This window comes from Osmerus eperlanus, chromosome 10, assembly GCF_963692335.1.
Source record: "Osmerus eperlanus chromosome 10, fOsmEpe2.1, whole genome shotgun sequence".
NCBI classification, from domain to species: domain Eukaryota; kingdom Metazoa; phylum Chordata; class Actinopteri; order Osmeriformes; family Osmeridae; genus Osmerus; species Osmerus eperlanus.
This window is the reverse complement of record NC_085027.1, coordinates 4,675,139-4,816,873: the sequence shown is the minus strand read 5'-3', so window position 1 is coordinate 4,816,873 and position 141,735 is coordinate 4,675,139. Positions and strand designations below refer to the sequence as shown.

Genomic DNA, 141,735 nt, shown 5'->3' with positions numbered 1-141,735 from the left:
GTCAGATCCAATTATTGCCCCTTTGTGTCTGTTCCACAGGCTAATCAGAAGGCTAACGCAAAGGCTAATGGCCAGAAATGACAGCGGTCCTCCGGGCGGAGCAGGGCCGGTGGGTGGGGCAGACGAGTCTTTGTACTTCCCCTGCTTCCCTCCCCTTTGCTCAGCCCTGAACTCTAATTAGCCAACAGGCTGGTCCAGGAGGGAGGGGGAGCAGAGGTGGAGGGGGGAGGGAGGAGTGGTGAAAGGAGGGGCAGAGGAGGAGTCCCCAAGCCCTAAGACCTCAGGCAACAGATGGGGAACAACTGGCTGGGAGTTCATTAGAGGGACTGGGAGTGGTGCAGGGTGGCCCAGCGAACACTGTGCCTTAGGCCTGACAGCCTGCTACTGTTTCAACTAACGTACAGAAGCACACTCTCCTGCACACACACACACACACGCACAAACACACACATGGAAAAATGCAGGGAGACACACAAGCAAACATCCAAATATGCACCCAAGTGCAAAAACGAAATGCAAACGACGACACACACTGCACAGACTCCCACACACAAACTCCAACTACAAAATGTGCTCCTAAAACATATTTGGCAAGGTTAATTGGCAACTATAAATAGGAGTCACACTGCTCGTTGTTCTTAGGTAGTCTATACTAGCTCAATTTATTGTAGTGTTATGGAAAATGACATGTTATGGCATGCACTTGAGGAGACCTAAACAAATGCTTATCCAAGCCATGGTAAAAGCCCTGAGGTGTTCAATAAAACAACACCAGCACAAACCATCTGTTGAATTCACAGTGTTAAATTATAAATACCCCTGCCAATTAGCCAATGTGACTGTACACAAACATAACCTGGTAATAAAAATATGATGATTTACAATAAGGAGCTGTGTGTGTGCGTGCGTACGTGCGTGAGTGAGTGAGTGTGTGAGATTGTCAAAATGTAAACAGCCAACAATAAATATTGTATACATTTTTCCTTAACAAATTTACAACACCCTCAGTGCATGAATCCACAATTCCATAAATCTAATTTCAATATGTGTTTGGCCTGCTGCTAGTCTTGTTTCTTCCCCTCCTTTGTCCGATTCCCCTTTCTACTCCAACCATGACTGAGAGAATTCAGGTTTACAAGGGCACCCCACACAGAGGGTCATCTGTCTATACACCACTACAATAGATCCCTCTCTGACAGCTCCTTCACACAAACAGTTGGTAACAAGGGCCCTAGTTCCAAAACAGGGGGGGGGGAGGGGGGGGGGGGGGGGACTAAAAAAGCCTTCTCACTGTGGCGGCAGGGAATGACTAAACTCACAGCGCACGGCAAGGGAATGCCTAAACATTGTCCATCTTTGCCCTTTTTTCTCCCTCCACCTCTAGTCTCAACATCGGAGAGTGTCACGGGACCACAGTGAGCTGTTGCAGAGGGGGTCAGAATTCAGCAAGGGGGGGGGAGCGTGTTTGTGACGAAGCGTGTGGCTCATCTTCACAGAGCCATCTAGTGGAGATCTGGAGAGAGATGTGGGCTTGGGATCCAAATCTGAGCTTTTCTCTCCTCCAGCATGCAGCGCGGAGTGCTTCCTGTTTATGGTCGAGATGTAGTGGGTTTCTTCTTAGTACTACGTTGATAACATCAATCTATTGAGAGGTTGATGTGGTAGCACTGTGAACAGTCCCTGAGTCAGGATTGTACAGGAGTCTGTCGTATAGAAAACTATCTATCAGGAGTGTGTGGCCATCAGGAGTCTGTTTCTAATTGGAGTCTATGTTTAGCAGGAGTCTGTATCTATAAGGAGTCTGCCTCCTGCTCTACTTGGACCCAGCCAGGCTCCAGTAAGCCACACCAGGGAGCCCGGGACCATGACAACTGTCAAATGAGAGAGCAAACACCAACCTCAGAGGACTGATCTACCACCCGCGGGTTTCTGACAGTCCCCGCCGTGTGGTAAACACTGTCCATCTCGGCTACCTTTTATTTGAAAGGTGTGACAAACACACAGGGCCCAAATGTAAACAAATGAGCTCATGACTGGTGAAGGTCCGGCAACAGAGAAATTTGTCCTGAATTTTTGAAGTGGGGGGGGCAAAATGTGGTCTGACACGAAATAAACCATTAGCGGTCACCTAGGGAGCAACGCAGAGGGGTCACAGACACAGGCAGGGTCAGGGGAGTGGGGGAGTGGGGGGTAGGAGGTTGGCAGTTACTGATGGGGGCGGGGAGTTGCTCAGTTTTCGTCCTATGCCTTTGAGGACAGAAAGTAGATACTGAATCAGATAGGGAAGAGAAAACAAACTTCAGGTAGGGTGGCTCCATGACATGAGAGATGGTGGTTAGGTCAAACTAGGAGCGATTGGTCCTGACCCCTGAACAGACAGACAGCCAGGCAGCCAGGCAAGGGGTTGGTTGGTTGTCCAGCTCTGGGAAAGGAAACTGTGTTTGTTTACATCTGGGTGGGGATTAGAACAGGAAGTGCTGCCTTGTCTGGTTCACAGAACTGCTCCACTCCCCAAAGACCCAGGCATGAAGATGGAAGATGAACGACACTCAACTACACAGTAAAGATGACAAAAGGCTTAAGGAGAAACATTGTGTCTGACTCAGAGTAATGACAAGGAGGGATCATAGGTCACCATCTATTTGTCATGTTGGGTGAGTCCAACAGTCGAAGAACTGTTCTCAGAATGTTCCACCATTGCACAATTGAATATAACAAAAAGTTGAGTTTTTCTTTACTTCTTGCATTCTCTGTGTCTCCTCTAGACAGGAGTTGTGGCTATTGTGAAAGCTCAGCGGTGTAAAGCCGATAGCAGTCTATTGACTCCAGAGGATATGTGATCTGGGCGACCCTACAGAGGGATGCCTAGCCCTTTGACCCCCGACCCCCCCCAGGCTTGGCCCCCCGTGCCCGCCGGCAGATGCAGCTCACTGGAGCAGACTCTCCTCCACCCTGACAGCTTGCACACTTACTGCTTCCTCCTGGACTCTCGTTACGGCCCCTCCCCCCCTCTACTGGCCCGCCCTCCCCATCTCCTGTCCCTCTCTCTCGGGAAATCCATTAACAGCCCCGGTGCTCCTCCCCCTTGTCAATGATTGGCACCATCAACTCTCTATCCATCCGCCCCACAACATGGGCAATGTGTCTTGTGATTCCTTGAACAGCAAGTTAGAGGGAGAATTACAGCTGGTAAAGGGGATGGGGGAAAGGACGTTATATTTCTCTCTTTATAAACACACCAGCAGCTGCTGTAATCCATCTCAGCTGACCTTATTGATTCAAGGGAGACAAGGGCAATGATTCGTCACAGGTGACAAGGCTACATGCCCCTTGCTCACCGTCATAGGGCTACTGTCCTGTCCCCTGGACAGATTTGTGCTGGAATCGAGCATGAATCTGTCTGCAGCCTCTTTCCCACTGTTGTCTCCATGTCTACAACCATGATGAGCTACTGTGTTGAGTAGTCATCATCATAGTATTTACACAGTGCCCCCCCCCCACACACACACACACACAACTTTGAGAATATGTTTTTACATAGTCCCGTTTCTGAGGTAAAAATTATGAGAAAAGTTGCCATTGGTGATTAAATGATGCTAATATCTGAAAAAAAAAACTACTGTTGCTTTACATTGTCATATCACCAGGATATCTTCTTCACCCTGGGTAAGTGGAAGGAAAACAGTGAGTGTCAGAGAGAGGTGTCACTTGTTCTCAGTATTAGCCCTTGAGTAGATAAGAAAACAGATGGGACAGGAGAGGTCAGAGGGCCTTGCTATGGCTGACACGTTTGTTTATTTGCCCCGTTTCTGGTTTCCTGGTTTCTCCCTCTGCCCTTGCGTCGTCTCTGGCTGGGCCTGACCTGGAAATGTCCATGCAGTAATGGATCAAGGTTGTTTCTCACCAGTAAGTCAATACTGCTCTACACACAACTCCACTTAGGACAACTCAAAACACATGGAGTACGTGTGGCTATTACACTTCCCCGGTCAAGAATAACATTTAGTAAATTTGTTCTAGAAGGCCATTCTGCGACTGCTTATTAGTGATTGAGACAGGGTTAAACTAAGTCGAGGGGCATTGTTCAACAACAACAAATATGTCAGGCATTCAGGAAACTTGTTCAAATTTCAGATAGACGCATATTATCTTTTAAATCTGACTTAATCCCACTTGGCTCCCCAGTGTGGAATATCTTGTGTCTGAGGGCTGAGGTAGGCCAGAGCTGATAGCTGTCAGTATGCTGACCTGACACTGCAGATAAGACTGTCCAATCACTGCCACTCCAGCTCTGAGATCTGCTATCAGCTGGTGGGAGGTCAACCGGACCAGCCAATCGTCATAGAACATCTCTACAAAGTTTTCTTAAGTCGAATGAATTGTTGCTCTCAAGATACAGATAAACATTTTATCTGCCAAAGACTGATTTCTTGAATTTGATGGATAGGCCAATGGATGTCATGCTTGAGACAATTCTCCTAAAATCGTGGAAAACTTTGGGTCAGGATGTCCTAGAACATAAACGGAGACCCACTTGTAGATGAAACATGATTGGTTAATTGTCTGATTCGACCAGCGGTTTGTTGTTGGCCATGTTGGCTAAGGTTGCAACGGGTATGAAGCTCTTAACATGGACTGTCGAACAGCCAAAAGTCTTGAAATGGATTTCGCAACAAAGAGCGGGCGTGGTTTAGTATGAGCTCACAGGCACTATCGCACACACTAATAAAAGACAAACAATCTGGAGATGCATGATGCTTTACGGCATATCGATTCCTAGTTCCAACGCTCACAGCAGATAAGGGGTGGGGGGGGGACACACTCTCCTTCATCTGACAAGGTATCGTGAATACATCCGAACGGCATGCCATCAGCAGCATGTAAATGTGTGGGCGCAAAACAGCTTTACAGGGGTGCCTGTGTCTCTGCCGATCTAACGGTTCTTCAAATGTCCCACGGTGAACCACCCGGTAATCCCACAACTCTAAACAGTGGGAGTGGAAACCAAAAACAAAGCGGTGCTAAAAACAACCAAAACATCTGCGCAACCGGCGTGCTGGCCAGAACGGAGGGGATATCCAGCACACTGTGAACCAGACAAACAGATGGTCCACCTCCTGCAACACTCACCCACCCACACACACACACACACACACACACACACACACACACACACACACACACACACACACACACACACACAAACTGTTCTCACTGTGATACACAGACAAGGGACCTGATAGCCCCTGACTCATTGTGACCCGGTAGTGTGTGTGTGTGTGTGTGTGTGTGCGTGTGTGTGTGTGTGTGGCAGGGTGAGTGATGGATGGCTGATTTCTCTTTGTGCTGGGCTGCGCTGGGACGTGCTGAGCATGGAGCAGACCTGTTCAGACACCGAGGGGAGAGTCCTGTTTAGACTGGACCGGCGCCAGCCAGTCCACTACGCCCTGCCAGTGACAGGTGAGGGCCTTCACCTGTCAATCACAATCCCCATGGTGATGACACCACGGCCTGGCGGGTAGACCTCGACACAGCTGGACACTGGGAAAGGGCAAGCAGGGCAAGGTCATCTGGGTATGCAGTCAGTGTAGCTGGTCTGGGTTAAAGCAATAGGCATAGTCCCACAAGAGCACCATTAGACAAGACCAGTCTCAGTGGAGAAAGGCATTAGAGGCCAGTGGGTGTGCTGTAGTCTGCAGATGAGCTGTAATCTAATAAACAGGCCCGAGGCTCTCTCCCTTGGTCTGATTATGGCAGCATTTGTGTATGATCCCTGTCACACACCAAGAGAATTACAGTAATGGAGAATTATGCGCGTTTCACAAAGCAAGAAAACAACATTAGACCAAGACAAAGTCAAGAATTCTAATGTATTTGTCCATGGTAAGTGGATATGGACCTGTTTTTGGACTCAGAAAGACAAAAATGGAGGACAGAGAGACGGAATGATTACTTCATTATTTCAGACAGAGGGAGAATGAAAACACACAGTGTGTGAGTGTGAATGTGTGTGTGTGTGTGAGTGAGTGAGTGACTGACTGAGTGAGTGAGAGACAGAGAGAGAGAGAGAGAGAGAGAGAGAGAGAGAGAGAGAGAGAGAGAGAGAGAGAGAGAGAGAGAGAGAGAGAGAGAGAGAGAGAGAGAGGGAGGGAGGGAGGAAGACTGCTCATAGACGCCCTCCGCACTTTCAAATCATCCAGTGCAAAAAGAATGGATTCTCATAACAGTAAATCGTGCATTACCCTGACAACAAGAATGACACATATTCACAGGAAGTCACAGTAACCTAGAGAAAGGCTCTCTCTTTCATCCAGGGCTCTCAAAAGTACCAAATGAGAGACAAATCAGGCACTCAGAATTCTCCGAGGGAGTTCAGGCCCAGTCAGCCACACACGGACAAGACCAGCCCATCTCCTGAGCTTCCTCTCTAATCTCCCTCAGACACAAAAAAACGCCAAAGTTTCCAGCTTTCAGGCCAGTGAGAACCATATTTGGCCCCTTCATCAAGGTGAATATTACACTATTCCCCCCTGACAGCTTTACAATCCCCAAGGTTAAATGAGGACCAATTGCTAAGCAATATATTACAGTTACAGCAGGCCCAGTAAAATAGGCTGGGGTTATAAATATTAGTAATCAGTCGGGGCAAACGAAAAAAAAAACAAGGCTTCAAAGCTCGAGTAATAATCAATTCATCAAGAGCTGTCCCTCCATTCACCTCTATTGGAGATGTATGCAGACAGTGTGTGTCATAAAAAGAGCTCTGTGAGGAATTCTGTATTTAATGCTGCTTACAAGAAAGTGACAGATCTCATATATCTACTTTAAAGGCCCTGTGAGCACATGCATTCACCACGGCAAATTTGGGAGAATGTTGTGGGACCACGCTGTCATATCATATGGGGTGATTAGGTGCAGAGATAGCAAATGCCTCATTATAAACAATGTAAAATACAGTATTCTGTGTGGACATACATTTCAAGCATTTTTTCAAGATTCGATCATTATTTGAATTATTATTAGCACACAATGCTAGAGCAAGGAACACAGCAGATTCTGCACTGAAGCACATGGGACACGGCAACATTTCCATGCCACTGTAACAGTAATCTCTGCAGACAATAGGTCTGTGTAAGCAGTAAGAAATGTTTCACAACTTATTTGTTACGGACCATTAAAAAGGCTAATCATGCCTTCACAGTGTTCCTGTACTCACCTAGGCAGCTGCCACACACAGACACACACACAAACACACAAACATGCTTGTCCCAGCACACATACATACTTACACACACACACACACACACACAAATGCTTGCCCTAAAACACACACACACACACAGTCTCACCCCCTTCACCCCCCATTCCCATTTACAACCTCTAAAAGCCTTTTCCTTTTAACAGCAGGCTTGGGGTTGCAAGTGACAGGGAACAGAATCCCCCTTATGTTGTCACCTTCTCACCGGTGGGCCTGGCACAGCAGGCTGGCCGACCAGGGTGGGTGTGTGAGGGGGGGGGGGGTGTCCCTTCACTAGAGCAGTCAACCTGACGGCCATTTTCTGATAAACACCAGAGTCTACCCCGGGGGTCAAAGGCACAGGTAGGAGGGACGTAGGAGTCACAGGACGTATGGGTGGTGAAGCTGTCTTTAGGACCACTCTCACAGCTGGACACGCTCTGACCGCTCCTTAATTGGGTGGACGGGGAATTGGTCCATTTGGAGCATGGTATTGTGGCACTGTCACCGAATGGTTTCAAGGAGAATGGTTCATGACGTTGCCTGAAGCACAGCACATCCCCTAAATGATTTAGTAATTCTTCCATTTCTTCAAGGAGAGCGGTGTTGCTACATTATGAGCTTCTCGTTGACACATTTGTGACATGACAAGTGACATGTTAATCCATGTACTTTGAAAAGCAAAAAAGCTTTTACCACAACTAAAGATAGCACGTGTTGTGTGAGCTTATGCATTCACTTATCTCAAGAAAAAAGTAACCAGCCTATAGAAAAGGGGAATGGCAAAGTGCCAGGAAATCAACCTCGCTGACCGATGACCTACACCTCATCCTCTGCATGAGTACTTTCTTCCAAACATGCTCGTTCTGCTATCGCTTTTTGAATATGTTTCTGGGTTGACGTGCCAACAATATTTTGTCAACGTTCAGGTATGCAGTGTGTAACAAGACCTCTGACAGTGACAGATGGCGAGGTGTTGACAGGTGGTGGCAGATAAGACTACCTGTTTCACAGTTCACTTGTAGATTCATTAAGCATCCTGGACAGGATCCTTTGGTGCGGCTTGACTGTGGGGGTAACATGATCTGAGGCCCGAGGACACTGTAATGTTTCTACACCACAGGACCCAAATCAGGTGGAGACACTTTTGTCACAGGCCAACGGAACAAGACTGGTGGTGGGGGTGGTGGTGGTGGGGGGTGATGTAGAGCGATGCGCTTCAGACAAACTTGCCATCCTTCCTTCCGCCCACCTCCCTCCCCTCCCCCAATGACAGATAGCTCGTCCCGCTTACTTTCCATTCAGTTCAAGTCCCCAACTTAACCCCCCCCCCCCAGCCCCTCCCCCCTCCATGTTGTGACAGGCAGCAACATTGATTAAGCTGAGCCCTTGGATGTGACACTACAGCACGTTGCCTTCTATTTGTTGATTACTATTGATTTTCTTTGATACTTCATTTAAAAATCAATAGCCTGAAGGGAAGAAAAATAGGCCTGGTTTACACATACTTTAACATACAATTGTGGGACGGGGAAGGACGCTGGTTTGGCAGAGAAGCGGCAGCCAATTATGAGGAAAGCTCTTAACAGGTGAAAGAGAGGGGCCCCGGATCGATCCCCAGCTTTCTTCTCCAATCACAGAAAGTGGCCATAAATTAAGCGCATCTGTGTTGTTCTGAAGACAGCCATGAGGCATGCAACTTTTATTCCCTACACCCCACTGTACCTCCACCCACTTCCCCCACCTACGGGCTCGTCAGAAAGTCCCCACTTTTTTAGCAGCCCCCGCCCACCACCCAACACATCTCTCTTGGACATACACGCTCACACAAGGTAAATTCACCATCAAACTTTTCTTCTCCCAAATATAAACTCAAATGTGTACCTAGATCACCAACCAACCAGTACACCAACCAACTACACCGTTAGCGTGAAGAACTTCATGTAGCAGTGACATATGCCTGCACTGGAAACAACGACACAATGAGGTCTTTGTCTTGGACAGTGAATCCTTTTCACAAATGTAAACATTTTACCAGCACTATCCCACGATACCTGTAAATAGTCACGTGCCCTGGAGGCTGAGATCAATCTCAGCATGCAGAGTGGGTGGCGCTTTTGAGAGGTGGAGATGTTTACAGGTGGACATGTCTCAATCGCAGGGCTCATCTCCTCTCCGGCCCCTCCCCGAGGCTCCAGTGACACGACAGAAGCTGTCTTTGAAACAGATACTGGCAGAGCGCTGAAGACAGACCGTCCGTGCAGCCACACAGCTGCCCAAGGTGAGGGGCACCGCTGACCTCGTCTCCGTGTCTCCTCCTTCTGGCTTCCATTTTCTCCCTCTTCTCCCTTCCGTGTCCAACCTTCTAGATAAACACCCAAACGGAACCTTGTTGTTCTGTATGTCCTTCTTCCTTCTCAGTCCCCCCCCCCCCTCCCTGTTCCCCTTTTCTGTCCCCCTCAGAATCCCCCTGGTACCGTTCAACCGTGCAGAACAAGCAGGTCTCTCCGGCAGACCAGAACGTTTTCTCAGAGTTCTCACCTTTCACCCAAGGCAAACGTGAGGCGACATTACACACACACACCCAGCTCCACAGAGAGCAGCGCACAACACAACACCGGGGCTAAAGGCTATAGGAAGCTGCTGTCGGAGAAAGACGACAGGTACAAAACGGTGACTGACACTATAGAGCATCGAGGGGACATGGAGATGACAAGGAGAATAAAAGGTGGCTGCCTCTGTAAAGTGTAGGGTTAGGGCTTATACAAATAGCAGGTGTCACGACTCTTTGTGTGATGTGGATCTCTTTCGGCTGAGGTGTGGGGAACAGGACGTCAAAGGGCCACAGTCTCTAATTAGGATGTGTATGTGTGTGTTCGGGTGTGTGTGTTGCTCTGGCCAGCAGTCGGGGACCTTGCCCCTGGCCTGCCAGAGTGGCAGATGTTCGGTAATCTGTGTGAAAGGCGATCCACCTCTTAATGGGATTGTTTCTGTTACACCTTTAAGACGAGCACTGAGAGGCCGTACAGGCCCCCCGCACCCCTCCTGCCCTACGACTGCCTTCAGACCCCGAGTCGACAAGTGGGGCGCTGGAGTGAGTTCACACTTCCGAGGGCTCAACAGCTGAGGGATCAGGGAGGGGTCAGAGGTAAAGCGTCCCTCACAGCAGAATGCTCATATTGATAAGGGTTGTGAGGGTTGGTAGAATAGAATTGTTTCTGAGACATTACATCCATCTACACCAGGAGAGGGTGGCTCATGCACGACATTGACAGAGTGTTCCGTTTGGGTTGGGAGTGTGTGATCGACAGCTGTTCCGTTTAAAAAAAAAAATACAAAGGCCAAGAAAGCCCTGAGGCAGAGAACAACAGAATGAGAGAGTGACATGGAGACAGAAAGAGAGGGAGACAGAGAGAGACAGAGAGCAACAGAGAGAGAGACACAGAGAACGACAGAGAGAGAGAGAGAGAGAGAGAGAGAGAGAGAGAGACAGAAAGAGACAGAAAGAGACTGAAAGAGACTGAAAGAGAGGGAGACAGAGAGAGAGAGAGACAAAGAGCAACAGAAAGAGAGACACAGAGAACGACACAGAGAGAGAGAGAGAGAGAGAGAGAGAGAGAGAGAGAGAGAGAGAGAGAGAGAGAGAGAGAGAGAGAGAGAGAGAGAGAGAGAGAGAGAGATAGAGACAGAAAGAGAGACAGAAGGAGAAAGAGAAAGAGAGAAACATGAGCTCTTCCAACAACCTCCCAGCTATGGCAGCAGTAAAACGGTCCCCGTCACAAGCTCAACGTGTCAAAATGATATGTAGAACCATCTTCCAGCCATTGTTCCATACAATGGCCGCCTTGGATAGGTTTCCTTCTGGTGTGAAATGACAGATTTGAGTCCTTTCTTGTCGAGTGGCCACTCGGTTCGGTGTCACCCTTCAAAAGGCTGCGATGTGTCACATGCTCACAATGTGAGGACCAGCCGGTTTGAAGTTACACAGCTTTACATTACATTTAGTCATTTAGCAGACGCTCTTATCCAGAGCGACTTACAGTAAGTACAGGGACATTCTCCCCGAGGCAAGTAGGGTGAAGTGCCTTGCCCAAGGACACAACGTCATTTGGTTGGCATAGCCGAGAATCGAATTAGCAACCTTCTGATTACTAGCCTGATTCCCTCACCACTCAGCCACCTGACTCCCGTAGACGCATAAGCAGCTTTGGCTGCTTATACGTCTGATTTCTTTGTCGTCTGAAAAATGTCAAAGTCCAATGCTGGGACCAGTCCTACAAGTTTGGAAAAAGGTATGGAAAAAAAATATAACTTTCCCACTTGAATATAGGGGTGATACAGACAAAACACAGGCCCAACCCCACAGATCTCACTGCTATGACTGAATAGCCAGGGACCAGCGAGGGAGGGGCTTGGGGCAACAGTTCAAGGGGTCAAGCTCCGATTCCAGCCTTTTCAATTAGGCCCAGGCCCACTAGTTCAAATTTATGAACATGACCTTCCAACTTCAACCTCTCCTCTACACCCAGAATTGCAACCTTTCCCACCCCCAGCTTCATCAACCCCCCCACCACCAACCCCCCCACCACCAACCCCCCCACCACCAACCCCCCCACCACCAACCCCCCCACCACCAACCCGCACTGCGCAACCAACGTGGTTTCTTGTACAACGTGGGACCTACTGTCACTCACTAACACACACACACACACACACACACACACACACACACACACACATGCACACATGCACACAGATGGACACACATGCAGGGTTCACATGGAGAGACCAGTGTTAATTTTTTCGAACAGGATCAAAGGTGAGCAATAAAGAAATCCAATATGGCAAATGCTTGGGGTCATAGACATATCACTATATAACCCAGAAAACTGGACAGATGACAAGCCAGAAGCGAGCTGGAAGCCATTGAAAACCATACTTTCCCCCCACATCCAGCCCTATATGAATGTATCAATCTGTAGGTGTTGATAATTAAATTAAGAAGGAGATGTGATTAACAAGTTCTTAAGGAAGCGGGAATTGCTTGCAACCTGAGATTCCAAGGCCTTGATGGGCTTCGTTAGCTAGGAATACTATTTGAGACATCCATTCGGTTCAGCCGGCTGTCTCCATTTTAATTAAAAATCTTTCACTTCGGCAAGAGTTATGGAACACGGGAGTCCGCTGGCAGCCCCGTGAAGGAAAAAAAACACATAACAAATTGTGTGTGAGAATCAAGTAAGCAACAGACACATCAATCCTACTGTGTGGCTGGAATATATAAACTAACTGTGGACAGTACCTTCCTTTCCTCTGCTATCAAATACAAATATTTTCCAGAGATTAAATGAGCTAAATAAAAAGGTATGCTCGATAGACTATGCTCGAAGACTACGTAGACCACATGCTTCTCAATTAAATCACGTATCTCTCATAATTATTGCACTGATGTAAACCTGCACATTCCACATGCCACCAGTCGATGTGGAGTCAAGTAACTCAATATAAAATGCCATACGATGTTCCCCGATGTCTGTGTTAAGTAGATATCAATGTGTGAGTAATTATATTTGCAAATCACATTTGTAATGCCGTAAATGGGACCTAATGAATGACCTAGGCTGGTAACATCACTGACATCAGATGCAGATTTATCTAGTTTTACTCTTGTTCAGAAATATGCCTCAAAAGCATACACCATATTAGAGGGGTGGGAAAAAAAACAAAAGAAATGGTTGGTTTTATATCATGCTGGTCACTTTTTACTATTTCCATTACTGAGCCTTACATTATGCAACACAAATATCTCCAGCAAACTGCTGCACTCTGTCATATTTATTCAAGTTCATTCTCCAAAGACCTCCATCATACAACCCTGCTGGAGCTTAATAGACTGGAGTTCTCTCAATGTCGCTATAACTCAACCAGCTAGGCCTCTCCTTTCCCTTGAAATCCTTGTTTCTCTGCCTCAGTTAATGCTCAGAACAACAAAGCATTTGTTTCTACATCAGTACGACTTCATAGCGGCAGTCTCCAAGACATTGGAGAAACCGACAAACAACCAGCATCTCCCTATGGAAAGACGGGTTTGTGTGTTGAAGATCAAATTCAGGCCACGGCTTGGTAAGGGCCACTGGTGGGTCAGGGGGGAGCATCTTGTTTATGTGGGCCCGGCTGGAGAGGGAAGTAATGAATTAGAGTGGAACCACTGAGGCATTAGAGATTAGCCTGCAGTGAGGCTCCGTTGAGGAGAGGGCCAGGGTTCAGAGGTGAGGCATATACCACCAACAGTTGTCACGCGTGGAAACAGCACGCTTATCCCCGGGCAATCTCTTATAGCACTGCCAGAGAGTCACATCTCTGAGTGAAAGCAGCAGTCACTGTCACATGACACTGGGCAGGACACAAAAAGTGATCATTTCAAAATTGATGATTCCAATGACAGTTCCCTGCTGTTTGAAGTTTACAATCACAAATGGGTCTCCACAGCGAGGCGTTCATTTATGAGTCTATGAACAGGGACTGGTGTACAGGGACATGGCCCGAGAGACCAGTGACAGACAACAGCCGGATAAAAGGTCAAATGGAAATGAAGCAGAGGTTTAGAAGTCCTCGTCAGATCTTATCTTCAATGAAAACGTTGTGGACATGCAATATATCCAAAGCATCACAACTGCCCCTCTGACGGTCGCACGGACACATAAAGTCAGCATTCTCTGTAAAAAAAAACTCTCGGCAGGTATAAATCGTGTGACAGAGGAGGATTCCGTGCTGGGCTGTGGTTAGCGAGCGCCACGGGCCCCTGTGAGTAAAACAACTCCATAAATCTGCAGTCATCAAAGAAGTTCTTCCCAGGCGCCATGGTTACAGAGTCTGATCCCCAGCGTTGGCGGGGAGAGAGAGAGGTCAAACACAGAGAGTCCTGAGTCACAGCACTGGCACTCCATAACGCCGTCTGAACCTCCTCCCTGTGTTTGGCTGTGTGTGTGTGTGGTGTGTGTGTGTGGTGTGTGTGTGTGTGACAGAGAGCTTGTTATTCTAACGGTGAAACATTACGGCGAGGAAGACCTTTGACGACGTCATAAAAGCCAATGAGGCTTCTCCACGCTATCTGACTAATATCCGGGGTCAGCCACTGGAGAGGATAGTTGCGGTGTGTTGTGATGTCATTTCCTCATGCCGTGATGGTAATTGAAGACGCATCTACGTGTGTCTTTTTTTTATCATGATAAGTCATTGGAGATCTTGTTTAAGTGGTCAGACGCTATACAGCGTAGGTTTAAGGTACTTGACCTATGTAAACACAAATATCACAACACCAGTGGCTTTTTCCCAGGTGAGCCATATCCTGCCCGTCACTTCTCAAAACAAAAGGTTACAAACGGTAATAAATTGGGGGGGGGGGGGGGGGGGGTGAATGGTTGACCATATAAAATGAGATGTCAGCGGACTGGACATTGAAGAAGTGCATTGTGTCCCCTCTCACACCCGGGAACAAAGCAGTCATTCTACGGTCACGGCTAATGTCATTAAACAGAGTGCCTGTCTCTGACCTAAAGATTATGACTGGTGTCATCCACTGGCCAAGGGCACCTGACATTTTAACAAGATTTGAACCTCTTTCACTCTGTCTTCTCTCTCTGTTTCTCTCCCAGTATCTTTTTTTTCTTTTGTGTTTTTACATCGCATTGTGGTCTTCATCTCTCTCTTTTCTTTCTTTCTCTCTCCCCCTCTTCTTTCTCTCCACCCACCCCCCCTCTCTCTCTTAAACTCTTTCTTTCAACCCCTCCTTTCTTTTTCTTTTCCACTCTACCCCTCTGTCTCTCTGTTGTCTCTGCTGTACTCCCTCTCAATCTGCGGGAAGACTGGTGACGTTCGTGCTCTCAGAGTCCCGTGGCCGGTCACAGATAGATGTTGATGCTCGTGTTGATTTGTGGCCTGGCTGTCTCCTCCCAGTGCATAAACACAAATGATCATAAATCATCCTGCCCACGGTTCAGGTTTAATCAATGTAGTTAAATACTCATTTGCATGTTTTGTCTACCGCAATGAACCTTATGGGACACACCTCCACACGGCTTCTCTGCATACTGCTTATTAATCTAAATAGAGATATTCAGATGAATTGACAAGGCATTGAAACAGAGGCAAGGGACTATACTGTATATTAGCGCAGTTGGCAAAGCACTAATTAACATTATTGGTCCCAATCATTTACATAATAATCATGCATTGTATTGTTCTGAGCTTATAGTGCTCAGCAGAAACTGTGGAACAGTAATCTCACTTTATAGCACTATTGACTGCATGGGTACTGTACGTGCTTCAGTGAGCTCTGCAGACCGTCTAGTGTCTGTCATCATGATAGTCATTGATTTGATTGTATTGCTGTATAAAGAGCTATCCTCTGTGAGAGACGACTTAGATGTTCTCTCCAACTCATAAAACACGATTACTCATTGAATCACTCTCATTGAATTGAACAATTTTTATAGAACATATGATTAAAACCAATATCCAGTATGGATGCGCCAACAGAAGACAAACACACAAGTACAAAAACACACAGACACACACACACATCCACAGAGAGGAGTGCCACATCGACAACACCAGGGGGAGAGATGAGCCTGGTCTCACAGAGACTGAAGATTACCTGCTTCACTGGATGACGGGAACACATTAGCAGCCTGAATGTTTCTGCCTGGCAGCCCCCAGTCCATGTGGGGACATGAGAGGCCTTACAGGAGCTGTGTGTGTGTCTGTTGGAGGGGGGGGGGGGGGGGTTGTATGTGCGCCTGTATGTGTTTGTGTCTATGTGTGCATTGGAGGGGCTGACTATGTGTGTGTGTGTGTGTGTGTGTGTGTATGTGGCCCTGTGTGTAAATGTTTGTGTGTGTGTGTGTGTGTGTGTGTATGTGGCCCTGTGTGTAAATGTTTGTGTGTGTGTGTGTGTGTATGTGGCCCTGTGTGTAAATGTGTGTGTGTGTGTGTGTAGCCCCCTGACAGAGAGAGTAGCTCGGCTCATATCCTCTCACACTCGACGGAGCAGCGAAAGGGAGATCAGTCAGAACTAATGGAGTCAGACCTTGAGGAGGGCCAGACCCGGGAGAGAGTCCTGAGACAGGGGGCTCAGAGGAGGTGTACAGACAGCCTTTTACACACCTGCCTGCGTCTCAGGACGCCTGAAAGTGTGAAGATCTTCATTGCAGCTAATTAAATATGAATGTCCATCTGAAAATGTGATGAGGTCCAAATCTATAAGCAACTGTTAAAAATAGCTGTCAAAGGAGAGAGAGAGAAAGAAAGAAAGAAAGAAAGAAAGAAGAAAAAAAGGTCTGCGCGGTGAGAGGAAAGGGAATTCTAATAGAAGAATTTCAAAGACTTGAGTCAGCACTGGACCTTCACTGACTAGTAAATGTATCTCTTCTCCAATATTGCCTTTCGCGCCCACTTTCCGCTCTGCCACCCTGGCATGCGTGGAAGACCAGCTGTTGATGTTCTCCTTACAGTGTATTTATTGAAACAGCTAATACAGCAGCTTATCACAGACCTCTCTCTTCTTTTCAGCTCCTGAGGCAAACACACACAGTGGTTGGAGAGAGAGAGAGAGAGAGAGAGAGAGAGAGAGAGAGAGAGAGATAGAGAGAGAGAGAGAGAGAGAGAGAGATAGAGAGAGAGAGAGAGAGAGAGAGAGAGAGAGAGAGAGAGAGAGAGAGAGAGAGAGAGACGGCTGCAACCCCTGTTTCTTAGCTGGGGTCTTCTCCAACCAACCTGTCGTGAATAAGCGCTGTGTTCCCCAATCCAGCCAATTACACGCCAGTCAGCAGCTTCAGACCAGGCCTTTTCCGCGCCTGTTAATGAAGGCGCTGCTCGCATGCTGCTTACTCTAACATAAAGCAGGGCCCCTCCCACCCACACAGTCTAGCCTATGGCCTTAACTCTACATCTTTAGTTGTCATTCCTCCAAGCCCGGGTCTGCCACGGTTCTGTCAACAGATGGAGGAGAAACCATCGGTACTGTGGGTGAAGGAAAAAAAGCCTACCCACAAGCCCCTCACACAGCACCTCGGCTGTGGTAAATTGCCTCCGGCTCTGGGATACAACTTTACCGCATGTAAGAGGACTGGTTATACACCACACAATATAACTCTCTATTTCTCCCCCCTCGTATCCCCCTCTTGGAGATGAAACCACCTGATACGCTCTTGGACACAGGAAATGTTTGACAGGAGATGATATGAATTATTTGCCAGAGTCAGCCAGCCCCCTGACAGCTTGGTTTGGGAGAGGTGAAATATTTATGCGACTGGTGCCAACACAGAAGGGTGCCTGGGCTGCCCCGTGGTCTTCGTGGGAGACATGCCGACCACAAATACAGGAGATCGTTACCCAGACAGCCTTGCTCTCATGTGCGATCCGCTCCAGTGTGTCCGCTACGGTTATGTCACATGTCAGAGAGACTTAGATCAAGGCAGGACATGAGACCGTGAGCACAAATAGAAAGAGATAGGCTGTCTCGTTCTGAACCGTCTTGTGGTGGCTCTGAGATGTAATGAATTCGTCAGACTACTGCACCAGCTGTTGATGATATTTTGTACGTGTTCAGAGAGGGGCAAAGCCCAAACTTCTCCAAGGTGTTAAAGCAACCTCACCAAAGTGTTTGTTTTTGCCTTTACTTGAGTAAGGAAATAAATGTGAACTACGAGACAAAAAAGTCAATGGCTAATTCAAACTTTGAATGTGTCAACTTTCTTAAACAAACTTCCATTATGTTGTGTTTCAAAATGTTCTCAAACTTTTCTCCCAAACAGTTCTCCCTCTCAGCTTTGTTTACTGTTCACAAGGCTACGGCCATTTCTCAGTCTCCACACACCCCTTCAGGAACATTACATTCGGGCTGCATGTCCATCAGACAGACAAACAACCCAAGGCCCCTCACAACCGTAACCCACACACCAAACCAAAATAAACCAGAGGAGGAAACACCTCCAAACACGACATAACTTTATCGAGCAATTTAGAACATTACAGATGTGGCCATTATTCTACACCTTTGGAAGTCTGTTTAGCTTGTCCAGTGGGTGTGTGTGTGTTTGTGTTTGCATGTGAAAGGTAGGAGCTTTGGCCAAGACACCAAGTCACCGACATCTTAATCACCAACTGCATCACTGGCACTGTGCGCTAGTTTAAGCTAATGAGGAAAACGAAAGAGAGAGAGAGAGAGAGAGTGTGCTCCTTCAACACAGAGGCTGTTCATCTTTAACAAGTGCTGCTGTGGAGTCTAAACAGGGAAGGGGGTGCACGGATGTGTGTGTGCGGGGGCGGGGAGGGGGGGTTATCTAAGCCACCCAGTGAGTGCGTCTGGGCCACTCCAAGACAAGACCACCCCCCACAGCCCCTTTTGATCTGGCCTTAGATAGCAGAGCTCCCCAAAGGCCATTAAAAAGCCATTCATCTCAATACTTAAGGCAGCCCTTCATACGCAGCCCAAGTGTTGCTGATCTTTATTTAACCCTGTGGAATCTCGTTAGGGCCACAATGCTTCTAATATTACAACGTTTCATGGAGGTATGTCCAAGGAAGTCGCAGTACGGAGGATATAATGATACTGATCTTGATGGCACAGGACATGAGACTGCCTCAATCCTTACACAGTACACTGTCCCATCGTTCAATGAATACAACCCAGAAGCATCCATTTGCCATTGTGCCACTATTCTTTGAGTGTATGTGTGAACTTGTGTGAAGAATGGAACACTCCATCAGGTAAAATGAAGAGAAAAATAAAGATGTTTGATTAGCATGTTAATACTACGATGCAATATGATGGATTCGCATCAAGTAAAAAAAAAATATATATATGTATTAGCCAGGAGGTGGGACTGCTCACATGACTAAGTGAGAGCAGGTGGCCAGAGAGGTTAGAGAAAGAGAGAGAGAGGCTGCAGAGAGAGAGAGGCTGCAGAGAAAGAGAGAGAGAGAGAGAGAGAGAGAGAGAGAGAGAGGGAGAGAGGGAGAGAGAGAGAGAGAGAGAGAGAGGTTTGGAAGTGAGATGAGTGCGAGAAACAGTGAGAAAGAGCAATAGAGAAAGAGAGCGAGAGAAACAGAAAGTACGTGAGAGAGATAGAGAGATGGAGAGAGAGATAGAGAGATGTGCAGGGAGAGATAAAGAGAGCAGGCGGAGAGGAGGGGGAGAGTGTGCTGGGCCAGGGCCCAATGGGGCCATCGATCCAGGCAAGCCTTACATCAGAGACAGGAAACCTGAGAGTCGTGCTTCATCATCATCCCCACGGAATCCTCCTCTCCTCTCCCCTCTCACCCTAGCAGACCACATCCAGAGTAACATTTCGTCCCTCCTGGCAGGCAGCTACTGGGGGGACTGGGCCCGTCAACCCAGCAGAGCTGCTGTCAATTCATCATCCCCAGCAGGCTCGCTGCGCCTGTCGCTAAGTGCACACAGTCATCCATTCACAACCCCTCATTCATTATACTGTAGTGTAGTGCTCTCCTGCCTGCATGCCTGCCTGTTCAGGCTATTGTTTTGAAGGGGTCCGTTTAGCAAGGTCAGTGCAGCACTCCTGGGGGGTAAGGGGGGCTAGATTGGATTTGTTTAGGCCTTGCAAGTCCCAGCGGGGCCAAGCACGACCCCCACCACCAGCCTCCCTCGTCTTTACTCTGTTACACCCCCCGCCCCCCCCATCTCCTCCCTCCTCGTCCATCTCTCAACGTCCTCAGTGCTAAGGGGGTTTTGTGGGGGTCTAGGCCACTCCAGTTTCACCTCTGGGGTGTGAGTCTGGTCTGGTGTGCATGTTGCTGGGTTAGGCTGTGGTGGCTATGGAGTTGTCCTACAGTCGTATTCATTCATCTCGATCTCACAAACAGGCCGGCCAAATTTTACACACTCAGTCATGTTTATAATACACTATGAAAATTCTGGGCATTCTCTAAATAAATTGAAAGCAGAAATTCTTCATCATATGTACATTCTTGTTGTAGACTGTAGGTCTGGTGAGCGGTTACACACCATCTAATCCTCAACTATCTATCAGGCCATCAATCAAGACTAAATACACCAGTATCAGTTCGGTCAAATCTTCTTGGATTCCCCGTCTTCCCTGCATCCTGTACTGTACATCCTCTTAGTCTGATTTGCAAATCAATGCTGATGGAACTCCCCGGATGAGACTGATAAAAACTATACATTTTCCCCCATGAATAATACATTACATCGGCTGTTTGACTGCTGGGTGACATCATCAGTGAGGAGGACTGAGGGCTGAGAACCAGCATGCCTTGAAACCCTTTGTGGGTCTGTTCTTCTACAGGGGTATGGCTCATTAAAGAGTCAGTGGGGAAAGGAATGTTTATCGTGTCATTTGTGGGAATTCTAGAAAGTTAAAAAGAAACCAAAAGTAAACACTGGTGTTTCTAAAAGTAAAATAATTGTCACAGCACCCTTAAACATTGCATCTATATTCCTTTGTGAGTTTTCCCCTCGCGGTTGCATATATTCTCACCACAGAAATCAGAGTTACACTGGGCTGGTGGCAGAAGCAGGGAGCAGGCATGTGTTGAGATTTACGGAGGCAGGAGGATGATGTCAGCCAGAAGGAGAGCCCACGAGCTGCACCAGCCAAGTGGCTGTTTTAGAGGCTTTTCACATGCATGACTAGTTGATGCATTTGCCCCTGGATTAATTTTTCAACATAGCGGGTACAGCGGCCTGATAAAAATGCAGACGTTAATGCAAGACGAGAGCCACGGTCAAAGAGGGGTTTTTTCTATGCCTTGAATAATGCAAAAATCCAGAGAATATGGATACATAAATAACTCTTTGCAGGAGCAAAGGACTGTACCCCAACCAGCTATCTGAATCCCATTTTGGCCGACAGTCGGTTGTAGGTGAGGTAATAGTGAACTCTTGTATGTACAAAGAGGCCTGGTCTCATGCAATGGCAAAGTTTCATGAGCCAACCACCCCACTTGCACACAAAGTGAGTAAATGGTCATCACGATCAATATCTATTTCCTGTGGTGTCAGGTTCCAGAATAATGTACATATTGAACCAATGTTTCAGCAGACTCCAACCACACTTTTTCCCTCTCCCAGCCCTCCACTGTTCCCTTGCTTAAGGAGAGCAAATCTCTACAAATCAAATTAAACAAATTATTTTCGGGCAGCGATTGATCCCTCTTTTTGCTCCAATGGGTTGCCTAGAATCCTAGAAGTGTAGACTGGGGCATTTGAGACGGGAATGCTCTGTTAATCCAGTTTGCAATTCAGTTTATCCTGCATAGATCAGCAGTGTTAATGTAATGGGTGAAAACTCCAAGCCACACTGTGTGATTGCTGATCCCAGTTACGAGAAAGCTAGCATAAACGCTGAAAAGTATTGGCGTACAGAACTGATTAAGACGATGACCATGATTGGAGATCACCATCACTACCTCCCCTATGTTATGCTCCAAACTAGCTCATGTAAAATACATTGCTACAACCAGTAAACTGAGTTATTGCCCATATGGGAAACAAACCCATGCGCTTATGCAAAACACTGGTAAACCAATCAATGTGCAGTCTGTTCTAAAAGCACAAATTGGGGTGTCTGCTTAAAAGCCTTCACTTTTATGCTTTAATCAATTTATGGGTGTACTGGTCATTCTGTTAAAACCAATAAACTGGTGGATTACCATGAATTACAGTTTACTCCATTGACCGAGTATGTTTATGATGCAAGTTTGAGGTGGGGGTGAGGGGGGTGGAGGGTTGCAGTTATTTATTTTATTCATGGAGATTGTTACCCAGTCATAATAGGCCAGTTCCCTCGTCTGGGCATCTGGGTTTCAACTTTTGTTGGAATTTGTCCAAACTAGATCCCGATCCCTATTCAAAATGTAGACTAAATGTGCTATTGGGTTTAAAGGAATTCAGCCATACTACAGGGATATGCTGAACTGTAGCAGGGCACAGCAAAAGTCAACTTTTACCAAACCATTAACCAAAGGATAGTCAATGGTCAGATGAAGGAATCATCTGCATTGGAAGTGAGTAAAGTTGTCGCTCATCTGACACTAACGGCTGTTTCGTGTTTTTCGGTCAGCTAGAGGTGGAGCTGTCAGGGAGACCAGACTCCCTCTCTCTGCTCTCAGTGCCATGCTCTCACGCACCCGCACGCATACACACGCACGTGCAAACAAGAGTGCACACATAGAAGCAGGCGCACACACACACACACACACACACACTTACAAAAACACACTCACAGAGACACACACATTGCCTGGCCTCTCCAGTTCCAAAGCTGACAGGCTGAGGGTTCTAACCCCCCCCCCCACCCATACTTCTCCCTCTGCCTCGTTTTCTCTCTTTACCCCTCTTTTATTCTCTCTCTCTCTTTCTCACTGTCTATGTTTATCTGTCTCCTCTATTTTCCTCTACCTCTCCCACTCTCTCTCCCACTCTCTCTCCCACTCTCTCTTCCACTCTCTCTCCCACTCTCTCTCTCCCCCTCTTCCTCTCTCTCTCTCTCCCACTCTCTCTCTCTCTCTCTCTCTCTCTCTCTCTCTCTCTCTCTCTCTCTCTCTCTCTCTCTCTCTCTCTCTGTCCCACTCTCTCCCTCTCTCCCTCTCTCTCACCCTTTTCTCTCCTTCTCTTATACCCAGGCAGGAAGAGCCAGGACTGGCCAGGTTATTTCAGGCCTAATTGGGAGATTGATGCTTCTCAGAAACCTGGCACCTTCACATGCCTTTCATCTCCTTCTCATCCACTTCCTCCCAAAGACGCACTGTGAGACACGTTGACAGCTGATGGAAACACAGCAATGCCCTTTAGTAAGTTTATCAGAGTTTGCAAATCACACAAGGACATGATAGCAATAAATAGTGTTATGGTTTACAGCAGTTTAGTCGTGTGTGTGGGGGGGGGGTCACAACTTTATATCAGGAGTTGCTATAGTGTTATCCAGTTTCCACCAATTTACCCCCCCCCCCCCCCCCCCCATTCCTCCAAAACCCCTCTGGCTTTAGTAACCATTACCACTGCTAAACAAAAACTGAAAGACAGTGAACAACCCTGAAAGGGGCTGGAAGAATAGGGCTTCGCTCCCAGGTAATGGGCCTTATTTAAGGGGAATGTCTGGTGGGCCATGGTGGCTGTGGCCGTATCGCGTCCCCATCGCAAGCCACTCCAGAGTGGCTGTAACATGAACCTCAGGTCCACCGCCTAGAAAACACCAACAGGAAGACGGGCAGTTGCAGCAGACAGGCCGGGCAGGTCCCTGCGACCGAAGCAGGGCCCCTCCGACCGGCGGCTAGAAGGGCTATTCTGTTCAGGCACGACCGTGGAGAACAAAAGTCCCTCTGAAAGGACCCGTCCAGGACCCCGCCAATCACCACAGTAAGATGTCCAGCTGAAATTACCAATTAGTTTACCAATTGGCTGCAACGGATTCGATTGGTTTGTAATTAATTCTAGTTACTGGCGCGTAGAGCAGGACGGATGGCGCCATGTCTTTGTCCTACTGACACACTATCCCACAGAGCTCGGCCCGGGGGGGGGCAGCGGACATCAATACATAGCCCTGCAGCTCCAGAGCCCCCCACCTCCTCCCCTCCCTCACACACATACAATACTCCACACACACACGCATACACACACAGAAGCGCACGCATACACACACACAGACACGCAGACACACAGCAGCCCCTCGCAGCGCTCGAGTGAGCATGGAGAGGGCGAAACCTCAACCGCCTGAGAAGGTGCTGACGACAAACAAAGACAACAGGAACCTTGTGTTTCTCAAGTCTCCCTCCCCACCTTGCCTCACCCTCACTTCTTTTTTCTTCCCATGGAAGAGGGGGTGTGATTGTGTAGATGCTAGTGTGTGTGTGTGTGTGGATGTGTGTGTGTGTCTGGGTGTGTGTGTGCGCTCACGAGGGGAGCACGGCAATGGCCCAGCGCGGAGGTCACATGGCTCAGTTATACCTCCCACACTGAAGGTCAAGGCGTCCACTCGGAGAGGAGAGGGGCAGGGGGGGAACCAGATCGATGTGCCAGATAAAAATACACAGGGACTCCTTCCTCTAGAAAAACACCAGCAACAAATGACTTAAACGCTATTACAAATGATCCCAGTCTCTTCTCATTGAAAGCGATATCACATCGCCTGTGGCGATGACTGGGTTAGAGACACAGTAATACAAGACATTAAAAGATCATAACAGTTTAAATGATGAGGTTTCCATTTTTGCTCTGGCCCAAGCCCTTTACCATCAAACGACTGGTTAGCCTGAATATAAAAGGGAACAGGTTGGGAAGGGAGCGTTACTGTCCCCATCATGCATAATACCCTGAGCGAAGTGCGAGCCCCTGAGCAGGTCCCATGAGGAGAGCGGTGTGAGGGAGGAGAGCTCGTGAAAGACGACAAACATGATTTATGCAAGCGGGTAGGGGAGTGGTAATTGAGAGTAAAGCTCCATGGTGCTTTTAGTTAATGACAAGTCAACTGGTGAAAGATGTGTTGGCCACCACAGCAGCTGATTAGGCCTGGTTAACAGCGGAGGACCCCAGCCGGCCAACAGTCATCAGGTAATGAATGCGTGCCACGCCACGCTTGAGAAGGAATGGCCTGCCAAGAGGCTCTGACAGTGGAGCGAACGGTTGAAACGCTCTGCCTGGCGCGGGACTGAGAAATGACCACTTTCTCTGACAAATCGAATCGGCCCACACTTCTGATCTCTGCAGCACTTCTCGTCAACAGAGACGGATGGATGGTACCTTGCTCAAAGACAATGGATGAAATCGATATCATGACTGTGTCGTACGCTGAGAAAACTGATGTCATAGGTGTTCCTGTAACACAACATCAACTAAACAAACTGACGCAATCTGTTATGATCTCACAGACACCTGCACGGCAAACACACTACAAAAGGTCTTAGAAATGAACTCATGTGAATTGATGCATTTCTTTCCATTGAGGCTAAGACACAAATTATGCTAATATGACTCAAGACAGCAGACCAAGCCTACTCCTCTGTAAAGCATGAGGTGGCATAAATCATGGATGGAAAATGGAACAAACACTTGATAAGAACTAATTGGGCCTTTCAATTCTGGGTTAAAGAGGTTTCAGTGTTATTCAAATAAACTCATAAATCCCCTGACCCATTCTGCATGCCAGACAGCATACATTAGTCAGTGTCTGTACATCCCATCATACAAAGCGTGTTTAGTTTTGTGTTTTGTGCTACAGCAACAAAGACTGCAAGCCTACAGTACACCAACCAGTGCACCGGCAACTGCTGTGGTTTACTACAAGAAATCGAACACAGCCACTATAAAACATCATATCAAACTAAAGATCTGATGTAGTACGAAGTCATCCCTCCTTTCGGATTGTGTTAAAACGACTGAACCTTGAACAACACAGAGAGAGCAGACAAAGGCAGGGATGGGGGGGGGGGCACAGATGGAGCTCTGGGTATGCTTGCGGCAAACCTTAGTCAGATATTGTTTGCGTTCAGCGTTGAGTCCCATGCAGAATTGATGAAACCTCACCGGTATCGCCGGCACAGTGCTGAATCACAACGCTGTGATGCTTCTCAGTTTTCCCTCAGGCTAATTCCACCATTTATCAGACCGCTCCAATAGCTTCAGGGCACAGGCTGGGATGTATTTGTGGTTGGGTGTGTATGTGTCTGTCTGTGTGTGTAAGTTGTGTGTGTTTGTGTTTTGGAGAGAAGGCTTTCACGCAGCAGGGGCCATTAGGAAGGGTGGTTGAGGTGAAGCCTGGGGCACTGCCCAAGAGCTGGAGGCATGGAGTAGGGGGGGTACAGGTACAAGGAGTGGGGGTTTGGATGGAAAGAGAGAAACAGGAGAGAAAGAGAGACGGTGGGAGAGGAAAAGAGGGAGAGAGAGAGAAAGAGGGAGACATTTGGGTAGGAGAGAGATACAGAGGAGGAAAAGAACGAGAGAGTGAGAGAGAGAGGGGGGATTGGGTGGGGGCGTGTAAGCACGCACACACACACACACAGTAGCTGATCTCCTTACACAGCCCTGGCTGTCTGCAGCCTAACCGCAGGCCTGTGCCCTGCAGAGCTGACCGCAAAGCAGTCAACTGAGGCACGCCGGGCCTTATCCTGCATGACACGCCGGTCGATAATCATGCACACCGCCGCATAGCACAACACACAAGTGTAACAGGAATACCTGGTCCCACAGTAAACAAACACACATGGATGGAGCCACGCTGCCAAAGACAGGACACGCATCCACCTGGCTAACTTCCTCATCAGGGTCATCAGGTGAGGCCCAATACTTCAGGACAGTATACTGACTACATTGACTAACAATTTAGTATAGTCTAATAGGTCAATAAACCGCTTGTTCATATACACTGCTGTTGTTATAAGAGGCAGAGGAAAGAGACTCGGAGTAACCGCCGATGGGGAATGAAAAGCGGTAACAGAGAAGTGGAAATATTGAGTCAGGGACAGCCCCACTGTGCACCTCGGAGAGGTTGCGCGTTGGAGAGATGGGAGGTAAGCTAAACACTTAGGCTGCCTCTGGCCCGTGTTAATTACATGTGCGCCTCAAGTCAAACACAGATGACCCATTGCACAGATATGAATCGCTGTGTTCAGTTTTACCACAGCAATAAAAGTTGTGATCTAGTGCTCTCCATCCCTGTCTGGAGCCCTGCATAGCTCAGAGGCCTGGACCATCAAAGACAGACTGTCACATCAAATAAACCTTCCAGGATTGTCTGACTCAGACACACATACTGGGGAAGGTAGATAGCCTTTGTCCCTTGGGACACAAATATACATACTGTACACAAATATATATACCTGTACACACACACTAAAAACACTCTTAGAAGCAAACAAATACCCCACCCGCAACCTCCACACACACACACAAACACACACCGTTTACAGCCTCCTGGTAGTACAGGTGGTTCTGATTGTGGTCACTAAAATAATCTAGTAATTTACTATTTTTGCTAATCTTCTTTCTCTCCCTACTTCCTCAAATGCATATGCATACACACACGCACACACGTGCACACTAACCCACACACACAGTGGGTTGTTTACCCTCTGTCATCAATCTTCCCCTGCACAGGATGACCAGGGGAGTGGCCAGTGATAGTCCTCTCACCAAGAGCCTTCAGAGCATTCTGTGATACTAACCAGAAAACAAAAGGAATGTCTGAGGAAAACATGGAAAAGGTCTTGTGAAACATAGAAACATCTCAACAGCCCCACCTGCTGTTGGATTCTATTAGAGCTCTTTACATGATCACAAGTGCGAGCTGGAGAAAGCCAATTGAAATACAACATAATGCCAGATGTAGACTACAATTTGTTTGGCAACTAGCATTTTTACTTGATTATTCAAGAAAAGCAACTTGAATATATACAAAGTAAACTGTACAGTTGGGAATCCAATCACAGACCAAAAATCACAGACAGAAACAAGTATGATTCTATAGCATAGTGCATAGCATAGATCAAGCAGAATCTCTGTCCACTGTCAAAGTGATGAATTCACCAAGCAAATTAGCAGCATTGCTCCTCTCCCTCTCAACCAGCACACACACACTCACACAAAGACACACACACACACACACACAAACACTCTCACACACACACCAGGCTGGTAAGAGGCCAGGCCAGAAGAGTCTGGCAAGGTGGGGCTGGAAACATGCGATGGGACGGTAGAGGACAGAGGGAGAGGGGGAGGGGGAAGAGGGGAAGGGCAGGGCAGGGCAGTATGGAGAGCCGGAGGGAGAGAAGAGGCCAGGGGTCCCTCAGGAGGGAATGGCTGCAGGACAAATTAGTCCAACACCAGCATCCAGTCTGTCAGGAGCACCAGGCAGGGGGGAGAGAGGGAGGATACTGCTTGTGGCATGCACCTCCTGGGGTTAACTGGCACAATCAGCCCTATTTGTTGTCTCCACTCCACAAAACCCAGATCTCCATTCTTGGGACCACAGGACAGAACACAACGCAATAAAAGTATCAGTCATATTCTGTGGCCGTGTGTGCATCCTGTGACATCAGTGCTGATCAAATATTTATACAACAGAAAATCCATATGAACAAACATACACGTTGGGTATGTGTGTCTGCATGCTTGTGTGTGTGTTTGGAGAGCATTGCACAGATCCCGGTGGCTACATTCATAACAGGGAGTAGCAGACACAGAGGATCAAATTGATTAAGCCTGGCGCTTTTAGGAATGACATAGTTGAATTAGCCAAGCTAATAAATGTTTAATTCCGAGCCAGACTTAGATCAAATGTGAGAAAAGCCCCTCGTTGCTTTGTGGAGGTTTTCGGGGCTTGCCCCCCTCTACCCCCTGCCCCAGCTGTCGGTCTTCAACTGTATTATGACAGCCACTGTGGATCATCTCACTAACAACTACAGGCCCCGCACTGCGGCCTACACATCATTAGCTATCCATCTGTCAGGATCCTAACAGGTTTGCGCTAATGTGGCTAACGCTCATTTCACTGCATTCCTCCTCAGCGGGGCTGTGGCCAGCCAGGGGGGCTACTCTGCCCACAGATGACTGGCTCCTAAGGTACAGCACAGGACAGAGGACCGGTGCCAACGCTCAACCGGGGATTATCTGGGATGAAGGGGGAAGAAAGTGTGAAACCAGAAATGTCACACATTGCTCGCACATGTATACGCACTCAGGCAACCACAGTCCTTCAAAATCCAAAATATAGTACACTTTGGCTTGAAAGTTTTCATACAACCCTTCATATACATCACCAAGTACTGTACAGTATTTCCTGGAGGGTAGACATTTGAACCCAAAAGAGACAGAAATAAAAAAAATACAAAAAAGAGGTTGAAGTCACAATGGGCCATGCAAATAGGCCGTGAGTGTAACTCTATACACCAGGGGTTTAGCAATGGAAAGGTCATTTAGGGAATCCCTCAGGTAGCAGGGGGAGGAGGGTCTGACACAGCCCGTTTGTCACAGTTCAATAACTGCCACTCTGAAAGTAGGCTGTGCCTGCATGTGGGCCGGTCACCAACAGCACAGCTGATTCCCAGCGATTATCCCACTCCATTAGAGAGCTCCGCACTGGGGTCTGATCCCCCACCCCCACCGCCCTGTCTGCATCTCAGTTTGCTCTTAGACATGGTGGGGGGACGGAGCTGGTAGGCACAACTAGAGCACTGTATAAAATACAATATCCCTAATAATGTGGTAGGGACAGTTGGCAAATATAAACGGTTCAAAGTTATCTGAGGTTGTTTTGCTTAATGCTGATTTAATCCTTGACCCAACCAATCTAAAATTGTTACTCTCAAACCTGGTATCTACTGTCGTGCTCAACAGAGCCCCGTAAATCGAGCTCCAGACTGTCTCTATTGATCGTAAATGACCCCTTTAACCTGTCTGTAGGTGTGTTATCGTGACAAGTGATTTCCTAGCCAAGAGAGAGAAAGCCTTCAGATTTTCACACATCCTATTGACCGATCAGTGAGAGACACCCATAGTCCTTCCTTCTCACTTGGAAAATCAATAGGCTTTTATGTGCTCATCCATGTGTTTTCATGTCCGCTGAGAGTGATGCCTGGGGCACAATTTAGAGAAGTCACTGTGATTGGGAGATCTTGGGTAATGGGACTGTTTGGGAATCTGTACTTGAGGACTTGGGACATTGTACCCTAGGGGCAGGTCTGTGTCTCCCTCTTGTGGTATATTCTAATCAGTCCACACAAAGTGTATTTCTCTAATACGATAAGTTGGAAAAAATGTGACTAGGATACTTGTTGTCTATGGCTGCCTATTTCATTTAGGATCATTTAGATTTAAATTGAGATTATCTGTCTTGGTATTACTTGCAACCACCAGATGGCATGGTAGATTTCTTGATAAAACAGATGCTTTTATTTTGAACTACTGCAAAGACATTAAATGGATGTTGTTGAAAGAAAATATTCAAAGATAATATTTATCTAAATTGTTTCTATTTTTGGTAACTTTCAGGTTAACTTAAACTATTTTCATTATTAGACATGACATTATCTTCCCCAACATAATGTGTAATTCACATAATCATTTTGTGTCTGAAATGGATATGGATATGTATGGATTATTTAACTCACACTCAATTCAGCTTCCCAGTTGTCTAAGCAAGAGGCTGTCTGTGGTCTGTGACATCATACTGTGCTTCTTCCTCATTCACACTCAAAGTTACAGAACTTTGAGTGTTCAAAGTTCTTCACCAGTCTGCTCACAGGCCCAGGCTCCTTTTCTTTTGTGTTTTGTGTATAGTTCATACTTTATCGCTAAATCCAGTTTTAATAAAAAGTATATTACTTAGAATTTGAGGAACTTCAACAGAATGAAACCCTTACTGTTTAAAGACGCTTTTTGGGTAAGTTTGGTTCATTCAGTTACTTATCTTTCAAGCTTTTTTTGTTTGTTTTTCTTGTCATACAGATGCATTGTCATGTATTATTCTTCCAGTCTATAAGGGATATTTCAGGAACAAGCTGTACTGCAATTATTTACAGCCTTAAACCAATATGTTAATCCATGTAACAACTTCCTATTTGAAAGACTAACCAAGAGATTCAAACAGTACTTTTTTCACTCTGGATAAGAGCGTCTGCCAAATGATTAAATGTAAATGTACTTTTGATTCTGAATTTTCTCAATTGTGCTATGTACTGAGAAAGGCCTCATCTTCCTAACAATGGTTTGGTCAACTTACCGCCTGACTCGCCTATTTGCATCTCAGGCACTTCTGCAATCAGCCTGCCTTCTTTTATCATGAAAGAGAAAGCTTTAAAACAAGATTCATTATTCATATTAATTTCCTTGTTTTTTCCAAAAAGTTTAAGTTGAGCTTTGCATGTTGACATATAAGGGCATCATAATCAATCTATGTATGTCATTTTGGATATAGCTAAGTGTTTCTTTTAGTCACCCAAGTTTCATGGCTTCTCAAAGCAAGTTCCAAATTTGTCTTTAGTCATGCTGGATAATATGTGTCATGCTCAGACCAAATATATCACTGGACACTTGTGTGTTGTAACATGTACGGTTTTCTAACTGTAAAAAGTCCTTATATGGCCATGTCATTGCAGGGAACGGATTTCACCAACCATTCTGGCTATGAGATTTTGATTCAAAAGCTTTGTGATGGCAGACGTATGTGCAAAGATGTTGAAGAGCTTCTAAAAATGAGGTAAGAGTTCTTACATCATGAACAGTACTGCCTTAATGGGCAGTGCACAGGATGCCCAAAAAGGACTCCCTCATCTTAGCCTTGTCTAGCCCTCCTATTGTGTTCGGTCAAATTTGACAAATTTAGAGGTTTAGATGAATGAAAAACACCTTACATTTTTTCTGATCAAAACAAGGCTTCATTAATACCTCCACGGTGGTCTACTGAATACAATCAAACACAATTTGATCAGTTTTTTTTTTCAATACCTATTTTTAAAAAAGTGACATCTGTGGTGTTGTGGGTCAAATTTGACCCGGTAGTAATCCTGGTTGGTTTAAGCAGGGAAATAAACAGTAAATGTTGCCAAATCATCATAAATAACTAAAAGGTCAACAACAAATAAATACTATGAATAAGAACCTACAATAATAGTATATTAATATTGTGTAAAAGTATTAAAATCATGTTTCATTCCACTGAATCTTATTGACTTGAATTCAATTGTAGCATGCAGCAAATACTATGATCCCCACACACACACCCATACCACTCTCTCTTTCACTCACAGTCTCTATTTGCTCCATGCCTCATAGTCTATGTATGTTGTGCTTACCCTAGATACATCCACTCTGCCAGTAAAACCTATTTTCATGTCTATGGTTATCAATTAATGCTGAAATCTAATACATGTCTTGACTGAACTGCAGTTGTCAACATGAGCAAAGGATATCTATAGAAAGATCCTTATTGACATGGAGGGAAGACTAGTGTTTGTGAATAGTCGGAGGGAGATTTCCACATTGCCATTGCCACATGCCATTTCAATGCTTACCTGGTGTACCTTCCTGGGGCATACAAATCAAACAATGAGGCCACTGTTTTTGGAATGACATTGGCCGGGTTTCCCAGATTCGTTAAGAAGCTCTTAACGCTATGAGCTTCTTAGGAGCGTTCTAAGAGCGTTCTAGAGCGTTCTTAGAACGTTCCTAAGAAGCTCTTAGCGTTAAGAGCTTCTTAACGAATCTGGGAAACCCTGCCATTATCATTACCCTCCTCTCATGGTCTTATAAATCATTTCCCTATTCTGTACATCATAGCCAAATAAAATAGATAAATGGTGCCTTTTTTTGTACATAAAACGTGCACATTGTAAGTTCAATATAGTCTGAGGTACTTAAAAAATAATTTAAAAAAAATTAATAGATATTTAACTATGGATATGGATGGCTAATATGTTACTTGGCAGATAAAACATTTCATTGGATGATATTTTTTGCTTTAATTCAGTGCTTCAGTCAATTTTACCCAAGAACACCAAAGGTGTAAAAACTTTTTGAACACAATAGGAGGGCTAGACTGACACAAGAATAACTGAAACTACAACTTATAAAGCAAGCCTGTATGCACAGGGCAATGGCTGAAGAGAGGTACGGAAAGGACCTGGTGATGATAGCGCGTAAAGCTGGGTTACAGACGGAGATCAGGTAAAGAAGTGTGTCTGCCCCTCCATTCATCACCCATCACCATTAAAAGGTCTCTCAATACAGCATGTATCAATACAGTACTCTTTGCAGTGAAAAAGCAGCAGCATTTGTTTAAAAAAAACTGTTGATCTTCACAACTTTCATTTTATCAGCAACTTAAGGACATCTTTCAATCAGCTAAAAACCCGTAAGTGAGACTTAACAACACATTTCATGATGATGTCACAAAATCAAACCATCATTTGGCTGTAGTTTTTCCTTGTTTCTTTTTTAAGAAATTGAGAACATCGGAAATCTGCATATTCACCTATCTGGAATACTGAAAGATGAGATCAAGAAGATAGAGATATTCAGAGAACGACAGAAGGAACATAGAAAAAAGGTTTTGTATACATAAGACATACATACTGTATGCCCATGGGGTATTCCAGAAAGCAGGTTATGTGACATACCTGGGTAAGTTAACTCCCTAGCTGAAGTCCAGCATTGTAGCAAAATTGCCTGTAGGTTGCTGCAACATTGTGAATCAGCTGGTGGGTTAACTTACCCGGTTATGTTGCATAACCTGCTTTCTGGAATACCCCCCTGGTCCTTTTTCCTTTGTGTATACAGTACCAGTCAAATGTTTTGACACATTTTCCCTTGAAGATGTGTCCAAACTTTTGACTCGCACCAAAAGTTTGGAAAAATGTGTCCAAACTTTAGACTAGTACTGTATAAAAACTGGGACTACTGAAATTATTTTTGGTTTCTGCTCATAGTTCGAAGAGATCATGGAGAAGGTTCAGAAGATGAAGGTGTCCTTCTACAGGAAGACCATGGAGGTACATCCACTACATCCACACAAATTACACAGCAACTGAGAAGCTGCGCCAAAAAACACTGTCAGTGTCATTTCACTCAACAGAGACAAATGGGTGGCAAATACAATTGGCTACAGCATCCATTCCAGAGATGGAAACTAAAACCCACACATATACAAACATACACGTATACACACAAATACAGATCACAGAAAGTATTTACTATAAATAAGATTAATGATACAAAGGGTTGAGTCAAAGTCAGTACACTGGTTATAAATACCAGATGTCAGCAGCGTACTGAAGAATGCAACGGTTTGTCAGACTGCCCATGACTCAAATCGAGCCACGATGAGGATAGACTCATGAAGCCTCTTTCCTTCCCAGTCAAAGAAGACCTATGAGCATAAATGCAAAGAGGCAGATGAAGCAGAACAAGTGTTGGCGAGGACCCCCTGCACAGCCACAACACAGAAGCAGTCAGAGAAGGTACTGGTGAACTCAGCCCTACAGTCCCCTGCATCATGACCCAGCACAGTTGAATACCTGTTGAACTGGTCCTTTTATGATTTGGTGAGATGAAGTGAAGCATTGAGTAGATTGAAAAAATACTGTTGAAAGTTGCTATCGAGTAAAACGATTTTTAATTTAAAGTTTTGTCAAATGATTCCATGGCCTACAACACGTTGTATTTTTGCTGTGTGCACATTTCAATGTAACTTAAGTACAGGAACAGAGAGTTTACTGACAGGAATGATGATGTGTTTCTATTAAAGGAGAACTGAGACAGCCTTGTTCCTTGTAGGGATGCCCATTTTTGGCACGTTTGAACAAAAACTATTATCTTAACTTCTCTTACTCTCATGCTTAAGGTGCAGCACAAGGCCAAGCAGTGCCGACTAGCAGCCAGTGAAGCAGGTCTGAGACATTTTACATATACAGATGTTTGTTGACATTCATAGCATCAGATCAGAAATTGACAAGTTATTTATAAAATGCCTTGTCATCCACAGAGGAAATATATGTTTCTAATGTTGAGCATCTAGAGGAAGTCCGGCAGGACTGGGAGGGCACTCACAAGAGCACATGTGAGGTAGTTATCTGTACATAGCTTGTCACAACTTTACTGTGCATGGCATAAATACTGCCTGGAAACACAGGATGACCTCACCATATCCCCTTTGTGTGAACTATTCAACAAAACGCAGGGCAAAGATATTTTGTGTATGTGTGTTTAAACAACCATATAAGACAATTTTATTATTCATGATCAAAATAAAGCTCTTTGTCACCCATGCATTTTGCCAGATCAAGGTTGTGTGTGTTACAGGTGTTTCAACAGCAGGAAGTAGATCGCATCAGTGTGCTAAGGGGTGCTTTGTGGGATCACTGCAATCAATTCTCCCAACTGTGTGTCCAAGATGATGAGGTTAGTTAGATGAGCATAAAATATTAGAAAACAATATTTATATGAATCACGATCAGTTAATTCAGTACAAGGATACCGCTTATGCACAAGTGTTGTAAGTGTTGTAATATTCTCTTGTAGGTCTATGAGGAGGTGAGGAAGACACTGGAGAGCTGTGACATCACAACTGACAACAACAGTTTTATAGAGATGAAGTCAACATGTACAAGTCCACCAGGTGAACAATACGTCAAATTTTTAAAAATGTTCACACACACAACATGACACACATAAAAAAGAGATAGACAACAGAGTACAGTAGCGTCCTCATCAATGATGGTGAAAACCAACTTTTTTGGTGAAAACTTTTTTCGAAATTATTTTTTCAATCTTCCAAAACTTTTCCTTGCGAAAATTTTTTGGTCCTGTTTCTGTAAAATTGCTATAGGCCTACTACTGAACTGACTTCCGTAAACTGAAATAGCTTCCAGATAAAGTGAGACTTTTCTCACACTCTTACATTCTCAAAGCTTATTACTCTACTTAAAAGACTTGTATTATAAGCGTTTCATATATGAGTGTGTGAATGTGTTTCACACGTCTGTGCAAGCATTTCATAGCCCATGTGTATGTAAGTTTTCAGTAATATGAATGCGTCTGTGAACATTTCACAGATTTCATGTGTCATTGCGAGCATTTCACATAGTGAGTTTTCAGTAGTATGAATGTGTGAACGTGTTATATGCCTATATATAGGCATATAACACGTTCACACATTGTTTCACAATGTGTGAACGTGTTTCACAATGTGTTTGTGTAAGGACAGTCTCAATTATTTCCCAAACGGCCCCTAATATGCAAGCGCGGGATGTTGCAACACATTTCGCCATAATACATTTAGACCAAAATAAAACAAAACATGTATTTGACACCCTAAAAGATTTCCCTTAACTTGTAGGTCCCATAGTCTTTGAGGACTACTATCAAAGTATGCAACCGAGGGAAAGCGAGGGCAGCGCTTGCCCTGAACACGGAGAGATGTCAAAGAGGTAATCAAGATTCATGAACCTGTAACTTTAGACATCACAAATGATAATACATATATCTACACGGCTCAAAACACAACTTGTGTTTAAGATTGTTGGGCAAATTGCACTTTCAGTTTCTCCAGTGTACTGCAAGGGAGTAATAATGATTTGAAGTTAAACATCAACGGCACTTTACAGTCAACAACTCTCTCTACTGGTCAGTATTAGCACTTGCCCTTGTGTACCATTTAGGCTCATGTCAATATCTGTATAATACCACCTACACAAGCTTTAGCTTCTTCTTCCATTAGCCTACTGTCTAACAAATGGCATTGTTAATGTCAACACAAAATAGGCTATTCTAGAATAGATGTATTTCCTAATCCAATGTAGTGAGTTGGTAATCGCCTTTGAAGGCCTATAATGTATTTTTTAAGAGGCTTTACAGTACCTGTATTCTCTGGCTGTTTTAGCTTATCCAGATGAAGTAGTCACACCAGTACCAGACTTTCAGCACATAGCAGGATCTTTGAGCAGGACCGCTAACGAAGACAGCTATGTGGCGCAGTATGACTATTCTGCACAGGTGACTATACATTGATGTCCTAACCAACATCATCATGATTACCATTCAGTTGTTTTACACAACTGACTTTCTCTTCCGTGTTTTTGTTCACCCCCAGGACTCAGAAGAGCTATCTGTGACCAGGGGGGACGTGTTGGTGGTGCTACTGCAAGGGGATGATGGCTGGTGGACAGCAGAGAGGAATGGTCAGACTGGTCTTGTCCCTGGGTGTTATCTGGCCAAAATCTAGTCATAGTCTCATACACACAGAGGGGAAGTACGTACACTCTCACATACTCTCTTACACAGACTCTTACACAGATACACACTCCCAAGTGTGTAAAAGAACAACACATGCAGCACTGGAACTACAGTCACACAATAAGCTTCCCTGTAGAAAGAAAGTCTGATAGATGCTTCATTCAGGGGCTCCCAGTGATAGATGACAGCAGTGAAGATGACTCACCGAACGGACATGAAAAATGAGTCATCTATGGACGTCATGAATAACTTTGCTGTTACATTGCCTCCGTGTGTTTGTGTCCGGGAGTCAGGTGGCTGAGCGGTTAGGGAATCGGGGTAGTAATCAGAAGGTTGCTGGGTCGATTCCCGGCCGTGCAAAATGACGTTGTGTCTTTGGGAAAGGCACTTCACCCTACTTGCCTCTGGGGAATGTCCCTGTACTTACTGTAATTCGCTCTGGATAAGAGTGTCTGTAAATGTATGTCACCATGATTTATCCAATACAAGCTAAATCTGACATCAAGCTAACATGAAAATAATTTGCTGCAACTAACAAACCTAATGGCAACTGTAAACTAAATAGTATTTAAACAACCATATTAAAGATGTTAATATTAACCCATGTTTTGGATGTGAACACATAATACAATATTACCATGTTGGGAAAATTATAAGATCAACTCCACTGAACCACACTGTAGAATGAGTATTTAAAAGATATATCTTGTTTAAATGTATACGTTTATTTCAGTCTTACTTGTGTCTCCCAAATCTATTTACATGGTTACATTTTTCACATTTGTTCTATTGCACTATAATCCTAAATAACAACTGAACATCAAAAATCTACTGAATATTCTAGGGTATGTTTCAACAATACAGTACACAATGCCACGTCATAGGAATGTTTTTAGTTTGTTTTTTATCATCAAAGTGGTTGAACCACTTTCCAACTGGAACTTGTGTGACTAAAACATAGCTACATGAAACAATACCTACAGTACATGGATTTTCTTAGGTAACACTGATAGTACTTCTACAGGATTCGAGCTGGTGATGGGATTGACTTAAACTTCAGTAGTATTTGGGTTGGCTTCCATATAAAGGTTTAGACAAGTCATTAACACCTCCAACAGCTCCAAAGCTCTCTATAGTGCAAACTGACACAAGAGGATAGGGTACATTCGTTACACTGTGCTAAACTGTAGTTTCTTCATTGACAGATCCCTTATGTACCCCACATGGGAACAGAAAAAAACACAGACTTGGCTGGATGAAATCAAGAGGCAAATGAGACAACTCATGAATATCAACTTGCCATGTAGGCCTACAACTTCAGCCTTACAGTATGTCATAGTAATCACATTTAAAATAGAAAAATAAGAAGTCTTAATAAGAAGCCGAGCGGTGAGGGAATCGGGCTAGTAATCCGAAGGTTGCCAGTTCGATTCCCAGTCATGCCAACTGACGTTGTGTCCTTGGGCAAGGCACTTCACCCTACTTGCCTCGGGGGAATGTCCCTGTACTTACTGTAAGTCGCTCTGGATAAGAGCGTCTGCTAAATGACTAAATGTAAATGTAAGAACAGTAATAATATGCTCATCAATAAATAAATAGATAGCTTAGTGACCTTTGCCCTTTCCCCATCACCAGTGTACTCTATGATCATGAATTGTGCAAGGTGTTCTTGAGCTGACAACAGTTGAAACTAATATGAATGTGTCCGGTGGGGCTTTCTTATTATTATGGATAAATTGCAGAATAAGGGTCCTCTTCAAGCATAGGTGTTAGTTGTGACGAGCAGCTCATAAGCTGGGTCATGACTCCTCCTGCACAGTACCACGCAGGCACACAGCATCCCCATCATCTAGAAGAGGACAGGAATATAGGACAGAGGGCATGTTTGTATAACTGTTGAAGAAACAGGCACATTGGGCGCTAGGCATTCCCATGTCTCCAAACAGTGGTATTAACACAAAAGACATGAGTTTTGATTTTGAAAATCATGCCACTGTGGCCTGCAGAGTAATTTTTTGCTGCAGGGAATTACTGCAGCTCAGGTCCCCATGCTCTCAAGTCTGCATGGTTTTGACACTACAAAACAAATCTAATAATTAAGTAGACTTTTACACTTTACCTGTATTGCTGCAAAAGTCAGGGCAGCCCAAATGACATACATCATTATTTCCTTCAATTTCTTCACAACAAGAGCCTCACAACCCTAGATAAAAAAGAAAAATGTACAGTAAAATGGTCTTTCTCGCTCTCTCGCTGTCTCAGTCTCTCTCTCTCTCTCTGAGTGTGTGTTTCTCCTCCTTACCTCTTGGTAGAGGTCTCCTGGATGTGTCAGAGTCCCAGTACAGTTACTGATGTTGGGTTTACAGCAGCTGACGGGAACACTGTTGTTTTTGGACTCCTTGAACCAGGTGGTGTTCCTCCAATCAGCATAGTTATGAATTCCACAGCAGTGAAGCTAAAGTTAAAGTGATAAGAGTGTAAGGACACTGCTACTGAAACCTGAATATGGTGCAATTATTTAGTGATCAGGACATAAGTGTATTCTCACCTGTCTCTGAACATAGTCAATGGCACGACTAGGAGCATCAGTGTTAGTGCCATTGTACTCATCATACACCTTCTTAATGGAATGATTGACTTCATCCTCCACCTAAAATAACATGTGTCAATAAGTGGAAAATGTGCTTAAAACAATAATGTAATTAATCTCATGATTAACAAAGTAGTACAGCTGACACACCACAAATTTCAGACGACCTGACAATGTAAAATACAACATGTAACTTACCTTTGCCCTGTATATGTACCCAAGTACCACCACAACGACCTCTGTGACAAACACCAGCAGGAGTATAGCAGCAAACTGTAGCGGATACAAATGACACTATGATGCTGATGTAAAGAAATATTGAGTTATGTAACGTTAGATCCTCAATATTGAGGTCAACCATCTGTTTTTCAAAGCTACTTACAGTTGCTAGTCCACAGGAACTTTCTCGTATTGTGGCACAGCAACCAATAAAGCCAATTATGAACAGTAAAGTCCCCACTGCTATTATTGTTACAGCTGGGATTAATGTGTATACATCTTGAAAGAAGTGATCGTAGTCATCATAGGTGATGAACACATATGCGCCTATGTAACACAGAATTCCGGCTGCAGCCTAGACAGTGAGAGAAAAACATAATTAGAAGGGGGGAACTTTTAATCTGGAGTCGTTGCAGTAGGCCTGTGTCGTTTTCTTACATCGGCTGGGGAACTGCACCCAAACAAATCTGCGTGCAGACAGACACATGCAGAAGAGCACTTTTACTGGAGATGAGATGAGTAAATCACTACCCAGCATTCTAATTATATCTGATACTATCATAGATCACACAATAAAACGTTACAACTTAACCAGTAGCAGGGAAATCCTGCAGTCTGCAGTCTGGCCATCGCATAAATGCACAAATGAACAAATAATATTATTTAGCCTTCTATATAATACAATATACAGATATTAGAATAATTCCTTTCAATACTGTAAGCAATATGTTTGCAGCTTTGTTAGTTCTTGACTAGATTAGCAAACTCGTCGGTATGGCTGGTGCTATGATTTCTAATGCGAAGATCAACAACCTCGCCGCATCACATCGCTTTTAGCTGGTGTGTTCGCTTGCTTACCCAGAATATGAGGTTCAGAAAAACCAAGACGGTTTTAGAAGAAGTAATCCCACACTGCCCCATGGTTACGTTACAATTAAAATTAGTTTTACTGCATAAAATCGGTTGTATGATAATAAAATGGCTGTCACATTCCTGCCCACTGGCTCAATTCATCCCATTTCAACCAATCATATTGGCAAATACAGGGGCATAGTCACATGCCCCTGTGAGATCATCAAAACAATAACAGTGACAAATTCTGATAATTGAGAAAAATCTCTCAACTTTAACTGTAATGTAAATAATAGCTGCTCATACCATTTAACACACAACATCCCAATACACTTCAAACAGACTACTGGGCAAACAATACAAGGAAGTAGTCTCCTGAAAGAACCGAAACTACTCTTGCATGTGCATTGCATTGTGAACTCTCCGAGTTGCAGTGGCAACTGTTATTCCAGTCGGAGGAGATTCGCAATCGCAAGGCATGCTAAGACGTTGGTACACAACTGGAAATAAATTTAATTCCAGATCAGTCGTTGTAGGCCTACCGTGGGACTAAAACCTAATCTTGTTAGAACGTGTTCAGCCTACATCTTCTAGACTCAACAATCAAAACTACATAACTCATCACTTTAAAAACTAATTAAAAAAATCCCCACAGGGTGGCAGTATAACCTTTCAAGTGTTGACATGCTGAGTGAGAGTGATCATCCTTTTTTGTAGGAAGTTGTAAGCTTCAGAAATATTGAGGAGATTTGTATGTTACATTACAATAACAATTTGTTACACACCATATACGTTCTAGATGCAGCTTAATCGTTAGGATAAGAACTTACAGCTAACGATAAATAAAAAATGAAGATAAATCACACAGGAAATGCAACTAAATTGGCACCACCTTAGGTATCAAGGTATTGGACTATAACTTTCGTGGATCTTTATTGAGCTAAAGCTTTGGCTAACTTAATCTTTGTCAGCCACGGGTATTAAAACCTGAGAGCGTGATGCAGTGAAAGGAAGCTCTTAGAGAATGTTAATGACTGAGTTAGATAAGGTGATTTGGCAAGACAAGGCAAATAAAATAATATACAAATACAAATAATTGGTATGTCAGTCATGCAAAAATCATAAACTTTTTATCTGTGAAGCAAGCATTTATAGGAAGCAAAGGTACTCTTTGAAATTGAATCCACTTCCTACTCTTTACTTTTTATGTAATTTTAGCCAGGCTTGGCATTTTGTTTAATATATTTTGAATAGTTTGACATTCTCATTTATGCTTGGACAATCATAATACTGTAAATATTAAAGTGCAAAGTTGTGTGTGATATACATATAGGAAATGTATCAAATAAAGTCTCTATTTGCATTAACCATCAAATCAGTGTATTCCTGAGATGCCAAATAGCTGTTTCTTCTACCATAAGATTGTTAGTTTACTATCATTAACCTGGTTAATATCTGCCCTGCCTGCAGCAGAAAGTGTCACAGCTGTGCATGCAAATGTTGGAGGAAACAGAGATTACTGCATGTGCTTTACCATGCAAGAGAAGGATATCTGGGATTTGTATAATGAGTGAGTAGGAAGCAACGAGAGGCTACTGAGATGATAAATTCAATCTTTCTCACCCAAGGAGAGAGAGAGCATATGTCATTAGAGATCTATGTTGTCGCCAGACTAACACGCAATACTCCTAACTGGGAACACCGCCTACCCAACAAGTCTAGCACTAATGACATTCAGTCATACACTTTTAAATCATGAAAACAGTAAACTAGTGGTGCTAAAATACCACTGTTCTACATACAATACTTTTAATTATGTTGTCCCACACATAAAATATAGGACTCAGAGGCACACAGATGATAAGTCTGTGTTAGTTTTGTTGTGTAAATTGTTTACATTTTGATAAATACATTCCCTCCACAGCCACCATCACTAGGTTACTATTAAAGAAAAAAAATGGACAGAGTAATTAGTATCGGAAAAATATTAACTTTGTAAATGATTGAACTTGTGGTTTTGAGATAATGAACGGAAGGGATTAACAGTGAGATTACATTTGGCCCTTTTTGTTCATAGCATTGTACACTACCCAGTTGGCAGCAGTATAAGATATAAGACAGGGCAAAGAGGCCTTCTGCATAGAAGTCTGCACAGTAATCAAGATAGAATACATATCCAACAGGCATCACTGACTTGCTGAGAATGTTAACGACCCTGGGTGTCCTTTATCAGATATTATTGTGCCACACAATGACCACAGCTATGGCCAAAAAAGCGAGTAATTCAAATTATTTTTGCCAACAAATCTTTATGGGGGGTACAGAGCAATACAGCATTGTGACAGAATGGCATCTTTGACTTAGGGGTTTTGCTTGGTTGAAGCCTACTTTGAGTCAGTATTTGTATACAAAGCCACAAAAGACTTATGAATGAGTCATATAGTGTGTTGCTGGGTGATGTCAAGGGAACTCAGTGACCACACTGTTGCATGGCTGTCACTCAAGATCAAATGATGTAGCACACACACGTATAACACACAATAATATATTATCAATGACGTTTATACTGGGAATTACAGCAGCAATATAACAGGAATATATTACATTTGCATTATTGATCCAGAGAACTAGAGATCATTCTTCCAGGCAAAAACCAAAGGAATATGGGTTGGATACAGACAGGGAAATGTGATATTGATTTATTTTTCACTTCGAGAAAATATCTAAGACAAACCCATGAATACATTTATATAACCTGCCCACATTTGGTATTTATGTAAGCAGTACTTAACTTATTTACTGTTATTTTCCCATAGTATGCAAGTTATTTCTCGCTCATGCTGTGTGTTGAAGTGAATGCTGTGTGAAGCCAATACCACCTAAGGTGGTTCAAGGCTTATGAAATGAGTCATGTCTTTGTGATTTAGATATCTTTAATGTTGGAATTATCTCAAACTTGTGGTTGAGCTATCACGGACAACCAAATCAATTGACTTAACCCCAGAACCAAAACACCAGAGATGGTATTACAGAGAAATAAATTGACTTAACCCCAGAACCAAAACACCAGAGATGGTATTACAGAGTAATAATTTGTCATTAGGAACATTCATGACCATGTTAGTCACAGACTGCAAATAATTAGTTTTATTGAGTATAAATATTTTCTTTAAACAACAGTACAATGCAGCACAGCAAAATAAATATACATATATATCTCCTTTTGTGACCATTTATATTGCAGATGGCATGTTCATGAACTGTAAACTTATTAGAACTTACATTAGAACTATACAATCATGATTTAAGCATTTGATATCGATGAACGTCTTTGTATATTGGCCAACCCATAAGTGAGAGTCTGACCGGATGACTTCAGCCAGGTCCATGCATGCAGGTAGGCTACACGAGAAGCTCCTGTGTCACTTTCTGCTGTTTTAAATGTAGCTCTCTAAAATCTTCATCAACAATCCGGTCTCCTAGAATAGAAAGTGTGCCATCATGTCAGTAACAAACGTAGCCCCACATTTCATTTTCTTCCTGAGCAATGGGTCCGATACTTTTTGGTACGTTTACCAAGCTCACCTGATTTTTCGAGCGACTTTCTTCTGTGTCTACCTGGGCTTGCAACGCCACTCTAAGAACCTCCTGAAAAAGGTCCCCAAGCCCGTTCCGCTCGGGACTCATGGACACCTCCAGTGCATCAACGCCTTGTCCGTTAGGTGACGGCAGCATTGGGTTATCCATCACACTCTTCTTGCCCATAAAATGACCTTGCAGTTGACAGAAAACACTTTGTTAAAATATTTGCTTGCAATCTATTTTAGCAGTTAGATACTTGAGAATTATGTTGTTAAGTGAAAGGCCTTATAGTGACCCACTTGAACAATATATTTTTCAAGTGCGTTTTGGAGTGTATAGAATGTGTATAGCAAAAAGGACAACCTTGGATGCTACAACATTTCTTACCTGTTGCCCATAGATTCCCTCTCGGATTGACTTTAATTTTCGCAACTTTATTTCTTAGCTCAGTTAAATCAAAACTTACCGAAGATGTTACAGAAATGTAAGAGAATATTAAAAGATAGGTAAAGAAACCAAATTGGCAAAAACTGTTCAAATTTATCCCTGGCATGTCGACAGTAAAAATGTTGAACTTTCCCTCAAGACGCAGATTTCCAAATGAGGATGGCGCGGTTGTTTGTGACGGACTGAAGTTGGTCCTGCTTTTATATCATTCTGGTCTGGGTGGGATTTCGCTTTGGCGTGTCATGTTTTATGCAGAGCAATTCTCAATTTTAAGTGGTGACCACTGACCAAACAGGCTGTCATTTATTTTCAATGTTTAATTTACTGGATCACATTCGTGCGCGCGAAGACCTTTACGCAAGAGTGGAGTTTTCAGGCATGTATTGCTATTTGCTTCCACATTTCCTCTTTGCGTTAGAAGATGTATAAACTAGCCTACATGGGAAACGTGTATGTCTACTTTGTATAGTGACAACCGTTTTTAAAGGCAACGTCACTAAAGATTGTGTGATCATCTGCAGCATGTTATAACCTATTCCAAAATTGAAACATTTCATAAATCAGACAAAATACTGTATTTTTGACCAACCTGGCAGACAGCATTTATATTGTAGTTTACAATTGTAATACTTAAAGCCCACAACATCACAATCCTTCCTTTTCTGTTGCTATTCAGATGAAAAGTTATTACCCATGGCATTTTATCTCTGGGGTAAAGGTGCCTGAAGGTGTAAACATCCTTCATTATCGGTTTAGCTTTCCCTTTGGTACAAACTGAATTTCCTGCCAAGATACACTGCAGGGTTTCTCTGATGATCGTGACATTTGACCAGTTGTGGCACGCTCATGTGGCCAGCCTCTGCATCAGAGGACAGGAGGACCTGCTGATTATCACCACAAAATTAGAACCGTTTAGACAGACCGTCCTTTTTGTCACTTCAGGGTGCTAAGTTGGAAGTCCAAAGGGGAGAAGCTGCTTGAAATTGTCCCTTTCTCAACCTTTGCCATTCAGAATCTCTCCATACATTCATTGTTAACACTGCTGTTGTCATTTGTGTCACACAAAGTCAGAACACTACTGCATGACTATCACGAAAACAGAATTTCAGTATAGAATTTTAAGCTTAAATCCATTTTCAAGACGGTTACTTTTCAGCATTGCAACATTGCAATTTCTGAGTATACTACTAGTATACTCAGAATTTGCATAGTATACAAAGAATAGTATACAGCCTTGACATATAGTCAGGCATTTTTTTAAGATTAAAAGATCACAAGCATGAACCTTTTCACATAATCAAAGTAGTATTGAAAGGTTGTTCCTTAGATCTTGTATAATTAAGCAGAGTGACATAGCTGGAGTCTGAAGTACAGATCAATTTCAAAGTCATAGTAAAACAGGTACTTCACCTACCACTATACGTTGATTGGAATAGACTACATATAAAGAGATTAAGGTTATATTTGGTTGACCTTTAGAGACACCATGTCTCCCTTCAGTGTCTCTAAGTTTTACAATTTGTCTTTCCATTCATATTTATAAACCCACTCCCACCACCTAGGAAGTTATTATGCAGTGAATATTGATGGTCCAAAATCAAAGCCTAACTATAGAAGGTAACAGATCCTTTTATTGTCACACACATACTCATTTATCATACAAAGTTCATTTTTACGCAATGCTTTCCTTAGTAAAACGGGATTCAATTAACCATTTAATTTCACATTTTGAGACAAAAGAAAATTGGCTTTTCATTCTACAACTTAAATCTCAACAACATACTTTTACACCTGTGACTTTGAAATATAAACACACAATCCATATTTCTACAAAAAAAGCCAAATAGATGGTAAAGAAAGCAAGGTCTTCTTTGTAATAAACATAATTCTGTCTTGAAAGGCATGGTGAAGCTTTCCTTCATGGGATCGATCAGTACTGGTCTGGTAATCCCCTCACTCTCGATGGACCAACACAAACAGGCCGAGCATGAAAAGGACAGCATACTGGGGATAAAAGTGACACTGAAGTTGAGTTGATGGTTCCTCACAGATGTTTTTATTGTAGACAGCAATTGCATATCAGTCACCTTACCTTGAATTTGGGGTAATCGTTCATCAGAATGGTCACAATTCCAATGTATGGCACAAACCTAAAGATAAAATGGACGTTAACCAGAACAGAACATTACCCCAATTTAGTATTTCAACCTAGTGATCTTTCTGCTTGATTAAAAGAAGTACCAACTAACAAGTACAGATATTCTGATTTCCCCCCTGGAGTCCGTTCAATATGATCATTATGCAAACAGCCTGATGATTTCATTTGTACAAGACACAAATGTTGTTAAGCCAGCAAATGTTGTTTGTAATATTGTGTATTCACTTAGCAGACACGTTTATCCATAGCAATGTATCTGCAGGGATTTGAACCAGCTCTACCACTGAGATATCTCCTTGTATTTGAATGAGGCTTACCCTCTGGCCCTCCCCACCACATCTTTCTTCTCCAGCCAGTGCTGCCCTTGCTTGTACAGCCCTCTGTCATCAACTGCATTGTTGTCACCTTTGGTCAGGAACTTTATGTCTCCGTTGTCCCTAAAAACAAAAATGTGTTCATTGGTTGTTTTGTTAAGTGTCAATGCTATCAATGCTGTGAAACAGCATCATTATGTTCTGCAAATCTGCATCTGATAATGCAGTCAAATTATGCATGAGACAAATTGTGAATGTTAACACAACCTACTTTTCATGAATCTTCAGCACCCTGTGTACTATTGGGATCTCTCTGCCCTCTATCCTGAAGACCACAATCTCTCCAACCCTGATGGGGTCCTCCACTCGGTTTGTCAGAAAAAGGAGATCTCCTCTGTGAAAAGCTGGCTCCATACTCCCACTGCAAACAATACATGACTGTTAGTGGAAAGAATATAGGATTTCATTTTAAGGTTCTAGACTACATACATGGACTTTACCTGAGAACAACAACAATGGGACTTTCACTGCCCGTCACAACCATCAATCCTTTCCATATCATGAGCGCAGAGGACACAATCATACCAAAGTTCAGCACCTGGTAATAGAGCTGGAGAACACAAAGAGAGAAATATCGTGTATTAGTCGTGTCTACTATGTGTGATGTTGAGACACATGGAATTATTTTGCTAACCAGCATGATAAAATTTACGTTATTCTTCTAGATTGTGGGGCTCCATAATAATGCAGGCTTTTAAGACTAGACTTACATAGCAAGTTATGTAAGAGTTTCCAAGTTACAATTATTTTTTCTGATATTACCTTAGATGAGTCTGCACTGTAAAACCGACACTTAAAGAGAAACTCTTCATCTTAAGAGGCAGCTAGTTATGAATGCAACTGCTAGCTAGCCTAACGAACAAGATACAGTACTATTTGGTAGATAAAAATAGCAGCAAGCCCTGTTCATTCATCACCATGCTGTATTCACACAAATATAGCAAAATCAACAAACTTGAAATTAGCTAACGAACTGGATAACGATGCTTGAATAACGTGTACTTGTTAGTCATACAGTAGGATACTACTATTTTGTCTTATTAGTAGCTGGTTAGCTGGTTAGCTAGGTAGCTTCTAATACTAGCTAGCTTCCCTGTTTGCCAGCCCGAGCCGTTAGCTGCTTTCATTTGTGCACTACTACTATATGAACGATATTTAGGTAGCCACATACCTGCCGCTTATTCATGCGACGCACATCATCTAGGAAATCTAAAGACAACATTGTTTCGGATATAAATCTCTGAAATCACCTATATTACATTTAATTTATAATAAAATAGGTCGACATATGGATGCACGTTACAGAAAAACTTGCATCCAAATCTTCCGGGTACACTCAGTCGGAAGTCCCGCCCACATGAAATGTCTTTTGTTGAGGTGTCGCTTCTCTATTTGGGCTCGAGCAAACCTGCGAACCAACGCTAATTCAGTAACAAGTGAGTAAGTTTTTTGGGCACTTAGAAGATAATTACTGGAATTAAATTATCTTATGTTGTACAGTTGTATCTTATTGATAACTGTTATAACCATCGTTAGTAGAAAAGAAAATCACACTTTAAGTTCAAAAAGACATAACTTGCTTGAGTCCATCACCTAAAAAATAAAACTGCATCTGCGTTTCTATTACGTTGAGAATAATAATAATCAAAGCTCTTCTTGGCTTGATTTTTTAGCAGAATGTATTCTCAATGTGTGGAAATGTCCATGATATGATATATTTGCAATCACAAGACAATGTAAACAGTATGATTAATAATTAATATCAAGTAAATATTCTTTGTCACATATGTGCGCGATCCAATTTCCTGGAGGAGTTCATTTAGAATACGCATATGTAATCATTGACCTTCTTCAATTGTTAACCAGTCTGTCGTATTTTGATGTTCACTTAATTATTGTGACTCATAACTTTCAAAGCATCTGTCAGTGTTTGAGTAACGTGATGATGTCATTCATTTAGGTTTACCTTAAGCCTCTGACTTGGGCATAGGAATAGTGTTTTTGTTTACGAATGCATTTCTAAGAGAGAGAGAGAGGGAGAGTGCTCCTGGCACTGCCCATACAGAAAGGCAGAAGGCAGTGTTAGGAGTTGGCATGAAACAGTGCAGTATCTCCTCTGAGCTAGATTAACACCTTTTACAATACAAAAAGTCTGAACATGGCATAGTTCTCTGAGAGAGAATATCCCAAGTATATTGGATATGCATAGAAACTTGTGGCTTAAAAGCATAATTAAAATGACTGTTTTAGATATTTTCTTGCGTAAACAATTATTCTAATCCTGACATAGAAAACTGCTTATACTAAAGACACGGTTTTGTTTTGGTGATGTTCTCACATGCCTGTTATATATGCAGAAGAAAAGGTTCTTCTGATGAACCTTTCTTGCTTAGTTCATGCACAAAATGCTGTAGATGATCCAGTAGAGCATTTTTAGTTTTTAGGGAATTATGTCCGAGTTGAAGATTAAATTGAAGAAGAAACTGAAGTTGGATTAGATCTTGTGATAGCTCAGAACAGATGACCCCCGAAGATTACCCAACATTTCCGTAATGCATAATTAGTCAATATTTAGTTTTCCCTGCAACATTTAGCCTTTTCCCTCATGAGAGGGACCAGTGCATGGGCTAAGAGATCTTTATCAGAATGTCATTATTTCCTAGTCAGCAAAAGCAGGCTGCGCTGAGGTAGATTACCCTGGCATTGACAGTCAGCCCAGTGACAGTGGGGAGACAATGGCAGCCTGTAACGTTTTGTGGATTAGAGATAAAAGTTTTTCAAATGCCATCTGTTCTGTGACATTTAGGAGCGTGTGATGCTTTCCATGCAATCTGCTTAAATGGTCAGAATCACATCCTCTATCCAATTATAATTAAGGACAAGCACTGCAATGTGAGTTCAACGTCCAACCGGTTGCAGCTGACCCTTGTCCTGACCCATGTCCTTATGAATCACATAAAAGTCTTCCTTTTTCCAATCTGTGAAAATACAATGCAATGATAATACACTCTGTCACACTGTTTGATTGATGTTGCTCTGAATTAGATGTGTGACCTGATGCAAACTACTGCTTATAACTACTGCTATTATAATTAAAATGATACATCTAGAAATTAAAACTGTATAGTTCTGCTAAAGTCTAATGCGATTGTCTATAGTGATGTCAGTATTTATTGTTTGTATGATATACATCTTTACTGTACACAACACATAAAGAATACTTTCATAATTTTCAATGTCACCAATAATCACAAAGATGATCATAATCATGTTCATCGCATTCCTCCTTCTGTGAGATGGAATCATATGTAAATTCAACATTTCCCTATTAGTCAAGATTGCCTTGGGACACTCGGCTATTTGAGGCCTACTGAGGTGACAATTATTTAAATTAAGTACGTGTGGTATTTCTATCAGTAGAGATGTTAAATATTCACTTTAAGCAGTGTCTTGCCGTGAATCTCTATTCCCAAATTACTATAATTGACTTGAGTCAATGCTCTTTACCTCTCCCTATCAGTCTCACTAAGTTCAGTGTGAATAGTTATGTTAATACATGTTTCACTCCATAATTTCCTACAGAAATCTGCCTGGATTAAGGAATGTCTGATTTTCAGATGTTTGAGTGGGCTTAAAATAAGATTTTTCTGTTCTCCGCTGAACAAAGTGGGTAGATGGGAGGACAGTAATTTTTGGCATCAACATAATGTTCTTTTTTGGGGGAGGGCTCCATTGAGAAAAACCCCCAAACCAAAGCTCAGTGTAAATAATATATTTAAAATTCAAGGCAACAGTACAGTAAATGCAAATGTTTCATTTGTTGAGTTAACAACTGAGTGGCTTGATGTGGACATGGCCTGAAAGTTGTGGGTTCACCAAGACAATCTAAGTCTAAGTATATACAAACATTTGTTTCTGTAGGTAACACAATTGTGGTTTTGGCCACCAGGCAGTTAGATGAGTATTTATGTGGTACAATTCCTTTATATATACTTTAGTATTCATTCCAGCTTGAATGGTTTTCAAACGCTTTTACCATCACATTAGTTTGATTTGCAGAGACAGTTTGGTCTGGAAGTGAAGAAGGAAAGTTTACTGAAAACTAACTGAATGTTTTTATTCTGTTTGGACCCGAAGGACAGTTAGCAAAGCAAGTCTACAATCAATAAAGTGGCTATACATGCCTTTAATTTACATTTCTTATATAATGACACAGTGAGTGCACTAACAGTAGATGGCAGACGTGTCATGTTCCACAGTGGCTGGAATCTCCCCAAGCTGTCAACACCTCCAGTCCAACTTTTAATCTCTAAAAGGCTCTCTAGTCCCTAAACTCTGTGCTCCAGAACTGAGTCATCAGCTCCGACACCTCTTATCCTGCCTGTGGGAAAAACACACATTGCTAATGAGTCGCGAGAAAGATTCTGGCTGCAAACAATATAGACCTGTATTAATGAGAACTGTATTTTAGTGATACAGCTTTGAAAAATGTGGACATTACACAGCATAATTGTAAATGTTTTTATATACACTTTAGGCCGACATAAACATTTGTTGTTGTAGCAGACACTTTTATTATCCAAAGCAGTGGTAATACAGTACATAGTGGATGCCCCCCCCCCCCCCCCCACAATATATTATAATCATTACGGCCTTGTATCAGTGTGCAACATAAAGATAATGGTGTGGAAAGTACAGTATGAGGCAATGACATCAAATACATCTGTCTTGGACTGCTCAGCCTGTGATTTTCATCAGTTCGAACCCTCTTTTGCTGCTAGCAGTGCTATCAGACCAAACATCCAATAACACCACAGCTCTATTATTTACGACTTGCTGTCAAGGAGATCCCCTTCAGATGTTTCACAAATCTATTCAAACCTGAAGTGAGTAATGCCTTCTGTCTAATGGAATCCGCCAGCATCAAGGAGATATGTCAGTCAATCATGTTTTCCTGCTGACAGTCCCTGACCCCTTCTAACAGAACGATTATCACATGTGACACAGCGTTCTGACGAGGACCAGGAGGGGAACACCATGTGGTGGACACATGCAAGCGCAGCCACTGCTTACGTGATCAATGACTCAATTAAAAGTTACAAATGATGATCGTGACGAAGTTAGTAATTTGGTATGACACAAGAAAAAAACGAAAACAGTCATACAAGCAAGGAGGTTAAAAGGATCATTTAAATTGCAATTGAAAAACATAGCAAACGGACCTGAATTGACTTTGAGTGAGTCTGACATCTAGTGTGCAGAATGTAATTCAGATTGGAGATATGGTATACATGCCCTTGGGCATAATGTGTAGCCAACCTCAGCAATTTAGATGTTAACATTTGAGTGAGTGGATACATTCATAAAATATGTATTACAGTAGAAATACATTCTATCAGTTTCTCACGATACATTGCATCGAGTTGGGAGGGGCTTGTATCTCCTACCACCCATTAATTAATTCTCTTGCGCAAATTGAATTTGTGTTAAATTAGAAATAGCCTATAGTATGTGGTAGACTTTATAGTAGGTTATGACCCCAACATACATGGAATTCATGTATCCTAGTGAAAATCCCATTCCAAGTCACTTTGTATTTCACCAACCTGGTCCTGCCTGAACACCTTAATTTTCTATATTATCATGCATTTCTGACTCGTACTCTAGGCCAAAACACATCATAAACTCTTGTTGAGAATGAACACCAAATATGAAAATGTCCTTATCTTCTTAATGTCCCTAGAAAACGTCGTAATTGTATTACTTTTGAGTATTTGTCTCTCACAGATGTTGCTCATGCTTGTAATGCTTTAAATAGTTTTGATAATAAACGATTGGGTTATTATCAGTCGCATGCTTCAGTATAGCAATCCTATTCATAGACACTGTGGTGCAGTATATCAAGGCTATGTGATGACAGAACTGAATGTGACTTTGCCCTTTCAGATAACAGAGGTCAGTGAGATACTGAGAACCTCACCTACTGAGACAATACATTTTGAAGGCAACCTATGTCAGATAGGCAAGGCAGGATGCTTTTGATTACATTGGCATTGCCTGCTACATATTTCCCATGAATGAGGCATGTTAAATGTTTTTTCAGGTCGCTCAAATTCTTTGAAACAAACTCATAGACAAACGAGTTGCATCGAAACACGAAAAAGTTAATTTGAAATGTGATGTATTTTATTTTGACAGCGTATTATTCAACGAGACACACTCTAAAAATGGAAAACACTGTAACAAGACCAGTTAGAATAGTTACAGTATAAAAAGCACAGTCATTTTCCACTGTATAACAGTGTCATGGAATAGGTCTACATGAAATATGACTCTCAGATGAGCTATAGCTTACATACTATTGTTACTTTTGCAGAATCCAGAGTCCAAGCTACTTTTTCTTTTAAAGATTGTTCGCTCTGATCCCAATGCTATCCCTTTGAATAAAAAAGAGCTTCTCATAAATCTATATAAATCAGACCACTAGATCAATTCAAAACAGTACAAATAACACCAACCTGATGTACCTTTGGAGACCTGAGGCAAAGCTGGGATGCACACTTTGTGATATACAATGATAATTGATATACAGTACAATATAAACCTTTTTTAGAGTACAGACAATTTGTTTGGGAATATATGCAATGAAATGAGTGCATCAACAGGTTACATTTGGATGGTGATGAAGATCATTATCATCATCATCATCATCATCATCATTCTTTAAACCCATTGTCTTTGAAATGTAATATTGTTCTAAAACTTCCATCTTCCGATATCTCTGAGGATCCAGAACTCTGCATATTTCAGTCACAGCTTGGGGGCAGGGTCACCAGCCTTTGGTCTCAGGCTAGCTCCTAGATCCGCACAAGCTTACGCATGAAGATATAACCATCATCAATTTAATTTAATTAAGCCTGTGACAATAAAGTAACTCTACCCGACAACTTTGGGAGTCTCTTCAGCCTTGAATTTGGTGTTGGCCTTGGTGTCTTCAGATTCAGACTTTCTTGACACTCTGGGACTGGCTGTGGCTTTTCTGGGTGTCAGGGGGCTGGAGGAGCCAGGTGTCATTTTGCGGTGGAGCATGGGGCTCCTGGAGCCTTTTGGTTTGATGGGTGTCTGCAGCGATTCCACAGCCTTTAGGGCTCTCAGGCTAAGAAGGCCGCAGTAGTAGTTACACTGATGCTGAGAAACAAACTGTTCAAAAACCTTGGGATTCCCCATAGCAGTGAGACCTTGATACCTGTGTCGGACAATAGTGAGAAATGTTTTAGTTTAGTAATGTTTGGTTTAGTCACAAGAAGATGCAACTTGTTATAAATATGCAAAAACGTTTGAGAGTTGAAATGATGTCAAATGCTCTTTTTCCTATGAAAGCAACACACCAGGAAATCGAGATACCAACCCTTTTGTTTGGATGGAAATTCCAATGTTGCTGATCTTGGTGTCAACACCTGCAATGTAATTACACAAAACAAAATGAAATCACAGCCTTCATCATTCATACCTAAAATGAGAAGTTATGTCAATCAGCTCAGCTGGACCCCACTTTGTACCTTCCAGATGAGTGAGCAGTAGGTTGCCATTGGTCCATTGGTGGACCCAGTGTTGGAGAGCACAGCACTTCTGTTCTACCTCTGAGCCTACCCTCATGATGAGCCTGCCTGTAGCATCTTGAAAGCAGTACTTCAGATAAACCCCCGTCAAATCTGCCTCCACTGTGGCATGAGGGATGGTGTTTGCAGGCCGGTACATCATGTAGAGTGGAATCACTCTTCAAAACATAATAGTGGGTATGAATGAGTACTGATGTAAAGTGAATGAGTAATGTATATACTTTGGCCAGTGTTGAAATTATGTCATACTCACTCCAGTGCCAGCCCAAAGTTTTCTATTACTCTGGTTTCTGCAGCAAAGATTTTGCAGTATTCCCGAGCAATGTTGTGAATCTTACATTCCTGTTGAGGAACACAATATTTGCACTGCAAAACAATTCTGTTGAGAGGTTCACAGCATTGACAACTTGTGTCATGTCTTATTATATCTATGTCTGTAATGTACAAAATGCACAACGCATTGGAAAGGAAAATAATAATAAATGGGCCTTACCAGCTGGGTGATCGCCAAGTTCCTTTCTATCAGGTTGCCCTCCTCCTTGGCTCCATAGGCAATCGGGTTGCGCACCTTGATAATACAGGTGGTCCCTGACTCAAACACAGGCTCTAGGCCATAGATGACCTTTGCCCTACAGGTCTTGCGGGAGCAACCCTCACCAATATGATTTTCTGTCATCATGATACGCCCAAAGAACTTGCTACCCCAGAGCCCGGAGTCAACCAGTCCCTTGTTGAACAGCAGAGGTGTCATCTCAATCTCCTCTCCCACTACACAGGGGAAAAAACAAGGACATAGTATCTAAGAAGTAATAATGAAAAAGAAATGAGCACACAATCGGTCAAATTCACAAAAAATGCTTTCTTACCCTCTAGATCCTCACGCAAAAACATGCCGGCAAGAACTGGAGAAAGAATGAATAAAACATTAGTGGAATTTCCAACGTAATGATATATATTTGGAATTTATAGAGATATAAATCAGATAACATACTATCATTACTAAGAAGGAAGTCTGTTGAGTCTGTTCCGTATTCATTGTTGATTGTGCATCCATAAACGCCACAGTCTCTGCTCGAAGTCTGGACAATGGCTAATGCTACTTGAGTCTCATCTCCTGCACTGGGAAAGAAATGGGAGATATATATTCCAAAACGGCAAAGGGTGTACAGTACAACATTTTTGGAAAAATTATTTTTAAAGGCCGACTTGAGGCTTACAGTACCTTCTTTTAACCTCAGCAATCTGCACATCATCTCTGTACCACTTGATACTAGAGTCGCTGAGCACGTTGAAGAACTGGCACCACAGTTTCAGATGTCCTGAGGCATCTGAGAAAGGTTCCCCCCTAATCTTACGGATAACCTGAGGAGCTGCAATGAGACAGGGACCCCCAGCAGGAACAACTAGGTAAACATATACACATCCTCATGTTGCACCTTCTTAAAATATGGATCCCATATCAATGAAGCGTATCTCGTTAATCTCTGACGAGTAGCTGACCCCCTTTGCATTACAGTGTCAAAGCAAACAAGCAGAGGGATAAACAGAGGCTCTCCATAACACTTCCTACTGCAGCTGAGCCAAAGAAAAGAATGCCGCAGTGGCTGCCTTCATTTGAGGAAACCACTTCCGGAACACAGAACAACACAATCCATCATTTTGACACTGCATTAACATGACAGAAGTCTCACCTTTAAATGGGTTGTGCTTGTCTTTATCTGCTGGTTTCTCCTCAGGTTTGGCAGTGTCGGTCTGAGCAGGCTCCTGCATCTGTTTGGGGGCGTCAGAAATGACTTTTCTCCTGCTGGGCAGAGGGGAGCGTCTCTCTGTAGGGAAGGGGGTGGCCTGACCGCTCGGAGGCTGGAGCAGGGGTGACCTGCGGGATAAACTAGGGGACAAGGGGGGGGTGTCAGGGGACAGCCTGCTGGTCCTCTTAGGGACCTCTTCTCTTGGACTTTGGATGTCAGGTGGTGGTGCAGTGTCTGCATCGTCCCCTTTAGATTTGGGGATGAAAATTTTGCGGCGAGCCCCAGAGGCCAGTTCCTGTGGCGTAGCTGAGGGAAGGGGAGAGGCACTATCTCCTTTTCGTAACAAAGAGTTTTCTTCAATATTTGAAACAGAAACCAAATAGTCCATCTTGGTATCCTCCAACTTGATATCTTTGGTTTTGGAGCAAGGCAGACTAATAGTGGGAATCTTTGGCTCCTGTGTCTCAGGACCTAAAGCAGGCACATGAGAGTCCAGTCTTTGCATTGTCTGTGAACTGAGTTGTGGCATATCATGTTGATGTCCCTCTAGTTGGTCTACAAACATTGCTGTATCTGGTTGAGTGTTTTTTAAGCAGTTATCACTGACAGGTGGCACTGTTGGGGTCGTATTTATCAGACATTCTGGCCTCTTTGTATATGAAAGTTTTTCAGTGTCACAAGGAAGTGAACTGAGAACTGAAGGACAAGAAACCTGATTGTGTTGACTGCTGACCTTTGGCAGTACAGACTGTAAAGAATCAATTTCCTCTGTGGTATTTTCTTGGACTTGCTTATGCTCTTGGAAAATCTTGAGCGGCGGAACTGATATTGGGGTAACGCCACTGGCCAACTTATGATTTTGAGTAAGTAAAGCAGAGTCTATTTGTATACTTTCAGGCCCAATTAGACACATATTAGGTTTATGCTCCAAAGGTGCATCCTGTCCTGTATCCATAACACAATAATTTTCCTTTGCCATATTGGGATTTCTGTTTTCAAAAGTGTTGCGTTTGTCTCTAATAGAAATAGAAGGAATATCAAACTCAGTGGTTAAGGTCTCAATTATGGGACTGACAATGCTGGTGGACTGCACTAGCTTAATTCCAGTATCACGTCTATGTTCCTCATGGCCTGACGGGACATCAGAACCAGCAGAAAGAGAACAATTGTTGGTCTCCTTCCCAATCTTAGGTTTTCCCAAATTCTTAATTAATTCTGTGTCATCCATTATTATCATTGGGTTTGGTTTAATATCTTGAACTGCTGCTGATTGGGGGAGTGTTGGTTGAAGATCTGCATTAAAACAGTGAACAGGGTTTTGTATGGGTGTCGCTGAGCTAATCAGTGTAGAGGTAAATGCCTTCAATTGTGCCCTTAAAATGTCAGCAACCGACATGACACTGGCTATAGGTTTTGGAAGGTCTTTAGAGTCATTTGGTTTTTGTGCTGAAGGGTTTGAATGTGTTTCTGTTATCTGTGTGCTGTCGGGGATGGTCTCAAGACTTAGATGTGGAGAATAAATTTTTTGTATAACCGAACACTTCTTAGTCTTCAATACTGCTACATTCTTTTCCATCTCTACACCTGTTACATCCATCACAATATTGTTACCATTTTGCTTTTCTATTTGATTTACAGTTCTTTCCATTTCAATGTTAGTTTCGTTTTCAGCCTTTTCCCCCGAAGAGGCAAAATTGTCTTTCTGCACTCGTAGTCCACCAGTGCCCTCTACGATCTTTTCATCTTGAATCTTTGTCCCACCAACAGTTTTTATAGCTTTCTCAACTTGGCCTGGCAGGAGTGTGGGTGAAATGTTACACCCTAAGGAGTTCTCACTTTCCCCCAGGCTTTCGAGGGGTGACTTTAGTGCTTCTTTAAAAGGTACTGTATGACTTTCTCTTGATCCTCCGGAATGATCCCATGTGCTCTGCGTCATTTTGTCACTGGCAGTTCGGCTAGCATTGTGCAAAGTGGGAGTTTGGTCGGCATCTGTCGTGACCTCTCTCTCCGATGGAGGCTGTGGCAGGGATTGTACATCCAGCTCACTGCGGGTGGTTAACGGTTCTGGGTCGACAGGTGCTTCATTCCTCTTCGTCTGTGTGTGGGCCTGTGTAACCTTGAGGCACAAACAAGCAGAGGTTTCCATGCTGTAAATACTTATTCCTTTATCCATAACTATGCTGGACATGCATAAACACATATAACTATAAAGGCGGTAACAACATAGCCAAAGCGACAGATATCAAAAGTAATGGAAAAAACAGTTGACACTGATCATAGTCAGTATGAAATAAAAAAATATATAACAGAAACTGTAAGAAATTAGAAATGTTATCATTCTAGAATGTTAAAATATACAAGCAATTTATACACATTAATTGTTTGTTGCTTAGTCTGTCTTTATGATGTGTATATTCAGTAGAAAGGGATATCAAGCGTTTTTGGCTGACGCTATGGCTTCAGTAAATCAGAGATTAAAGCAGAGAGGAGAAAGATGATCCATCTACATATATTAAAATACGCAATTCATCTTGTTATTTATTTCACGTGTTGAGCACTACGCCGTCTGAAAAACACACTAACTGGCACCTACTCAACAACATGATGTAACACTTTTTTCCAAAGTTGTAAATCAGTCTGTTCTTGAATTAACCTCAATGTCCAAACACAGATTTTATACTTCACTGTGGATAGAAAGCACAAGGCCAGAGTTCAAACTAGAATAATCCATAATAATATGAAAATATTAGTGTTATCAGGACTGTCATGTTTTATGTTGTTGTCACACTTGGGACAACCATGAAAAGCTGATACCAGTTGTTTTAAGATTGACTCCAATCCACACTCAACACAGCAGCAAGGGAGCTGAAATTAAGATGAGCACAATAGGTTTTAATTGGATGCCTCTGTCATGTGTCAGTCCATCTGTGAATGGGACAACCCCTGAATCCTGCACGCAACTGACACGCTGCTATGTTATGTTACCTGAGCCATAATAAAAAATAAACAAACAAATAAGGCTGAAGACAGGAAGGTGGGGGGGCAATACATCAAGTTTTGAATCAAACTCGGTTAGGAATACATGATATCAAAATATTACATTTGGAATACATAGAGATACAGAGGGATTCATATACATTTAAACATTAAGGAGTGGACAGCAGTTTCTCTCCACCTCAGGGTTCACTGATGCATATTTAGCCCAGTGAAGGGTATACTGGACAAGCCATGCCTTGACTCAGTTGGGGGAGGGGGTATTTCAAGACTTAGCATAAGGAGAATGGAATGTAGATAATGCGCTTTGGAGCTCCTCAATAAGATCCATCTGAATCACAGCAGTGTAACAAAGGAGGGGGTTTGATGCCAGTTACTAAAAATGTAGTTACTGGCTACAGTGCAACAATATTCATCCCTCAAGAGTAGAAAATGTCTTGGTCATAAGTGGTCCCTCTCATAGCAAATCTGAGACCTTTTAAAGCGTCATCACAACACCATCTGTTCCATTGTGATTCAATAGTTCTTCACCAAGACTACCAACAGTTGCTATGCTGTCAGACAAGGATTATGAATAGCTAAATCTAGATTACACAAAGCACATATTGTAAACAAATACCTCCTGTGGCCTTTCCGCTCACTGATATCTGTGCTCATGCTCTTCAACCATGTGATATGTGTAGCGGGAATATACCTATTACATTTGTTAACGCATGTGTCACAACTCATACGTCTTGTCAATTCGAGGCATACTTGTAAAGCCTATAAATAGACATGGGGTGCTTGTGTTACTGATCTGGCTTGTGTTGGAAACGCAAAGCACTCATGAGCTCATAGGGAACAGGGCCACTCACCTCAGCCCGCAGCGGAGGCAGAGACACAGATGCATTCTTTAGACTGCTGCTTGTTTCCTTCCCAGACAGCTGATCTCTTGACTGTTCACACGGATGCTGAGGAAATCCATTCTCTCTGTCACATGGGGTCGCTACAGAGTCTGGGCCCATGATAGCTGCAGCTCCATTAATGGAAGTATCAGAACTCAAACCCCCAACACCAACTGTTGCTGGGTCTTCCACAGTAACTTTAGATTTATTTACAAGAGTGCTGTGTATAGACTCTAATTCAGAAAGTTCCAATGCTGAGGGCATGTGTGTGGGTTCCAATGCTCTGAGCTTGTGTGTGGGTTCCAATGCTAAGGGCTTGTGTGTGGGTTTTAGTGATGAGGGCTTGTGTGTGGGTTCCACTGATGAGAGCTTGTGTGTGGGTTCCAAAGCTGAGGGCTTCTGTGTGGGTTTTAGTGATGAGGGCTTTTGTGTGGGTTCCACTGATAAGGGCTTGTTTATGGGTTTTAGTGGTGAGGGCTTGTGTGTGGGTTCCAATGCTGAGTGCTTGTGTGTGGGTTTTAGTAGTGAGGGCTCGTGTGTGGGTTCCAATGCTAAGGGCTTGTGTGTGGGTTTTAGTGATGAGGGCTTGTGTGTGGGTTCCACTGATGAGGGCTTGTGTGTGGGTTTTAGTGATGACGGCTTGCGTGTGGGTTCCACTGATGAGGGCTTGTTAATGGGTTTTAGTGATGACGGCTTGTGTGTGGGTTCCAATGATGAGGACTTGTGTGTGGGTTCTAATGATGAGGGCTTGTTTATGGGGTTTAGTTGTGAGGGCTTGTGTAATGGCTTCACATCTACCTCCATGATTGAACCATCCTCTGGACATGTCTTAACCTCCACCACTGACGTACTCAAAACCTGTAGGGGTGTGACTGAAGTTTTAGGTTTTGGTTCTGACGAGATGGGTGAATTTGCACCCACATTCTTTAAAATGTCCTTAGACTCTACCTCACGTTTCACCTTAGGTTCCTTAGATTCTATATTCCGAGTCTTCTCCTTCTCCACATCATTTCCACTCTTTTTTCCTTGGATTTCCTTCACTGATGGAGACACAGCAGAAAAAGGGTCAAGACAGGGATCCTTGTTTAAGGGGGCTGGCAACGTCCCTTCAACTTGAACCTTTTCCTGCAACACAGACACACTGATGTTGTTCTCTTGTATGTTATCTGGAGCAGAACTCTCTACTTCCATCGCCTCATCATCTGTTCTCTGTGAGTATGAAGAATCGATTTGGCACGTTAACACACTGGCCTCTTCAATTGTGCCTCTGTCCTCAGACACTATCTCTACCTGGCTATCAGAATTCACATGCCCCTCTCCGTTAGAGATCTTTATCTTCTTCTTGGCAAACGGTGCCTTGGGTGGTTGTGCAGAGAAGGTCTTTTGCACTGAATCATATATGTATGTGATGCCATTGCTGCCATTTTCTTTTGCAGGCTGACCATCAGAGATGGAGGATGCGGTCCCATTAGTCACTGGTATGGAATTCTCGATTCCCTCTGTACACGTCTCCTGTAGCCTGACCTCTGACTCTCTGTCTGGGACAGAGATGTTCTCCTCAGCCCCCTCTTCTTCGATGGAACTAGGGGTGCTGAGGCTGGCCTCCATGGGGGACCGCCGTTTCCGTTGGGAGCGGTCAGGACTGATGGTCCGTAGCTGCTCTTGACGTCCAGGCTCATGGTCCTCCTTCTCCCACAGCTTGGGGTCCTCCAGGTCCCTGCGCTTGTTTTCAGCCTTCTGCTTTAGCTTGGCAAAGTACTGTTGGTGGATCTTGTATTCGCTCATTGTTCCCACCTCCAGAACCCCAGAGCAAGACACAATACCTTTGCTGTTCCGCGCTGATGCTTGGTAAATGGCTGCATCCTCCAAAGTGCAACTACAGGGAATATCGTTTTATGTTTTAGCAAATGCAAACAATGTCTCAGTCAACAAGGTTAAACAACATTTTAACTGTGAAATCACATACTTGTAAATGTGCAAGGAATGATTCTGTCCATTGCGGGAGACTTCATATTTAGGAAGTCCACAGTATCTGTCCAGTTGTATGTCATCTTTATACCATGTGACTTCGGGAGCAGGATTACCTGGAAAGAAATTAAAAGTCAGTACATTGTTACAATAAACAGACACAGAAAAAATCTGAAGAAGGACATTTGACATTACAAATACAAAAACAACTTTACAGATACAGTGTTGCACCGTTGAGAGTTTACCTGTCACCACACAGATGAATTTCACATTACTGGCCTCAGACACTGCTCTAGATTTTAAGGTTGACTCAAAGGATGGCTGGGTCTCCTCCGTTAAATGTGCCATAACACTACAGAAGGTACTCCTGAAAAACACAGTCAGCTGGTTAGCTGAACTGTAAACACAGTCTCTCAATCTCATTCTCAGGCAATTTTGCAACCATTGAGATGGTTAGTCTGATACATAACTTCAGCTTTTTGTTTTTGGTTTATACTGCAGCACCACATACACTATATATGTCAAGTGTCAGTACAACGTGAAAGGGTTAGGTCAAATTGATTTTTGAGCGATTGCTTTAGTTACAATACCTTGATTGCCTGTATTGAGAAAACCTGTGACGTGATTGGCTATGCAGAGGGGAGGCAAATAAAAGCAGCTTATCAGGCATTATGCATGTATGTTTAGACATGTTAAGATATACATATGGACAAAGTTATATTTGAATTACATCAACGTATCTATAACAACGTCAGTCATTAACAAATTGTACACTTTTGTCCAATTGTAAGTATGTTTGTAATGTACATGTGAGGGGTTTTAGGTGTAGATCTTTCAATCGCTTACACTGTGCCAAATCTTTGTCCATATGAAATCATTTTACAGTGATGAGACATACATGCTCATCTGTTTGATGAATTCAATACAGAATGTATTGAAGCATGCTTATATGCGGCAAATAACATCCCATGGGTGACAGAACATTGATGAATTTCCAGCCTATAATGAGGACTGCATCATTAATTCGGTGCTTATGTATGGTCACTTGATCTCTGTCTGGTGTTGTCATCTATTTCAGTCACAGGGGCAGTTAACTCTGATATGGTGCTGTTTAAGGACAGTGTGCTAATGTTGCATGACTTCACATTGCCAATTTCCTGTATGGAAACCAAACAAAACAACAACTCTAAAAATGAAAAAATAAAACTTATTAATGCTGTCAGGAGTTACATAACTGCCTCTTGTTTTTCAATACAGATTTATTTTCAGTTAAATTACAATGAATGTGTTTTATTTATTCCTACTTAAATCTGGTCATGCAACCAGGCCCCAGTAGAAAAGTAGGCTGCAAAAGGTTTTTGTCCTGTTTTTGAATATACTGTACTGAAGACATTTTGATGAATGTTAAGCATTATTTTAAGGCAATGCAATGAAGTTTATAAATAGCTGACCCTCACAGTCACTTTTTTTTTACAAGCAAGTGCAGAGTGTTAGAGAGTTTCTTATCAACTATGCATTCAAACAGTTCAAACACCATGGAAACTAACAAAGAACAAAACACATCAATACAGCCGAAGTATGCAAACATAGTTTCACAGTAACCATTCAGTTGATTTAAAGAGAATATGTGATACAGATGTTTTTCGTGTCCCAATAATTTATCCAAATGGAGAGTTTTACCTGTTTTCTGGTCTGACACCAGAGAGGTAACTGAGACCACTGGCTCTGCTACTTCCAGTGACATCATCCCCATTGTTAAAACCAGATCTTCCATCTCCTGAGTAAGAGCGTGTTACTACCCTCCTGGAACCCATATCCACCCAGGGAAATGTTCAGACCACCACCGATATTGTTTTCAGGAGAAATTCCTCAGATGTCCTGTTAAAAAGTGTTTTGTCTTCTTTCCCTGTCTGATGTAAACCAGGGAGCAACTGAAAGAAAAGAGAAAGTCACATTAAGAACTTGGATAATTGATTCGACTGACTTAAAAAAAAAAAAAAAGGTTTATAATTTGGGATTGATAGGAGGAGCAGGAACTCAGAAACTCAAGTCTAACACAATCCCTCACAACACTGAATCATACATCCAAATGGGAGATGCTTTCCAGAAATAAGTTGCTAGAATGAGTCCTCCACTTGTTGACACATCCAGGACATTGCCAAATGTAATCAAGCTAGTTTCCATACGATCTCTGTAACTAGTCAACTCACCAACTCAAAAGTTGCTTTTTGTCCTTCAGAAGAGACCCCCCCCTTTGCTTCAGCTCAAGCCACTGCAATTTACAATCAAACATGAGCATGCGTAGCCCCTTCACCCTATTTATAGCAGGCCTGCAAATAGGCACAAGAGCACATCACATTTTCCAAAACTGGTCTTCCAAACGTTTTGATAACTACAATATCCTGGGACTGAAAAGAAAACGCTGTTTATAACCAGCCTGTCGGAGAGTATAATGATATTTCTTTCCAGCATTTTGGAGGTTTTGATTCCACGGTAAGATCCTGTAATTCAAGGTAGTTTCAGATGGAATGGAATCATTAGCCAGTCAGCAAATGTTGTTCCTCGTTCGTCCTTTCATTCTAAAACCAGGATGTGTTTTTTTCCTCAAAGGGCATGCTGCGGACTGGATGAGGTCTGTCCTGAAGTATCATATGATCCTGTCAATCAGAAGGATGACACCCTCCTTAAAAGCCCATTAAAATGAGCTGTAAATTTAAGCATCCCGTCACATTGCTTTACTTTCCAAAATAAAAGTGCTTGGTTACACTGACCTTCCTAAGTAAAAAGGAGAGCTTGTTGATTTTGAAACAGCTCTTGGAAAATTGTGACATATGACAGCACTAGGATAGACTAAAGTAGAAGTACTACCACTTTGTAAAAAATGCAATCAAATTGTTGCCCGTTTCTGTCATCCAATTGCCCAGTTAGTTAGTAGTCATTACATGGTGTGGGACATCCCATTGGCTGGCCTGCAGTCTAATTGTCTTGCAATGGACACAGACCCCCAGAGGAGACACAATAGGAATAGAACAGCCTTATATAGTTCTTCTAACTATTCAAGAACACTTGGGTGCCACTTTGCTATTTATGTTGTGTAATTTACATTTGAAAAAAGAGCACTCAAAGTTCACTTGAAACCACCACTTTTCATCTTATTCTTTTGCATACTGACAACTCAACATATACATCTTACAGCACTGATTGTAACTGGAACTATCACTATGAATTCCAGCTTCTTAAGTTTGAAACATAAATCAAGTTCAAAGCTACTAATCAGAATTCCTCTGATGTTACTCTACATAGACTCTTATCAAATTACACATGCATCTATTACTACAGTGCAGCTATTTTTACTTTTTTTTTCATTCCCATCTTGTCCTTAATAACATTAAGGACATTTTTTCACATGAAGGAGGCCTATGCAGTGACTGTGCTTATTATCAAGCCTAATAATTCCGCACACTTCTACCCAATGGAACGTATGATGGACAAACATGATCTGCAGAGCCTCCCACAGCAGCTGGTTCAGTGCTTTCTGACTGGAGCCACAGGGACAAAGATGGTGGCTCTCAGCTGGGAATTCTTGAAGGGGTGTGTTAGGTCTGATCAAAGCACAACAGGGTGTTTAAAGCATTTAGACATTGAAAGGTCGTGCCATGGGGCACCGTCTTTCCTCAGAAAGGAATAGTTTAGTTTTTCTCTCCCACAAATCACTCACCAACAAAGATGTTATCTGGTGACAAGACATACAGCATAAGAAAAAACTTTTATAATGTGTTGAATTCTCCATAGTCATTTACCATATGAACTCATTAGAAGCAAATAGCTATAAATGGTCGCATTGAAATAAAAAAAAATTCTGCCTCGTGCATTGCTAAATATAGCAGTTCCTATAGTCCAGTGGCTTTGTTTGACAGATTTATAGGGGACATAGGAACAACATTACTGGCATTTGCTTAGCTTTATTATAAAACTTCGCCTATTCAAAAGGGTTGCACTAATCTCCTTCAAACAGGATACACTACAGCAAAACCATCTAAGTGTGTCTTTCTTGAATGTAGATAAGAGGTCTAAATTGCCATTTGAGACACATACTGTAAACAGCCGATTCATCCATTCCAGGGAGGCAAGTTAATGAACAAGGACCTTGGGGACCTAAAGGCCTCACACCACCATATATTTACAGTCTAACATGAGCAGAGGACTGTGCCCGGAGGAGAACCTGAGACGGTAGGCTGCAGGTTATGTGGCTGACCAAACCACTGTAATTTAATCTCAATTCCACTACGGCCCTAATTCACTACATAGACATCATAAATAGTGACCTTTACTGTGTGGCTATGACATTTTCACTAAGCTTTCTTTCAACTGCAACAAAGCATTTGTACAACCAGGGAACTCCAACCACAGTGAGACACGCCAATTTTTGTTTTTTTGTTTTATCAGTTTGGAATACTGTGTGATGTGCTCTTTAGGTCTTTAATCTAAGAAGGGATGGGTGCAGCTCAGAGGTAGAGCATTGGACTGCAAAACAAAATGTCACAGGTTTAATACCCCTTTGCTTTGGACACAAACATCTGCTAATTGAACACATTGTTGTTTAGTATTGATGACATCAATACCCTCAAAGCCATCTGGAATATAGTGTTTACAGCATGGCAGTGCATCAGACAAACAGGTGTGGGCCACCTACAACATAAGCAAATTAAAACACACGAAAAATGTGTGGACAAAAAAGCACTCCTGCAATTCTATACAATTTGAGCAATTGCATCCTTTCAGGCAGGTGCAACCTCTGTAAAGAGCTTACAGACAGGTGCTGTGTGTGAAGTGCCATCAGTACTTCCGCGTGCTGTTTCACCACTACAGGAACTGGTCTTGGAATTGCCTTCTCTGACGTGGTTTTCACGTCAGAGAAAAAGGGGGGTTTCCAAACTGACAAACTCTAGCGTGTATACATTGTTCACTGAAGAGATCATGATGAATATATGATACAATATATAAAAAAAGCTTATGCCAGGGAATAGATCCTTAAATGAAGATGTAATACTGAATTACCAACATAATTCAGTAGTGCCCAGCACACATATGATTTGTTATTGGGGACATCAACAGAACAGACTGTTCCATTCTAAATGGACATGACGTCTTAGATTCAAGCTTGTTTGTATGATGATGTGTTGACATCTGAGCTACCGTCATTGGCTGCCCTACAGTCATTGGCTGCCCTGGGGTGCTCTACCCCACCCCCACCCCCATTCTGCATCTTATTTTGATGTTTGACAAGTCTCTGTGGAAACTAGGCTTGGATTTGTAAGACTGGGGTGTTAAAACTGTGACATCATCCACTGAATATCCACACCAGTGTTACCTCCAAGGAAGCAGAAACAGGAGATGACTTGACAGCTGAGCGTCACCCTTACTCTCACCCTCTCAGACACACACCGTTACTGTCACACACACTACTACTATAAACAACCATACTGCCATTAACCAATAACATGACAAACACTATCACAAGCAAGGGCTGTGTTCCGTTTATGGTCAATATTTTGTAACAATTGACTTCTAATGGTCATGAAGCTTGTTTATTGTAAGTGCAGGAAATATGTGATCAACAGTTAAGTTCTAAAAGACGATGGTTCCTTGAAAACGGCAATCTGATATCTTTTTAGACATGATTTGACCAGAATGGTGCAACATATAGGCCTACGTCCCAGTCTGTCCCAATGATTTATAATTGCAAAACGGTTGGGGATAATATCGCTACACTAATTGTTGGTGAAACTGCAACAACAATAAAAACAACTATGTCTGCATGCTATTCTCATTCGTCATTTCAACAATATAAGCGACATTTCTTTTAAAGATTATAAATGACGTTGTTAAGTCGATTTAAAAAAAATTACGACAGCAACTTTTGATGAAAGACACTAGCCTATTTGAAATGGACTGGCCTCTAGCGGCGAAATAAGGGAAACAATACAAGTTTGTATGCTATGTCACGAGTCAAATAACTGATTTATATTTGGCATTATATCAATTGTATGATTTTCTTTTAAGCGAGTACCTGTCACAATTAGAAGCAAACTTTACTTACTCATATAATTACAAGGCTGCGTGATTAATCTGTTTCTGTCATCGGTAAATCTAAGTGAAAAATCTCCGAAATCCTTAATCATTAATTGTATTGTAATTTAAAAATTGTAAAATAGCAAATAACGTATGACCAAACGGAGGTGATCTAGATTCATTCATTACAGTCGTAGCTTACCTAAACCACTATACAACATGAAAGTGAGTTTTAAAAATCCATCTTTGACGCTGTCGACAACCGAGTCCATCGTAGCTCGCCGTGATCGTATAGTGGTTAGTACTCTGCGTTGTGGCCGCAGCAACCCCGGTTCGAATCCGGGTCACGGCATTGCGAAACAATGTCACGGCAGATGGACTCTCTTTTGCTCAAGCACACAATTATAGCCTTATAGAAGAACACGAGACAAATGTGTCAATTGGCAAACTTTGTTATCTTGCTGCCTTTTGGATATTTTGTATGTTTCTGAATGGTGTCCTCTTCTTGCTATGTCTTTGTACTGCCGGTAGGCGATGCTCGTGTCTTTATTAGGGTAAAATGTACACGATAAACAAATATATTCGGCAGACATTGGAAATTACTCATTTGTTCACGTCCACTAAATTAAAACGCTTTTTGTAGTCCGATAGGCCTACTTTCTCAATTGATGATGGATGGACCACGTCCATCGTAGCTCGCCGTGATCGTATAGTGGTTAGTACTCTGCGTTGTGGCCGCAGCAACCCCGGTTCGAATCCGGGTCACGGCATTGCGAAACAATGTCACGGCAGATGGATCAATTTTTGCTCAAGCACACAATTCTAAACAACGAGAAAAAAGTGTCAATTGACAAACTTCATTATCTTGCTGCATTTGGGATATGTTGTATGTTTCTGGTGTCCTCTTCTTGCTATTTATTTGTACTGCCTGTAGGCGATGCTCGTGTCTTTATTACGGTTAAAATGAACATGATAAACAAATAAATTCGAAATTACTCATTTGTTCAAGTCCACTAAATCCAAACGCTTTGTGTAGTCCGATAGGCAGAGTGCGAATTATGCAATGACAATCAGGGTGTGGGTCAACTTCTTCTCCAGGGCGTGTATCGAGCCCCCCGACCTGTTGTTTGTACCTCTTTTGGGGGGATCCAAGTCTTAATTAGGGGGGTCAACCCCCCCAACCACTCCCCATGCCCCCCCCCCCCCCATAAATCGAACCGTGCCGATAGGTCTAGTGTCTATATTGATCAGTTAATTTGAACGCCTATCGTAGCTCGCCGTGATCGTATAGTGGTTAGTACTCTGCGTTGTGGCCGCAGCAACCCCGGTTCGAATCCGGGTCACGGCATTGCGAAACAATGTCACGGCAGATGGGTTCACTTTTGTTCAAGATTGATTACAAATTCTTTAAAAAGCAGTAGTCCGCCCGTACCATACTACTTTTGGGTTGGAAAGTTAGCCTACTTCTAAAGATTGAATACGCATACCAAAATGAGGACAACTTTCGTTTGTATAGCTTCATTGACCACCAGAGGGAGCCAGTAGGCTACGCAAGGAATTGTGAAAAAGCTTTTCATTTTTAAAATCTGTTTCTAAATTTATAAGGCTATATCGTCCACACCATATTTTGGGCATCACTTAATAGAGAGCTAGTCTATCTATCACGTCTTGTGTCATCAAGCGCTCGATGGTTAAAAAAAAATGCGTGTGACTGTGACAGAGTATAGCCTACAACAAAATGACGGCAACTATTGGAATTAAAACTGTGTTTTACTTCGACTATAGGCACTTAATAGCTACTCACAATAAGGTCATGAACATGTAATATGAGTGTTGAGGATATTTGCGCTAATGAAACATCCACCAGGTAGTTAGAATGTTTCCTTACCGCGGTTTGGAAGGCTTATAGTGTGTAGAAGGCAACCTGTGGCCAAAAAGAAATGTGAGGCGTCGCTTGTCGTTGGTTTTAAGGCACGTCATTCAGCGCCTGCAGACCCGCCCAGTATCATTTCAAGCAGTCGAGACGAGGGTAAAGGTATGATGACAAGTGTTTGACTGAACCATAACCGTCTTTTCACTTAGCTACTGATACATTCAGTGGTTGTTCAACCAGGAACACACTGTGAGGATATCTATATTGAAAACGATGCCTAATCTCCGCCTCAAGTTGCATTTGCTGCGATCCAGGTGTTGGACCAAAGAAGAAGAACGTCGTTAATCTGACATACTTCTGTTGTGAACAGTTTATTGTGGTCCCACACGCAGACAAAGATGCTGAGTCGATTGATGAGTGGCAGCATCAGGAATTTGGAAAGAGAATACAACTGTACCGTCAGGCTGCTGGATGATTCGGAATACACCTGCACGATTCAGGTCAGTTACACAAATATTTATTTAACCTATTTTGACGCTTTAGGCATCTTTCGCCTGTCGCTCTGCGCCTGTGGGACAGATGCCGCTTTCGTCAGAGACTCGGATACCTGTGAACATCACATGACGGCAGCATTAATTTGAACACAAGAATACGTTTCATCTGCATTGCGTATGGCTAGTCAATTATATTTGTGACTGAATACAGACAATCTGAATGTTTTCTATTCCTTATATATGTTTCCAACGTCCCATATCTTGCTCTATTAAACGGAGCTTTACAAAAAATTACTGATAAATTGTAGTACTTGTGTTATATTAGAATGGAAAGAATCAATAAGTAGAGTTATGATCTACACCTGAATCCGTAAAAAGCTGTGTGTGCGTGCGTACGTGTTTGTGTGTGTGTGTGAGAGAGAAATAGATTGTGTTCTTCTAGTCTGCCTGGATTCCTGATATCTGACAGTTGCTCTTTGATGGTTGTTAAAAGATTTTCTCACAGGTATTCGCAGTGACATAACACAAAAAGACCATCACCATTCTCACATTTGTATGATTTGACAACAAACGCAAAGAAAGCCTACTTTATAATGTGACAAGGACACTTAGCTGATTTATTCTGAAGATGGAACAGGATCAAACACCAATCTTGTGAAGGTTTTTGTATTTCCTTCCAGTCTACTAGCCTTGCCACCTTGTGAACAAACAGTGCCTCAACAATTGGTGTTGAGATCATCAATTGTGGACTTTTATGATCAGTGGTTAGATAATCGAAGATGTGAATTGCTGCCCATACAGTTCTTTATGGCAATTTAAAGTGAGAGCTTCTTTTTCTCTTTTCCTGACTCCTTTTGGAGACATGGCCCCGAATGAGTGGCCTCCTGGGAAGCGACAAAGCAGAACAGGGGCCACACCTCATTAGTTCCATTCAGCCCACCTAGTATCCATCTCAGAAGCAGTTCCATTTAGTCATGCAGAAATAAGATGTTTTCTTCTCATCAAACAGTGTCTCACTGAATGTCACACAAGCCTTCTTTGCACAACCCAACCCTTTGGCCCAATGAAAAGACCGCAGGTGAATGAGAGATAGAGTCAGAGAAAGAGGCAGAGAAAAAAGGTAGAAGGGATTCTCCTTGTCCTGCTGGTCAAATTATAATCTTAGCAAAACGTTGTAGTCTATCCATACTACTCTTGTATAAAAAAGGAAGGGAAATATGGACTGAAAGGATGGAAAGATAGGACAAGAAAAACCTGATACAGTGTAGACACATTGAGGTGAAAGCATCTAAAGAGGTTTGTCCTTTTATAAAATGTGACCATTATCAGTTGACCTTAGCACTAACTTAGCTCTCCAGTTGTTGATTTGAGTGCATGTTAGTCAACTTTGTATATTTCATTTGAATTGCATGTTAGTGGACTTCACTGTGTATATCTATAGAATTTGAACAGGGAAACATTCTAGAACTTATCACATTATTATCGTTATTATTCTTTTTTACATTGTTTAAACTAGAACAAATGAAATGTATGTCCATGCACTGTTGTGGCCTTGTACTGTTGCTTGATATCAGTGTTCATAAATGGATACACCGTTAAATGAATTATGCCTCAGTTGTAATATTGATCCCACAGAGGCAATGCACATCAGTATAACTGAGTCACCTTGCGCAGAAATGACAGGACACAGTCACAGCACAAATAGAATTACGACTTCTATGAAAGCTAAATGGCAAAATTGGAAGGAGCTTCTCTCATTAGGATTCTGAAGGCATTATTGAAATGGATTTCTGTCTACTAAATGGGCTCTTCCCACTTTTAATCTTGATTGATGTTACCAATATTTGAGAAGTCTTGTTTAACTTTTAAAACTCATTCTATTTCTGTGTAACAGCTTTGTCTGTCATCCATTTCAGTATATACTTGTCCGGAAAACTTACCTTGTTGATCATATTCACTCTATATTGAATATTGAAAATGTATATATCACATGAACGTGGTATTCAGCTGGGAGTGTTTGACCGTAATAATCCACGGACTGCTTATGCCGAACCCTTAAATTGATTTTTTCTAACCACTCAGGCTTAATATAGAATAAAAGTAGGATGTGCTTTAGACACGCCAGCTAGGCTGTTGAGCTGAGCTTTGGGAAAGACATGTCTTTTAGATTTGAAGGTACCCTACGAAATAACATATTAATCCATAATGTAGAAAAATAAAAATAATCTCCTACATATTGGATGTGCATCAGTGTACATCTAAAGATGTCACTTCTGTAACTTGTACTGATGATACCCAGGGATCTCCATTGAGCAAATATGCTCTGATTATTAGAAATTATTGAAATTCGGGATGTTTGGTCGTGAAGCCACTGATACGTTAATGCGGTTTCCCCTCATTCTACAAAAATGCATCTGAAGAGATTTGAGCTCCGTCTTAATATTGAGCTGCAGACTGTAGCTGCAAAGACACTAGGCTTCATCGAGAACATCCTGGTTTAGTGCCAGCTTTGGGGAAGACATAATGCGAAACCTTAAACCTTCATATTTTGCCAACATACCAGAAGGGAACCTTTAACCACACATTCCCTGGTGATCCAGAAGCATTTGAAGACAGCCAAATGCTTCCTACTAGATGTCCATGTACATTATGTGTTCACAAGCAAACACAAATAACAGTTATCTGTTTGTCATGCTTTTTTCAGAAACTATGGCTGAGGGTGAGGTAAAAAAGCGTGCTAAAGGGTTCAAGCGTTGTTGCTTTGCCGGACATTAATTATTAAAATGTGTGCCAGGAGTAAATTTTTTATGGGGCCTTAACTTCGAGTGCTACGATAGCACACATGTTGCTGGTGGTGTTTACACTGAGCCTGGGATGCAGCAGCAATAGGATAATCTGCCTCCTCATTCTGCAACAGCGGCTACATGGTGATGTCACAGAGGCAGCTTTGCTGCACTGCCTAAAGGATTCAGCAGTCAGCAGTGGTGGTTTGTACTGTACTTTCACAGAGCAGCAAAAGAGGTGCCTATTTATTTGGAGAAAAATAGACTTGTCTGCATCATTTTCAGGGGTTAGTCCTGCCTGACGTTCTCTAGACTGACTATAAGACACACGTCATACAAATAAACGTCCCCATAGCAGCCCGAGTGTACGTTTGAGATATGAATAACTCTAAGGAAAGTTTCACTTACAGTTGGAAACTTAGTCACACCAAACCTCCTTACCCCTTTGGTCACCCTCTCCCATTCGCCGTCCCTAAGATCCTGGTCCCTGGCTGGCCCTTGAGCACCAGAGAATCCTCTTTGTCCCACCCCCTCCTCTCTCTTCTCTAGCACTGCGGCTCTGCAGATTAATGAGCCATCCTAGGGAGAACCTGACACCACAGGACTTTACAGTACACACACACACACACACACACACACACACACACACACACACACACACACACACACACACTGTACATGACACAGCAATAAAGACACTGCATGCTGCTCACTGAGGACATACCATTACTCAAACCAAGGCTATGGCTGGAAAAATCTACTCTCTAGTCAAACATAACTTCCGATTCGATCAAGTAAAGCAAGTGCATGTATATATAGTACATAAATAATATAAATATATATAACCCTTTATATATGTATACATTAATCACATGACCTGAGTCCTCTTGTGTTGTGCCGTTCTGAGGGCCAGTCTCCCTCCTCGTAGAGCTTTGTGTGCCAGTGACCCAGAAGACCTGGCCTCCCTCTGACTGATTCCTCTCCAGCCTGGCCCAAACAGATGGCCTATGTTTGGCTCGGGACCATGGTGGTCATCATCACTATTGACATTGTCCCACTCTTATCTTCATCATGAACAGACACACACACTTCAAAACGTGTGTGCTCACACACAAATGCTCAGTGACACACACTGTGGAGGTCTGGCAACGTGATTACACATTGGTGGTCCAATCACAAGCTCACAAGTAAATGCAAACAAACTGAACAGAGTTTAGTCCAAATAATAGATTTTTTGGTGAAGGGTTAGTGAATTAAATGTTCATGCAAATGTAACAGACGTGGTCTTGCAAGCTCTGTCAGAGGTATCGGGCAAATCGTCCCGCACTGGGTTCGAACTTACCACCTCTGGCTTCCCAAGCGCCACCACTACCAACTACGCCAACGAAAAGCTAGCTATTCGTTGATGCGGGTGGCCTGTTACATACCTGAGGAGTGAGTTTCACCGATACACACCGGCTACATTCACCCCTCAAACTCACTCCGGCCGGTTAGCTGATGCTAACCTTGCGATCCGGGTCACGGCACCAGTGTAACAGACGTGGTCTTGCAAGCTCCGTCAGAGGTATCGGGCAAATCGTCCCGCACTGGGTTCGAACTTACCACCTCTGGCTTCCCAAGCGCCACCACTACCAACTACGCCAACGAAAAGCTAGCTATTCGTTGATGCGGGTGGCCTGTTACATACCTGAGGAGTGAGTTTCACTGATACACACCGGCTACACAAAGTAATTACAATAGTTATTACTTATTGATTTGGTGCACTACCTTGTAAGCATCAAACTCCCTGGCTCATTTCACCATAGCTGATGTTCAAATGTATTTTATTATGTCGGAAGGCATGCAGGAGAAGATGGGAAAAAGGACCAGCAAAACTGCTAAACAATCTCTGGGCTCGTATGAGAACTGTTGCATCTCAAAGATTACAGACCTATTGCAGGTCAGTGGAAATCTGAGGAACGGATTACTTCTTACGCTGTAATGACTTCTCTCTTTCTCACAGAAACACACTCGCTTTTATATTAAATTCTTTCTTGTGATTCTGGCCTTTATATTGTCATCCCTTTCCCTTCCTTTTCATATCATGCATTCTCTGTACACATCCCTAGAAATGAAACCTAATTTAATTTTTGGTTAGATCCTGCGCCAACCTTACAGGGCCTCGAAGCTGGCTTCTGAGTCCCTGGTTACATGTAGGTTATGGAAGCTCCATTGATGCCCCCTCCCACTGTATGGTTCATTAGAGAAAGAGGCCGTGTTTTCTGTCACTAGAGTACATGTCCCTATCCATCACAGAGACTGGTCCGACATTCCTCCTTTTAAACCGAAGCATGTGGAGTGGAGAGGTCATTCGCTTGACAAATGTTTTTCTCAAGTTATGTCCTTAAAAAAAGATGTGGGGATGTTTTTGTTGCCTAAAATACTGCCAAAAAGGCAAGGTCTTATGTATTGGGTTCGTTTAATGAACGTTAGTTTTTTCAATTGTTCCACACTATTGAAGACACAGAGGTTTTGATGAAGCAAAAGCAGAAACTGAAAATGACATAAACCCAAAAGGACATAAACCCAGACCAATATGTAATGGTACTGAGGATGACAAAACTAGATTTCACCAAGGTGAGTGTTTGTTAGAGGTTTTGCAGATCTTCAGAGACTGATAGCGAGCAGACTGCTGGAGAAGTGGACAGAAGATTCTCACCATGACTGGCTTTAATTGAAAGACCTTTTCTTCCTTTAGTGTTGGAATTAAACCACATTAGAACATCTTAAAATGCATTCAGTGGTACCATTTTGCAAAAAGAAATTATATATTATCCCATAGTGTAGTGCAGTGTCAGTGTTTCGGCTATACAGCCTAGGCTCTTGCTTTCATGTCAAACTTGAAAGGAGTGACGGGGCGGATTTGAGGGTGCTGTAATTTGCTGTGGAGGACAGTATCTTTGAAAATTGGAAAACAGCTAAGAGACAGTGGTGATTCTGAAATGATGGTGGCAATATTACTGAAATTGAAAATAGTTTTGTTTCTGCGTGCTTCATGTTTAATTAATCAAATCTGATTATGTTGGGCCTTTGAGGATTTAGTCTTCAGATTTTTTGGTGGCCATGCTCATGACCCTCATTTGTGTGAATATTCGACTGATTAACATGGAAAGCAGAATAGATGGACATGCTTTTTGTTAACTCACAGCACTCCTTAACGCCAACATCATCCCTAAAATACATATGTTTGTGTTCCTATTTTTACTTACTTAGTCATGAAGTGTATAGCCTACATATCCAGCTCTCTACTTATGAAGGACGCATATCTACTTTGTTTTGTTTATGTTTTTAGTCTTCATGGTGTTTTGTTTGAACCCTGTCAGGCCGGGCAAGTGGCTCTTCTGTTGCAGAGGCTAGGATGAAGTGTTTCTGGCATGTGGAGCTGCCACCCCCAGGAAACGTAGTGAACGGAAGTTGAAACACTCCTCTTCAGTTGCTCAGTTTTCTGTGTTGAGATTTCCCAAACTCAGCAGGGAAAGGCTCTACTTCTGTTTGCAGTTGGTACCTAGATGAATTCCGTATTTTTTTTCCACACAGTGTCGGAGTCTTTGCATGACATTTTTTTTTACATTTTGGTTGGATCTTGGTTGGACCCTGGTGGTTTGAGCAAGGAATAAGTCAATACGTGAAAAATCATCACTCTGGCAAGATGTATACTGTATAGGGGTGTATCGTTTGGTTGTCTCTCTGCCTCTATTTTACATAAATAATTTGTAATGTGTATTTTGAGTTTAATTTGTGTGCCAATGTAAACTTTTCCAGTGCTTGGATTCTTAGGCAGTGTAACTTTTCTGTACAAAGCTCAATGTATAGAGATCCCTGTTTGCAATCCCAGTGCGTTGGAACCATTTATACCCAATCATTCATTGCATGATTATGGGCACGATTAATAATATTTCTGTAATAATATGTAGACTTGGGGCTCACCATGGCCAAATTGTTTTTTAATCTTAGGGTGCTCTACAAAGGCACGTTTAGGAACCTCCCTAACAAACCCTCAATTGATATATCTCACCCATCCAACAAACAGACACTTCACTGAAGTTCTCTGTCTCTCTCTCTGTCTATTTCTCTTTCTCTTATTACGCCTCCCTCCTCTCATTGTATACCCCCACTCTGTCTATCTCTCTTTATGTCTGTCTTTGTCTTTCTTTCTTTGTCGATGTGTCTCTCGTGTCGGCTAGTCTCTCCCACGCCTGTTCCTGCTACAGGCACTGCATTGAATAAGGAGAGGTGCTTGTTTCCCCAAACTTCCCTTCCCTTTATATGGGCTGCTTAGCCACTTTCTTGTCTTCTGTGTGTGTGTGTGTGTATGTGTGTGTGTATGTGTGTGTGTGTGTGTGTGTGTGTGTGTGTATGTGTGTGTGTGTGTGTGTGTGTGTATGTGTGTGTGTGTGTGTATGTGTGCGTGCTTGCGTGCGTGCGTGCGTATGTGTGTGTGTGTGTGTGTGTGTTGAGCAGGAGATGAAAGGGTAGGGGGGGTGTCTGCCTGTGGGAGATCTTCTTCTCTCAGCTCAGATAGGTGGATGGCATGAATGACTCACAGTCACAGACAGCTTCACTCGGTTCTTTATTGTAATATACGGTACTGTATCAGCGTTTCCCTTTTTTATATGTTGACATTTTGTATTACATACTGTTGAGGTGCATAAAGGGGTATACAGCAGACTAGATCAAGCAGTTTACTTTATTTGTCATTCCAGAAACTGCTAAGTACAGTCATGGTATTGATTCTAAAGTGTAGCTTAACCTGTTACTGGAGTTGTAGTGTGGATGTGAGCGTGTTTGTACGTGTGTGAGTATGTGTGTGCATGTACTTGTGTGTGTACGTGTGTGTGTACGTGTGTGTCTCTGGTTGTTCCATAACTTACATTTACATTTAGTCATTTAGCAGACGCTCTTATCCAGAGCGACTTACAGTAAGTACAGGGACATTCCCCCCGAAGCAAGTAGGGTGAAGTGCCTTGCCCAAGGACACAACGTCAATTGACACGGCCAGGAATCGAACTGGCAACCTTCATATTACTAGCCCGACTCCCTCACCGCTCAGCCATCTGACTCCCGCCTCCTAACTTCTTCCAGCCTCCTCCTTAGACAGAGACACAATAGTTGGACTGTAAATCATCAGAGCCATAGCTGGGGGTGAATACATTCCAGACACGTTCTCCATCATCTCCTTAATTACTGCAGCTACTGCAGGCCACAGTATCAAATATAGATCGGGAGGCACCACAGAAATTGGATAGATTGGCACCGCACTGATCAGTAGTAATATGTTGCAATGTAATTTGTGCTGCAGTGGATTTCTCTCTTTGTGATTTTTGAAGAACATCAGGTAACGAGAGTGATGGAAGGAAACTATCAAGTATGTTATTTTTGAATCCTCCATTATATTCCAGCCATTCGACTACAGTATATTTAAGGGTAGCGTCATGAACAGCCAAGTTAAATATCGTGATTTCCAAACATGGGTTTGTACAACAAGGGCTATGTACTTTGTTATGAAACAGGCTTGCCCAGCATTTGAATGAATATAACAGACTTTTTCAAATGAATCCTCCCAGGTCTGCATAGCATCAACAGTAACATGAGGCCCCGCTTCTTTACCTAATTTAAATGTTTCCACTGGCACAGTAATGAGATTGAAGGCAATGTTGTCCATGGCTGTCCCCTTTTTCCAGTCCCATCTGGCTCTCAAATGAGCTTTGTCAAAAGATTCACAAGGAACTCAGTTAGTTGGACAGAGTTAACCCAGACTGGGACACGGGATCTAGGGGCTGTGGCTTCAGGGAGGAAAGGTTTCTTCATGTAACTTTTAAGAAGCAGATTTGAATACAAAGTGACAAGGTGATTATTTTAGTTTTAGTTTTTTCTTTATTGGATACATTTCAAAACATCTATACATCTATACATACTGAATGGCACATAGCCTTATGAATCCTTAACTCGCCCAAGGTGCTGGCTGCTGTAAAGTGTAGAAAAAAGGCAAAATGTCGTTGTGTATGGTGATATTATTAAGATGGCAGGGTGCTCTCATGCAATATGAACAGGCAGAAACCTTGGGTGAAGCAAATAAAAACATCACGTTTATGACCTTTATATCAGTTTCTCACTGAACAGATTGAGGTGGCTAGGGAAAATTCATTCCATGTCAAACATTACCCCCAAGCTCTTGTAAGCATTGCATTAAGTGTTGGCTAATGAAATAATTACGTTTTTGTCAATTTGGATAACTTTGTATTGGATTGCATAATGGAGGTTGTAGCTTGAAGATAAGCTTACAACAATATCCAATGAATAAACCATGGCACAATATAACATTTACAGTTTGTTTGAGTGAATGTTAATCAGTTTGTCACAGTTATGCCTCCCAGGATGCCAGGCTGTGATGATGACATTGTCCTGTCCTTGGATTTCAGTGACGCTGGGGAACCACAGGTCTCCATGGCAACAAGCTTAATACGTCACTGCTCTCCAGCTGCTCTCGTCAGACTGCTATAAGCCCAGACTCTGCGGCCGCCCAGCGGTGACACGCTGCTCACACAAGACCGTGCATGCCAAACACCCCGCCTCCCTAATATGGCCTAATCTGGCAGCCTCTTCCGGCCACACACTGAGGTACTTTGGCCCTCCTGATGTTGACAACTGCACCTCACAACTCTGTAGTCATATAGCCTACTCACCCACTGAAATAATACATGTGCTTAGCATATGTTCCCCATGACCCGTCGACAGCATTTGAGCAGTGAAGCCGTCATCTGTGCCGACAGTCAGGTGCTCCAGTTTATCTACTTGTGGTGTGTGGCCGTCTTTATCCCAGTTTGGATCTTTCCTCGGGGAAGGTTAGACCCTAAGTGAACAACTTCCTAAATGGGGTTAATGTTCTGTCGTAGCCCAATTTCCAGTGGGTTGCCTCCCTACAGAGGGGACTTGATGGATGTCTGTGTGAGAGAGGTTCTATTAGGGTGTGGTGGTGTTATTCTCCCGTGCAGACAGAGATGCTCTGGCAGTCTGGTACCTCAGATTTGAAGACTGTGTATTGCACCCGCCGGGGCTGGTTGCTTGTTCAAGATCAAGCAAGGTTGAGAACTTCTCTTTGTCTCGCACCCTCTGCTCTTGCCAATCATCATTCTGACGGTACACTTCCTCCCAAAGGGCTCCTCATGCATCCCGCCTCTGTGGAGGTCGTTGCAACCTTGCTGCCTGACTGGACACTGTCCTCACCACGCCTTCTCTGCTCATGAACCATTAATGTGCACAGAGTGTTCTGCATCCAGCTGCTGCTGGCTCCAGGAGGAGACACAAGCCAGGTGAGCTGCCGTCAGATGGAGCCTCTCCTCACCATTGGGACCTCAGATAACCCTATTAGTGTGAGCGGGTGGGGCTCTGATGACAGGAAAGATCCTGCCTCGTTCGTACACAGCTTATGTAACCCAGGTTCTGATGTTTTAGCAAAAAAAATATGAAATAAAACCTGGGGTGTCAGCATGTGCGGTTGCAGCGAGGCATTATGGGGGGAAATTAAAAATGTATAAAAATGGCCTGATAGAGGAGAATAATGCAGCACAAAGAGAGAGTGGAGGGCTGTGTCACGCATGCCGGTGCCAGCCCTCACCCCTGTCTCCGTGGTTAGAGTGTCTGGAGCAAGCACACCAAGAGAGAGACAGATAAAGATATAGCCAAACCGGATATAAATATCCACCATTAATAACCCACACACGTCCTGCGTCAGTGTCTAGAGTCTAAAGCTCCTCAGTCATCCTCTAAAATCCATCACCCAGTCATCAATGAGAGAGGGGACTGCTTCATTGAAGCAGAGATGGACCTTTGTAAAATGTAGAGTTAGTCTGGGGATAAGCCTATTACAGTTCTATATTCTGGTTCTACCGGGCAGGAAATGGACATATGTGTTAATTATGGACTGCACCTCCAGGTGAACACAGCTCTTCTGTAATGAGGAGAGGGTACCATGTCTTATCTGTGTAGATATCATCCTGTGCTCTAATGAAGCGTAACCCAGCAATTAAATAACTAGAACGCTCTCTCCAGGCCTACCTGTAAGGAAGGCTGTGGTTAGGCTCTGTTGGAGACCTGATGAAAACCTTGTGGTTGCACTACTGTCAATGGGATGCAAAGAATTGTTCCTTAAAGCAATAGAAGGTCTTGTCTTTGGTTACAAAAAGCAAAATACCCCGCAAAATGTAGATGTGCATACTGTGTCTCTCCTACTTTAATGTACTGTTTGACTCACATTGTCAGACATCAGGGACCGCAGTCTAGTTTTGTCTGACTGATGTGAAATATGTATCTTAGCATTTAAATTCCTGGCACATTTGGTTTTTCTGGGTATCCTCAGTGTGAATTTTCTGCCTCCGTGTGAACATACAGAAATGATTGAACATGGCTTACAATAAGTGAGGCGAGCACACACGCTGAGGTCAGTGTCTCATGCCAAACGGTTGAGTAAGCTGACCATGCAAAATGACAACACCCCCCTCCAGATTCCCTACACCTCCAAATGTGCCTGACGGATGGATAATTGATTTGTTCTCGTATGGAGTCTGACTACCATGAAAGTGCTTATGGGAGAAATCTGGCTCCTGTCTAAGGAGACTGCTTAGGTGAGCATGATTGGTCCCTGACAGTCCCTTCATCTGACATCTGAGCTCATCAGCAAAGCACCTTCAAACCTCATTACTTACTGGATGAGGACAAACTCTGTAGGTTCCCCATGTCACTACCAGGCCACAAGGCCAGCCTGGCCAAAGACATTAGAAGAAAAAGAAGTAGAAGAAGAAGAAAAAGGAGAAGAAGAAGACAGAAAACAATACAGATTCATGGTTTGTTGAATTGGCAAGCTCTCTGTCTCGTGGACTATGACAATCATAATAATTTTAGCTTATGGAGTTTGTTATGAAATGAAATATGAGATGTTCTTCTATCTATGTGTTTTTAAGTGAAAGGTTTTCATTTTGATAGGACTTTAATTGTTATTTTTACTTTGCCTCATGATGTGCTTCATATTCTTGATTCTTAAGTGGGGGGTTTACACTGACTGGTTATTTTGTATAACACTAGTTCTGTAATAACTCCACATTTGTAAACTTGGCATGTATAGAATATGGCCAAGCAACAGTACTACCCAACTCTTTTATAGAGATGCAAGATAACCGTGTGGAAATATACAGCCCTAAAGGTTGTTTTTGTTCTCCTTTCCTCTCCTCTCCTCAATCCTCCTTCTGTCCACTGACTGCAGTCTTATAGGTATTGGAGTTGTTAATTGAAAGGTGTCCTAAGTGTCCGTCGTTAATGGAGTGCCTGCTCTCAGTGATTGCACTTCCCTTTAGTTGGTGACGTGAACCTAGCTACCCTCTTCCATTATCCGCAAGGGATTTTATTGAAAAACATCATGGGGAATCAGATGCCTTGAAACCATTGCCTTTAACTTTGCAGTGATATATTGATATTAACTTGCCAGATAGATATGAGAGACTATGACAAGATGTGTCAGGAAAGAAGAGTTCCGGAACTGTCCCATTTTCTTTCTGGAAAAAGAAATTGGGTTTTGTGCCAGTTTACCTGTCTGTCATTCTGTTGAGGTCTACTGGGACTATAGCATATAAGAGTTTGTCTTAACTGCCACAATTTGGCTTTGCTCTTGGGTGTCCCTGTGTGTGTGTGTGTGTGTGTGTGTGTGTGTGTGTGTGTGTGTGTGTGTGTGTGTGTGTGTGTGTGTGTGTGTGTTTGTGTGTGTGTGTGTGTGTGTGTGTGGGGGGGGGGGGGGGGCCTTTGTCCGTGCCTGTACAAAAAGATCCAATTTACTTTGCTATGGCAGGGAAACAGCTGGGCAGTGCCCTGTTCCTGAAGCCAGCTGGCACAATACTTGGGTGAAGCTGGTTCTTCAGATTCAATTCCAGTTGAATTAATCCAGATCAGACCAATATGTAATGTACAATCAAGCAGAGACAGAACCAGAAGGACATCCTGATGTAATTACCATGTCTAGATTTTTACCTCTCTAAACATATAAAAGTATATATTATGTATGGCCAAAATACACTGGCTGCTGATTTCACCTGTTTTCAGAATATGACACTTCAATTATGTTGAAATTTGATAGATGCTATTGTGTATATTATATTGTGTGTTACCTGTGTTTTATTATTATTTTAGTAAGGTGTGAATTTCCTTTGGGATTAATAAGGTGAGTTGAACTGAATTGAATTGAGGACACTAAAAATAAAATGAATAGTATAAAACATAATAACGTTTTGATGGATTTTAGTTTGCCTTAAAAAATTGACAAATGATCATTTCATTGTTGGTTGGATATTGTTTTCACTTGTTGAAGGTGTTCTGGGTTGTTCTTTGGGGAATGTGGCGGAACACTACAGCTCAACCAAACGTCTCTTAAACGTATTATTCTCAATCCAAAGATAAGCTGCCGCTCGTTGACTGGAGCCCAGGCTGTATGACAGATAAACAATAGAAAGGTACTGCAGCATAATTACTTGCTAACATACCAGAATATATTCATTCATACATACAAGTTATAACACCTATCTCTGGTGATGGATACTTTATGGAAATGTTTTGTTGAAAGGGGAACTTGCTGTGGCCTTGAACTGCAGTTGGAGCTGCCTTTATTTTTTCTTTATTTAAAAACACAATTTATCTCTCAATGGTGACAGAAGAGCACCATTGTGAGGCATGCTCATTTTGTGCCGCTAATCTAAGAGCATGTCTTCCTCCAGTGTGTCACTCTGCATTATGGGCTGCGGGGTAGAGTATGCGCAGATAGATCCCTGTGAGCCTGCCAGCTCAGCACCACCAGCACTGGCCAGGACCACTGAAGAGTGTGATAATGGACACTGAGACAGGATGTCATCCAACTGGGACCCAATCTTTCTCTCCTTTACCTTGTTTTCAGAGGCTTGCGTCAGTGCATGTTTGGTTTTTATTGTTGCCGGATACCGAGGGATGTGGGGGGTTAGGATTTCAACCAATGTTTAAATCTGGCATTTCATGTTTTTTTTAATGAGTTTTGTTGAATTATATAGCAAATCTGAGGCAGAGTTTAGTTACTAGTAGGCAGACTAACTTACCTTCAACTTGATTCCTGAAAAAGTTGGGTGAGCATGTAATTTAGAAATAAAACCTCTCAAACCAAGTCACTAATGTTATTTAACATGTTGGATTCATTTATATAATTTGACTTGACTTTTATCTAGTAAGACGACATGATTTGGAGGAACCCTTGTCATCAAAGATATGCAGAAAGCTATGGATGAAATGTGACAGTGTTGGAAGAAGCCTGGAGCTGGAAGGAGATAAAGAAACATAGACTCTGGTCCAACGAATGAGAAAGAACAAAATGGACTCACTTTCTTTGACTACAGCACAGTGTGGCAGTGTATGTTACAGTGATAGAGCCGTGCTCTCCCAAGCATATCAAGTACATGCCACCCTCTTCTTGAATTTCAAAAGGCAACTGGGTGCTCACTGCGCACGGCTCTTTGCTAGGTGAAGTTATTCCCAGGCTTCAGAACGTAAGAGGGGAGACAGTGCCCCTTCTCGCTTGATCGCGTCTTTGGCTTTTTTCTGTTTACCCACAAACTGGCAGAGTACCCCACCCCCACCACCCAGAGTAAATAAAGCGCCTTTTCAAGCAGGTCCCTGTTTGGAGCGTGCCAAGCAGAAGCAATATGTCTCTCCTCTTGGCAGCTCCTTGAGCACTGACCCTGTCCTCGAACAGGTCCTGCCTCTTCCCCCTGCTTTGATTCCCTGGAGACGACGAGGCAGGTTTTAGTCATCCTGTCGTACCCTCGCCACGTTCTCTCCCTTCGACCTCAACATTGACTTGTTCTCCTGTCGTACTGTAAGCTCAGAGACAAATGAGAGTGCTGGAGTGTTAAATGGAATGTTGTTTCTTGACGTAAGAAGGCACACCAAGGATATCAGGAAATAATACACAACGTGTCTTAAAATAAACCAGACGCTACAACTCCAGAAGCCTAGTTGGAAAAAGGTTTTATGTTCAGAGCAGTGCCCCTCGGCACACTTCTGAAATGAGGGCAAGAAGATTTGGATGGCCACAAACAGCTCAACAGAATGCGAGGGGGAATAAAAAGTGCTTTGATAATGTGTTTGTCTCGTGGGCACAAAGACCTGTGCTTATCTGGAGCTCCATATAGACGCAGCAGGTGTTTGATGTTGAGGATCACGTGCCATGACAACATCATCTTACTGTTAATCACATAGGCCTACCCGTATTCTTGATCATATTAGACAATATTTGATGTAAACCATATAATCAACAGCCATCTCTACACTAAAAAAGCATTCATAAAACACAGGTATTTGGATTATCCTATCTTTAACATAGTTTTTCTTATAAATTTAATGTACGTTTGTTTCGTTTATTCCTTTTTTGCAAACTAGCATGTGCGATCTGAGGAATCTGGGGAAACGCAATCTGTAGAATACAGTGAGCGTTCAGCAAAGACCGCCGGCTTACTGTAGTTAGTTTCAGGTTGGATATTCGCCATTCTGCATTTCTGATCAACCTCAGGTTTGTACCGCTTCCAGATACTACACTATCCTGCTTTTCAAAGACTGGGTGCTTTGCTTGCCTCAAAAAAGATTACGTTCCATATGCAGTGTTAAAGGTCTTCTGTGGGTGGTTATTATTATTCCAGTCAGCACGGAAGTCATATGGGTGAGTTTGCCAGCAGTTTTACAAACAATAGACAGTACTAAATCGTGGCTAGTGTATGTTTCCTTGGCTTTCTTTTGGTACCCGAGGATGAAGTTATGGTTCAAATTTGAGGTAAAGAATCAACATGCGCATTTGGTTCACTGAGATCCGCTGATTAGAAAAAATCTCGGAGACATATTGTATTTGAAGGCATCAGGGAAAAACAACAGGTCACACATCACACTACTAAGTACATATAACAAATGGTCAGGTCATATTCTAGCAGGAATATGCCTTACTCTCCTGTCTAGGTTGTCACCATAGCTTTAGATAAACCATTATCTTTACACTGACAGAATCTCCTCAGTGAAATTCTGAGACTTTCATCTGTAAAAGACTAAAAAGACATAAAAGTCATGATTGATTAAACAACTTTACCAAACTAAATGAGACAATTTTGAATGGTTGTGGGTCATGCAGAGTGGTGCGTAGGCTTTAGTTCATGTGTCTTTTTTTGCTTTATGTACATACACACAGGGCAGCAATCTTCCTTAGACTCTTGCTATTCACACCCACACAAATGGTTGATATTAACCGCAAGGCAATTGGCTCAGATTTGCCCAAACTCACTGTTCAAAGCCACACTTCCATTTTCTACCATTGTTATTTCTGTCTTTATGTTACAAATCACACATTTACATAAGTTTATGTAGAGGCAAAACGGTTCGCAATATGCATAACCTAATCTGTGTTGTATGAATTGGACTTTTGAAGCAAATTTATTGAAGTGATAGAAGAGTAGAAAACAGATGCTCTTTGCTCTAGCTTGTGCGTACTTCCTGTACAAGTACAAGGTAATTTTTCTCAGGTTTCCCCACCTATTGCAGTTCCATGTACAGCGCCCTGTAATAGATTGGTGCAAGAGTGTAAATTGTTTCACTGCTGCTCTGGCTCAGTTTACCCACAATGAATGTTTTGGCAGCATCCCGAGTATTGGACAATGCATTGACATTCACACTGTCCACAGAAAGATGGGACAAGATTAGCTGGAGGTACAACTGAACAGCATACGTCATTGTACTACCGATACTGCTGAAGATACAGTATGTTATTTTGTAGAGGGAATTTCCCCCCCAAATAATTACAGCCTGTGCAGAAAAAAAGTTGTCAAGTTCTTTGTTCCTCAGAGAGCATTTGATTGTTGGATCTGGGGCCAGTGGTTCGGATCTCATGTCCTTCTGGCTCCTTGTCAGGTTGCAAGCACAGCAGATGCTGGGGCGCCCTCTCCATCATGCGCTGTGATCAGTAACATGTTTGACCTGATGACTGCTCTGTCAGGGCAATATTATCGACTGCTGGCACTTTTTTGCAGAGGAAGGACCTCTACAGTGTCAGACAGCCTCTAGTTGCAGTGCTCTCAGATGTACAGCCGTGGCCAAAAGTATTGGGAGCGACATACATTTTGTGTTTGCAAAGTTTGCTGGGCCTTTGCATAAAATGACTGCTAAGATAATTTCAGTAAGTCATATCATCAGCACAGGTGAAAGTGTGAACTAGTTCTAGCCAGGTGAAATCACTCTATCATTCTGAATGGATTTTAAGAGCAGATTGACTGCTGTAAAAGAGGGAACTATTTGATATATTGAAAATTTTCGCCCCAAAAAAGCTTAAAAAAATATGAAATGTGCCTTATTGTATTCCAGTATTCTATAGAAATATGTGAAAACATTTTCCTCAAATACTGAACTGAACCAGCAAACTTTGCAAAACACAACATTTGTCATTGCCAAAATCTATGGCCACGACTGTAGATTAGCTAGGTGCTGCTGTGGAGGCACAGTGAGGAGATTATGTACTAATTATGAGAAGTGGAATTAACTACAATGCAGTGAAATAAAATTCCTGATGGTTTGACAGGCAAGTCGGACAGAACTGCTAACTACGTTTTGTTTATCGAGTGTCACGCTTAACAGCATGTTTGAAAACCTCAGCATTGATTGAAGAAGAGGTAGTCACTCAGCTTTGTAATAGCTTCTATTTCAAGTGACGCCTGAGTTAATCTTTTAAATGGACTGTCATTACACTGCCTAACACGGAGTGTAATTGTTTTTTAAAGTGCCCCTTGGGCATTTTGCTCCCGTTAGCCTTACTGCATTGTTAGGGCAGCCGCTCATTCTTGCCACAAAAAATAATAGAATAACTTTTAAGACTGTGGATATTGTGAGGTAATTGTACCAATGGGATCTCAACTAGTTTACTGTGTGACTACTTCTAGAAAGACATGATAGGCTGTAGAATGTCAGAGAATTTAGTTTACAGACATACAATCCTGTGATGTCACGTCTACAAATGTTTGAAGACAACTTGACTTCTATTTAATCTTTATACCGATTTTTTGGGGCTATATGCTAAATGACCTGAGAAACACCTTTACAATATACAGTATATAATATATATATATATATACAAGGACACGTTGTGTCCTTGGGCAAGGCACTTCACCCTACTTGCCTCGGGGGGAATGTCCCTGTACTTACTGTAAATCGCTCTGGATAAGAGCGTCTGCTAAATGACTAAATGTAAATGTAATATAATATATTCAAGGTTGCCAAGGTATCCAGAGGCTCAGGCTACAGGACACAATTTCACTCTGTGGCTTATTTGTCATTTTGACACATCTGAGCTGGAAAGCAATCCCTTGAAAGCATGCTTAATCTGCAGGATTACATTGGTGGGATGGAAGAACAGTTCCGACAGGATCAGCCACTATACAAGACAACATACTGCCCACAACCTCCTGGTTGCTTAAAGTACATTGAATCAAATGCTTCCTGTGTTTAGCTTGGCAAGTAACACGTCGGTTTCATACTTGGACTCACCATAAGATGTACGTAAAATAAGACATCTGGAGTTAAGGAAACTCTTATATTAAAAAGAAGATGACAAAGCAGTTTCATTTAAAGCTGACTCCCTGGTCCCTTTTAATGGTGTTTTTCAGCAATAAACAGTTCTGGAAGTTATCAAATATGATGTATTTTAATTCTTAGTGAGACTTCTAAAATGGTTCTCCCTTGGAGTGATTCAAATCCAATAGAATTAGATAATATCCTTATAAGGATTCCTTGTTGGACAGATATTTTTCCTAACAGTGTAGAATTGTTTTATTGTTGGAAGAGGCGTAGAACTAGGCCTAATACAATAAATCTGTTGCTACTGTTTTCCGTATTATTTGTCTAGGCCTGTCTGTAACTGATGAGATTCAGTGTGTGACTGAATTGACTGATGGTTGTCAGTGGCATGGAAGATTTTCTCAACATTGAGATCTTCTACCTCAAGATTTATTGTGGAGAACAGTTACTGTTATAGTTACTGTTTTTTCATCCTACTTTTGCCGTTGTAGATCATTCACAACTGGCCACCTATACCCTTGGGAATGGCTGTCTTTTGCTGATTTCTTTTACTGTCAAAACAAGGCTGTCTTTAATTCAGAAAGTAATCCATTAGAGCCTCAGGAATACAGTGCTTCTCTCTTTGGTTAGGAGTAATTGAACAATTGTTTTTGTTTTTAGGGAGCAAGTCAAGTGAAGTTCTTGTTTTTTATGTGGTTTCGATTTCTTCTTGACATCCGAGGCCATAGAACCCCCTGGATGTCTCTACCTGTGACCCAGATATGCGTCCAAGCTGCTGCCTTTAATAAAACATGACGCCAATAGCATCTTGTACCCAGGGCTTTGCAGTGTCTTGAATCATTCATAAGACTAAGGTGTGTTTGGACAACTGGCCACGGTGTACTTTCTGGACTAGTCTAGCTTAGATCATATCTCCCAATCCAGACTTCCACAGACCCTTCCATTAGTACAATAAACTATTTTCTTCCCTCATCATCTTTTCAAAACATTAACCATGCTAGGCCGTTTGTCATTCACTGACACTGAGATAATGACTCAGTCTGTGGTGTCTGCAAGCTCTGATAGCCCACAGGCTAATAACAATCAGCTCTTGCTGTGCTCAGGCGACTGAGCGTATGACTGCATGCACTTTATTGGAATTAGTGCTATAGCTCCAAGGCCCGACATTTGTTCTCGCCCTCGCAAGCCCATCAGTAAAGAAATACCGAATGTTATCACACATTTGCATACTGATTGATCACCTAAAAACGCAATCTTACCGTCGATCGAGACATTGCTGTCGTGCCTACCCTGGCCTGATTTGGTACTGCGGCTCGGATGGATTCTGGATGTATCTGCACATCCTACATGCTAAATGAAAGTGTGTCAGCGCCACTGTTGTGTGCAGTTGAGGCTTTGAAGGGTTATTTTCCTGAATTTGATCTCAGAATACAAAGCGTTGTGGAGGCCAACTCTCAAACCTCCTAGCGGTTCACCATGTTTAACCTACTGTTTGTAACACGTCTTGATTATGCAGATCTTGAGCAGAGATTTTCTCAGACTCAAATCTGCCTTCCCTATCATTTAAATCAGAACGCTAGTCCCATGTGTGTACCTGGATCTCCGGATCATCGTCTTGTTTTTCATGCATAAACATTGTGCAGTTGACTGCTGGTTGGTTACTACAAAGGGATTTTGTCATCATTCTCAGGGGGTTGAAATGAAGCCTTGTTGTTTGTGTACATGTATTTTATTATGATTGATGGCATACTGTTGTCTTTACTGAATTGGCATATCATCTCACTCAGACAACAGCTTTGGGCATGGTATGTTTGGATGTAATTTAGGGTTTGTTTGTGAGATTCTGTTGAACAGTGAATGTGCAAAAGAGAATATAGTGTATATATGTTATTTCATATGTATGTAATGGATGATTTCATGCAGCGCATAGGCCTGATTCAAATCCGTCAGACACTAAACAAACCCCTTTACAAAAAACAAAGATTGAACAGTTTGGGCCAGCTTCCTTTGTCCGAGTATCATAATGAGTAGTGTAATTGGAGGTAACAGAGGATGATTCAATAGAGCTTAACTGCTGAAACCATGGAATGGTTGGGAACACCTATTTGAAGCATGTCTCTTATGATTAGAGGCGAGGCTCCAGATTTTTTAGCACAGTTTAATGTCCTTGAGTGGGTCCAATTTAGAATGACCTTTCATTCCTGAAATAGCGCCATTCAAAGTGGCAATGCTCAGACGTGATATAATTTGCAAGTTATGTCCCTAGACTCGAGGGCTTTGGTTTTTCTTTGGCTTTAACAAAGTTGAAAAGGACCTCACTGCCACCAGCACAAATATCTAATAAAACACGAGTGATGATGTATTGATTTCTTAAGAATCTCAAGGGGAGATATGACGTTCCACCACATTGTTTCTCCCAAACGGCTCTCAATCATCTCCATTCTCACGACCTAGATCCCATCTCTACCATCAGTTCTCTAATGCTGCGAATGTTTGCTGTCACAGTGCCCGTATAGATCTCCTCACCTTGCAAGGTCACTGTGTATGGACATGCATGTGAGACTCTTGCATCCAGGCTATTTCATGGGTTTCTGCCTGTCTAGTCCTGAGAATGTCATTGTGACCTCCTCCATTCAGAGGGCAGCCCCCATCGTTGTACTCTACCTTGATGGTGAGTCGTACCGTCGTCGGGATGTTAACCTCCACGCCGGCTATGTACTGCTCAGAGTGTGTGGAGGAGATGCAAGCCGACAGAGAGTCACTCATTGTAGATTAACACTCGAAGTGGACACACGCCTCCAGACCCCTCCTGGCCTGAACCGTGTTAGCGTCTCTAAGTACAGTATGTGTGCATAAGTGTGCTATACATTATCAGTGAGATAAATGAGAACATGGAGAGCGGTATTTGAGACTGAAAGAGACTCCCGATGTTACATATGGACTACAGTTTAACCACAATTGCTTTTATTAAAACCTTGTCACCAATAAGAGACATACCACACAGTCCAACTATTTTATTCTGACAGTGGTTTTATATATCTATGTTAATGACTCTACTACTGAGGGATGTTGCAATACCAGGAATGGAATACAAAATATATATTTTATGACATAATGTAGAGTGGGTCTAACAGGCTGTAAGAGCTCTCAGACCTGAGGGCCAGAGAGTGAGAGGAAGGATAGAGAAAGCAGATGCTGAATTAATAGGCTCCATTTCTGAGATCCACCTTCCCACCCTCTCTTAGGCCGAGCCCCTGGACACTGAGTGAGGCACTTAAAAGAAAAAGGGTAAAGGAAAAAATGAGGAGATTCTCCTCTCCTCCCCTGTCACCCCTGAGAGATCTCTTATCAGAGCATGCATCCAGCCACAAGGAGCAGGAACAGTGGTTTTGGCCCCTGCCCACAACATTGTTTGCACATGCATGCGTGGGAGGATACTATGTGGTCCCGCCATATCATCCCCCTAATGGAGCCCCCAAGGACAGCCACTCTCTTCACTGGAGAAATGACTTAAAGAACCCCCATACTGATTTTGACTAATACCCTGTGATGCTTAGTCCCACAGGGCCACTTCAAGGCCAAATAGCATGCATAACATGGCTCATTCTTAAAGATGCACTGTGTCTCGAGGAATTCTTCCATCTCCCCTCCTAGCATTTGAGAGTTCTAATGGACAGACATTGAATGCGAACATGGTTCTTGTTGAGAGCCAGAAGGCATTAAGCGTCATGCATCGATGATTGTCCACCTGAAGACTGCACTTGTTGTCTTCGGGTGTGGTGAGAGTGGTTTTTCATCACAAGTTCTACATTTGTACAGAAGACCTGTTGACATGGTGTTGTCTGAGAGAGAGATGATGTTGATGAGCAATATAGGGCAAGTATGGATCACCATCATACATCAAATTAATCTACAAAATAGCTGTTCTGCTAAATATAGATTTGTAGACATCAATCCTTAGGAATTATGTGCAGATGAGTGCCTCTAATCCCTGGCCATAGGGTTGAATGATCCCAATGGTATTGCATGGGTTTATATTCATCCATACTCAGCATTTGGGAGTCAGGTGGCTGAGCGATAGGGAATCGGGCTAGTAATCATAAGGTTGCTGGTTCGATTCTGGCCGTGCAAAATGAAATTGTGTCCTTGGGCAAGGCACTTCACCCTACTTGCCTCGGGGGGAATGTCCCTGTACTTACTGTAAGTCGCTCTGGATAAGAGCGTCTGCTAAATGACTAAATGTAAATGTAATTTCTCACAAACCTACATCACTGCACAAAAATTGACGTTCGTGTGTGTTTGATGAGCCGGATGGAAACTGTGTCACCCAAGGAACAATGGCATCTTCCCAGCTCCTTCAGTTGCACCAAGGCCAGGCTGATCAAAGGCTCGTGAAATAAAGCCTAGCTTAATGTTTCTGGGGCACAGCTTTGCCATGCGCTATTCTCGCCTTCAGTGAATGACCCAGTTAGTGCTGTGGTACTATATGACTTTGTTATTGTGTGTGATGACGTCCTTCATGGGAATCCTCTGGAATGTTGTTGTTGGTTTACAGTGAAGAGGAACTCCATGCCTACAGAATGTTACATCTTCTTTTGAATAGCACTATAGCACATGATAAAGTATAATGTTTTCACTATACTCTTTGGTTCTTGAACTTGAAATAAATACAAACCATATCATGTGATAATTCCTCAAAGTAAGCCGTCGAATGGCTTAGCTGTGCATGCTCTTGAAATACCACTTTTTAGTGCAGAGAGCAACTAAGATATTATCCCAGTGGCACATATATGCTGACTGGCAAGGCAGCATATATGTATATTTACATTTACATTTAGTCATTTAGCAGACGCTCTTATACAGAGCGACTTACAGTAAGTACAGGGACATTCCCCCGAGGCAAGTAGGGTGAAGTGCCTTGCCCAAGAACACAACGTCATTTTGACACGGCCAATGACACGGGGGGGGGGTATATATATACCCCCCCCCACACACACACACACTCCCGAAGCTGTGTATGATAAATTGTCATAATCAGCGGCTAATGTGACCACACATTCCCAACAGCTTCTCTTCCCCCGAGTTCAAAGATCGCTGCGTGTCGTTTTAGATTCCTTTCCTCAGTCAATACGATTTCCATCCTGCGATTTAAGATCGGAACATCATTTATTGATGCTGTGTTTCCTTGTCTGATATGGAACCCATTTTAATAATTAATCCAGCGACAGGCCTAGCCGGGCGAAGGGAAGCATGCTAACGCCCTAACTAAGGACCAGTCGAGTCATTTGGCCCCAGTTCTTTTTTCTTTCTTTCTATTTGTCACTTTTATTATTGCTATGATTAAGCGGTAGCACGTTCCATAGAGCAGTGACGGCACTCCGCTCCACTCCTCTCCTCCCTGACAGCCCCTTGCTAATCCCATTACCCATGAGTCACGGTGGTTGATGTCAGGGCTGCCCACCCTACACCCCCACCTCCAAGACAGGGGCAGAGCAGACCACAACGTGCGTCTCACACATACACATATTCACACATGAACAGACACACACTCTAACTGGCACCCCACTCCTTGAGAATGTGCCAAGAGCAGAGAGCACTTTGGGTGAATGAAACACACACACTATGTGTCCGTGCCATGAAGGGATGGCCCAAGAGCTGAAATCAAATTGCATGAATTAACACTGTTCCCACTAACCTCATGATTCACAGAAATCATGATTCACAGAAATGAACTCTCCTCCCTTCCCTTCTCCTCCCCTACCTTACTTACCTTCCTGTACCCCACCCCATTTCTCTCCTCACCTTCATTCCTTTAACACCCTGCCCATCCCTCCATCACCGCCTCCTCCCCTCCCTTCTATTTTTCACTTCCCTACTTTCTCTGTATAGTCCTAGCACAGAGAACCCTCTCTCGGTAAAATTACATTGAATGCTCCCTGAAGCTGGAAAATACTTGCTGTAGGTATTAATTGGTCTGGAGTAAGGGGACAATCTTAGAAGAAGTTGAAAGCAAGGCTTAAGGACCAATGTGACTGGTGAGGAGATGCCAAATTGAGAGCAGCTTAATTATATCTGGTGAAAGTACACTGGGATAGGGGCTAGACGATGCAGTGGGCTGTTCTTGTAAAAGATCCCTTGCTTAAACTAAGCGAAGGGATTGGGATAAATTCGATTGGGATTGGGATTAATGCCCTCAGTAATTTGCTGTAATTATCAAACTGGGCCAGAGTGAAGCTCACAAATAATTCCTTATGGTCTACAATGACACTACGTGGCCTTAAAGAGAAATGCCAAAGTCAAAGCTGTCTATTGCTTATCCTGAAATGAGATGTGGATTGACGTTCAATTGCAAGTCCACATGTTAACGCTTTAATAACCCCAGTCATCATCGCCTTGCTGCAGAAGCTGGCCATTACTGTGGAACAACGCAGAAAGAGGTGAGGAGGAGACAGAAATATGGCGGAAGACAGAAATCCCCAAGACTTCATTATACACTCCATAATCCTCATTAAGCAGCATAACAACTTGCTTGTTGACATACACTTTATTATAATTTTCCATCACTCTGCAGACCTAGGTCTAAAGGACCATAGTCATGCTATAGAAAACACATTACCTCTGATCAATACATCTCAGCTTTAGCATTGTTGTTTCAGTCCCTAAAGTGCTGTGCGTTGAATTAACCTCATTAGTATGTGAAGTGAGCCAGGTGAGGTCAGCTGTTTGTGCAGTGGTGTTCAGGCTATCTTATGCGGCCACTGCTGTGCTTGTTTTATCAAACCCATTGAGTCTAATGAACAAATTATGCAGATTTTGTCCTCGGTTTGTTTCTCTTGTGTTGTAATTGTTCACTGTTAGATTGTTAGGGCTTTCTCTGTGTTGTGTAGTTAGTCCAGAGAGGATGGACGGCCATCAATAACGTCACACACAATTGTGTACATGCACACACAAACACTGTGATTAATAGGTGAGTGGGGTGTTTCTTGGCTTTGGTGAAATTTACGTGACAGGGCGAGACAGATGGATAGTGTGGGAGTGAGTCTGCAGCCAAGGAATGTTACCCAAGTGCCTTACAGGTATCGGAGGTGCTTGAGGCATGGTTTTGTTCTGTATGTGTGTGTGCATGAGTATGTGTGTGCATGAGTGTGTGTGTGTGTATGAGTGTGTGTGTGTGCATGTTTCCGATAGTGTACATGCATCCATCTATCTCTCTGCATTTCTCTTGTCCCCAGTGATGGAGGCTTGGGACTGGTGAACCTACGTGCTGCAACGGGCTTCTATTTATAAGGAGAGCCAGTCAGCGGACTTGTCGTGGCTGCTCAAGTCCATGGTGACAATGACATGCAGGGACAGTGACAGGGGCGAGTACATGTGAGACCCTTGGAAAAGGTCAGACCATGGAGGCAGCCACATGGTCAGCCATGGCACCCCACAGTCAACTGATATCCATGAAGTAGCCTGAAGGTCTACTGTATTACCAATTATTTTTGCCAGGCAACTTGATGTATCCATGATGGTTCACATGGTTGTTGAGTAAATAGACAGCTTGAATACTGTCAGGATGGTATTTTTCATCTTTGGTCTTTCAGTACTGGTTGGAGTTTACAAAGTCAATTACCAATGGTATTTCTCATTTAGCTATTTGTATTTTTTTACTCTAATGTTGTTTTAGTGTTAGTAGTCATTTTCCAAAGTTGAGCCTTGAGGCTAGCCATTATACCAGACCAGACCAGAGCTCATGCACTCGTTCTTGCAGCTCCTACCTGACATGAATGATAATGTTGTCCCAGCGTTGCTGTAGCGCTGTCAAAAGGCTGTTAGCCGTCAACAATCCTTTAACAGGGTATGGCTGTGACAGTGATACAGGGTTAAGAGGGACAGAAAAGATCCTAATATGTGCAGGAATGTTTGGTGTAGCTTCTGAAATAGGCTATTCTGTGTGTAGTTTTGGCACAATCTGCAAGACTGAATTAGTCTTGCATTCTGGCCATCTCCCCTCTCTCTCTCTCTCTCTCTCTCTCTCTCTCTCTCTCTCTCTCTCTCTCTCTCTCTCTCTCTCTCTCTCTCATAGTCCCCTCTCTTTCTCTTTATTTTCTACCTCCGTTTCACTCTCTCTCTCTCTCTCTCTCTCTCTCTCTCTCTCTCTCTCTCTCTCTCTCTCTCTCTCTCTCTCTCTCTCTCTCTCTCATAGTCCCCTCTCTTTCTCTTTATTTTCTACCTCCGTTTCACTCTCTCTCTCTCTCTCTCTCTCTCTCTCTCTCTCTCTCTCTCTCTCTCTCTCTCTCTCTCTATGTCTCTCTCTCTATCTCTCCCCTTTCTTTCTTTCCTTCTCTCAGTTTCTCTATCTCACACACACTGTCTGTAAAAGCCTCTAGCCTCTGTGCTGGCCAGTGTATCAGTCAGCATGAAATGCAACAACAGCAGAACAGGCCAGAGAGGAAGCTGAGACGACACCTGTGGCCGGTCCAGCTGCTGCTGTGTCAGACCGTGTCTTTACTCATTACACAGCTCAGGAGGGGAGAGGAGATGCTGGGCTGTGCTGTGCACCACCACCAGACATGCTGCAGGCTGAAAACGCTGCAGGGGCTTGTGCTCAGCCCAGTCACCCAATGCCCGGGCAGCGGGCCCATTCCATTTCCCTCTGACTGCACTGCACTGCAGGTGAAGTGTGCTTCCACTCCATTTCTGCTGTTTCTCACCTACACCTCTTCCATCTACTTCCATGCTGGCTCCAAGCAGAGGAGATTGCACTGAGACATCACACAGATGGCTTTTGCCATTTATGAATATTTGATTATACTCAGACATCTCCTGAGGGGTGCTAAAATATTAACCACTTTCTGGTGTCAGTTTTTGAAATTTAACTCATCTGAGCTCAAAAAAGGGTACAGTTGGGCAAAAAATATTTTTCATGTCCATGTTTCGTATTCGTATTTTCCTCAAATGCTTCTTTAGTTGTTTCCTTTGTGATAGTTTCAAGAATTTACAGACTGGTACAATTATGATGTGTCATTTGGTTAATTCAATTGCTGAGTCATCTGAGATTCATCTATTGTGTTTTTTCTGCTGTGTTGCAGCGTGATGCGAAAGGACAATACCTTTTTGACCTCATCTGCCACCACCTCAACCTACTGGAGAAGGACTACTTCGGCATCCGATATGTGGACCCAGACAAACAGAGGGTGAGTGTCAACAGACAGCCCAACCTCAGCCACAGAGCATCTCTAGCATTCTCTTGCTTTCCTATCCACTCCACTCAACTGCATTTTTTTTTCATTTTCTTACATTACATTTTTAATTCTTCCTCTTTCTCTCTTTCTTACTTTTCCTCTTCTTTCATGTTTCCCTCCAGCAGTCCCAACACCATCTTGGTTTTCCATCCCAGCCAGGGGTGATTAGTGTGTGTGTGTTAACTTGTCTTCTTGACTGATTCATGAGCATTCACTGGAAAACACATGCCCACGATGGATTTTAGGCCTGCAGTCACAATAGTACTGTACTGTACATCTTTCTCCCTCTGTCTCTTTCTCTCTCTCTGTCACTTTCTCTCCCCCTCTTCACTCTTTTCTCTCTCTCTCTCTCTCTCTCTCTCTCTCTCTCTCTCTCTCTCTCTCTCTCTCTCTCTCTCTCTCTCTCTCTCTCTCTCTCTCTCTCTCTCTCTCTCTATCTCTCTCTTTCCCTTTCCCCACACACACTCACACACATTTTTGTAGTCCAGTTTAGAACTGCATCCTTGAGGAGGAGGGGTTTATGTAGAAATGGCCTGAAGGTAGACAGAGGGATGTTCTTCTGTCTGGCATCTATCACTTTCATCTGTCCATAAACTAACCAGAGTAGGGCAGCCGGCTATTGGACAGATGTATCAGGATCTCACAGTGGAGCTGCATGCCATTTCTCACTGCGTCAGGTACAGTCTCTGTCTGTCCTGAATATGCTTAAGTATTACCTACATGCCCATATCTAATTGCCAAGGCCAATAGGCGTTGGCTGAATGTATAGAATAATGTAATTTAGTCAAAACAATAATGATTTTAACTACTGTTAAAGTATAGTTGTTTAACTTTAAGTGTCATAGGCCCTTCTTGTAGCATACTGATGCAATGATATTAAATCTCCAATCAAGGCTCTGAAACTGAACAAGCTCTCTCTGTCACTCAACCCACCTTAGAACCATTGTAAATGTCCTGCACAGGCTGTCAGATAGCTAGAGAAGTTGATCAGGCAGTGAAATTTATGATGACTCACTGCCATAGTGTACCAGTGAAGCTCTCTCAGCCTTCCACAGCAGAGCATCATGGGAAGAGACAGGTGGAAGCTGGGAAATGCGGTTCACACTGTCAACATAAAGCAATGCCTCCCTCAGCCCTGTGAGCGTTTCTCCTCCTAATGGTTAGCGAGCTGACAGAGAACAAGTGTTTCTCTGAAAGTCCTCCAATACTGGCTTTCATCTTCCCTACAGTCCCTGGGTGGGAGAACGTCCTTAACATTTGATGAACGAGGAGTAGGTGAGCGTGGCTCTGGAATGCCCTCCAGTTGCAGACAACAAGTCATCGTGCTCGGCTGCTGAGCAGTAAGCCTGTTCTGTCAGTTTAGCCTGGATTGAAGTCCTGGAAATGTGAGCCAGCAGCCTGGGGTTTTAGCTCCTAGGAAACACGCTGGTCTAAAAAAGAATTCTGAACGTTGTTATTTTTCATCTTTGGTCTTTCAGCACTGGTTGGAGTTTACAAAGTCAATTGCCAAACAAATGAAATGTGAGTATTAGAATATTCACTCTTTTTGATAGAGCATGACATTTACAGTAGCTTAAACCCAAATAACTGACTGTGATGTGCTACTTTTTCATTTTCAAGTCTTTAAAAAAACTAAACAATCCCTCTGTGACCTTCTCCTTTTAGCCCAGCCTCCTTTCACCATGTGTTTGCGAGTCAAGTTCTACCCACCTGACCCTGCCGCCCTTAAGGAGGAAATCACTAGGTAAGCTTCTGGCAGGCATGATAGAAAGATCTTCAAAAAAAGGAGCGCAGGGAGGCATCTCTGCACTGCCTTATCAACGCACAAGAGAACAATTTGACATTAAATAATGTAGCTTAAGGTGCTCATGCTGTTTCTTCCTTCAGGTAAAACCAAGCATATTTTGGAGTAACTATCAAATACCGTACTCTTTGAGCTCTTTTTGTTACAAGCTACAATTCCAGGTTACTCTGTGCTTATAGAGGGCACTGTGACAGTCAGATTAGTACTCTGGAGAGCTTGACACAGTGCATCTACAGTGTACAAATACATCCACCATACATTTCAGCCAGTCAGCAGCCGGTCTCTCCCTTCTCCTGTCTCATAACAGCAGCCAGGAAAACTTCAAAATCCTCTACCATCTGTCGAAGCCAGCATAGTCTCTCCTGCGGTTTCGTAGGGAACCGTCTGTGTGTTCTTACTCTCTCTCTCTCTCTCCCTCTCTCTCTCCCTCTCTCTCTCCCTCTCTCTCTCCCTCTCTCTCTCTCTCTCTCTCTCTCTCTCCTCTCTCTCTCTCTCTCTCTCTCTCTCTCTCTCTCTCTCTCTCACTCTCTCTCTCCCTCTCTCTCTCTCTCTCTCTCTCTCTCACACACACACACTTCCAACATATCTGAGATAATGATTAATAACAGTGTTTATTGCATTGCTGTTGTGTGAGGAGAGAAATCGGTGGGGTGTGAAATGAACACTGGCTGACTTCCGACTTTAAGGGTTTGACCAGATCCAAAGGATGAAAACTAGAATTACTGGATGACTCATGAAGGGCTACAACCAAACCAATTAAAGAAAAGGAAATGTGAATCATAACTGAATCACAAGTGATGATACCAAGAGAATGTACTCTTGTGATACGAAGAATCCAAATATATCCCATATGATCCATACTGATCACCGTTTTCCATTGAGTGTGCGTATGGGTGTGGTGTAAGTGGTTGGAGGTGCAGCTAATGGTTCAGAGTGGAGAAGAGACTGTCTAATGTATTAATTATAGAGAGATGGGACTAAAAGCCTGGTTTCCATATATTTATTAGATAAGGTAGGTAGACTTGCGGCAGGTAAAATTAGCACACTGTTGGGAATAGAGTGCTCCCAGTCACAGAGGGGGCAGAGGACAGTATGCTGTCTGCTTATTATACGAATGACCTGGCATGGGGCCCTTGCTGACTATACACACTTGCTACAATACGAATACATCCTAATACATCCTAACACCTGTGCACATACACACACTCATAGCTGTGTAGATCTGCATACGTGATGCAAACCTGCAAAACTTAAATAATAGGTTATTATGTTTTCAACAATATGCAGCATTGTCCTTTGCATTGGGGAGAAAGATTAATTTAAGATGTGTTCATAACATCTAGGAAGCTGCCTCCCTGGCAGGTGATTTGTTTTGGTGAGGGGAATTCATCCTTCTTGGAGTAGAGTGATGAGGTACCTGATTGAATAGAGGAGACGTCCTTTCCTTTGTGTTGTTTTACTGTACTTGTGTTGTTCCAAAAGGACTCCTGGTCTCCAGGGCCCCGAGGCCAGAGGCAGGAGCTCAAACTCACACATACTCCCCAGTGCTCAGGCTCTCTCCCGTGTACCTTTCTCAAACACTCTGCGTCAGAAATCGTCTCAACTTTAGGCGCACCAACTTATACATGAGTATTGTTAGTATGAGTAGTGTTATGCTGTTGAGAGCGTACCCAGAGGGAATGCTATACTGAAGGAAGAACCTCTAGGGTTTCTAGATATCCATTTCAATGAGGGAAGCAGTGTTGATGAAAGAAAACAACAAATGGTTTTGTTAGGAGTTGTTTGTTTTCTTTGCTTGGCCGTTTGATCGAATATTTGCACTGTATGTCCTGTGAGTCAGTGATGATGTTGTGTTCCTGTGCAGATATCTCGTCTTCCTGCAGATCAAGAGGGATCTGTATCATGGACGCCTCCTGTGCAAGACATCCGATGCTGCCATGTTGGCTGCCTACATACTTCAAGGCAAGCACCTAGGAGAAGCAGCACACCTCCTCTCTCCCCTCTTATAAAAAAGGTTGAAAAAATATATATTTTTAAAAGGTTTGGCTAAAGGTTTAGAAAGGTTCAACAACTATATTTTTTCAAAAGGTTGAAAACATATTTTATTTTTTTGTCAAAAATAGGTTTGCATCATTGATGAGTACTTGATGAGGACTCTACTATACTCTATTGTACTCTGCTCTGTTTTAAGCTTCTCTGTTCTCCTCTCCCCTCCTCTTCTTTCACCACAACCCCCACGCCCACTCTTCCCTCTCACGCCCGAGGGTATCATACCAAGTCATTGGCATCCATAAGCTTCCCTCAGTAACCTCGAATGACCGTGCAGGCTCATAACGAACATCTGTCAGTATATTAGGCCAGCGTTGTGGTGGTGTGGATCACATCTGAGGGCTGTGCAGTGGAGAGCCCAGGCCTGCTGTGTAGACTTCAGCCACCGTAGCCGGCAAGCAAGTGTGTAGGAAGAAGAAGCAATAGAGGCAAGTAGGAAAGGCAGGCAAGCAGGAGAGGCAGGCAGGCCAGAGAGGCAGGCAGGCAGGCGAGACAGATAGGCAGGAGAGGCAGACGAGGACAAGAGGCAGGTAGGCATGAGACACATCAGGCTGCGTAGACAGGGTAGAGAGACAGCAGGCAGGGACGGTGAGCAGGCAGCAGGCTCATTGACATTCAGGTGGCAGTTCTCTGTGGAGGACAGGCTCCCCTTTTCACACCCAGCTTGTTGTCTGAGGCTCTACCAGAATCTCAATGCCGCTGCTGCTGCCGCTGCGTAAAAAGCTGAGCTGAAACATCTTGGCTAAGCAACGGTGCGGAGGCTCTGCTGCCGTGACAACAGGATCCATACAAATGACTTAGTATTTCAAAGTAATAAGAAGTTAGATACATTGAACCTGTTTAACATCTACCCCCCAAAGCCCTTCACAACGAGTAGACTCACCTCTGCCACTAGTAAAGATGACTAGAGTTCCAAACTTCCTGTGAAAAAAGGAAGATCTGTCTCCTGCTGCCTTCCTTAAGTCGTGTGTGTTGTGTCCTTGCTCTCCCAGCGGAGATCGGCGACTATGACCCGGGGAAGCACCCCGAGGGCTACAGCTCCAAGTTCCAGTTCTTCCCCAAGCATTCGGAGAAACTGGAGAGAAGGATCTCGGACATCCACAAGACAGAACTGATGTAAGGTGACACCTCTGTGGGGTTTTTTCCCTGTTCAATCCAACAACCAGCTTCTACGGTCGCCACACCCTTTTCTCGTCCACGCTAAATTGGCCGTCATCTCCAAGGCCTGATTTCAAACTCCTCAAGGTTTCAGGAGAAAAGATTAGAAATTAGTTGCTTTTATCTGCTGGTACTGGATTCCTTGGGATTAATGACCACACGGTACTTTATGCATTTTACAATAGATACCAGGTAACATATCAAACAGGAAAGAGTTACAGAAGAAATACCAACATGCTTCAATAAAATCTAAAGCACACAGTTTCCCAAGGTCGTCTTTGTTTAACGAAATTATATACGATATGAATAAATAGGTATTCAGGACCACAGATATTCAATTCCATAGCCACTTGATATGCTGACTATTCTATTTCTAGCAATGTTTTATCCGTCTAGTTCTGGGTCTTGATATGATATGCAGTGTATTTGTGTGTGTGTTTTCTGATACTGCTGTGTCATTAGATTTTTCTCTCTCTCATTCTTCTTCTCATTTTCTTTCTCTTTGCTATTAGGCATTATTTTTAACCTACAAAAAGTCCAGATAGATCACTGACGGAACATCACATGCAGACAGTATATTTTCTGTACTCTACTACCCTCTAGTGTGGTGTTCCTGGCCCCCCTGTGTATACAGTGTCACTATATTCTTTGCAAATATGTTTTATATAATGGGCCCCAGGGGACAGGTTGATGAAAAGTTGTGTTTCCTCCAGAGGACAGAGTCCAGAGACCTCAGAGCTGAACTTCCTGCAGAAGGCTCAGATGTTGGAGACGTTTGGTGTGGACCCTCACCCATGCAAGGTAGCCATGCCAGGACAAGAGGAAGCCATTATCTGTAATGTACTGTACATTAGCTCTTGGTCAGTCTTGTAGTAGCTCGTATCAAATGCTGACACAATTCCCCTGATGTTTATCAGGATGTGTCGGGCAACCCTGCCTTTCTGGCCTTCACTCCCTTTGGCTTTACTGTGCTCCAGGGAAACAGGAGAGTCCATTTCCTCAAGTGGTTAGTACAGATTAATAGTCTCAAATGCCCCCCCCCCCCCACACACACACACACACACACACACACACACTCCGTACACCCTCTTTACTAAATGGCTGTGTTGTTTTCTGTCTCGTCTGTTTGCCTCCATCAAGCAGCATGCCAGGTGCCTGGTTATCTTTCACCATCAGAGATATTTATCAGTTACCTAACTATGTACAATATCTTACTGTCATATGAATTGACAGTATCTGTGCTGGTGAAGACCTTTTCTCAGTATTTTTTGAGACATTCATAAAATGCACAAAACACACTTCCTAATCCTATGCATCCTGCAGTGTTCTGCCCTGGACTGACAGCTTACAAATGAGCGTTAATCGATCATACCTCCCATCTCTGTGTTCACCTTTCTAACTGGGGCCTTCTCTCCTGTCCAGGGACGAGGTGACTAAACTGAAGTTTGAGGCCAAGACATTCCATATATATGCAAATCAGAAAGAGGTGGGTGCGTGCATTATTTATGCGGCTTTCTTTTTCCCTTGCCGGGCAAAACATTATTGCGGCCTTGTTTTATGCATGAAAGGCCTGCCTTGGGGGGCTGGGAGTGTGATGTAGCCCTAAATAGAGAAGGTAACCAGACATGACTGAAGAAGGATTTTGATCAGATGTAGGTTCCCACTCTACAAATGGCAGAAACACACCCGCTTCTGAGACTCATGATCTGTTCTTTGAACAACAGGACAAGAAGATCATTCTGACGTACTTCGCCCCCACACCGGAGGCCTGTAAGCACCTGTGGAAGTGTGGGGTGGAACACCAGGCCTTCTATAAGTGAGTCACGCCAGCCAACTCATATATCCATGGTGTGGAAGTTGATCTTCATCATAAGAGTGTATGATCTCTCCCTTACACCAACCCGGCATTTTTTTTGATTGCCTGCAGGTTGGAGAAGTCCAGCCAGGTTCGAACTGTCTCCAGCAGTAATCTGTTTTTCAAGGGAAGTCGTTTTAGATACAGGTATGATATTAGAGCGGATAGATATGGCTCACTGAGGTAATGGGGTTTGATTTTGAGCATTTTCGACGGTTTATTGAGTTCACCGCATCTTCCTCTCAGTGGCAGGGTCGCCAAAGAAGTGATGGAGCAAAGTGCCAAAATCAAACGGGAGCCACCTGAAATTCACAGGTGAGACTTGCTAATCTATTGACACTTCAGTAGGCGTCAACCTGCTGGGTTACTCGGTCGAGACCCAGTCGTGAGACATGTTTCCGTGTGCTTGTGTGTCCACAGGGCTGGTCTGGTCCCCAGTAGGAGCTGTCCGTCTATCACGCATGGGCCCAGACTGACCAGTGTCCCCAGGACCAGACGGAGAGCTGTGCACATCTCCATCATGGAGGGTAAAACACGCACTGACACACATTGACACACACACACAAACAGTCTGTCATTTGGACCTCAAGGTCATATATATTGTGTAGATAAACCCACTGATGTGAGCCAGTGCTAAAGGCTCTATGCTTAGATCATGTGAATAGTTGGGGATCATTTCACTAAGCCGAATCAAAGATATCTGACATGCTTTGTATCTGTGTGGATAAGAGCCCTACATTAGCTCTATTCTTGGGGCTTTTAACACTGCTTGATGTGCACAAACAGACGCGCACGCAGACTGACAGATGCACACTTCTCGCCGTGTGAAGTAACCTGAGTGCCTTTCCATGAGAACAGAGCCACAGTTGTGTTTGTCATTCACGTTCCCCGTCAGTAGTCTTCCACACTGAGTCAGACAATACCGACACACACACACACATACAGTGAGGTGCAGCAGCCACCCATCTATCTTCCTCTGTGTCATTCTTACTCTCCTTTAAGTAGTCATGCTGAGGCAGTTACTGCAGGAGAGAGTCCCTGTGTTTCTAAAGGGCAGTAATTGTCATTTTAAGTGAATAGCTGTCAACTCTACGGTCTTCAGTTACATCCTGCTCTGTGGGTGAGGTGCAGTATGGTGAACTTGCCCGTCTTTAACACAATGTATGTGGCATCATACGACATCTCATTGTACTCTGATACCCCCCTGTCCAACATTCAAACCACCTCTTGTGCTCTCCTATTGCCCTGTCTGCATTGGTATCTGCAGAGATAATAATATCCTATCTGAAAATAGCCCCCCTGTCAGGGCCTCTCCATGTATGTCAGGGACGTCAGCAATGGGAGGGTAGGTAACCACTTGGCCACAAGTAGACCACATTCCTGCTCCCAGGACCCTGAAACTGACCCTGCCAGCCAGCCTGACTGAGGGACAACAGAAGCCTGGAGTCACAGGACGGACAGCCTGCTAGCCAGACAGCCAGAAAGCGTCCGACAAGGACAGGGAGACAGAGAAAGAGAGAGGGGTTGGGTGGTAGGACATTGGCAAGGTCACTGCGGGGCGTAGAGCTCGCTTGCCACCTCGAACCGCCACCATGGTGAAGTGCCTGATCAGAATCAAGACCACGGTAAACGTACACCTGTGCATGATCAACCACTGCTACCGGGATGTGAAGGTGCGCGTGCTGTCGTTGGGGCCCAGGCTGCTGGGGAAGGCTCTGGGGATGATGCCTCTGCTCCCAGCCCTCCCTAGGGGCCCCGGGGAGACCTCCAGAGCCTCCTCCAGATTTGGTGTCACACCTCAGTTTCACAGTCCTGGGCAAGGCTACAGACGGCCGGGCAGCTCTGCAGGTAAAGGACTACACTTCAGAAGGACTGGATTGGATTTGGTTTATCACCTCAGTCACACGGAGCAAGCAAATCTCTGTGTTTGACTTTCACTCAACTTTCCAAGTCCAGCTTTGAAAGTCATTAGGCTGGAGAGGGACTTGACTAAGAGTGATACTTCAGGGACCTCTTCTCATGTTGTGTGTTAATGTTTCACTGCAGGGGTTTGTGGGGGGGGGGGGGGGGGGGCACGAGAGGCTAGACAGAAGTATTTAGCCTAAGCAGGTATTATGTGACATGATGACGTCTCAAGTAAACATGAAGACAGTCTGCTTTGGTTCTCAGCTTGCATTGATGGATTAGGGGTGTCGTAGTGCTGCGTCTGGATGGATGTTTTACAGTGGTCCAATTCTGTTTGTGCCTTTAAAACACCTCAAACATCTGGTTTGATGTCCGCATGTGATTTCTGTCTATCACTGTGTGTAAAACCTCAGTGGTCATGCTGGTCTCAAGGTTATGTTCATCTGATATCTGTATCTGAATGGCCTGCTTCTCCTCTTCCTCCTGCCAGGCCTGGAGTCCCTGAGAGACAGCGCCCACTCCACGCCAGTTCGCTCCGTCTCCCATGGCGACTCCTTTATGCCACGCTCCCGCAGCCAGGCGGTGGACAGCAGCGAGGCGGCAGGCTCGTCGGTCATCTCTGACGAGGCCTACAGCCCCTCGGACAGTGTTCTGCCCACGCCGGTGGGTGAGCACAGCATGGAACAGGCCGTGTCGCGTCAGCTCAATGGCGCCCCCTGCAGCATCGAGGAGGAGAGGGAGTCGGAGGCTGGCACGCCACTGGGCGGTCAGGTGGCCGAGTTTGGCCCTGACGGCAGGGTGCTGCGGCTGGGGAGGACCAGGTCAGCACCCCCTAGCGATGTGGAGGAGCTCAATAAGTTCATCCTGAGTGTGTTACGTCTGTTTTTGGTCACGATAGGACTGCTGTTCGCCCTGTTGCTTCTCCTCATCATGCTAACAGAGTCAGACCTTGACATTGCCTTCCTGAGGGACATTCGTAAGACACCTGAATTCCAGCAATTCCATTTTGAGTACTTCTGTCCTCTCCGGAGATGGTTTGCATGTCAGTTCCGTTGGATGGGAGGGTTCCTTGTAACCAAGTGAGAAAGTAAAAAAAAAAAGACAAAACCGTAAAGAGGACATCATCAAGGGAATTGAGAAAGGGGAGGACCGAAGGAAGGAATGAAGGATGGAAGGAGGGAGGGAAGATCTGATCTAAACATTAACCTAGTTTCTCCCATGATGCACCTCCTTTCACAAGCCAAGGACCTCCCCCTGCGTGGGCTCAGAAGAAGAGCTTCCTGTTCGAACCATCACAATGAGGACATTTCCAATGCTCATGTTTTACTTTGGAATTTCAGGTCATCACAAGGAACTTTTTTTTTTACACAAAGCCAAGGCAACAGGGTCACAAAGTCTACATCGACTTGAAGGAGAAACACATTCAATCACGGAAAACAGTTGCCTTTATTTTCTATTGATTAATATAATTCATCATTGCATGAGGCATGTGTTGAGCACTGAGCAGAGAAGAGGACTGGTACATGTCGAGTTAGAAGAGTTGAGGTGTGAAAGAGAGAGAAAGGTCCTTTTCTATTTTACCTCCATAAACTTTCATGATAGTCATTACATTGCAGAAAACTAACATAATTAATGCTGCTATTTATTAGAATACACACCACCACCAATGGATGTACTGTACAGTAATGGTCTGGAGTCAGAGGTGGAAAGGATTTTAACAGAAGGATAATTTTTGAATGTAGAAACTGTCACGCAAGATGGCTTGTTCAAAAAATATTTTTCTAATAAATGTGACTAATGGTTTATGCTCTTTCTAGGTTCCACCAATTCAACCATGGTCATGCAAATCTGTTCATGCTGTCACTGCTAATACTGTCTCGTGAACAAGCGTCAAATCATAATCTAAGCCTTAGTAAAGACAAATGTAACTGTTGTACTGTATTTGAAGATTTTCAAACATCAGAAATAAAACAGTTATTAATAATTCAAATCAATGTTTGAAGATGAGCAATCAGTTTTGAAACAAACTTTTACAAAATATAAATTACCTTAGATGTAAAAGTGTGGGTTTTGTGACATAGAAATGTAGTTGTGGAGAAGCGGAGTGCTTGCTGTTATTCTTTACATTGGATACCATAGACCTTTTTACTAGATGTGCAATACTGTAACACTGGAAACCAAGATTGGGTATTTGATACAAGTTGTTTTTACTTTCCTAAAGTTTACCCTCAAATAAAGTGTTTAATAATGTTAATTTCCCATAGTATAAGAAAAGAAATAAGTTGTGCTTCAGAACACTTGTTGACTGTTTGTTTTCTCAAATTAGATTATTGAAACCTGGGGTGCATTAGATTATTTATAAATGCTAAATAATGTTGAAATCATGCTGGCTTATTTTGTACAATGTAGTGTCTCCTAATATGTAGAAAGGTTTTCTTTTATAACATATTTTAAACGATTGATATGTTATTTTTTATCATTGGAAATGTAATTATACATTTTCTGCACTGTGGACCAGATGGACAATTGCAGAAATATGAGGTTAAAATCTTTGAGGTTTTCAGTCATTATCATGTTCACATTGCACTTCACTCCTAGTGGGCCTACCTTCTGTATGTCTGCTATGACATTGTCCTGCTACTGTATGTCTACCAAAGATTCCTCTGTAGTCTGATGGTCTTCATCTAACAACAGTGGAGCTACAGACTTAAAACATGTTACGTCAACATTATGAAACTTTACTTAACTGCCTAAAGTCAGTGTCCTCCAACATGTCCCACATGTTGCTATGAAATCAGATACTGGTAACATCCAGAATTGATTTCATCAATGCAATAAATCGTTTGGACATATCAATTAAATAAGACATTTAACATTTAGTTTGAATAGAAATCCCTTTTTACCTTACGGTGGTTACTCTGAGTTTAGCTAATATTTCTAAGTACTTTTCTCCTTTCTAAAGATTTTAGTTGATTCCCGATGGATGTAGATCAAGTTATTTGTTTGAAACTGTGGAAGAATGACAAAGCAACAGATGAATATTTGTATAGCTCTGGCTATGTACCATTCTGTGTTCATGTATATGACAAAATCTTTTTGACAATAATTTAGCAATAATATCAATATAGAAAACTTTAAATATATATGGTCATACATGGATGGTTTGATTCCCCCCTCCCAAATATATCTTTCCAAAGACCCAATTGTAATACATGTGAGGTGTTTGTCATGTTCTCCCGATGAACTTGCTGATCAGTGCATGTCTCTTAAGTGGCGTTCCAGGTTGCCTATATTCCATCAGTGCCACAGATGAGTTAAATGTAACTTCCTATGACATCAGATGACCTGTGTGTGTTACTGCAGAGTAGTTGACCTGTGGCACCACCCCACCCAGTGGTAGTGTATTTACATGTGATTTGGATGTGCGTTGCAATGAATCCACTATTTATGACAGTCAATTACAGCCAAGTGCTGTGACTCGGAGATTTGATCCTGTCCCACAGATGATCCTATAAGCACGTATTCTACATTTGTTACCCTCAACTAAGACTGCATTGTTTCTAATCAGATTGAAAACTGGTGTATCCAATTGATTTATCAATAAATATAATATATTCTTAAATTGCTGTACATGCCAGGCTCTTCTTTCTTTTTTTACTGGATACAGTACTGGTACAAGTTGCAACACTGCCATCTAGCGATAAGACACTGTAGCACACCCCAGTTTCCTTTATTATCACAACCAAACTGAAATCACAACAAAGTGAAAACTTCATATTTATTTAATATATAAGTATACGAATAAAAAAACTGAATTCACAATGGTTAATGAAAACAATAAATGCGAACAAATTCAGCGAACAATAAGTTCCACGAACACTTTCGTGTTTTTTAATCCAGAACAGCAGCTCTGGTTTTCTCAGTCAGTGAAGAGATGAAGGCGTCCAGAAGAGTTGCCCCCAAGAACAGCATTCCTGCTGGGGTGGAACATTGTGACAGACTGCATGGTGGTCAGGTTCTCCTTGTCCCTTAAAGAGTGCTGGAGTTGGCCGGTCTCGTGGAAAACCTGCACCTTAAACGGTCTCTCCATGCTTCCCACGAGAAAGCAGTCCTCCTGCTTAGGGTCCCAGGATGCCTTGCTCAGCCAGCACGCTGATTGCATGTCATGTCTACAAACAGACAAACAAATATACACCCTTTCATTGTAACGATACATAACCCTGGTGTTTAGAACCTGAGCCCGAGAGGAAGTTTATGCAAGTGGACGGATTTACTGTACTTGATCGAGGTCAGAAGTGGAGCATTGGAGGTGATAATGGAAGTGTCATACACCCTTTAAAAAAAGAAGGATACATATTATGCCTGAATACAATCAAACACACATTTGAATGCAACCAGGCCAGTCCTACAGCAATTAGTACCATTTTTGCTATTATAGATAGGAGCATGAACTAAGATTAGACAGCTTCACCTGATCTTGTTGTCGAAGCTGCAGGTGAGAACTCTGTTCCCCGTGTTGGGGGAGAAGTAGGCACTGGAGATGCTGAGTGGGTGACCGTGCAGCTGAGAGACCGCCTGGATCGAGTCGCTTTTCAAGAAGCGGGCGTCGTAAATGCTCACGTCCCTGAATGGAGTCAACGTGAAACGTTGACTTAGAAATGTCCTGAACACCGGAATTCTGCCCCGTCCTTCAAGAGGATCTTCCATGCTTATGTAATACAATACCAGTTCTCAGCTACCACAAAGTACTGTTTGTGAACAGGATGGACACTGACACAGCGAATCGTCTTAGAATCCAGCGTACGGAGGGATTCGTAAGAAGTTCTGTGTAAATATAAACATCCAGATTTATCCCATTAGATGAGCAACTTAAATCCAGGTTCAAACAAGAGAAAACAAATAACTAAGTTAAGTAGTAAGTTACCCGGGTGTCCGCCTGTCAACAATTGCGACATCCCCATTCCATTCACCAACGACTAGCGTGGAGCCGTCACGAGACAGAAAGTCGAAGGTATGTAATCCTTTCCTGACGCGATACACCTAGGTGGAGGAAGCGAGGAGGCATACCAATGTGAATGCGGAGAAGGAACGTTAAAACAAGACGCAACGGCGAGCCCAGTCCCAGCGTACGTCATCAAAAACCGCCTTCTCTACGTCGGTGCTGCGTAGCGTGCCGTCATAGCTGAGACTCAGCAGGTCGGACGATGCGGAAAAGGCCATGCAGCTGACCGGACGCAGGTGGGGCTCAAACAGGAGCACGCCATCAACTCCCCAGTCACAGTCCTGGAGAGCATTAGACGTACAACACCACATATGGTCACCATTATTCTACCATGCCCAGCTTGTAACTGTAACATGGCACTATCGATGCCCTCAGACGGCATACACAACTAAAGGGTCATGGAGAGGGAAGCTTACAGGACTCCACAGTCCCAGATGACCCGACTTATCTCCTGCAGCCAAGAGCAGGTGGCTGTTGCAAGGATGGAAGGCTGCAGAGAAAATCTGATCCTTTACCACCTTCACCACTCGAGCCTTGTCCGTCCGCAAGCGTTTCAGAGCATCACTGTACCTAGGACCACATTACCGTCTGTCATAATGACATCCTTTATTTTTTATCAGTTTGTTGAACTAGCTAGAGGTGGACACATAAGGGATAATTGACTCAACAATATCGCAAGAAAAAAAGAAAGAAGCTAATGAATATACACAATGTCATGCAGAGCAAGCGCAGTACCAAATAAATCCCATTCAGTATTTGTGAACTTACCCTTTCAGATCCAACGCCTGCTTTTCTTCTGTTACCGAGACCTAACCAATGAGAGGATACAGCAACATCATTACACAGACCAAGTAGCAAGTTGGAGATAAACTTGGCTTCATGTGATGACAAATGAATTCCCACCTCAGTCCACAGCTTTATTAGCTCTGGGGGTAGCGGGCTCCAGTCCTCCTGGGTAAGTGGGACCATTAGGATAGGACCCTCTGGTTTCTGAGTTGGTGAAGGCTTCTAATGCAGGTTTAATAAGGTTTTACAATGTGTAAAAGGCTTCCAATTAAATGTCATTTCTTAAGTTGCACTATTTTAACAGCAGATATGAGTTGACTGTCAGTCACTTACTTTATAACTGGACGTCATTGCATGCCTTTTTGGGGGCAGCAAGAGTGACTCAGCATCTTTGTTCTGTAGGCGCAGGGACTTGCGTGGAGGCAAGACTTCTCTCACAGAGCTCTTTGAATTGCTGCACACAGGATTCCTTAGTGTGAATGTCAAATGGTGAATGCTCATGTTAGCCAAACCTGCCATGACTATATGCCATTTTATCTTGCACAGTCTGGAACTAATCATTAAAGTGACACTACACATGGACATAGCACACACCAACATACAGCCAACCCACCTCTTGCGACCTCTCTGTGAGGGTTTTGGTGTGGCTGTCTGATTCAGGTCCTCTCTTGCCTTTGAATGGGAAAAACATTACTTGGTCAATTACATCTCTAGAATTGTGAATAGGACATTTTCTTGCATGGATCAATGAAATACTAATAATATACTAGCCCATTTTCTTTTACATACCTCAAACAGTTTGATGGTAGACAGAAAAGCTTGGTTTTGTCGAATGTTTTCTAATCGTTCGAGTTCATAAGATGACAGACCTCTAGGTCGGCCCTATAATGTTCAGATCATTAATCAATATAACTCACCTATAAGAAATCAAACATTTTGTTGGCCTATTTAATATTTACAGGATCACTTACGGCATCGTTGTTTTCAATATAAGAGTCCACATGCGTCACCTTTTTTAAATGGTGAGGTAAAAATGTAAGTTTAGATTGTTGTCAGACTTTGGAGCAATTCGCCATCTTAAACAGGTTTCATAAACTTACCTTTCTTTTAGTTGCTTTATTATTGTCTTTGGAGCTGTACTTCATTCTCCTTCGTGTAAATACTTCAGTCGTTGGAGCGAAAATTGTAAGCTTCATTCTTGCCTTATTTCTTGTAGAACGTCGGAGTCCACCAACATCATCATTGTCCGCAGGTGGAGTCATTTCCTTAATATGGTTCATGATTTTTTTATGTAAAATTTGTGAGAAACAAAGGCTTCACAGCATTCTACAGTCACACGAAAGTTATGTAGTCTTCACGGTAGCTTCTGTTGACTGGGAGCTAGCGAACTTTTTTGTTGTGGCGAGATCAGAACTATCAATGGGCGTGAGAATTTTGTAGCCTAAACACAAAAGTGATTGGATGGACATGAACGTCATCCAGGACATCTCGAACTTTTCACGTAACCACCTAGTCTACAATAGACAGGCTTATGTAGATCAAACTATTATGGTAATCAATCCCTGACATATGAAGCATGAAAAGCATAAAATGTATCAGCATATTGCCTACTCACAAATTATGCTGGTGTCAGAAACTCAATATATGCCCAATCCTGTACCTTTGCTAGAAAAAGTAATACATTTCCAGTGTTTTCAAATCATTTGGATCTTAAGTAGTAGGCCTATGTCACGTATCATGTTGACCTGTAATAAGTTTATGTAACTGTCCCTTTAAATAACCTGAGCTTAGAGAACATGTCGAGCATAATCACACTTGTAATTAATACATTCATTAAGTTCGAACCAGCTTTTCAAAGACAGTGGCTTCACAAAATAAACCAATGAATAAGCCACACTTTGCCGAAGACAATTGGCTAGAACACAATAATTGATTGGAAAGTAAGGGAGGCTCCAATATTAGACATTTACATTTGGTCATTTAGCAAGTAAGTACAGGGACATTCCCCCCCAGAGGCAAGTAGGGTGAAGTGCCTTGCCCAAGGACACAACGTAATTTTCCACAGCCAGAATCGAACCGGCAACCTTCTGAGTAATAGCCCGATTCCCTAACCGCTTAGCCATCTGACTCCCCGTAGAGGAGATGTCGTCATTCCCCTGGCACTGAGCTGTCTGTGTTGCTAAACCACTCTCAGAGGTCTTTAATAGCTTACACAACATGTTTATAAGGGATAAAACGTTTATTTTACAGAAAATATCTTACATTATACCTTTAACAAAGTCTAAGAAAAGTTGCAGTTACAATTATGTAGGCCCTACTGTACCATATGTATTTTTCACTCAGTGTGTATCTTATTGGACAGATCTTTCCTGAGTTCAGCACACTATGTTCTTTGAGATACTGATGTGGAAGAAATTGGGATTTCCTGTGTGATTACATTATTCACTAATCAATAGAACTAGTCATTGGATACTAGTTAGTATGTTCTCATGTGAGCTTGCTATTAATAAGAGTAGATTGTGTCTATGTGTCAGGGTTAATAGATGTTCGGGGTCAGGAGAAAGTACTGGGTAAACGTCCCTTGACAAGGAGGGCTCCAACTATGATCTCTCTAGTCTGAGAGTTGTCATGTGTTGGGAGCTGTGAATCTTTCTCTGAGACTGATGTAACGTCATAACTTCCTGACTGTCACTATCTGTGTTTACATTCTTGTGCCCTATAAAAGATGGTCCTCCGGCCTTCAGAGCAGAGAGAGACATGATTGAGACTTAAGTCTGGTGTCATTTATGGTCAGAGGTCTGGTTTTCTCTCCCAATCTGCAGATTGATAAATACTTATTAAAATCCAGAACTCAACTGAACTTAGTCACTCCGGTTATGAAGAGACAGACAAAACACTTTCTTCATCACTGATCACACCAAGGGCACTGGATAAGAGGAGCAAGCTGCCAGTCCACACATGTTCTTCCCACGTTCAATTTTAAAATATCTGAGGAAGGAACAGGAGAAGAAAAATCTGAATGTATTCACATATAATGTTTTGCTTAAGAAACAGGTTACAAAACCGTGACAAGCCTGCTTGCTAGAGTGATGTACTACAGAATGACCACCGGACATACGTCCTTTTTATCATCACATCATCCCAAACCTAAACAGAAGTAGGCTAGTCTATTTACCCATCCATTCCCCAGGTTGATCCCCATGAGTTTTTCACGATCCAGTATGGGGTGCCATCTTCCTCACCGTATCCCACAGCCAGCACTGCATGGTTCACCGTGTCTGTAGTGTTCTTACACTTAGTACTGGAAAAGTAACAGGAGAAATAGTAATGACTTTAGACCATGGAATACTAACTACACAAAAGGTGACCTGTAATATTAAGTAAGAAAGCCTCATGTTAACTTTGCTTGAAACACAGTTGATTAAAGCAAAGACAGAAAATGTTAACAAACAACCTGCTGTAAACGCCCTCCTTGTAGTGGATAAAGTCAGACGTAACTTCATAGCCAAAGCTGACCGGATTGAGTGTGGCCACAGCATCGACCATGCCTTTTTCATCATACTGCGATTGGCAAAGTGGCAAAATGAAAAAGTAAATGAACAAAATAATGAAAGGCTGTGGTGTGTATTGCAGATAAAAGCTGTGGGACAATCAGATCATACTCACACTTGTTATGTTGACAACGTCTTTCACAAAAGCAGCTGCCAACTCGGGCTTGAAATTGCAAAGCTTGTCCTTCAGGATGAAAATACATGAAAATGGCTTAAGTATATTATCCAAAAACAAAATTAAAATAGAAGGTTTACATGGATGACACAAATTACATACATGCCCTACGTAGGGATAGTCATCTTCAGTCATAAGTCCATTGCTGTATTTAATGTACTCAAATGCCTGACTCGGGAGTCCACTGAAAAAAGCACATCATTTGTATTGCAATCATTGTGTCAGATTGTCCAAGTAAAAATTAAATATAGAAAGGGCTGATCATATTAAGATGTCTCAAGTGTCACAAACCCCAGGCATCCATGGTTGTTGAAGTCTTGGGCACAATCAATCAGCTGCTGCTCCGACTAAAATGATAATGGAAATCTTTATCGTACTGTAAAAGCACCTCCAATAACCATGCAGCGGGCACATAATGGTAAGCAGATAGAAAGTAACAAAGTACAAATACTTTGTTACTGTACTGTACTTAATAACCTTGTGCTGCCTTCGGGTCACATGACCCAAAGGTTCATAACGAACCATCGTTGTGTTTCCCCAATTTTACCCGATACAAAAACAAATACAAATCATTTTCTTTTAACCTTCGCAATGTGGGGGGTCTGAGACAGCCCAACGGTTAAAAGAAAATTATTCACTTTGTTTTTGTATGCGGTAAAGTTGTCGCAATACGACAGTGGGTCACAATGACTGATGGGTCAGAATGACCCGAAGATAACACAAGGGTTACGTAGATTTGTCTGGTATCAGTACTTTACTTCACTATTTGTTTTTCTGACAACTTTTTACTTTCACTCCTTAAATTCTTTTACATATCTTTTACTTATCTTTTCATCTTTCTTTCTTTTCTTTTTTTCTATTTTCAAGCAAGGCTCGTTACTTTAGTTTTAATCTGTATTTGGTGGCATGAGCAATATTATTTATTGTCATTGCGCGCCTTTTTTCATTTCCTGGCTATCACGCACAACAAACGTAAACTAGTCTACAAAGTTACCATGGAGCAAGGCAGACTTGATAGGGACTCTACTATACTCTATTGTACTCTGCTCTAATCTGCTTTACTCTGTTTTAGGCTTATCTGTTCTCCTCCTCTCTCCTCTCCTTTCACTGTGTGTGAAAAAATGTTTCAAAAGGTTGAAAAAATATTTTTGAAAAAAAGGTTTTAAAAAAGGTTTAGGAAAGTTGAACTAATATTTTCATAATCAAAATAGGTTTGCATCCTTGTTGAGTACTTGATGAGGACTCTACTATACTCTACTCTAACTTGAGTGAAAAGGTGTAGTCAGTACTTTTTAAGCATTAGTATCTGTACTTGAGTGAAGGATGTGTATACTTTTGGTGAGAGCAAACAAACCATTCTATTGATGTGTAGAATTTCCATTACATCTAACTGTGAAGGCAGGACTCTCTGACTGTCTGTTTGTGTGTGGCTCAATTATCTTGTAAATAGGGGACTATATGAAGTAAAAAATTGGCCACTGTATTCCTCAGAACCAAAGAACAGTGCAGTGGTGAGTCAATATTGTATAAATCTCACCAGAAGTGGAAGTTTTCCAGTGGCAATAGCTGTCACAGACTCCAAGCATCCTGTGGTGGAGAAGGTCCAGCAACTTCCACAGTGACCCTGACGGGATTTAGAATAGAACATTTCATATCAGTAAAAACAATTACTGCTGTTCATTTCTGAGTGTGTTAAACAAGTCCATACATTTGTTAAATATATGAAAGAGAAGTGATTCAACGTACTTGGCTCTTTACAGGGGTCACAAAGTTTCCCCTTGCTCTCCAGTCCACAAAGTCTGGGTAAGGCCCATTGCCACTGATATGACTCCCTTTCGTGGCTGAGCAGTTCTGATGAATACAAACATTGGCTTGCTTGGTCTCAGCTTGGATCAAAACCATTAGTTTAATCTAAATGACTTTTCAATGAAAATTCGCGCACATACCTGAGGCTCTGTCAAAAGAAAGGTCTTCCTGAATTCATAAAAGGTCATGTCAGAGAACTGATTCAATCCCACTAAGAGTTCAAATAAAAAAAATGTTTAAAACTTACCATATATGAATAGGGAATAGTCAAATGTTTGCAATTGCTATGTTTATGTACTTTTAAAAGAGTTCTTCAGTGCATTATGACGGTCGATTTTTCGCTTATTTTCGGTGAATATCTGCAGCCGATGGGAATAGTCTTCTAAGTCATAGGCTCTATTGTACTGTACGTGGAAAATAGTGTTAAAATACTGTTGTTAATAGTGTAAAAGGCAAGCTATAGATTCATGTTATACATAGGCCTAATGTTTAACACAACAAATGTAGCCTATAATTGTGGCTCATAAAAACAAGCCTACTGCAAACCTGTAACATCCATTCTTTGAACCGATATTCATCTGCAAGAAACACAAAACAATTAGATGTGGCGCTTTGTGTGAAGTGAAGAGTAAAACGTAACAAAACCTGTCCTTTCAGAGCAAATTATCTGATGATTTCACGAAGTTATCAAAACAAGAGCTGCACAGGGGGCACGTGATACCCTTCAGAGCTTCCATGCAGGTCAGCTACGTAATGCAACGAGAAATATAATTTTCTGAAATGTGCCTACCTTCAGGTAAATTCAAAGGAGTCAAATTTGCCACATTAAAAAGAGCAAGCGTAAACAACGTGGCGCTCAACAGCGCCATACTTATTTAATGCTTTCGAAAGCACGTTATGAATCACATGACATGGAGATCCAACTCCTTTTGTTATGTCAGTCAGTTATGAAAGCGATCAAACTGTTACCCAAACGTTGCCTGTGATAACAATAGACACACACAGACACAATAGATTGACACACTTGAAAATACGTCTCCCCCTGAGATAGAATAGATTTATTAACAAGAGGTAACCAGGAAAGAAAACAGTTTTATACAAAACTGGAAATACTTCTCAAGCTGTTAAAATAGGACTGAAATATAATTGTCATACCACTGGGTATTGCTCATTGCAACCATGTTACGCGTCTGTGTTAAATAATGTTCACATGTGCATGAGTGGGAATTCAATACAGTAGGCCTACACATACTGTTCTATATAGTTTGGATAAGACGTGAAAGTGGCACATGCCTGCCACTTGAGCTTTGGGTGTTTTTTCTATACAAAGCTTTGTAAAAAATACATAGAAATATTTAAAGAATAAGCACAATATTACTATATTCCTGCTAAAACAATTATATAGACAGGATACAGTATGTGTTACACTTAAAAGTTGTCTTTAACATTTGTGTTATATAATATCATACACATAAAAGAGTTGGAACATTTTGATAACAAATTGTTAGGGATATGCTTTCAACACATTACACATTAGGAAATGCATTAAACTGCCTGTACACAATATTGTACACAGCACATCTCAGCGTCATTGGCAAAGTGTAGGACAAAATATTTTACATATATGTGATATAGTCTTATTAAGTTATTGTAATTTGATTGTGATAAGGCATAAACCACAATGCACTGTAAAGAGAAAATAAACCATGGCCATTGTCATCATTATATCAGTGACATGTGGGCATTCTGGCTCCTTAAGTGGTTTGATTCAATTGATTATATTTGCTACATACATTGCCTACATTTCAAAGTCATCTTGTCCAATAGGATATAATAAGACACCCGCTATGAAGCCACATTTGCTGGTTGCAAAGCAACATAATCGCAACCTACTTGTGACTCATGTTAGCATCACGTGTTTACTTTGTACTGGATGAATCCAAACGGCTACATCTGATGTCATAACGTATGATACAAAGATATTAAGGAATTCTCTCTTGGTTGTAGCATAAGCAACAATGTGGGATTTGATTATCATAATTATACTCTTTGTGTCCCACGATTCTCATGAACGGGGAACCCCACTGAACATTCCATTTAGATACATATATATTTCACATTTTGTTGATATATTGTACTCTGATGTTGATGTATTGTTTTATCTGTGGTTGAAAAATAACATCATATGATGAATTAAGACATAATACAGGAAATAACATAGAAAGTAGTGTGTAACTGTAGAAATAAAATCTTGCTAGCCTTCTACTGAATGTCTAATAACGACTCTATACACAAGTCCTTTGGGGAACACACACTATTGGGACACATTCTAACATAATCTAATACAAATAGTCATCTATGTACACTATGTCCCTGTACAGTCCATAGGCTTTGAACAGAGCAGGGCCCACTTCAAGAAGATGTTTTGGGCTCAATTCTTAGAGACGCTTCATATAGGCTCTCCTCATCCAAGACAGCACTGCTGTCCAGCAAATACTGCACCGCCTGAGGTGAGAGAGAAAGAATTGGTCAATTTACAGTATCAGTCCCAAACCTGATGTGCAGTAACCGTAAACTTTAAACAGTTGAACATAACATACTGTATTACCTTTGGTTGATGATCAATCTTATAGGCTGTTTGCTGAAACTGACGTATCTCTCTGATAATGTGAGATATCTGCAGAGAAAATATATAAACACACTCAGTATAGAACAGTACAGAGTTGAACAGTCTGTAGTCATATTATGATGAGCACTGTACAACTGGTTATTGTATCATGAAGGGACATGGATTACCATTCTCATCTTGGAGAAGTTGACAAGACTGTCCTCAGTGTAGTTGGGTGTCCCCTCTTCGATGAAAGCCAGATCAGTTAGGTACATGCCCAGGTAAGGAACACACGGAGGGTCACAGCTGAGGAACAGGTCACAGAGATGGTCAGAACTGATCCACACACACACACACACACACACACATAAACTCACACACACACACACACATGAAAGAACACTAAACGTGCTGCTAACATACTTACTTTTTTAAAGCTTCTCTCAAGTTTTTAAATCTCCCCTCGGATGACACCAGCTTCTGTAGCTTGTCAATCACTGTCTTGGTCTAGAAGTAAAACAGTATGTCAACAGGAATATAGGACAGGTCCAACAAAAAGGCCCTTTCCCTTTAAAGCAATATTTCAAAGGCTTGTCATCACACCACGGATCACAACTGTAGGTTTTGCAAGTCTGCCAAGTATGTCTACCTGCTTAGAGACCTTGAGCCAGGTCTTTTTCAGACGGAATATGGAGCTGCGGTTGAGGGAGGACGTGATCTCCAACACCGCGTTGTAGTTATGGAGACAGCGACAGATATCGGCCACTGCCACCCACTTCTCCATGATCGTCACCCGCATGTTCACATCATCCCATCTCAGGATCTCAGTGGCAATCAGGTTACTAATCTGCAAATAAGAATGTATTCATGTGGAATCGAGATAGAATACGAATTGGAGGTGATTTTTGGTTGAGGTAAATGGGTGCCTACATCATTGAAATGCTTGGTGGTTTTCATGATGTATGGAGTCCTCTCGTTCTTGTCGTTCTTCATCCAGCCTTGGCCGAAGAACTCTCTGTGGAGTACAGGATGAGGCACTTTAAAAAACAAGTCAACGGCAACCTAACCGCATGGATTGTTATTGGGATTATTCCAGACAGCAGGATATGCGACATATGCAAGCAAGTTATCTGCCCGGCTGATCAGTTTGACACAATTGACACAATACCCCCGTTGTATGTTGTGTGTGTACATGGGGCGTTAATGTGTATGTCAGGGCTGCCAACTAAAAAATCAACAACCTTGGAGTGAAATTTGGTGGGGCCAACCCAAATTTTGTTGCTTACAAAGCAACCCCCCCCCCAGACCCCCCCCCGAGACGAGATTTCACAGGTGTTCGCGTGTCTATGTTGCCTCACTCCGTGTGCCTGCCCCTCGTCCATTACTGTTTACAACGTTAGCAGGACTACTTGGTTGCCGTTGCCTTCTCAGCGTGAGAAATACAAGGTGTGGCGTGAGAGCGTGTGAACTGGTTGGAATCCGTGCGTCTCATGGCCGATGCGTGACAGTCGGCAGCCCCGGTGTGTTGTCTCCGCTTCACACTCACTCGTAGGGGATGACCTTGAAGACCAGGTGGTCCAGCAATGTGAGTTGCTCAGCAATCTCCAGGGCCGAGTGGCTCTCAAACGGTTCTGTCTTACTGCCCTCGGCCTGGGAGAAACACAACACACACACACTGTCAGAGCCAAACGTCTATCTTGGGTATAAGATTATCACTCTGAACCAACTGCCTCTTTAACCTTACCATCTGGGTCACCGCCTCCAGAGTGATCTGATTGTCTCCCGGGTCCTCCTGTGTCAGCGTTCTTCACACAAAACAAAGACATTCACGAACTTTGAAAGGAAATAGTCCAGCTGAAAGTGTAAAGGTTGGCATATTCTAGTTGTGTTGGGTCAAACCTGATGATGTTGGCAGCAGCCTTCCTCTCCTGGGTCAGGAGCTCGGGGTCATGCATCACTTCCTCCAGGAAGCTGATGACCTTTAGCTTGAGATCAGTGTTGAGCTCAAAGTCCTGTAGAAACAAAACGACAACATGTTAGACATCAGTCTTGGATTGTATCAGTCTTGGATTGTATCAGAGACATAAAGCCTTTAGATCCAGGAGTTTATTGATTAATCATGCATGGCTGCTTTCTTTCATTGAGGATCCATGAAAAATGGGTTTTTAAACATAAACCTCAGCACACTGAGGTTTATGTTGCTAAAAGGAGTAAAGAGTTGCCAAACGCTTTGTACTTGTACTTGAGTTTTTGGTTTCTAAAAGTGAAAGCTAAACCATGCTGCATTGTTACAGTACACTGATGATGTTAGGTGTTCACAGTCTGTGTTCAGTGTACCTGGGAGTGTTTGGACACCCAGTGGCGCAACACGTTCAGGACCCGGTTGGTGGCAGCCCTCCGGATGACAAACTCCTTGTCCCCATTCCTCTGGTCTGTAGGAAAGCCTACGGCCAAGATAAAAAACATGACATCAATCAACGCCCTTGTACATGTGCAATATAGAGACAGTGGTTCTGGAAGGCCGAGGTTTTGAACAGGGAGCGGAACAGTCGCTAACCTGTGCTGGCCAAGGACATGCGGCGGTACTTCTCCTTGGTGGGTGTGCCCTCGTTGGCGCCGGCGGTGGCGATGGCGAAGGCGGAGGCAGCAGAGAGAGCGCTGCGGTTGTTGTCCAGCTCCCGGCACGATGACACAACCATCCCATTGTTGAAAGAAAACAGAGAGAACTCTGGGGGATGGAACACAGTACAGAACATGTGAACAATCTTTACAAAAAACTGCCTTTATATTGCAGCTTGATGCTTTTAGACTTTTATTTCAGACTTGTAGCCAAAATGACTGCCCCCTTGTGGCACAAAGTAAACATTGCAGTGTGACGTACTAACAAACACAGGCAGACCGATATCTCCCCCTCCCACACACACACACACACACAATTCCATCCACGGTGGGGGATAACAATACAATGTCTTTGGAAACAATAATATTTGGCCTATAAATGTTGAAAATGATCAGTCATTATAATTATATAATTATAATTCATGGCCACTAGAGAGCAGCACAGATCCAGGAAAAATACATCGCACCTTCACTGTAGTCATATGCATTCCCATATCTCCACTGAAAACGTGTGCAGTATTGATAATGCTACCATACCCTCAACTTCTAAAGAGATTGTGAAGAACTATTGTACAGGATAGTTGGAGGATGACATTTCAAGACAACAGCCTGTTCGTGAAATCTCCTCTCTCTTTTCCCGTACATGAAAGGTGATGTGATCCTGCTCTCCGCCTCACAATGCAGCATTTTGTCCTTGTCTCCTATGTACAGAGCAGGAGTGGGTGGAACTGAGGAGGAGCAGTCCACGCAGGCATATACACGCTAACAATGGAGAGGGGTGTAGGGAGTGCACGACTCAATACACTCAATACTCTGTGAACCTTAGCATCGCGTGTCCCCCTCAGCTAGAACTGCACTCCAGTATTCTTTACTGTCTATCTGTCTTTCTGCCTATATGCCTACCTTCCTTTCTGACCAGAATCCAGAAGGCTTAACCACCTCTGTTTTCCTGCTTGTTTGCCTGTTTGTCTGCATGATGCATGCCCACCTGCCGGCATGCCTGCCCACTCGCATGCCTGCCCACCTGCCTGACTGCATGTCTGCCTACCTGCCTGCAGGTCCACCTGCATGACTGCCTGTCTGTCTGCCTGCCTGCTTGCCCACCTGTCTGCCTGCCCAGCCTGCCAGTGTGCCGTGCCTGCCTCCCTGCCCGTCTGCCTCCCTGCCTGCCTCCCTGCCCGTCTGCCTCCCTGCCCGCCTGCCTCCCTGGCCGCCTGCCTCCCTGCCCGCCTGCCTGCCTTCCTTACACCGGGGGCGGCGTAGAGAAACACGCACATGGTTGCTAAGGTACAAGGTTTCCTTCCTCCTACTCACAAAAAGCACTGGCATCCCTTGTATCCAGCACTGTGTAAGTGAGCACTGAAGATGAACTCTGCTTGACTACTGGGCCCATCCCTGCACACTAGCTGGGGGTGTGGTTTTACACAGTGACAAACTAACAAAAACTTTAATACAAATGATATAAATATAGATACATCTACGAAGATGTGCACTTCATGGCTTGGTTGATTTTTGTACCCAAAACATTTTGAGTTTTATATCGATTAGATTACATCATTAAAGAGTATTGTGAAATGGGGAACGTATGTTGATATTATGGTACATATTATGCGTATTATGTGTATTATACGTATTATGATTATGATACGTAAACATATACACACCTGAGTTTTTGGACTTTACATTTTTGGGTGTAGTGGGGGACTTGGGGGGTGACATCTCAGTCTCAGCCTCGTCACTCTGGGTAGGATCCACGTCACACTCCTCCCTCACTGACAAATCTGAACACACACACACACAATATAAGCCATTAAGTGACCCCATACCATCTTACAACCAGACTCCTACTGGTGTTTCCTCAAAGCAGCTCGGACCTTGTTTGTTCAAGATGGCCTCCTCGGCCTTGCCGTCGGCCTTGGTCTCCCCCTCGTCTGGAATCTTGCTGGCCATGGTGCTGGACACATACAGCTTGTTGATGTCCAGCGTGGTCTTACTGAAGGGGGACATGGTGGAGTGCATGCTTGCATAGCCGTTGGGGGAGCAGCTTAGCGCAGCCAGGTCCAGAGCCTTGCCCCCTGTGATGATGGGGATGTTCAGGGAGAGCTTGCGTCGACGGTTGGGCGACGAGTTCTTGGTAATGGAGAGCGGGGGAGGGGAGGAGAACTTGCGGCTAGCGCGTGGGGACTTGGGAGGCTCTCCGTACAGGAGTTTGTTGTTCTGGCTGCTGGCGAAGAACAGCTCCAGGGACCTTGGTGGAGGAGGAGAAGGAGGAGGAGGAGAACGAGAGAGAGAGAGAAATCGACATCAACAATAGTGCTTGTTTTAAACGCGGATCGACACAGGACACGAGGATGCAGAAGAGTGGGGGGTTTGCTGTGTGGAGTCGTCGCTTAGACAAAAATAGGAGACACTGCGAGAGGAATCACGGGGCTGTGGCGTTAGAACGCGGGAGCGTGTTCACAACGGAGGCTCTATGGGAGCTTCTGCCTCTTTTGTTTAAGCTACATTGTTTAAGACAGCCTCCTCCTAGCAATGAGAGCCACCCCCTCTGAAGGCCTATAAATAGTGTGTCAAGTGACAGTGTGGGAGGCACGGGTGCTGCCAACAGCAACCAGCCCAGGGGAGGCCCACTGAGACACCGAGAGAGGGAGAGGGGAAAGAGGTGGAGAGAGAGACAGAGAGAGATAGCAACCGAGCTCGAGCTCAAAAGAGGGGTGGGGGTGGGGAGAGGAAGAGGGCAGGAATGGATTCCACCACAGTGGGGGCTGCTGGGAGTGGGCGAGCGGGGAGCCTCCAGCCCTGTGTGGCGTTTGCAGCAGTGGCGGCGGCCATGTTGTGTCTCCTCCTCGGTTGAATCACAGAGGAGAGTAGAGGGGGGTCTGGGCGCAAAGCACCGCCATCAATATTTAATACTGTAGAGCCTCTGCAGACGATGGGAGAGAAGGAGAGAGGGAAAGAGGGAGAGAGGGAGAGGGTGGGGTCCTGCAGCAGAGTGATTGGTTGCTATGGTGACGGTGCAGCGGAGAGAGGGATGGTCAGACGAGGGCAAAGAGAGAGAAAGAGAGAAAGAAAAGGAGAGCGGGAAAGAGAGATAAAGAGAGTGAAATAAAGCAAGAGAGAAAGAGAGAAGGAGTGTGTATGTACACACTGGTGTGCATGCGTGAGAGATTGATAAAGTAAAAGGGGAGGAGTCTTTGGGGGAGAGAAAAAGAAAGCGAGAGACTGAGAAAAAGACAGTGAGAAAAAAACGAGTGCAGGGCCCAATTACGATGGTGGCGAGTAGAACACACAGAAGTGAATCAACTGTGTGACCTCTCTCTGTCTCCCCTCCCACCTCTACTCTCTCCCTCTCTCCCCCTATCCCCCTCTCACTCTCTGAGGATATGATAGCATAGTGGGCCAGTTACGGAGAATCTGAAAACACACAGGCCCTATCATTTGTAGACACATACAGTACAGTATTCTTCAAAGCTCTCCCAATAAACCACAAGCTGACAAATCAGCTGGATCGTATGTCTAGATCACATGTTTACACTTCTCCTTGTGTGTCAAACTATTCTATAAAGGATTCTAGTGATTCAGGTAAACTCCCAAGAAAGAACAAATACACAAATAGCTTGCAAGATATGTAAATTTCCAGCTTAATCCTAGTAGCCTCACTGAGGAACCCAGGGGAACCCTGGCAGAACCCAGACAGAATGCTTTCCGGCTCTCACCGAGCAGGTATGGCACTGATGGGCTTCTTGTAGATGGTGATGAGTTTGTCGAGCACCACGTCAGCGCTGGTGAACACGCGGTAGGAGTGCAGGAAGGTGTTGAGGAAGTCGATTGAGAGGAAGCGAAGGTCGGTCAGCCTCTCCAGCAGACGCTCCACGCTGGCGTAGCGGATCTGCAGCACCTTGCAGGAGTTCATCATCTTACTGAAGCGGATGTCCACGTCGTCGCAGTACAAGCTGGTGTCGGACCTGGGAGAGACACACCCCAACACGCACGGGTGTGAACACATGGATTTCCGCGTCATTTTAACCAACGAGTCTAATTTCATTATAATAAGACTTTATTTATATAGCGCATTAAAGCACCTTGAACTGCAATTCTTGTATGAAATGTGCTATATAAATAAAGTCTTATTCATTTCATTATACAGAAATATTGAAAGGATTTATGAGAGCTTCTACTGCGTTAGTGTCTGGCTCTTACTTAATCATCTGGGGCACTGTAACCTTGCTGTTCTCCTCAAACGCATTCATCATCAGCCCATTGCAACGGATGTTGTCGATGCACTGCGTGACAAAAGAGAAGGCACACGCAGTTAGCACACAAAGGAAGGGATGCTACGCCTAGCTCATCATTAGCTGGGTGACACAAGTCAAGACGCAAACTGAGCAGTTGAAGCGATGTATCCGGACATGCCTGGCTGATGTCACTTGTCCAGGCCGATTTTTCCTGCCGTGACGATGCAACCAGAATGACAGTGAAGGACTGGCTGTCTTTAGGCTCCACGATGACCTTAAAGTCCATGTGTTCTGTATCCTGGCCACTTTTCTCCGGTTTGGCTGTGACCAGAGGATGTTTATGTTATTTTTACTTTGTTGTCTATGGTACAATGTCACTGTTGTTAATGTCCTCCATACAACAACAGTAAAACATTTTTACAAAGAAAATACTTTTGACTTACTCTCATCATCTGTTCCCTCTGGCTCCTCCATCAGCGTGCAGTCTATGAGGGAGACGACTCCATTCTGGGTGGAAGGGTGGGACAGGAGAGAAAATCTTACATTGACACATGAACTTTCTAGCCTTGTGAATACCCGCTGTATGTAGATGACTGTACCTTAGTGAGGTGCAGCTTCCCTCCAGAGCCCCTGGTGCAGATGATGAGATGTTTGGAGAAGAGGAAACACTGTCTTTCTCCCTCCTTCTTCAGAGACAGAGAGCCTAGTCTCCCTCTGGTGATCTTCCCCTTCTCACTCATGGGCACTTGGATGAGGGAGCCTGCACACATACACACACACACACATGCATTGAGATGAGCTTCCATCACACAACGTTGGTCACCAGCGTAGATCAAAAGAACACCCTGTAGTGATGGTGTCTCAGTGTGTGGCCTGGCGGTTCCTCTGGCCTCACCTTGTCTGACGAAGGTCTGGCTGGTGTCCAGCAGCACCTCACAGCCCTCCACGATCATCCGCTCGATGGCCAGGTTCTTCCGGATGTTCTCGGTCTCACTCACCTCATCGTGCATGATCCTGAGGTGACAATGTACGCATCTTTAGGTACTACTGAATTTTTCATGTGTTACATTAGAGGAATACAGGAAAAGTAAAGCCTTTGAATACTTTATCAAATCAGCGCTCCATTATTTTGACTGTACTGCACTTTCAATCTTTAGCAATGGAGAGTTATGTTGTACCTGGAAAGTTCCTCCAGTTTAGACTTGGCATAGTCCAGACTGGTCCTTTCTACGTGCTCATGGGGGGTATGGGCCAGGAGTTCATGCAGGGTCAGGATGTAGCGAGGTATCTGGTCAGGGAGACACACATGTGTTAACACATCTCCCTCTCCTGGACTTCTCTGAGAATTTATAGATTTCACGTATAGAGTATCCCCAAACTAATTGTTAGCACACAGACCAAAGTCAACGATTTCCAAGAATACAGAGTAAGTGTATGATGACTACACAGTGCAGTGAATCACTTTACTACAGCCAGGCTACACTAGTGCTTCAGTGCTCTCACCTGGAACATGGGGTAGGTGAGGAAAGTCTCCAGGGTCCTCTCCTCACAGTCAGGCTTGGCTTCATACTGCTTGAGCAGTTTGTCAAAGTCCCGGTTCTGTTTGCAGTGGGCCAGGATCTGCAGGCTGTACTGGTGGTTACGCACAAACTCCTGGTAGATGTTCAGCATGGGCAGCAGGATGTCAAACAGATCAGCTGTGGAGACGAGAGGCCCTCCATCAGATTACTGTCCAAAAATCTCCTCATCTCTCATAGAAACACATATTTAACAAATATTTTGTCTGATTGTGGATTATATATATTTTATATTGGGGAATATTTCTATTTGCTTTTAACTTGTGGGATTTTCTGGAAAATAGGTAGTGCAATTATTGGTAAATTAAATTGGACTGCTTATCAGACAGTTTATTATTTAGTTTGAGCTAAAAGTCTCAGAGTAACTTGTACTTTGGACAAATTCTCAGCCATCATACAGTACACAGAGTTCTTACCCAGAACAAGAGTTGGCCAGCTGGCTATTCTGGCCTTTAGACCCTGGTAGAATATTTGGTGGAGAAACATGATGGTCTCACTGCAGAGAGAACAAAAGGGGGGAAATCATTGGAACTCTCTGGACAATTAGGTTTAAAACTTTTAAACTTTACGAATCACTCCAAAATGACTTGTCTTAGTAAGTTTCACCAACCTATTAAGGAATATGCTGCTGACATCATCGTGGGTGATGGGTGGCTTCTTAGAGCTGGCGGCCATGCGGAGGGGCCGCAGGAAGTTGTTGACCAGAATGTGGAGCTGCTGGACGTACTCGGCCTCCGCCTCCAGCATGCTGAACACCACCTGGTTCCTCTTCCTCATGCTCTCAGCGTGGGGAGAGCGGATGTAGTCCTGGATGATGGTCTTCCATTTCCTCCTGCAGATCCAGCCTCGCAGGAAGCTCTGGACCTGCCCAGGTAAACAAGGGCAAAGCAACAGCAAAGGTTGAAAACATCATCCAGATTGGAGGTTGACTGGTCAAGTCTATGAGACGTTTGCATTGCTGTAGGTGGTATGTATTGTTTATATGTATTGTTTACTGATACATATTGCTGATATGTATATTGCTGAATAATATTCACTGATTGTACTTGTAAACCTTCTCGCCCATCAGACTAACGTATGTTTAACCAGGTGGTTTAACAGGTGGTTTAACAGGTGGTTTAACCAGGTGGTTTAACAGGTGGTTTAACCAGGTGGTTTAACAGGTGGTTTAACCAGGTGGTTTAACAGGTGGTTTAACCAGGTGGTTTAACCAGGTGGTTTAACCAGGTGGTTTAACCAGGTGGTTTAACAGGTGGTTTAACCAGGTGGTTTAACCAGGTGGTTTAACAGGTGGTGATTATGAGCACGCTGTGGACGCTGTGGTGACCAAAATGTACCTTTTTGATCTTCTTGATTTCAGTGTCGTCATCACTAGGGGGAACCTCTGGGCTCAACTGGATCTTTTCATTGTCCTTGAGCAGTCCAGCAATCTAACCAAAGCCATCAAAACACACTCAAGTCTTTCCGTAAAATAACGAGTAATGTCTGGCACTGCAATTTGTCAAAATAACAGTTTAATTGTAAATCGAAAAATGTAAAGAGAACATTTTGGGCAAAACAATTATGTACAAATGACATTCTAGACAACAGTAGGCCTTAAGCCATTACCAAGCTGAATCTAGGAGCTAATAAGTGGCAGGCGCTGCTGTCTTAAATTTTTCCATGGCTTATGCAAGGACAGAGACTGTTCATTATAATACTCTGGAGAAGGCTACAGCAGGTACAATAGGACCTGATTCATGCATATTGAGCACAACGTTTAATTTGGTGCTCTTCATTAGCACATTAAAGAGAAGGGAAAGTATTTGATCTGGTTTATACAGTGCAGAGGAAACATAACATTCAACACTGAATTTGTAAGGTTTCCTATAGGTTTCAACAGGTTTCAACCAGACAGTACATATATCGTGCTTCCAGTCTCCCTCAGAACTCAACTGTATTTAAAAGATGTTCACACACATGTTCTAACATGCCCTCGCGTGATATGTATATACAAATACACAGAGTAGCATTAAATTACAATAGAAGTTACCTCAGATTTTAAACGCTCTATCTCAATTTCACCGTCCTCTATCTGTTGTCGAAGTTGCTTGGCAACTGTTTTCTCTGTCTCCACTATTTGGAGTAGGTGGAGATACTTCTGCATGAGGGTTTCATGTTCAGTAGCCAGGTTCCTGTAACTACACACACACACACGCAATACACACACGGTAAGCACCTCATTAGTACACATGGCTCATGATGGGATTATCAAAGCAAAGCCAGACTTCAAATCAATGTGTGTTTGGCCAGATAGAGGCTCTATAAGCAAACCAACACCAAGCCACACACACGTCGCAAGATTTTGCAAAATACTATGAACCTTCAGCAAAATCTGTGTATTATCTGGCTCTAAAACATGAATGGTAATTCTGTACATTACACTCTGCACATTACAATACTGTAAATCGGGGGGGGTTTGAATAAAACCCTGCTTCATTAAATGGCCCTGTCTGATCACAAATCAACAAGATTATTAATTAATCTGAGAAATCAATAGATTTTAACTGTGTTTCAATGGTTGTGCCTGACACTAACAACAATGGCATTTCTCAACTATTGTAACCTTGCTTAGCCTCTTGCTCTCAGTAAAGGCATCGTCCTTGTGTTTTAGTAACAACTCAGGTGTCAGAGGTGAGGGTTACGGGTCACCAGGGTACCTGGCCTGTGTTATTGCTGCCACCCACTCATCACAGTCCTTCACGTCCTCTGTCCTTAGCTCCAGGGCCTTCTGGTTGTCATGGTTGAAAGTGACCGTGAAGTAGTACTGAAACACAGGCATACAGGAGCATCGTTAACCTCGTAGAAAACCCTCGCAAATACAGCCTCCACACGAGTGGCTCAACTGTGTTTTTGCTAGATATGGTTCAGCCCAATATAAAGGGAGCATGGGAGGGATTACAGTGTTGTTTTGCGTTAGTCCGTTGCATAATGTTCCATTTTGCTGCAGTCTTTACCTAAAAAGAACGTTTCGTAGGGGCACAAAAGGTCAAGACAGGATATTTTCTAGGTCAAACAGGTGAGGATGTGTGGAGATCAACACTGATCTCCTGGGAGAGGAGCCATCAGCAGATGAAGTCCTGGGAGATTCATTACATACCGTCTGTATGTTCCACCTGTTACCTGGCAACTCACCTCTGTCTCGGTGCGAGCAGTACCATGTTTGCTGCGATTGCTTGGCTATATTCTGTCTCCACATAGTCACAAGCACAATCACCCAACTCTACGCCCTCTTGCCTTTCCACCAGTCAACATCAACAACACTCTCGCTAATCTTAAATATTAGCTTTGCGAGGCAGCCTCCTAAACACTATAAATAACATCATATTTACTTGGGTTCACATTGTATTAATCCAACATGTTAGACTAAATTGGATTTAAGCAGCCAATCAGCTGTGTGTGAGAGGTAATGTTCCATGTTTCCTGATAAGCAGCATAACACAGTTTGTCAATAATTTGTTTCCATCTATGCTTCCTGTGAATTGATGTGTCAAGCCTTTTAGGGAGCTATTTTTAGCGTGCAGAAGTCTATATTTGCCAGAGACATTATCTGTTGGAGAGAAACATCACAGCCCATCAATCGTTTCCACTTGTTCTGATTTTCAGATAGTGAACATATCATCCTTTATTAAATGCTGCCCCCCCACCACCACCACCACCACCACCACCCCCATTAAAATGCATCTCTGAACAAATGCAGAGTATTTGCTAAGCGAAGCACAATGCCAAGCCATGTTGCACATTTTGTTGGCCCTTCAAACACACTTTTTCAGATGCAAATAGGGGTTGCCATAGTAACGGTGGGCTTAAATGCAGCTCTTTTAAAATAGGGAATAAGAACATTTTAAAAGTGGAACACTCAAAGAATACAATAAGAAATGAGATAGGGACTGGGGGTGTGAATGAGACAGAGAGAGAAGAGAGAGAGAGAGAGAGAGAGAGAGAGAGAGAGAGAGAGAGAGAGAGAGAGAGAGAGAGAGAGAGAGAGAGAGAGAGAGAGAGAGAGAGAGAGAGAGAGAGAGAGAGAGAGAGAGAGAGAGAGAGAGAAAGAAAGAAAGAAAGAAAGAAAGAAAGAAAGAAGGAAAATAAGAAAGAAAGAAAAACCCTGGGCTATAAAAAGCCCTAGCCGTGTGAGGTGAGGTGGCAGTTGGCTTGGCATCCATTCTCTGTGTTGTCCCTCACCGTGTCACACACACAGATAAGATCCAGCAGACTGGCCATTACTCTTGTGGTTTTCTGTGGCTGGCTGGTCAGGGACAGACCACTGGTCTGGGATTTACATTCAGTGTCTACCCCTACACCGTCTGATTAAAAACAACAGGCAACACAAACAAACCCACACCATTGCACCATCAACCAGTCACTTCATAGATATTGTGTCAACATTTACTGTAGAATTGATAGAAAACAGCTTGAAAGACCAAAAATATCCAATGTTATTACTTTTTTTAATACTATAATTACTGTTTGTGTGTTATTTCACTTTCCTTGGGGCATGTGCCATGTGCTAACAACCAGCAGATGATTGATGACTTGTGTCCTCATTTAAACTTTTTAGCAGTTGTCTGGATTGATGGATTGCACCCACTGAGACATGGAGGAACATACAATGTAGCAATCATGTTATGTTCATTCAAACTTGCACACACAACCACACACACATAATGCATCCATTTTACACACACACACACACACACACACACACACGCACACACACACACACACACACACACACACACACACACACACACACACACACACACACACACACACACACACAGACACAGACACAGACAAACACCACACAGTCACTTCAAAAGGTTAACCTATTTTTCTTTATGTTTTTTATGTCTTTATATATTTATTGATCTACATTCCTTGTCATTCTGACTGAGCCTTTCCAAAACAATGCTTGATATTACATATGACTGTGTGTATACTTAGTGTAGGTACATATATGCACTATGTGTTTTACTTTCCCTTTCTTTGTTTCCAGATGTATTGTTGTTCTATACATTGTTTTTGTTATTATTGAGAAATCTATAAACATATTGTTTGTATAAAAAAGGTAATCCTATTGACAAGGAAATCCTTTTGTGTCAAGGCAAAGCATACTGAGCAGAAAAAACTAAGTAGGGTACCAAAGAATCAGTGTAACATATTTTCTCTAAAAACAATTGATTTCACTGTTAAAATGAGAAGTAAAAACAAGCTGCATCAATGGCTGTCATTTTCAACTGTTCAGATGATCATATGAAATTTTGTTTGTAGTTTTGTTTGTGCTTTGTTTGTGATTCCAGATAGCAAATTAGATTGCCAGTGGACACATTTGACATGAATTGATGTGCTGGTGTAGATACCTGCATTTTCAGTTTACACGGCAAAGTATCTACGTACTAGCTTTTCACACAGTTTATTCGTGGCAGAAATAAAAAGACATGAAAAAATCATAAGCCTACAAAGTTAATACAGAGCTATGAATCTAGTCAGAGTCACAACAAAGTGATGCATCAGAGTGAATGACAACATCCATACTTCACTCTATTGTGTTAGCTTAACCAATCACTGAAGCCAAAAGTAATCAACAAAAGGTAGGATTTTTTTTGCCTCAATCAAAAGATGCCTGTTTCATCACATTGGACAGCAACATCAAATTAGGAAAGACGAAATCATTGTTTTAAAGACTGCAATGACAAAAAACTAAAGACTTCTCTCCATGGCAACAGCAGAAGCAACAGAAGCCAAAAAAAATGCTTCCTGATACATCAAGATGCAAGTGTTCCCTTTCTGCCAGAACTAAAGGCTTACTTCACCCATTCTTATGTCTGAGGATCATAATTTTGGGACAGCATGAATGTGGCAGAGGACTGAAACCACCCATCAGAACCACTGCATAATCAACAGTTAATCAAAGCTTCTCATCACTCAATGCAATCATTTACAGGCCACACCGACTTGCACTTGTCAATATAGTGAATGGAATTCACTTTGTTAAACTAAAGCTGTAGCCCTGGTAATGGATTCACTTTTTATATAAACATGTTGTGATGTTGTTTTTTCCTTTTTTTCTACCACTGTAAAATATAGGAAAACTAGTATTCTAGCAATGTGGGTGAGGGATTGAAAAGTGTGGTGATTTCCCTGAGGAAATGTGTCAAATAATTTCACATTACTGCAAATCTGGGATATTTTGTCTTGAGCAGACTTCAGCCATCCGCGTAGATTTAGGAAGGTGACTGCGGTCCCATGCAGCATTTGGCTATTTGGCAGCTTCTGCATCTATTGTGAGCAGTGACTTTCCTGACGATTTAATTGTGCGTGTAGAAAGGTTTTCGGCACCACTTATCCTAAAGTTATTTATTGATACTTTGAATGTTGTGTATTTTGGTCATCTTCAGGCGATTTCTAGTTATGCAATCTTGATAAAGGTTTATGTTTTCACTAATCACGAGGAACTCAGACGTTTATAAAGGCCTAAGATCGCATGTCCTTTTTAGTCGTATGGTTTGAAAACAAAGGGATGACCATAGTTGGTTTGCTTGGCTTCTGGTTAGCGTGGTTCTGATAATGAAAGGGATATTTAACGAAACAAGCGACTATAAACCGAGGAGACGCAGTTGCCAAGGTAGGATGCTATTAATATCAGCACGAGGAATTAAATCAATACGTCAAACGGACAGCGATGGGGCATGTCTTATCCACAAGATGGCGACTCACGAAGTTTGGATAGTGTTTAAGTTTTTGATTGCCCTTGTCATATCACTCGTAAGCGTGCTCATATGTGCTTAGAAGATTATGCAAAGAAAGAAAATATACATTTCAAATGTCAAATTGGACGTAAAACTACAGACCACAAGAACTTGTTCGTCTTTTTTCTAAATTTTGATTTTCATGCAACTCTGTGGTGTCTGTGACAGCAATGTATCGTAATTGTATTAAAAGTAATAGCCTACTGTGTGAAGTTCACCAATGACTGTGCTAATGAAAAAATAACATTGTTATTACGTAACACTGAACGCCAAGTAAACTGCAATCAAAGTATCCTTGGCCAGTTGTTGACGTGATAAGCAGCTACAACTGTAGTTAGTTAAGGCTTTTCAACTTTATTTTCAAGACATGGAAATAATACAGGAAGTGTCATGAGTTTTTACCGTCTTTAGCAATGCAGTTATTAGAATGGCAACCGTTGTGTAAAACGGGTACCCATCATGCACAATTATGCTTCTCAGCCTTTAGACAATACAACATTATCTCAAAAACACGTTTAGAATGATTAAACTTAACTCCTTGTAATTTCAGTCTTACCTGCTTCTCTAAGCATTCCTTAGCTGATAGAGACGGTTTAGGTGACGGCGCTCTGTCGCAAACGCATCCCTCCAACAGGTATAGTCCTGAGGGGCGCGAGCTCGAGTCATTCTCGAAATAAAACAACATATTCTGCAACAAAGCGAACCACTTGGCATGCCATTTTGTGTTATCTGAGCTTTTCTTACTCAGGCAACCTCTTCTCGTGCCATCCTTCTTTGCCAGAAGAGCCAGATAGGTGATATGGCCATCATTAAGTCGCATTCCTTTCTGCATTTTTGCTTTGATTCCAACCAGAGGAAATGTTTGCAGATGCTTACATGTTCTTAGCACCTCACCCTCCTAACAGTCTCCGACTTGTTGGGCAGCACTCAGTAGCACTCCTGTGTGCCCATCCACAGCTGCCATGCTCAAGTGAAAAAAGAAAATAGACTAACCATCTACAATCTGCAAAGCCGAGAAAGAAATGGTCCTAAACAACAAATTCCATAATCTCAGCGCGTGCTAAACCGGACGATGTCTTGAAAGCGCTTTTCCATTGACCCGAATTGTTCATGGTGATGACTGAAGTGCCCGCACACCGCATCTTGCTCGCGCTAAGGGAGGAAGCGCAATCATGTGACGTACCCCAGGAGACACAGATTTCAGAACCTTGGACAGAGCCACTAACTATCAAGACGAGGGGGTCACAGCATCAGGGTTAATAAGACGAGATCCGTTTGAAAGTTAAGATGGAGTGTCACATATCAAATGCCAATGCAAAAGCATGCATTTAGATTTTCAAGAGGGAACAATGATCACATGTTTCCTTAATTTGATACGATCAAGACCCAATAAACCAGTAAACAAACTCATCTCTGACACTCTGCTCTCCCCTGTCAGCGTTATCATCCGAGATAAAGCTGTCATTTTCTATTCGTTTCGCCAATGATCTACAATAATGTAAGTTTAGTGACTCGTTTAATTACTTGTAATGTTCATCTACCTGCATTTGCCAATGCTATAGCTTGTATGCCTGCTGCCAGCACTGATTCTGGACTGGTCTGCTTTGAAAGTCCATGTTATTTTTACTTCAGGTTTGCTTTTAGATGGTTCTTGTATGCATACAATAGGGGAGATTTCGATGTCTTAACACTGTTGCAGTTGAGTAGCGTGGAGTAGTAGGCTTAGTAAGCCAAGTGTTTGAATCAGCATTTTTTTTTTTACTTCTCTGTAGTAGCTGAGAGGATCCGCACCTCCTGTAGATCCCCCCTCCCCCAACCCCTACATCTCATGTAGGGAGGAGGAGGCATGTGAGTGCACTGCTGGAGGCTCGGCCTACGTTCTCACTTAAGGAATACAGCCTAACTTTAATTGTTCAGTCTGAAAATATGCTGTCATAAAATAGGTCAACATAAAATTACATGGAATTACAACTGTCTTGAGACACAGGTGCATCTGGTGTTGGGCTATTCTATTCTTCCTTGTCTTTGAGATGTTAAATCTGGATAGTTGAAGATTTAGATTACAATGATAAATGTCCTCTTTCGTCAGGTTTTCAAGGTTTTTGTAACTTCCAATATTTTATAGGAAGGATGCCCTTGGGGATTCAGTAAGTCATTATTCTAGAATTCTCAATTTCTCTTTAGGATTGAATTGTGGGTAAACCTTAGGGAATGAGAAATGGTTATTGGTGGATATTTAAGGAAAGAACAGAGTAAATGTATGGGTGTGTAAAGAGGAAGAAAAGGGGGAAGACAGAGAAGGAGAGAGAGCTGCATTGCAGTAATAATTTTGCATCATTATCTTTTTTTTGTGCCCCCCCCCCAGCTTCAAAGTAGACATTACAGGACTTTAGCTCCATTGCCTAATTCCCCCCCACACACACACACACTTGCTGTGGTCACACCAGGAGCTTGCCTGTCGCACAGAGAGCAGAGCAGTCTCCTCCCAGCACAGCTCATACATTTACATATCAGAGGGGGAAAAGCGAGGCGCTCATTAAGTTTGGACCATAATTAACCTGGGATTAGCATATGGGGCGAGGACAAACAATAGTTGATTCTCTTGTGCAGAAAGCGGTAGGGGAGATCATTGTACCAAGATAACCCTCAGTGGGATCCCTTAGTTGGATCACAGCACCCCGTTTGTTGTTTCATTAAGGTATGGATGAAGTGAAGGTAACTGAGGTGACACTAGATGAGAATGGTGCCGATCAGATTCATGATTCTGTGCTAGTAGGTGATTCTAGTCCCATTTGTGGCATAATATGTAGCAAGAGTGTTCTCTTGCCTTGCAACAGAGTATTTGTTATGACTTCAGTGAAACATTACAGTTTTGGAATATATTCTTTATATTCACAAATACCAGCTCCTTATGGTAGGTTAAAAGACTAATTAAAACGATGAAATAGAGCCCCCACACCCACGGTTGTGACATGCACTGTATTGTCATGTTTATTAAAAAAAAAGGTATTCTATCAGATGTGTGACAATATCATTGACATTACTCTGGCACTTCCATGGTCTGGTATTGGCCAGACAGAGCACCAATGTTTAAAGCTAGTGACAGAGAGGTGTTGTAAGGCTCAAGATGCACTTGTTCCGGGAGTACAACGGCACTTAGGAATGCTTGGCTGGATCGGATGTTAGTTTCCTCCAGGATCACAATGACTTGTATTGAGAGACTTGTTGCTCTTGTTGGTTAGTTGTAACGGTTTCAAATTCTTGTACTCGCTGTGAAATATTTTACTGTTGATTGTTTTTTCTACAGGTACACTCTTGCACTCTTGTGGGGAGTTTCATGTTGTTCAATTGTAACTTGTTTAACTGCATGCTCTTATGGTTCTTCCCTTTGGCACTTATTTGGTTTTCCACAATGTATGCTTCATGTTTTGGCTGCTCGCAATGTTTGGGGCTATCTCGTTGTTATGATCAGTGACCTATGCTCTTTTGTAAAGCTCTCTCTTGGAAGTCGCTTTGGATAAAAGCGTCTGCTAAATGCATAAATGTAAATGTAATGTAAGGTAAGCTCACTGGAGCCCGGACTGCTGCTGGTGTTCCTGTGGCAAGGGGCCGGTCCCTGTATCCGGCTGTGTCCCTTCAACCAGGCCGATTTTCGGGAGTCAAGGCCCATTAGAGAGCCTGTCAGTCAACAGGGAGGAGCTCAGACTCAAAGAAGGGTGGGAGGCAAGCCTTGTTGTCACTCTGACATTTCCCTATGAAATGCAAACAAGCAGTTGGTACCAGCAATGCATGGATCACAATCATTATGTCAATGTACTGAAATCATCTTGGGCCACATCAATTAAATTCCAGCTCTGTGATATTTTGTCGATCATAAATATACAATTGCTGAAAACGGGGAAGACTATGAGGAACTGAAAAAAATATTTTGAAAGGGCAAGTGCTACAAGATGTTATCGCAGTTTTTGTTAGGTTCAATGCACAAACTTCTGTGTGCGCCTTGTGCGCCTTTAACAGTTCCCAGTCGGTTTGTTTGTCACGTAATCTTCTGAATGAAAGAGAGAGGCCGGGTATCATCATACTGCCTCTCACTGTGATGCCAAGTCATGCCATGCTGAGATAGGCACACTGCACCACATGAAGGGATGCAGGCTCTGGCCAGCTGAAGTTTTGCCCCATTCTATCAGACTCGAGACAGCTAGACGCCACCATGCATAACAAATCAAGCTTTTTGCTTGAGAAAGTAATATCATGATGTCACAGCAGCATCCTATTTTTGGGTATGATTCTCTCATAGATCCAGTCGGAAGGCAAGATGGGGGAACAGAAGCCGCAGCTTGTCTGATCATTCTGGGCACGATACAATAGGAATTCACTGACAGAAGTTCTTGACATGCGTGTATACATATGTAGCATTTCACACATACACGTGTGTACATAGACACACAAACACACACAGAAACTCACACAAACACATAGGTAAGTGCTATTGCAACATTATGGTTGATTTGATCTAATAATAGCGGATCGTACCATCCAGCTCAATTTTAAACAGCATGCCATTATTTTGAGAGTGTTTTATTTGGCTGAGATAGACAAATCCACACATGGTAGAGCAAGGGTTTTCTAATCTCTATCATAAGTCGGCACACAGCGAAGATACACAAAAATAAGTGAAGTGTTTACTGTTTTGTGTCGTGGTGAGGATGACAGTACAAAAAAATGACAGTGTCCATATTTCCAGTCTTGTTTTTGTGAGTGGCTGTGTGGCCTCAGAGTCTGCTACTCAGAGATTTGGCTGTGGCCCTGGCCCCCAGCCCTGGGCAGAGTGCCATGTGCCAGATACTGCATGCAGGGTCACCACCTGGCTGCAGCATCCTCCACCCAACCAACACAGGCCCACCAGACTGCCACTGTGAGCCTGTGATTGGGTTCAACCCAACCCCACCGCCCTCACGTTACCTCATGGTCAAAACGAACACAAACACAGGAGCGCACTGCTGAATCGTGAGTCAGACCTTTTGCTCAAAGCAGTCACTGAATTGAAAACATTTCACTGTTTGAAAATGATGGAGAGGATTTTGTATTATCTTGGCCTGAATACTGTTGGAAGGTTAAGCTCTTGATGTAGAGGAAAACAAAGTTATTTTAAAGCAATTGCTTAGACAGAAAAACTGTGTCTTGGGCTTCCCACACTTTTCATTTTTCCATCCTGTCAGATGTCACTTTGTTATAAAATGATTGTCATTATTTATGATGGCGCAACATATGATTGTACACACTACAC

The 141,735-nt window shown here is 43.0% G+C and overlaps 9 protein-coding genes and 3 non-coding genes across 17 annotated transcripts; 5 read left to right on the top strand and 7 right to left on the bottom strand.

Moving 5' to 3' along the window:
- Positions 1-30,499: 30,499 nt before the first annotated feature.
- On the top strand, positions 30,500-38,340 carry LOC134028009 (proline-serine-threonine phosphatase-interacting protein 1-like). 2 transcript variants are annotated; one of them, XM_062471307.1, is made up of 15 exons: positions 30,500-30,651; positions 31,367-31,467; positions 32,859-32,933; positions 33,086-33,120; positions 33,209-33,315; positions 33,695-33,757; positions 34,124-34,225; positions 34,609-34,654; positions 34,750-34,829; positions 35,067-35,165; positions 35,286-35,382; positions 36,103-36,193; positions 36,307-36,389; positions 36,646-36,758; positions 36,856-38,340. In XM_062471307.1, exons 1-15 carry the CDS (start codon positions 30,619-30,621, stop codon positions 36,985-36,987), a joined length of 1,257 nt encoding a protein of 418 aa, XP_062327291.1. In that variant the 5' UTR covers positions 30,500-30,618; the 3' UTR covers positions 36,988-38,340. The 2 variants fall into 2 exon arrangements, with proteins under 2 accessions (XP_062327291.1, XP_062327292.1); XM_062471308.1 differs by lacking the exons at positions 34,609-34,654; positions 34,750-34,829.
- A 172-nt stretch (positions 38,341-38,512) lies between these two features.
- On the bottom strand, positions 38,513-40,837 carry tspan3b (tetraspanin 3b). The gene is made up of 7 exons (XM_062471309.1): positions 40,666-40,837; positions 39,971-40,162; positions 39,787-39,861; positions 39,547-39,648; positions 39,301-39,453; positions 39,118-39,201; positions 38,513-38,847 (listed from the first exon to the last, which is right to left on the bottom strand). The coding sequence occupies exons 1-7, from the start codon at positions 40,726-40,728 to the stop codon at positions 38,755-38,757; spliced, it is 762 nt and encodes a 253-aa protein (XP_062327293.1). The 5' UTR covers positions 40,729-40,837; the 3' UTR covers positions 38,513-38,754.
- A 2,946-nt stretch (positions 40,838-43,783) lies between these two features.
- Positions 43,784-44,855, bottom strand: nmbb (neuromedin Bb). The gene is made up of 3 exons (XM_062471313.1): positions 44,629-44,855; positions 44,245-44,432; positions 43,784-44,138 (listed from the first exon to the last, which is right to left on the bottom strand). The coding sequence occupies exons 1-3, from the start codon at positions 44,792-44,794 to the stop codon at positions 44,097-44,099; spliced, it is 396 nt and encodes a 131-aa protein (XP_062327297.1). The 5' UTR covers positions 44,795-44,855; the 3' UTR covers positions 43,784-44,096.
- A 1,444-nt stretch (positions 44,856-46,299) lies between these two features.
- Positions 46,300-48,565, bottom strand: sec11a (SEC11 homolog A, signal peptidase complex subunit). The gene is made up of 6 exons (XM_062471749.1): positions 48,392-48,565; positions 47,661-47,770; positions 47,432-47,581; positions 47,164-47,283; positions 46,781-46,838; positions 46,300-46,692 (listed from the first exon to the last, which is right to left on the bottom strand). The coding sequence occupies exons 1-6, from the start codon at positions 48,440-48,442 to the stop codon at positions 46,642-46,644; spliced, it is 540 nt and encodes a 179-aa protein (XP_062327733.1). The 5' UTR covers positions 48,443-48,565; the 3' UTR covers positions 46,300-46,641.
- Positions 48,566-53,368: 4,803 nt separating this feature from the next.
- alpk3b (alpha-kinase 3b) lies at positions 53,369-64,533 on the bottom strand. Of its 3 annotated transcripts, none has more exons than XM_062471041.1 (14): positions 64,114-64,533; positions 63,024-63,062; positions 62,679-62,800; positions 62,432-62,549; positions 61,703-62,341; positions 56,531-57,189; positions 56,062-56,209; positions 55,831-55,958; positions 55,706-55,741; positions 55,333-55,607; positions 55,093-55,181; positions 54,780-54,997; positions 54,629-54,677; positions 53,369-54,466 (listed from the first exon to the last, which is right to left on the bottom strand). In XM_062471041.1, the coding sequence occupies exons 1-14, from the start codon at positions 64,245-64,247 to the stop codon at positions 54,157-54,159; spliced, it is 2,964 nt and encodes a 987-aa protein (XP_062327025.1). In that variant the 5' UTR covers positions 64,248-64,533; the 3' UTR covers positions 53,369-54,156. The 3 variants fall into 3 exon arrangements, with proteins under 3 accessions (XP_062327025.1, XP_062327023.1, XP_062327024.1); XM_062471039.1 differs by having other exon boundaries at positions 56,531-58,703; positions 60,436-62,341; positions 64,114-64,527; XM_062471040.1 differs by lacking the exon at positions 63,024-63,062 and having other exon boundaries at positions 56,531-58,703; positions 60,436-62,341; positions 64,114-64,526.
- A 4,252-nt stretch (positions 64,534-68,785) lies between these two features.
- Positions 68,786-68,857, top strand: trnah-gug (transfer RNA histidin (anticodon GUG)). Its single transcript has one exon. It is a non-coding gene; the product is annotated as a tRNA-His (tRNA).
- A 346-nt stretch (positions 68,858-69,203) lies between these two features.
- trnah-gug (transfer RNA histidin (anticodon GUG)) lies at positions 69,204-69,275 on the top strand. The gene has a single exon. It is a non-coding gene; the product is annotated as a tRNA-His (tRNA).
- Positions 69,276-69,781: 506 nt separating this feature from the next.
- trnah-gug (transfer RNA histidin (anticodon GUG)) lies at positions 69,782-69,853 on the top strand. The gene has a single exon. It is a non-coding gene; the product is annotated as a tRNA-His (tRNA).
- A 682-nt stretch (positions 69,854-70,535) lies between these two features.
- frmd5b (FERM domain containing 5b) lies at positions 70,536-109,564 on the top strand. The gene is made up of 14 exons (XM_062471440.1): positions 70,536-70,878; positions 98,378-98,482; positions 100,009-100,051; positions 100,196-100,274; positions 102,199-102,296; positions 103,376-103,499; positions 104,255-104,342; positions 104,459-104,547; positions 104,964-105,027; positions 105,266-105,357; positions 105,469-105,543; positions 105,643-105,711; positions 105,817-105,923; positions 107,792-109,564. Exons 1-14 carry the CDS (start codon positions 70,777-70,779, stop codon positions 108,382-108,384), a joined length of 1,728 nt encoding a protein of 575 aa, XP_062327424.1. The 5' UTR covers positions 70,536-70,776; the 3' UTR covers positions 108,385-109,564.
- Positions 109,565-111,061: 1,497 nt separating this feature from the next.
- Positions 111,062-114,511, bottom strand: wdr76 (WD repeat domain 76). 3 transcript variants are annotated; one of them, XM_062471186.1, is made up of 14 exons: positions 114,190-114,511; positions 114,061-114,099; positions 113,879-113,971; positions 113,703-113,761; positions 113,423-113,558; positions 113,207-113,311; positions 113,072-113,112; positions 112,720-112,873; positions 112,432-112,584; positions 112,226-112,341; positions 112,027-112,125; positions 111,773-111,925; positions 111,581-111,634; positions 111,062-111,470 (listed from the first exon to the last, which is right to left on the bottom strand). In XM_062471186.1, the coding sequence occupies exons 1-14, from the start codon at positions 114,367-114,369 to the stop codon at positions 111,221-111,223; spliced, it is 1,632 nt and encodes a 543-aa protein (XP_062327170.1). In that variant the 5' UTR covers positions 114,370-114,511; the 3' UTR covers positions 111,062-111,220. The 3 variants fall into 3 exon arrangements, with proteins under 3 accessions (XP_062327170.1, XP_062327171.1, XP_062327172.1); XM_062471187.1 differs by having other exon boundaries at positions 113,423-113,543; XM_062471188.1 differs by having other exon boundaries at positions 111,375-111,470; positions 112,041-112,125.
- A 798-nt stretch (positions 114,512-115,309) lies between these two features.
- Positions 115,310-119,544, bottom strand: LOC134028004 (pro-cathepsin H-like). Its single transcript, XM_062471304.1, has 12 exons — positions 119,412-119,544; positions 119,168-119,199; positions 118,920-119,025; positions 118,762-118,832; positions 118,562-118,666; positions 118,353-118,439; positions 117,107-117,162; positions 116,918-116,999; positions 116,756-116,824; positions 116,544-116,650; positions 116,265-116,390; positions 115,310-116,077 (listed from the first exon to the last, which is right to left on the bottom strand). The coding sequence occupies exons 1-12, from the start codon at positions 119,488-119,490 to the stop codon at positions 116,002-116,004; spliced, it is 996 nt and encodes a 331-aa protein (XP_062327288.1). The 5' UTR covers positions 119,491-119,544; the 3' UTR covers positions 115,310-116,001.
- A 118-nt stretch (positions 119,545-119,662) lies between these two features.
- On the bottom strand, positions 119,663-137,602 carry LOC134028003 (ras-specific guanine nucleotide-releasing factor 1). The gene is made up of 27 exons (XM_062471303.1): positions 137,005-137,602; positions 132,360-132,466; positions 131,693-131,840; positions 130,998-131,090; positions 130,271-130,524; positions 130,077-130,156; positions 129,587-129,780; positions 129,262-129,371; positions 128,979-129,097; positions 128,683-128,843; positions 128,527-128,590; positions 128,262-128,404; positions 128,049-128,131; positions 127,565-127,813; positions 125,723-126,096; positions 125,513-125,629; positions 123,787-123,957; positions 123,567-123,673; positions 123,129-123,241; positions 122,974-123,034; positions 122,776-122,879; positions 122,160-122,244; positions 121,879-122,076; positions 121,657-121,736; positions 121,418-121,535; positions 121,230-121,298; positions 119,663-121,126 (listed from the first exon to the last, which is right to left on the bottom strand). Exons 1-27 carry the CDS (start codon positions 137,278-137,280, stop codon positions 121,034-121,036), a joined length of 3,771 nt encoding a protein of 1,256 aa, XP_062327287.1. The 5' UTR covers positions 137,281-137,602; the 3' UTR covers positions 119,663-121,033.
- Positions 137,603-141,735: the final 4,133 nt, after the last annotated feature.

Coding starts and splice junctions, on each gene's coding strand:
- LOC134028009 (XM_062471307.1), top strand. CDS start 30,619: ATGAAACCCTTACTGTTTAAAGACGCTTTTTGG. Junction 33,316..33,694: donor AGAAGGAACATAGAAAAAAG/GTTTTGTATACA, acceptor TTCTGCTCATAG/TTCGAAGAGATCATGGAGAA. Junction 34,655..34,749: donor ACTAGCAGCCAGTGAAGCAG/GTCTGAGACATT, acceptor TGTCATCCACAG/AGGAAATATATGTTTCTAAT.
- LOC134028004 (XM_062471304.1), bottom strand. CDS start 119,490: ATGGCGCTGTTGAGCGCCACGTTGTTTACGCTTGCTCTTTTTAATGTG. Junction 118,833..118,919: donor ACTGAAGAACTCTTTTAAAA/GTACATAAACAT, acceptor TTGAACTCTTAG/TGGGATTGAATCAGTTCTCT. Junction 117,163..118,352: donor CTGGAAAACTTCCACTTCTG/GTGAGATTTATA, acceptor TTATCATTTTAG/TCGGAGCAGCAGCTGATTGA.
- LOC134028003 (XM_062471303.1), bottom strand. CDS start 137,280: ATGCAGAAAGGAATGCGACTTAATGATGGCCATATCACCTATCTGGCT. Junction 123,958..125,512: donor TGTAAAGTCCAAAAACTCAG/GTGTGTATATGT, acceptor TCCATCCCCCAG/AGTTCTCTCTGTTTTCTTTC. Junction 122,077..122,159: donor CCACCAAGCATTTCAATGAT/GTAGGCACCCAT, acceptor TCTTATTTGCAG/ATTAGTAACCTGATTGCCAC.
- wdr76 (XM_062471186.1), bottom strand. CDS start 114,369: ATGAACCATATTAAGGAAATGACTCCACCTGCGGACAATGATGATGTT. Junction 113,762..113,878: donor CTACCATCAAACTGTTTGAG/GTATGTAAAAGA, acceptor TCCCATTCAAAG/GCAAGAGAGGACCTGAATCA. Junction 113,113..113,206: donor TAATAAAGCTGTGGACTGAG/GTGGGAATTCAT, acceptor CTCATTGGTTAG/GTCTCGGTAACAGAAGAAAA.
- alpk3b (XM_062471039.1), bottom strand. CDS start 64,247: ATGGGTTCCAGGAGGGTAGTAACACGCTCTTACTCAGGAGATGGAAGA. Junction 63,063..64,113: donor GGTGTCAGACCAGAAAACAG/GTAAAACTCTCC, acceptor CCCTCTGCATAG/CCAATCACGTCACAGGTTTT. Junction 54,998..55,092: donor AACTTTGGGCTGGCACTGGA/GTGAGTATGACA, acceptor TATGTTTTGAAG/AGTGATTCCACTCTACATGA.
- frmd5b (XM_062471440.1), top strand. CDS start 70,777: ATGCTGAGTCGATTGATGAGTGGCAGCATCAGGAATTTGGAAAGAGAA. Junction 70,879..98,377: donor AATACACCTGCACGATTCAG/GTCAGTTACACA, acceptor GCTGTGTTGCAG/CGTGATGCGAAAGGACAATA. Junction 104,343..104,458: donor TGGACCCTCACCCATGCAAG/GTAGCCATGCCA, acceptor GATGTTTATCAG/GATGTGTCGGGCAACCCTGC.
- tspan3b (XM_062471309.1), bottom strand. CDS start 40,728: ATGGGGCAGTGTGGGATTACTTCTTCTAAAACCGTCTTGGTTTTTCTG. Junction 40,163..40,665: donor TTCTGAACCTCATATTCTGG/GTAAGCAAGCGA, acceptor CTCACTGTCTAG/GCTGCAGCCGGAATTCTGTG. Junction 39,649..39,786: donor GGTACATATACAGGGCAAAG/GTAAGTTACATG, acceptor ATGTTATTTTAG/GTGGAGGATGAAGTCAATCA.
- nmbb (XM_062471313.1), bottom strand. CDS start 44,794: ATGCCAGGGATAAATTTGAACAGTTTTTGCCAATTTGGTTTCTTTACC. Junction 44,433..44,628: donor AGGGAATCTATGGGCAACAG/GTAAGAAATGTT, acceptor GTCAACTGCAAG/GTCATTTTATGGGCAAGAAG. Junction 44,139..44,244: donor AAAGTCGCTCGAAAAATCAG/GTGAGCTTGGTA, acceptor TTTCTATTCTAG/GAGACCGGATTGTTGATGAA.
- sec11a (XM_062471749.1), bottom strand. CDS start 48,442: ATGTTGTCTTTAGATTTCCTAGATGATGTGCGTCGCATGAATAAGCGG. Junction 47,582..47,660: donor CCCATTGTTGTTGTTCTCAG/GTAAAGTCCATG, acceptor TATTGTTTGCAG/TGGGAGTATGGAGCCAGCTT. Junction 46,839..47,163: donor GTGGTGGGGAGGGCCAGAGG/GTAAGCCTCATT, acceptor TTTTATCTTTAG/GTTTGTGCCATACATTGGAA.